Source organism: Schistosoma haematobium, chromosome 3, assembly GCF_000699445.3.
Source record: "Schistosoma haematobium chromosome 3, whole genome shotgun sequence".
NCBI classification, from domain to species: domain Eukaryota; kingdom Metazoa; phylum Platyhelminthes; class Trematoda; order Strigeidida; family Schistosomatidae; genus Schistosoma; species Schistosoma haematobium.
This window is the reverse complement of record NC_067198.1, coordinates 28258600-28384628: the sequence shown is the minus strand read 5'-3', so window position 1 is coordinate 28384628 and position 126029 is coordinate 28258600. Positions and strand designations below refer to the sequence as shown.

At 32.7% G+C, this 126029-nt stretch overlaps 3 protein-coding genes across 5 annotated transcripts; 2 read left to right on the top strand and 1 right to left on the bottom strand.

Annotated features, from left to right (window-relative positions):
* Nucleotides 1–24638: 24638 nt before the first annotated feature.
* MS3_00005435 (uncharacterized protein) lies at nt 24639–120334 on the top strand. Of its 3 annotated transcripts, XM_051213500.1 has the most exons (32): nt 32902–33076; nt 36579–36833; nt 38952–39131; nt 44053–44392; nt 48341–48623; nt 48998–49058; nt 53153–53586; nt 57248–57527; nt 59971–60057; nt 65167–65347; nt 66865–67033; nt 69579–69693; nt 72723–73238; nt 74690–74755; nt 78629–78775; nt 84183–84276; nt 87065–87186; nt 89004–89052; nt 94782–94870; nt 95602–95680; nt 96911–97014; nt 97157–97223; nt 98513–98589; nt 100686–100758; nt 101430–101509; nt 103224–103517; nt 107116–107614; nt 108948–109072; nt 110662–110775; nt 111925–112170; nt 112664–113160; nt 118790–120334. In XM_051213500.1, exons 1-32 carry the CDS (start codon nt 33065–33067, stop codon nt 119649–119651), a joined length of 6597 nt encoding a protein of 2198 aa, XP_051069489.1. In that variant the 5' UTR covers nt 32902–33064; the 3' UTR covers nt 119652–120334. The 3 variants fall into 3 exon arrangements, with proteins under 3 accessions (XP_035588485.2, XP_051069490.1, XP_051069489.1); XM_035733192.2 differs by lacking the exons at nt 32902–33076; nt 65167–65347; nt 66865–67033; ... (19 more) ...; nt 112664–113160; nt 118790–120334 and adding exons at nt 24639–24829; nt 24862–25151; nt 27520–27861 and having other exon boundaries at nt 59971–60917; XM_051213501.1 differs by lacking the exons at nt 32902–33076; nt 36579–36833; nt 38952–39131; ... (27 more) ...; nt 112664–113160; nt 118790–120334 and adding exons at nt 24639–24829; nt 24862–25151; nt 27520–27861; nt 27946–28454.
* On the top strand, nt 61307–63612 carry MS3_00005437 (uncharacterized protein). The gene has a single exon (XM_051213502.1). The coding sequence runs from the start codon at nt 61931–61933 to the stop codon at nt 63044–63046; it is 1116 nt and encodes a 371-aa protein (XP_051069491.1). The 5' UTR covers nt 61307–61930; the 3' UTR covers nt 63047–63612.
* Nucleotides 80676–82878, bottom strand: MS3_00005436 (uncharacterized protein). Its single transcript, XM_035733191.2, has one exon. The coding sequence runs from the start codon at nt 82817–82819 to the stop codon at nt 81779–81781; it is 1041 nt and encodes a 346-aa protein (XP_035588484.2). The 5' UTR covers nt 82820–82878; the 3' UTR covers nt 80676–81778.
* Nucleotides 120335–126029: the final 5695 nt, after the last annotated feature.

Genomic DNA, 126029 nt, shown 5'->3' with positions numbered 1-126029 from the left:
ATTGTTACTGGTGCTTTTATTAATCAGTCCGCGATAATTGTCATAATTTGCCTTAGTTAGGAATTATATATGGGGTTTCGATCACGAACTGGCATCAGCTATAATGCCAGGAATTTATTTAGCCAAATGCATGAAGGGCTTTCGCGTTAAAATCCGAGATCAATTATCTTATGCCTGATTGATTCGTCATCAAATTATAGTCTCACCGTTTTATTCGTTATAGCCGCTCGAATATCACGTTTTGTACAAAATTCCATGTGAACCAATCGTACGTTAGCAGTATGCACTGAAACTGGCGCCGTACCCTTGAAATCCGTAGGACGCTTCCGATTGGCTCGTCCATAAATTTCAGTCTCGCCTAAGTTTTAACAGTTGCCTACAGTGAATTTACTTTTCCCATAGACTTTCCTAAATTAATTTTGTTCACCAGACCATGGATATCGAGGTCTTAAGCAATAAAAATATCCAGTATGTGTCGGGACTTTCCTGTGTTCGAGAAGGGCTTTTGCATACACGTGAAGAAACAGCCAGTAAATATCTCGGTCTCACGGCCATCTTAATTCATTAACACCACTGTATCATTCCTTCTTGTTTCTTCCCCTTGAATTTTTTTCACTCTACAATTTTAAGTAAGATTTTCTGTATACTACCTTTCCGACATACATAGTGTTTAAATGTACAGTGGTGGTTTAAATAACTGGGATAATTAGGCACTACGGTACTGATGAGACCCAATCTCAATAACGGTGTTCTTTGGCAGGTTTTTCTGCCGAGGATTTGGTATTTTTCAAGACATTCCATTCACATATATTGTGTCCTGTCACTCAGAATTGTTGTTTTGTCTCATTTAGTGCAATAGTAACGTTTAATGATAAATATTTCGCCCGTGAACACGATTATTTTATCAGTGTACAATTGAATAACTATTTTTATTTCTGTATTTCAAGGTTTTTCTCACATGTCTCGTAACCACTTAGAGTTTGGTTAAACAATATTAAGCCAGAGCAGTAAGAAGTAGGGTGTGAAGTTCTAGAATTGACAATTGTGCTCAAAACAGGTTCAGATCCTATTCAGATTTAAGAATTGTGAACAGAAGACCCACTGCCTATGTTAGTTGCTTCTAGTGGGCTTCTGAGTGTTTAATCTTCTTTCTAATGAGTCATCTGAAGTGGCTGACACCATTTCTTCTGGTAACATGTTCCAATAATTGATCTCTCGATACAAAAGGTAAGTGAAATGTCACTGAGCCCTAGCCAAATCATCCGGCAGTTGAATCAGTGAATATAAAACAGTCCTTCGATTCCTGTCAAGGTCAAGGACAACCAACGCGCATCAGTTGATCGTATGCCATGGACTGGCGGTGGTGGTCTCGCTGTCTTCTCTGTACTCATTTTTACTAACACATTTTCACACTAACGTCCTTTGTGCTATACGGTCCTCAAAGCAGTCATTGTACTTTGAGACGTCGAACGGGGAATCCACGTTGGATGCTGATCATGAGGTGTGAATTTGAAGTTAGCTGGTTCGTCATACCATTCCTGTCTAACTCAAGTACACCTCCAATCATTCAACATACATCATCTATGTTGGTGACCTACAACTGTATGTTACGGATATTTTTTCACTATTGGCATTTGCACCAGCCTACTATGTTCTTTGAATTGTACCATTCTGGTAAAGAGAGAAAGAGGATGCAGCAGGCCCGAAATAATTTCTTACTTTTCTATACACCAAAATCAGATAACCTTTAATCCGCAGTATGAGGGAGTAAAGATGGCTTGCTTCTCAAGACACTTTTTATTGTAAGGTTTTGAACACTGGGGTGAACATATCAATATCCAACTTGGCAAATGTCCGTCCCAAAGCTTACAGGGTTTTGAAACTCTTGGCGAAGACCGTGCTGTAGTGAGCCATTGCATTAAGATGACAGCTCACTGTTATCTCAAGATCATTGTGAGACCAGAAAAACTGGCGTCGAATTTTCTGTTCTGTACCTATGCACCTTTGTATTCCAATTTTGGGTGTAGGTATACTTGAGCGCGTTGACAGGCATCAGTCATTATTGGGACTTTCTCACTACAACGTCTAATTCCTCATATGGTATGGATGTATTTGCGTCAGCGAATATGTTTCAAAAGACTTTCGATTATAGGCGTACAGATGCTGATAATAATAAATAAATTAAACACAAAAACAACACATCAATTGCTCATCACAATATCCACATCGACCAACACAAAAACACTAAAGTCAGACATCAAGTGACGGAGAACAACATCAATTCTCGAGTCAGTGGAAACCGCGAATGTATGGACAATTCATCATGAAACTAATATCAACTATTCAACATTCACACAACAACACACCTAGTTGATGCCTATCAACATACATCACACAAACACCCGTCAACTCACCTGAAACTCATCAACAAATCATTCTTCTCAACGCCACCCACACACGACCAATCCATTCTATTCCGCACACAAAAACTATACTCCCATCTATGCAATCCACTGTCTCTCGATCACCAAACGTACAGCACAGTCGCTGTCTCGTTTCTTTGATGAAGAACTTTTTATGTTATGATACCCTAATTTCCTGAGAGCACATTAGGAATATGATATTCAATCAGCGAAGTTTTCTTTCACGTATTAGCGTGATGTGCTAGATTAAGTTCAACCGTACGTCTTATCGTTACCTTCCATCTACGATTGATTACCAGAGAGGACATATGAAGTTCCGCGTGTGGAACTGAGTAGTGGAGTACTAATATTATCCACCAGACGTAATATCAGTACATTCTGAAAATACATCCAAAGCGAAATTAGAGCTTTACAGTACTATTGATTAGTGATTAACGTAGGTTTGTTTACATCCAATCCTTAATACTGAAGACTATATGCCCTGAAAATTCTGAAACTGAATGAAAAAATACATCTGAAGGATTCACGGCAGGGGTTGTAAGTTTCGACGAGACTCTAATTCATGAACGACATTTGAACGAATCTTAAGTGACCTTGAGAAATATTAGTCACTCAGCAAAGTCAGTATGGAGTAAAATATATTAAACAAAGCCAAGGAAACAAAGTGGATACACTTCTTATACGTGGTTCAAAAACTTGTCAAGGTTAGAATGAGGCTCAGAGGTTCTAAAATCGTAATGCATGCAGTAGAGGAAATCGCCCAAGCTGCCAATTTTGGGGAAATGAGACCCAAACCCCCAAATTCCCCAGACCTGGGGAAGTCCTCAAAATTTCCCTTTAACCTTGGTCAAAGTCATTTGACTTTGGGGAGTTCTCCAGAATTCCCCAAAATTGGAAGCTCGGGCGTCCATACAGCTACAGAATAGTCGGGCTCTGGAGCCATAATAAAGTCTCAAAAACTCTTCCAGCCTCGACCACACAGCTTCAATATTGTTTGTGTGCACTCCGGTTATTGAGTGCACAAAATGCTACCTCTGGATACGACACGATGCACATAACCAAGCCTATGTAGGAGTCTGTACGCTCGCCAAACATCCGCATATATTGTAGTACCTGGGTGCAGCCATTGTTACTGGTGCTTTTATTAATCAGTCCGCGATAATTGTCATAATTTGCCTTAGTTAGGAATTATATATGGGGTTTCGATCACGAACTGGCATCAGCTATAATGCCAGGAATTTATTTAGCCAAATGCATGAAGGGCTTTCGCGTTAAAATCCGAGATCAATTATCTTATGCCTGATTGATTCGTCATCAAATTATAGTCTCACCGTTTTATTCGTTATAGCCGCTCGAATATCACGTTTTGTACAAAATTCCATGTGAACCAATCGTACGTTAGCAGTATGCACTGAAACTGGCGCCGTACCCTTGAAATCCGTAGGACGCTTCCGATTGGCTCGTCCATAAATTTCAGTCTCGCCTAAGTTTTAACAGTTGCCTACAGTGAATTTACTTTTCCCATAGACTTTCCTAAATTAATTTTGTTCACCAGACCATGGATATCGAGGTCTTAAGCAATAAAAATATCCAGTATGTGTCGGGACTTTCCTGTGTTCGAGAAGGGCTTTTGCATACACGTGAAGAAACAGCCAGTAAATATCTCGGTCTCACGGCCATCTTAATTCATTAACACCACTGTATCATTCCTTCTTGTTTCTTCCCCTTGAATTTTTTTCACTCTACAATTTTAAGTAAGATTTTCTGTATACTACCTTTCCGACATACATAGTGTTTAAATGTACAGTGGTGGTTTAAATAACTGGGATAATTAGGCACTACGGTACTGATGAGACCCAATCTCAATAACGGTGTTCTTTGGCAGGTTTTTCTGCCGAGGATTTGGTATTTTTCAAGACATTCCATTCACATATATTGTGTCCTGTCACTCAGAATTGTTGTTTTGTCTCATTTAGTGCAATAGTAACGTTTAATGATAAATATTTCGCCCGTGAACACGATTATTTTATCAGTGTACAATTGAATAACTATTTTTATTTCTGTATTTCAAGGTTTTTCTCACATGTCTCGTAACCACTTAGAGTTTGGTTAAACAATATTAAGCCAGAGCAGTAAGAAGTAGGGTGTGAAATTCTAGAATTGACAATTGTGCTCAAAACAGGTTCAGATCCTATTCAGATTTAAGAATTGTGAACAGAAGACCCACTGCCTATGTTAGTTGCTTCTAGTGGGCTTCTGAGTGTTTAATCTTCTTTCTAATGAGTCATCTGAAGTGGCTGACACCATTTCTTCTGGTAACATGTTCCAATAATTGATCTCTCGATACAAAAGGTAAGTGAAATGTCACTGAGCCCTAGCCAAATCATCCGGCAGTTGAATCAGTGAATATAAAACAGTCCTTCGATTCCTGTCAAGGTCAAGGACAACCAACGCGCATCAGTTGATCGTATGCCATGGACTGGCGGTGGTAGTCTCGCTGTCTTCTCTGTACTCATTTTTACTAACACATTTTCACACTAACGTCCTTTGTGCTATACGGTCCTCAAAGCAGTCATTGTACTTTGAGACGTCGAACGGGAATCCACGTTGGATGCTGATCATGAGGTGTGAATTTGAAGTTAGCTGGTTCGTCATACCATTCCTGTCTAACTCAAGTACACCTCCAATCATTCAACATACATCATCTATGTTGGTGACCTACAACTGTATGTTACGGATATTTTTTCACTATTGGCATTTGCACCAGCCTACTATGTTCTTTGAATTGTACCATTCTGGTAAAGAGAGAAAGAGGATGCAGCAGGCCCGAAATAATTTCTTACTTTTCTATACACCAAAATCAGATAACCTTTAATCCGCAGTATGAGGGAGTAAAGATGGCTTGCTTCTCAAGACACTTTTTATTGTAAGGTTTTGAACACTGGGGTGAACATATCAATATCCAACTTGGCAAATGTCCGTCCCAAAGCTTACAGGGTTTTGAAACTCTTGGCGAAGACCGTGCTGTAGTGAGCCATTGCATTAAGATGACAGCTCACTGTTATCTCAAGATCATTGTGAGACCAGAAAAACTGGCGTCGAATTTTCTGTTCTGTACCTATGCACCTTTGTATTCCAATTTTGGGTGTAGGTATACTTGAGCGCGTTGACAGGCATCAGTCATTATTGGGACTTTCTCACTACAACGTCTAATTCCTCATATGGTATGGATGTATTTGCGTCAGCGAATATGTTTCAAAAGACTTTCGATTATAGGCGTACAGATGCTGATAATAATAAATAAATTAAACACAAAAACAACACATCAATTGCTCATCACAATATCCACATCGACCAACACAAAAACACTAAAGTCAGACATACAAGTGACGGAGAACAACATCAATTCTCGAGTCAGTGGAAACCGCGAATGTATGGACAATTCATCATGAAACTAATATCAACTATTCAACATTCACACAACAACACACCTAGTTGATGCCTATCAACATACATCACACAAACACCCGTCAACTCACCTGAAACTCATCAACAAATCATTCTTCTCAACGCCACCCACACACGACCAATCCATTCTATTCCGCACACAAAAACTATACTCCCATCTATGCAATCCACTGTCTCTCGATCACCAAACGTACAGCACAGTCGCTGTCTCGTTTCTTTGATGAAGAACTTTTTATGTTATGATACCCTAATTTCCTGAGAGCACATTAGGAATATGATATTCAATCAGCGAAGTTTTCTTTCACGTATTAGCGTGATGTGCTAGATTAAGTTCAACCGTACGTCTTATCGTTACCTTCCATCTACGATTGATTACCAGAGAGGACATATGAAGTTCCGCGTGTGGAACTGAGTAGTGGAGTACTAATATTATCCACCAGACGTAATATCAGTACATTCTGAAAATACATCCAAAGCGAAATTAGAGCTTTACAGTACTATTGATTAGTGATTAACGTAGGTTTGTTTACATCCAATCCTTAATACTGAAGACTATATGCCCTGAAAATTCTGAAACTGAATGAAAAAATACATCTGAAGGATTCACGGCAGGGGTTGTAAGTTTCGACGAGACTCTAATTCATGAACGACATTTGAACGAATCTTAAGTGACCTTGAGAAATATTAGTCACTCAGCAAAGTCAGTATGGAGTAAAATATATTAAACAAAGCCAAGGAAACAAAGTGGATACACTTCTTATACGTGGTTCAAAAACTTGTCAAGGTTAGAATGAGGCTCAGAGGTTCTAAAATCGTAATGCATGCAGTAGAGGAAATCGCCCAAGCTGCCAATTTTGGGGAAATGAGACCCAAACCCCCAAATTCCCCCAGACCTGGGGAAGTCCTCAAAATTTCCCTTTAACCTTGGTCAAAGTCATTTGACTTTGGGGAGTTCTCCAGAATTCCCCAAAATTGGAAGCTCGGGCGTCCATACAGCTACAGAATAGTCGGGCTCTGGAGCCATAATAAAGTCTCAAAAACTCTTCCAGCCTCGACCACACAGCTTCAATATTGTTTGTGTGCACTCCGGTTATTGAGTGCACAAAATGCTACCTCTGGATACGACACGATGCACATAACCAAGCCTATGTAGGAGTCTGTACGCTCGCCAAACATCCGCATATATTGTAGTACCTGGGTGTAGCCATTGTTACTGGTGCTTTTATTAATCAGTCCGCGATAATTGTCATAATTTGCCTTAGTTAGGAATTATATATGGGGTTTCGATCACGAACTGGCATCAGCTATAATGCCAGGAATTTATTTAGCCAAATGCATGAAGGGCTTTCGCGTTAAAATCCGAGATCAATTATCTTATGCCTGATTGATTCGTCATCAAATTATAGTCTCACCGTTTTATTCGTTATAGCCGCTCGAATATCACGTTTTGTACAAAATTCCATGTGAACCAATCGTACGTTAGCAGTATGCACTGAAACTGGCGCCGTACCCTTGAAATCCGTAGGACGCTTCCGATTGGCTCGTCCATAAATTTCAGTCTCGCCTAAGTTTTAACAGTTGCCTACAGTGAATTTACTTTTCCCATAGACTTTCCTAAATTAATTTTGTTCACCAGACCATGGATATCGAGGTCTTAAGCAATAAAAATATCCAGTATGTGTCGGGACTTTCCTGTGTTCGAGAAGGGCTTTTGCATACACGTGAAGAGACAGCCAGTAAATATCTCGGTCTCACGGCCATCTTAATTCATTAACACCACTGTATCATTCCTTCTTGTTTCTTCCCCTTGAATTTTTTCACTCTACAATTTTAAGTAAGATTTTCTGTATACTACCTTTCCGACATACATAGTGTTTAAATGTACAGTGGTGGTTTAAATAACTGGGATAATTAGGCACTACGGTACTGATGAGACCCAATCTCAATAACGGTGTTCTTTGGCAGGTTTTTCTGCCGAGGATTTGGTATTTTTCAAGACATTCCATTCACATATATTGTGTCCTGTCACTCAGAATTGTTGTTTTGTCTCATTTAGTGCAATAGTAACGTTTAATGATAAATATTTCGCCCGTGAACACGATTATTTTATCAGTGTACAATTGAATAACTATTTTTATTTCTGTATTTCAAGGTTTTTCTCACATGTCTCGTAACCACTTAGAGTTTGGTTAAACAATATTAAGCCAGAGCAGTAAGAAGTAGGGTGTGAAGTTCTAGAATTGACAATTGTGCTCAAAACAGGTTCAGATCCTATTCAGATTTAAGAATTGTGAACAGAAGACCCACTGCCTATGTTAGTTGCTTCTAGTGGGCTTCTGAGTGTTTAATCTTCTTTCTAATGAGTCATCTGAAGTGGCTGACACCATTTCTTCTGGTAACATGTTCCAATAATTGATCTCTCGATACAAAAGGTAAGTGAAATGTCACTGAGCCCTAGCCAAATCATCCGGCAGTTGAATCAGTGAATATAAAACAGTCCTTCGATTCCTGTCAAGGTCAAGGACAACCAACGCGCATCAGTTGATCGTATGCCATGGACTGGCGGTGGTGGTCTCGCTGTCTTCTCTGTACTCATTTTTACTAACACATTTTCACACTAACGTCCTTTGTGCTATACGGTCCTCAAAGCAGTCATTGTACTTTGAGACGTCGAACGGGAATCCACGTTGGATGCTGATCATGAGGTGTGAATTTGAAGTTAGCTGGTTCGTCATACCATTCCTGTCTAACTCAAGTACACCTCCAATCATTCAACATACATCATCTATGTTGGTGACCTACAACTGTATGTTACGGATATTTTTTCACTATTGGCATTTGCACCAGCCTACTATGTTCTTTGAATTGTACCATTCTGGTAAAGAGAGAAAGAGGATGCAGCAGGCCCGAAATAATTTCTTACTTTTCTATACACCAAAATCAGATAACCTTTAATCCGCAGTATGAGGGAGTAAAGATGGCTTGCTTCTCAAGACACTTTTTATTGTAAGGTTTTGAACACTGGGGTGAACATATCAATATCCAACTTGGCAAATGTCCGTCCCAAAGCTTACAGGGTTTTGAAACTCTTGGCGAAGACCGTGCTGTAGTGAGCCATTGCATTAAGATGACAGCTCACTGTTATCTCAAGATCATTGTGAGACCAGAAAAACTGGCGTCGAATTTTCTGTTCTGTACCTATGCACCTTTGTATTCCAATTTTGGGTGTAGGTATACTTGAGCGCGTTGACAGGCATCAGTCATTATTGGGACTTTCTCACTACAACGTCTAATTCCTCATATGGTATGGATGTATTTGCGTCAGCGAATATGTTTCAAAAGACTTTCGATTATAGGCGTACAGATGCTGATAATAATAAATAAATTAAACACAAAAACAACACATCAATTGCTCATCACAATATCCACATCGACCAACACAAAAACACTAAAGTCAGACATACAAGTGACGGAGAACAACATCAATTCTCGAGTCAGTGGAAACCGCGAATGTATGGACAATTCATCATGAAACTAATATCAACTATTCAACATTCACACAACAACACACCTAGTTGATGCCTATCAACATACATCACACAAACACCCGTCAACTCACCTGAAACTCATCAACAAATCATTCTTCTCAACGCCACCCACACACGACCAATCCATTCTATTCCGCACACAAAAACTATACTCCCATCTATGCAATCCACTGTCTCTCGATCACCAAACGTACAGCACAGTCGCTGTCTCGTTTCTTTGATGAAGAACTTTTTATGTTATGATACCCTAATTTCCTGAGAGCACATTAGGAATATGATATTCAATCAGCGAAGTTTTCTTTCACGTATTAGCGTGATGTGCTAGATTAAGTTCAACCGTACGTCTTATCGTTACCTTCCATCTACGATTGATTACCAGAGAGGACATATGAAGTTCCGCGTGTGGAACTGAGTAGTGGAGTACTAATATTATCCACCAGACGTAATATCAGTACATTCTGAAAATACATCCAAAGCGAAATTAGAGCTTTACAGTACTATTGATTAGTGATTAACGTAGGTTTGTTTACATCCAATCCTTAATACTGAAGACTATATGCCCTGAAAATTCTGAAACTGAATGAAAAAATACATCTGAAGGATTCACGGCAGGGGTTGTAAGTTTCGACGAGACTCTAATTCATGAACGACATTTGAACGAATCTTAAGTGACCTTGAGAAATATTAGTCACTCAGCAAAGTCAGTATGGAGTAAAATATATTAAACAAAGCCAAGGAAACAAAGTGGATACACTTCTTATACGTGGTTCAAAAACTTGTCAAGGTTAGAATGAGGCTCAGAGGTTCTAAAATCGTAATGCATGCAGTAGAGGAAATCGCCCAAGCTGCCAATTTTGGGGAAATGAGACCCAAACCCCCAAATTCCCCCAGACCTGGGAAGTCCTCAAAATTTCCCTTTAACCTTGGTCAAAGTCATTTGACTTTGGGGAGTTCTCCAGAATTCCCCAAAATTGGAAGCTCGGGCGTCCATACAGCTACAGAATAGTCGGGCTCTGGAGCCATAATAAAGTCTCAAAAACTCTTCCAGCCTCGACCACACAGCTTCAATATTGTTTGTGTGCACTCCGGTTATTGAGTGCACAAAATGCTACCTCTGGATACGACACGATGCACATAACCAAGCCTATGTAGGAGTCTGTACGCTCGCCAAACATCCGCATATATTGTAGTACCTGGGTGTAGCCATTGTTACTGGTGCTTTTATTAATCAGTCCGCGATAATTGTCATAATTTGCCTTAGTTAGGAATTATATATGGGGTTTCGATCACGAACTGGCATCAGCTATAATGCCAGGAATTTATTTAGCCAAATGCATGAAGGGCTTTCGCGTTAAAATCCGAGATCAATTATCTTATGCCTGATTGATTCGTCATCAAATTATAGTCTCACCGTTTTATTCGTTATAGCCGCTCGAATATCACGTTTTGTACAAAATTCCATGTGAACCAATCGTACGTTAGCAGTATGCACTGAAACTGGCGCCGTACCCTTGAAATCCGTAGGACGCTTCCGATTGGCTCGTCCATAAATTTCAGTCTCGCCTAAGTTTTAACAGTTGCCTACAGTGAATTTACTTTTCCCATAGACTTTCCTAAATTAATTTTGTTCACCAGACCATGGATATCGAGGTCTTAAGCAATAAAAATATCCAGTATGTGTCGGGACTTTCCTGTGTTCGAGAAGGGCTTTTGCATACACGTGAAGAAACAGCCAGTAAATATCTCGGTCTCACGGCCATCTTAATTCATTAACACCACTGTATCATTCCTTCTTGTTTCTTCCCCTTGAATTTTTTCACTCTACAATTTTAAGTAAGATTTTCTGTATACTACCTTTCCGACATACATAGTGTTTAAATGTACAGTGGTGGTTTAAATAACTGGGATAATTAGGCACTACGGTACTGATGAGACCCAATCTCAATAACGGTGTTCTTTGGCAGGTTTTTCTGCCGAGGATTTGGTATTTTTCAAGACATTCCATTCACATATATTGTGTCCTGTCACTCAGAATTGTTGTTTTGTCTCATTTAGTGCAATAGTAACGTTTAATGATAAATATTTCGCCCGTGAACACGATTATTTTATCAGTGTACAATTGAATAACTATTTTTATTTCTGTATTTCAAGGTTTTTCTCACATGTCTCGTAACCACTTAGAGTTTGGTTAAACAATATTAAGCCAGAGCAGTAAGAAGTAGGGTGTGAAGTTCTAGAATTGACAATTGTGCTCAAAACAGGTTCAGATCCTATTCAGATTTAAGAATTGTGAACAGAAGACCCACTGCCTATGTTAGTTGCTTCTAGTGGGCTTCTGAGTGTTTAATCTTCTTTCTAATGAGTCATCTGAAGTGGCTGACACCATTTCTTCTGGTAACATGTTCCAATAATTGATCTCTCGATACAAAAGGTAAGTGAAATGTCACTGAGCCCTAGCCAAATCATCCGGCAGTTGAATCAGTGAATATAAAACAGTCCTTCGATTCCTGTCAAGGTCAAGGACAACCAACGCGCATCAGTTGATCGTATGCCATGGACTGGCGGTGGTGGTCTCGCTGTCTTCTCTGTACTCATTTTTACTAACACATTTTCACACTAACGTCCTTTGTGCTATACGGTCCTCAAAGCAGTCATTGTACTTTGAGACGTCGAACGGGGAATCCACGTTGGATGCTGATCATGAGGTGTGAATTTGAAGTTAGCTGGTTCGTCATACCATTCCTGTCTAACTCAAGTACACCTCCAATCATTCAACATACATCATCTATGTTGGTGACCTACAACTGTATGTTACGGATATTTTTTCACTATTGGCATTTGCACCAGCCTACTATGTTCTTTGAATTGTACCATTCTGGTAAAGAGAGAAAGAGGATGCAGCAGGCCCGAAATAATTTCTTACTTTTCTATACACCAAAATCAGATAACCTTTAATCCGCAGTATGAGGGAGTAAAGATGGCTTGCTTCTCAAGACACTTTTTATTGTAAGGTTTTGAACACTGGGGTGAACATATCAATATCCAACTTGGCAAATGTCCGTCCCAAAGCTTACAGGGTTTTGAAACTCTTGGCGAAGACCGTGCTGTAGTGAGCCATTGCATTAAGATGACAGCTCACTGTTATCTCAAGATCATTGTGAGACCAGAAAAACTGGCGTCGAATTTTCTGTTCTGTACCTATGCACCTTTGTATTCCAATTTTGGGTGTAGGTATACTTGAGCGCGTTGACAGGCATCAGTCATTATTGGGACTTTCTCACTACAACGTCTAATTCCTCATATGGTATGGATGTATTTGCGTCAGCGAATATGTTTCAAAAGACTTTCGATTATAGGCGTACAGATGCTGATAATAATAAATAAATTAAACACAAAAACAACACATCAATTGCTCATCACAATATCCACATCGACCAACACAAAAACACTAAAGTCAGACATACAAGTGACGGAGAACAACATCAATTCTCGAGTCAGTGGAAACCGCGAATGTATGGACAATTCATCATGAAACTAATATCAACTATTCAACATTCACACAACAACACACCTAGTTGATGCCTATCAACATACATCACACAAACACCCGTCAACTCACCTGAAACTCATCAACAAATCATTCTTCTCAACGCCACCCACACACGACCAATCCATTCTATTCCGCACACAAAAACTATACTCCCATCTATCAAACAGCATTTGTATGACAGATTAAACTGCAAGATCGTGCATGGAGGACAATTTACAGACTCGTTCACACTAAAGACCGGTGTCAGGCAAGGTTGCTTACTCTCACTTTTCCTCTTTCTCCTGGTTATCGACTGAATCATGACGACGTCAACATCTGATGGGAAGCATGGGATGCAGCTAGGATGCAGATGGATGGCCTAGACTTTGCAGATGATCTGGCTGTTCTATCGCACACGCAACAACAGATGCAGGAGAAGATGGCCATTGTAGCGGGAGCCTGAACAGCTGTAGGTCCCGACATACACGAAGGGAAAAGCAAGATTCTCCGATACAACACAGCATACAACAGATAAAGTTTAAAGCTAAGTTTTCATTGTTCTGATCACTGGTTTTACATAGACTCTGGGCCATCAGTATCGTGTTTACAATTCCAGTAGGACATCTATAAGACGAACTAAATCCTACATTATTTTTAAGTAGACCATCTATGAATAACGGAGAAAGGTATGATATTAGGTTTGCTTCTCGCATTTTTGCTGTAAACCATGTCTTGATGCATAAATAACTGTAATTACCAGTCTTGAAAAATTATCATCTGTCATTTTAGGTAAGTCTCATTAGCTTATAGTTGGTTTGGACTTTATAGGATAGATTATCTATGGTGAGTTGTTTTAAGCAACATGTCTGTTCAAAAAATTAGGACACATCTTTAGTTTAGTATACGTGTTTAATCTAACCGTTGTAATAAATCCATGAAATAAGGGCTTATTGACATCTATTTTACACATAATAAGTGCCATTTAAGTGCAATACAGTATCTATCGATATATATATATTCATTTTGTAAAGAACCTACAGACCCGGTCGGTGTACACACTATCAAAGGAAATCGATCGGTGCGTGTTACTTTCTAGTTTCTGCTCTCTTTCGTTATTGAAGCACGACAGATAGATCTACTTATATCTTCCAATCCCAAATAGAAGTGAAACCAGACTACGATCCAGTCACCAGTGTTTCTTTGCAAATTACAATCGATGAACCCAAATGTATCGCTCTAAAAATAACTATGACATTTATAAAACAATCTTTCAGTTTTTAGGTTCCCAGAATAAAACCTTCCAAATATCAAACCGAAAACAAAGTGAAACCGAAATTTCCGAGGTCAAAGACATAGACAAACAGGTTCAGAAGATGAATGAAACAAATACAAACAAAACACAGCGAAATTATTGGTATTCCATTTACCATTTTCTAAACAGTCAAATATTTACTGTTCTGCTGTGACAGTGCATTCCTAGCCTACTTACAAAATATATTAGCCATCATAACGCGTCACGGTATTCGGCGAATGGACATACGTGATACATGGCCTAACCATCTCTGTTTCTAATCTACAGCTGTTGACTCAAATGTCCTATTATGTGCAATCAATGCCTCGAATACATCTGATGGAACACTAGTAACACAAAAGCACCCTATTTGGTACAATTCATCGGTCTACGGGTTCTCTCAGCTTCCTAGTGAACATATGACGACACTTCACTTAAACATATCACAACTTCTGTCACTGTCTTCACAGCAAATAAGTATGTATTTACCAAATATAATATAATGCTTTTATTTTTCAAAAGTAAAACACATAATAGACAAAAATTTGGAGTGAGGTGGTAGTATACAGCAGATAAACATTTCACGACTTGTATTTACTGGTTACCTGAAATTTAAAATAGAGATATTAGTTTGACAAGTGCACTCAGACTCAAATGTTAGTTTGAAAAGAAGAACTGGATTTATTATGTAAGAAATAGTTGTAGTGTTACGATGAATATTATCGAAATTGACAGTGTTTCAGGACACATTAACCGCTGAAGATGCAAGAACTTTATCCAACAGGAGAACAGCTCAAGTCTCTAGGGTGTTACACATTAGTTTCACTGAAGTGCTTATTTACTTCACTACAGACAGACCTCAAGAATAAGGACTACGTTGAAAGTCGTTAAGTTTCGACAACTGTGACAATCTGCTCATTATCACTCGTCTTTGTTATCACCGATAGAACAACTTGCAACTGATCATTGCTTCAACTCATGAATCGCGCATCACTTGTCAAGTACCTTTTATCGCAAATATGATTGTGAATTATATCTTGTGAAGCTATTAAAAAGCCCTTTGATATCATACCGCAAACAAAACGTGACTTGTCAACGGGTTGACTTTCGTCTATGAAGAAACGGTCGTAATAACAGTTGTTTACCCATTCACTCTTTGACCAGGACTGTTGGCTTCCTTTTATGGCGAAAACAATAGACATACACAGCATACTGAGAGCGGATTGTTGGCTTTTAGTAGTTCAACTAACTTTCGTGTACGACATAATAAGTTCAAGTGATCTAATGGTGATATTCTTTTAATAACAAACATTCCGCAAAAGATTGACAGAATCTCTGACTTGGCTCCAGGTTGTCAGATGCCTGGGTCTCATAATCGTTCTATATATACCACTGGAATCGGCAAATGGACATTTACTATTTGTTTGACTCGTTGACGGAATACTAGTAGAGAATAAAACAGGAGACTTTTCATTTATAGCTCTCAGTAACTTCATTAATAACACTTAGGTACGAATACACGAAAATTTGGAAAATCCCATTTGGCAGCATTATGGATTTTGGCTAAAATATCTCATGCTATCATCTGATATCTATAAGAAGCACTAAAAACAAAACAGATTGGTGTTCTATCACTTAAATCAAGTAAGCATGCCGGAAAAAACACTGACCCCGGTTAGTAGTAGTCGCAGCAAAAAATGGGAAAACAAAACTGATTCAAAAACAGTGCTAACCTTTAGAGGATCACATAATTTACGAAATTTCATGATATTCACGAATCAACTTCCGCAGCTACATAAGAGAGCCTGAGAAGAAACACAGAACAAGCTAAGTCGACGTTCTTTGTCTATTAATATGGCGGAAATGATAAGTCCTGCTTCGTTCTGATTAGTCAATTGGTAAACTACCAAAATTACGAACCGGAGTTGAGTTTACTTCTGGTCAGAAAAGTAACCTTTTGTAAACGTCGCAAAATAAAGATATAATAGGTCGCTCAAAGTACCTGTAAATTGAAAGTTTTGTGAACCCGCCAGAGTAACCAACCTATTTCTTGTTCTCTACCTCAAATATTACTCTCCACTCACTATGTACTTGCTAGGACTAGTTTGATTGTCGGACTTACATGCCTTACGTAGAAGTCACAGAACTCAATGACTTCAAAGTTCAGGTCACTCTACATTGCAAACAAGTCACTGGTTTATAAACTGTCAATTAGACTTAAAAAGTGATATAAATACGGTTTTCATCAATCTGAATATGGACTAATGATTATGAAATTGCTTGCTTTAACTGATTTCGAGAAGCAGTTAATGATTTTACAGAATCGCAGCACTAACCATGCGTTGATATCCTGGCAAATACACATCTGCATGTCCACATCGTCACATTGTTCGCCCAGCTGATACGATGAATATGTGGTCACTTTTAGATTTGCACATAGAACACTGTAAATACCAAAACGCTTCGTCAAAATGCAGAATAACTGCAGATAACAACACATACTTGTTTTGTGGGCGCGAATTTTATTTTTTCCGTATCGTAATGTCAAAAACTGATGAGCAAACCAACTATAAAGCGATCGCGTCTTATATTTAGGAAAAACAGCAGTTTATTTTAAGAGCTTAGTGAAAATATGGTTGAGTGTAAGAAATGAGAGTGACTATTCTTGTGTCGTGATATAATCATTTGGCTGACTACATAGACTTGTTCTTATTACTGTTATCACCTTTATTGTTAAAACTTTTAACTGATTTCCTAAAAATTTCAGTTTAGAAGTCTAAAGGTGGCCTTTGCGTTTATATATTCCTTCCATTTAATGGGTTAATGCTGCATATAGAAGAATATTTCTCGATGGGGATTGCATTTCAAACCTGAATATTCACTTTATTTACTTTCTCGATCTAAGAATTCGGGATACGCTTGTATCCTGTTTATAGAAGGCTTTTGAGAATTGTTCAAGGTGATTGAAATAAGATCTTCGATAAATATTACAATACTATATTTGGCACCTGCCTTCTAAATGCGTGCGAAAATCCTCGAAAATGCCAAATTTTGTGCTTTGATTGAACACCGAAGTGGGTTGTTATCTTTACACCATAAACAAAACCTGATTTCTACGCAAGCTTAGCAAATGCACGTCACACATATTATATTATACAGAGTAATACAGAGCTAAACAAATGATTGGTCTTCTGTGGCCCTAAGAAACCTATTCATATGCAGAATACCTTCCAGTATTTCCAATGTAAAAGTACACGAAATACCAGAAGACCTGCTTCATAAGATTTCTATTTTCCGCCTAATGCTAGGACTTCAATATCGGATGAACGTATCCTTGAACCTAAAAACTAATGAGAATTAATCGGCCTCTATACAAATACTTGAGTTTAGTAAAAATAGAAGAGTCGGTCTACACCGAGAAGATCACGTCAAGTGGGTCACTGTCCGTCTTTTAGCACAGTGAGGTCCTGTGCCTGTAGTTTAGCCGTCTTTATGACGTCGCAGAAGTAAATGCTTATTTTGTTTCCTGTCAGAGGAGATTATTTACAATTGGGGTCACGAATCAGGTTTAAATGGCTGTCGCAACACTAATCCAGGGCCAATTATTTAACACAGTTAACCAATTATTCTAACTTCTACAAGATTTGTGATGAAACAGTTTAAAGTGACCTGATGCTTCTATGCATGTTTGTTCCCAAGGTGTTAACATCCTGTCTGTTTCTCTCTAAATTGTCAACACACCCTCAAAGACCGAAGATATGGGTTGAAGAGAAATACTTAGAATATATGACTCCATATTTTTGTATCTTATTATTTTTTCTTCGAGATGAAGACTTCTCTGTCTCTTAACCTTTTGATGTCTCAGGAAGGTGATGAATAGACGCTCGTTGATCAAACAAGATGTGAAGAAATCACACTTCACCATCATGCCGTTGAGTAGCTCACTCTAGACACTTCCTCAAATATCCTTGTTTGTTTTTCCCCCCATTGCTTTAATAGTGATGATTCTCAGGTGGACAACAGATATGAAATGTCACATGCGCTAGATTACTCCCTATTAAACACAGATGATATGTAATATTTATTATGAATCCTTATACTTACTTACTTACTTACACCTGTTACTCCTCGTGAAGGAGCATAGGTCGCTCACCAGCATTCTCCATCCAACCCTGTCCTGGGCAATCCTTTCCAGCTCCTTCCAGTTGTAATTCATCCTTTTCATATCTGCTTCTATTATCCGACGTAATGTGTTCTTTGGCCTTCCTCTTTTCCGCTTCCCTTCAGGATTCCAAGTTAGAGCTTGCCTCGTGATGCAGTTTGACGATTTGCGTAATGTATGTCCTATCCATTTCCATCGTCTTTTCCTAATTTCCTCTTCAGCTGGAAGTTGGTTTGTTCTCTCCCACACAAGGCTATTGCTGATGGTATCCGGCCAATGGATGTTGAGTATCTTGCGTAGACAGCTATTTATAAATACTTGTACTTTCTTGATTGTGGTTGTTGTAGTTCTCCAAGTTTCAGCTCCATACAGTAGAATTGCCTTGACGTTCGTATTGAAGATTCTCACTTTGATATTGGTTGAAAGTTGTTTTGAGTTCCATATGTTCTTCAATTGTAGGAATGCGGCCCTTGCTTTGCCAATCCTCGCCTTTACGTCTGCATCTGAACCTCCATGTCTATCGACGATGCTTCCCAGATATGTGAAGGATTCTACATCTTCCAGAGTTTCGCCATCAAGAGTGATTGGATTGCTGTTCTCCGCTTTGAATTTGAGGACCTTGGTTTTCCCTTTGTGTATGCTGAGGCCTACTGATGCAGAGACTGCTGCTACATTGGCTGTCTTTATCTGAATCTGTTCACGTGTACGTGATAGGAGGGCTAGGTCATCTGCGAAGTCCAGATCGTCCAATTGGTTCTGAGCTGTCCATTGTATTCCGTGTTTTCCTTCAGATGTCGAGGTCTTCATAATCCAGTCGACCACCAGAAGAAAGAGGAAGGGAGAGAGTAAACAGCCTTGTCTGACTCCGGTCCTTACTTGGAATGCATCTGTCAGCTGTCCTCCATGCACTACTTTTCACTGTAGTCCGTCGTATGAGTTCCGGATAATATTGACAATCTTCTCAGGAACTCCGTAGTGTCGAAGAAGTTTCCATAATGTCCTCCTATCTACACTGTCGAATGCCTTTTCATAATCAATGAAGTTGAGAGTTAGAAGGTCTTCATTTAGAAGAATTATGACGCTTCATGGTGAAAGCCGAATTCCTTCGGAAGCCACGAGGCCGATGCCCCTTCTAACAACCAGAGCAAAAATTTTTATAGGTACATGGAACGTTAGAACAATGTGGGAAACCGGGAAGACCAGCCAAATAGCAACGGAAATGAGGAGATACAACTTGGCAGTACTGGGAATCAGCGAAACCCACTGGACCCAAGCTGGACAGAAAAGGCTAGCTACGGGAGAGATGCTGCTATACTCCGGTCACGAAGAGGAAAATGCTCCACACACACAGGGAGTTGCTCTAATGCTGTCCAAAGTAGCACGAAATGCACTTGTAGGATGGGAATCCCACGGATCCAGAATCATCAAAGCATCATGAATCCTTATAGGTCCATTAGTAACTGTACTACCTCAGATCTCCATTGAAATGAATCATTTCAAACAATCCCTGAACTATTGATTATGTTCTATGGTTGACCAAGTCTATATTAGCGAAAGCAGCTTCTAATCAATGTAGTAGTCAAAAGATCTTTTCTTTTGTCCTGAAAGATCTACCGCTAACTACCTGTAGAAAGAAAAATGAACCCACCGGGGCGGATGGTTTCCTGAAATATGTTTTGTCTGATTTCGCGATTACTTCCAGGCATTTTGAAATTTTTGGACATTTAGAAGTATGCATTGTGGTACCAAGACAATTAAGGGTTATTTCCACTTCGATAGTCTTTTCAGTTTTACTCAAAAGAACACGGGATTATGAAGTAGGTGCATTGGCTGTAAGCATTAATTCATGCTTAAGCCTGGTAGTCCTTATAGGTAATGACAGCCGGCCACGAATCTTTAGTCAACTCCTTCCCAGTCCCTCCACTCTAGCTGCTACCATGTCGTTACGAGAAATGAAGAGTCTAACCAACTGTTCACTATCAGAACAAATATCACTATGTTCACTGGGATTTGAATGTATCAATTTTACTCGAACATTTCAACTGTTCATTCACAATTTTTCTTGAAAATTTTGTATCCCAAGCTATTACTGTTTTACATTTCGACCGTGCTTAGAGAGCAGAACAAAACCAAACCCGGACGTGACATAAATGAGGTTGATTCTGACTTTCTCTTCAACGTGCTCCTTGTTCCTCCTTGCAAGTTGTCAGCATAGATGATTTCTGTGGATGGTTGCGAGCCTATTCCAGTTGAACAGGAATGATGTGACCTCCTGGCCGGCGTAGAAATCCCATCTCGTGAATACTACGCAGTGTGAAGCACTCATTCGTCACATCCAGTACCATGGCCACATCGATGATCGTAAACAATGGACGTAACGGTATTACAGAAACGTATAAGCAAGAATATCTCCAGCAAACAGAGTGCGCTCGCTGCCGCCTGGGTTAGTCCACGACAGGAAGCTGACTGACGCGCGCTTTTTGTATTCGACTTTGGTGAGGACGGGTAATTTGTTCGAGACTCAGTGACTCGAATACTGAATGGTTTGGCTAGAACCCAGAGAAATTTCACTGGTTCCGCAATACTCTCTCGTCAGACTCAGTGGGCTTTTGAACCGGTACCAAACGAATCGGGAGTAATTGCGCGTCGGACCTTGCCAAATAATCCATAAGTATCCTTTGGGTATTGACGAGCTCCAAGACAAATGGAAAGGAGGAGGCAGAAACTGATAGGCAGACTGTGAGCAATAATAATTATAGGGATGTATGGATCTGTCGATGTGCCTGTAAGTATGACTTACAGGCTGGTCAAACGGAGAGTAATTCGCGAACGAAATTATAAAAAACAGCATGATTTTTCAAAGTTCTACCATACCGGGCTCACCACTAACGATGCTTAAGATATTCAGGGTTTCACAACACTCTTATCTATAACACCTTTATAATAAAAGGGTACAAACCCAGTTAAATCAGAAGTTAGGAATAAATGAATGTGAACATTTGTTTTTGGGTTGTTAATTCATTATTATTCACAAGCATCCTATGGGTACGTAAGTGTTATGAAAAAAACATTTCAGATTTCTTCAAAAACGAGATTATACACAAGTTTCAAGAATTTTAGCATTATATTTGCCATATTTGAAAAAAAGAAAAGAAATAACAATGATAATGGAATAATAATAAATCAGGTTCTGTGTAATTGAGAAGAATACTGAATTGAGTTTAAAGAAGGAAAGGAAGAAAATAAGGGAATAGAAATAAAGGGGAAATGCGCAAATAGTTTATTAGGCGTGTTTATGAACACAGAACAAGAATAAACGACTATGCATATATCACCAAATTAGTAACAAAAATAAAATAGAAAATAACTGAGAAAAAGTATGATGCTAGAATAAATGTTTATGCAGTCATAGTTTGGAGTGATGCTATGAAAGTCTCAATTAAGTGAAAAGGATAATGAAATGTCAATATGTATGAGTCATATATGCCTAGTGAAGATAAAACGAGTCTGCGAGGTTAATTTAGTGTAACACAAGTCTTAATTACAAACTTGGGAATCTTAAGAATAATATTTACTTAGAAGGAAGAAAGAGAGTGAAAGGGTTAAATCATGATAATAATAATGACAATAATTGTGTAATGAATATTGACCTCTGAAGTAAACCAACACTTTAAAAAATATGTCCTTTAGTGCACTCGGATAAATACACGTAGATTTATGTACTAGTATACAGGGTGAAACCGGATATTAGCATAAACATTTGTGCAGTAATAAGAGGCGCTTGATCTAACCTGGCTAGTGGTTGTGGGGCATGCGTAGCACGTAGCACTCACTTGTGATCCGGTGAGGATGCGTGACCGAGTGCCTACAGATAGGTTGTATCCAATGAAACCAACGAGATCAGCAACAATATTTAGGTCTCGCGTGACTATTCATTTAGTAGATTTATTTACTGCTATAGAATCTTTTTCTTTGTCTCTGGTGATTCTGTTGGGGCATGCCCCGTAATACAGCTTGCTGATTTCCGCAGTGTGTCCTGTTTATGTTTAGCGTCATTTCTGGATTTTTCTCTTCGCTGGAAGCTGGCATATTTTCCACCACAGTAGGTTAGTGTTAATAGTCTCTGGATCTGTAGTATCGTTTATAGATTACTGCTTAGAATACCTGTACTTTTTTGGTTATAGTTGTGGTAGTTCTCGAAGTTTTACCCATGTAAGACGGAACTGTCAGGGCACTTCTATTAAGGATTCTGACTGTCCAGGTACGTGGAAGTTTCCATCTCTTCCAGGGCTTCCCCATGAACTGTGATTGCGTTGGTGTTCCCCGTGTTGTATTTGAGGATCTCTCATTTTCCCTTGTGAATGTTGATGTTTGCTGCTGATGGTGCTGCTACACTGTTTGTCTTAACCTGTATTTGTTGATGTGTATGTGATGGGAGCGTTAGGTCATCTGCAAAGTCTAAGGAAGAGGGGTCACTGCTCATTCTTCTGTGTTTTAAAGTCTGAATTATGTACAGCAAATGGCGTGTCGTCTGGTACAGTCGCTTTTCCATTCTTGACCTGTCTGATGCGTTCACTCATTTCCTCTGTTATTGGTTGGGTATCATCTATAGAGAGATCTGTGTATATTTATTTCATTTCCAGTGGGTTAAGTAGCGCTAGTCTAATTAAGAGTTTCTACACAGGGACGTTTTCGCTAATGAACATCCGCGTCTGGTTTTCTTTCCTTGTAACTGACGGTTCACTCTGGTCTGCCACAATCCCCTACAAGCTTTCATTTGTACTATACAGTCTTTTCATAATTCCTCCTCTTCCAGATTTGTATGTTGTAGCTGCCGGGTCTTCTATTTGAAATCATTGAAAAGTGAGTTGTCGTGCTTGCCCTCGAAAATCTTCATCAACCTCAGAGAGTTATGGTCCAAAGTTATTCGTTCGGAATGGGACGAATTGTGAGGTAACATACATAAGAGCAAAATCGAATCGCCTTGACGTATCGTTCTCATTATAAATCCAAAAAACCGAATACGTATGAAAACTGAAAAGTGTAAAATCCAGAGTAAAGGTGGAAAGTATTTAACAGAGTTATCTTTAGAATACTAATAGTCCGCAAATCAATGAGACTATTTTTGCAACAGGAGTGAGCTTTGTTGATAACAATATCTCTTAAACCATATACTCATATTACCAAAAAGGAGGAAGATGGTAACGATCTGAATGAATAGCATAAATGGAGGCAGAAGAATCTGGGAATACTGAATCGCCTTTCTAAAAGTTGAGAAGCTTCTCACGTAATCTGTGGCCAAAACGTTAGCTGAGCCCCGACCTAGTAAACAACATTTTTCAGAATTAGCAAGGTCTAGATCCATGTGTACTACCCGAGAAGCTGTTTATTACGGATATTTACTTAAAGTCCTGTCTTCTTTACGGAGATGTATACCTCTGTATTAAAACGTCCTTAGTAAATACGATCCAAAGATCCTTAAGTCATTAAGAAGCATCGAACTCGAAGCCTGCGCTATAGAAAAGCACAGGGTGTAATATCATCAAAGTGAATCGCCTCCCCTTAAGTATTCATCACTTTTACAGTGTGCTAATACGTTTAGGTCCCGGATTGCAACTAGGAAGACACTACTTGAAGGTTGGACACGGAAGAGTTGACTCGTAGGTGCAGGCGAGTATTGTGATGATTAAGGCCAGGAAACAATAGACTTCTTTTTAGGGATAGGTAGTGCCATGGCCATCTACAGATCCCTCCGAATGAAAACCTGATATTTCTTAATTTTGGGAGGGACTACTCTTCCAGATGGTATCTTGCCTAGAGTTTTGAAGCAATGTGCGAACTTAGTTTCTTCCTTTTTACAGCTATCTGCCAGTGTTCGCTATTTAACTTTAAGCTATTTTGTGACTGAAAGGCGCTGTTGTGCCCATACATACTTTCTCGAAATCAGAAGTACTCTCACACTGCTCGAATGGAGATCCTGGGGAAAAATGTTCTCCATATATGTCTAGCGAAGTTAGAAGTTTAAAGTGTCGTTACTCGACCAATGCTATTATCAACTAATATTTTATTCTTCAAAGTCAGAGTGATTAAACAAAATTACATTTTTCTGTATACAAGAACACTTTTACAATCAAGACAAGCTTTAAAGAACTACAACATTTCTTTTGTCACTCACGATATTTCAAGTTTGAATTGTGTGTACTTTATATGCATGAACGTGAGATTAATAGTTAGGTTAGTTTAGAGCACTTTCTTGAAATCTTTGTTTGTGGATATGTAGGATCGGTACTGAATTATCTTGAGTAAATGGTGTGGATTTATTACATGAACAATTGGTTTATAAAAATATGAATGAGTTAAGGTGTGACCCTGCAGTTAAAGTTGCAAGACTTCATCAAGCGATATTTGGTAATCCTTTTACTGTTAGATTTACGGTTTAGGTAAAAATCCTGCATCCGGTTTGCATGTGAGTGGAAAACCTGTTAAGTATTATGAAGAAGTTCGGGTTTGCCTGCCAGACTACAGAAATTCTATTTTGTCCAGTAACTCTCCAGATACCGTAGTTGCGAATCACGTCAAATGGAACTTTAGTCATGCTGAGCTACCCCACTTCAAGGTACAGTTGAAAAAGCATGCTGATTCAAGCTACGGTATTTTTATACGCCGTGGTCTATTGGTCAACCGTTTCCATTTAACGGATGGTGGATTTATTCTAGAGAACCGTTCTGAAGTAAGTATCAAATCAATAAGTTCTTATTCTCAGACTTCTATTCAAACAATGCTCTGTAGCATAATGTTTTTGATGTTGGTTATTATACCATACACAGCATTATTGATGTTAGACTGACTTATATACCGTGTTCCATCTGACCACAGTCAGATAAACCATGGTTTGTCTGCTGTACAACATAAAGCTTTCGTATAAACTGTAGATCATCTGAAGGCTTTTAATATTTACTAGTGGGTTACGGTGGAGTGGTTTAAGTGTATTAATTAGTCAGGAATTTGTTTCCGGTACAAAATTTTGAATATGGTACTTGATTTAGTCCATAACATTATCTCAAGTTTCTTTAGTTTGCAGTTTCAGTTTTTTTTTAATGTGTCATGGGGAACTAAATGATATAAAGTTTGAGTGATTGTGTTCATACTAAGCAAATGACTACTGGCTTTTTTAGAGTTTAACTTTAGGGTTCATGACATAAGTCCTTTCGATAAAGAAAGAGTCTATTCAAATAACTTCTGATTGGCTCGTCCATAAATTAGAGTCTCGCCGATTTTTTTGAAATCACGATTATTAAAATAATGAAATTTGTACCGTGCGATTCAAAAGTTAAAATACTGTAATATTCGACCCCAAACACTGTTCTTTGTTCGCTAACTTGACGTTCACCGTATCATGGTTTAACTGTTTCCTCTAACCCATGGTGTTCTATTTGCTCTTTACTTTTCCTTTGATCTGAACAACCAAAGTATATTATTTGTTTTTTTTAATAGTCATAATAATAACTGCAGTTGTGAACAGTTTTAGCTTATGCAAAACCATAAAATAAAACAACCTTGTTCTGAAATCTATTGTTTTAGCTGTGTTTGAGATGTTTTTATTCTAAAAATCAATGAGATATAGATAAGAAATGTTTGGATATTCAAAGTGTTCCTCCAACGAACTGGAGATCAAAAGCAATCAACCACATGCATTTTAAGACCCGGGATAACTAGTTATTAGTGAATTCTACCATTTTGCTTCTTTCGGTATTTTTGTTTGGGTTATGTACCACTATCCGACTTGTTAATTATAAAGTTTTGCCAAATATTATTTGTCAAGTGCAACGTGAAAAACAGTGTTAGAGATAGTTTTTGATAGTACTGCGAAATTTTTCTGTTTTAGTCTTCGCAATACAGCTTAGGCAATAAATACCGCTGATATTGTATTTGACCAAAAGCTAAAGGTCAACAGTACTTTATCTAATTATTTTGTGAAGTGTTTTGTTTAATTTGCAGGTAATTGCTTTTGTTAAAGTCACTTACTTCATTCGCTAAGAAAGTTTGTTTGAATGTTGTTTGTGGTTGCCAGATTTTTTCAGTATGATATACTAAATTATTATTTACCGAGAAAAATTGGTGGGGAAATAGGAATTTAGTTAATTACTCATATCTGGTATTAAGACGTATCATATGACGTGAAAACAAATAAATTTACTCCATAAAACTCTTGATAGAAGGTATTTGTTCATATGCTTATTTGTGCATGGAAAGAAAGGTGTCCTTGATACTCTTACCGAAACTTGTTTCATATTAGTTCTTAGGAAGTATTTAGTCCTTCAGGTTATTCAAAAGTTATCTCTGCTCAGTGATTTTTAGTGCTTTTATATATTAGTCAGTCATAACTTATTAATTAGGTATATAAGCACATTTATAAAATCTGATAAAGATCAGTAGCAAAGAAGAGTTGAGGTGCAGTAAACCAGAACATAGGTAGTAGACAACCAACTATATTTTAATACAAAATTACAGAATCTCTTAGTAAATTATAAGAACCATATATTAAATACTCCATTTGCAAATGTCATCATTCGTCCTTCACATTCTGTATGATTCTCCTGATTCACAATACCTTTCTAATTCCGTTTCTGATTTCTTCAAGTCAACCTTCATACTCTTCTGCTGGTAGGGTTTCCACTACACAGTGGTGTTACATACTACTTATATCGGCAGACCTAAGTAGCATACAACACAGTGGTATAGTTTGTGATACTTGGAGAGGAAGAATGAAATGAAGATATATACATTTTAGGATGATATTAAGGTTAGGGATTAAGGAGGAGATACAGAGTTGACAAATCTTTTTGGTCAGAATGATTTTTATTCGTGTCAGTTAAGTTTTAAAACCACTAATCATACTTGTCTCTCGGACTCAACTAGGACGTTTTCACTTGCCTATACTGTTTAAACTGGTATTTAGTGTCTTCATAAGTACTTAGTAAAGTAAATAATAAGATTTTGTGAATATTCTGATTGATAAAAGCCCTAGATGGATTACTATTTTATTATTGGTCCTCACTTAGTGTTTTCTAAAAGTTGCATTCGACGTTTGTTTGTAGGTCCTTCTGACAGATTATGGCGTGCAGAATCTTTCCTGTGGCTTACTTCCAGGTGATTATCTTGTAGCTGTTGGGGACAAGCCTGTTGGATCAATTTCTCGCAATGAAGTTTTGCAATTGATCCGCTCCACTGACCTTTATCTGTCTTTGACTGTACAGTCTCTTCCTGAATTTACGGATTTCTTCTATCGCCTAGTGCTTACTCCCCAGCCTGGACTTGAGCATTTAAAAACCGAACAAGAATATGGACAAGACAACTTTTATCACATAACTCCGGTTTCTGTTCGGGGCTACGCTGTTAAGTACGGAAGCTTCAAAAACTTATATCTATATTTACAAAAAGTAGGTGCTTAATCCTATTAAAATTATTTTTTCTGTATCTGTGATATGAACACATGAACATGAACTTTTTATACTCATTTTCAGAAATAAGAAAAAGATGACCTCAGGTCTTATGGATTTTCAGTAAGCATTTGAACAGATTTCAATGAAACATCCTATATTTTCAACTTCTCTGATCAAACACGTCTTTAGACATTTAATCTCACTCGAATGTGTTACTAGAGTACGTTCAGTTTATGAACGAGATAACTGTATGGTTGTAATTTTCCCTGAACTGATAATATACAGAACGACAACAAAAGTTCAGTGATCGAACCATCCAATCCACAAAGTGCAACAACGTTGTAGTGGATGGTACTATATCAAACCTCCATAGGTTATTCTAGCTTTTGGATAGACTTATTTATTCACTCTTCACAAGCCACATTATTTGCTCATTAACTACAGTTATATATATATATATATATATATATGTTCATAACGTGTCTGTAACTTATTTTTGCCTGACTATAAATATTGAGTTACGCTTGATTAAACCCAGTTGACTCACTCGACTTCTCCGCATTGCTTCGTTTTCCATTTTTCCAGCCTCATTATCTTATTCGCTTTACTCTCTTCTCTTTGCACCGTTTCTTTAATCGTTTATCGGAATCAACGAGTGTATGAAATATACGTATTCAAAATTCATTCTCGTATCTGGCTTATTTTATCCCGTTATTCTGTAACGTGAATCTAGTCCACAATTATATACGAGGATTGGGTCATGTATATTTAGATAACAATCATCATATGGTTTAACTGGATTCAGATATAAGGCTAAAAAAATGTGTAGCATCTATCATTCACATTGTTGCAAAATCAATTTATATATATGATTTATTTGGTAATTTTTGTAGTGTTCCGATTTATAATATATTTAGGGGATTCTTCTTGAAACGGATATCTTTATAGATAGCAGTCAGGATTAATAAATTTAACTTCGTGTTTTGTTGGCTCAATTTTTCATTTCATTTTCCGCCTGTGCACTGGAAACTAGATTTTCTTAGTGCTTTGACGCTTTGACGCACTGCCTTTTAAAATAAAGTGTTACAATGTATACTACTTAGACATTTTTAAAGTAGTGTTATACGAACTGGAGCAAAATCGTGCCAATCACTGTTTTGAAGTTAGGTTGTTCGCACTTATTTTCATTAGTTACAAGCCAGCTCATACTTCAACTGATATTTTCACAATGATAATTGCATAACTAGAAAAAATATTGGCCGTCCTTTCAAAACAATAAATCCGTCTTAAAATGGTAGGGAACATTTTCAGCTCAAATTATTGCTTTTCGTGATATCTTCTCTGAGCTAGATAGTTGTTTATGGAATTTTCGTTGTGGTTTTGAGCAACATCATCAACGCTTAATTCATATAGAATTTCACTTCCTGATTATTTCATAATAGTTATATCAATCCGTTCTGATTGCCTTGTTAGTAGTTGGTAGTCTTTGTAACTTTTGTTGCCTTCATGAATTCTTACATTCATCCTGTCTTTTTCGGTTGCATTTAGTTTATTTATCCTATTTCAGTTAAGCACATAAAATCTGTTACAACAAGACACCGAGAAAATAGGATGTGCTAGATAGAATATATATAACATTGTAAGGAAGAGGCAGTACATTTAAGGAGGAAAAAATAAGTTTATAAAACAATAAGAACAGTATATGATAAGAAAGGCACTTCAGTTAACAGTAGAGACGGGACTAACATGGTTTTGGTACATCATATCAACTATCCTCTGGAAACAATAGTGATCAAACCCGGTAAGTCAACTCAGAGAGACCAGGTTTCACAAGCATAGAGTAAAACTAGTTTACCTGATACATTGTAGACCTAACTTTTTACATCTAGACTGACATAATCATGATACAAAAGATAGCCGAAATGAGCATAATCCACTGTGGCTTTCACTATACGTTTACACTATTTGATCACTGAGTAGTAGACATCTATGTGATTATCCCAATGGATTATAGGGATCGAATTTTGTGTGGAGAGCTTTTTACCTCAGAATTCCATGTGGATCTTACTGATGGTTAGTAACTAGCATCAAACCTAAGTTCATAGGAGCTAAGCATAGTGTACCCTCATGTTGAGTCCTCTATGTCAGTAATCAAATTACAACTTGATCGATAGAATTTGATAAGCTCCATGGACTGGACAGTATGACGTCATCTAGCATTCCGTTATCAATTAGTGTTCATTATGGGATTCTAGTCACTGTTGGATTTGAAAAATTAAGGTTTTCAGGAATTTGTTTTAATAAATTGATTAAACTTCGGATCTTTATTCAAATATAGAGAGATGTTTTATTGGTTAAAACATTCGGTTTTCAACCAATAGGTCTCATTTTGAAACCTCATTTCACCCACTTCAATTTAGGCAGCTGGGTAATATTTATAAATAGTTTTGAAGCACACTTGTTTGGTACCATGCTTAATAATATTATTCAGTTGTCCATATCAAACTGGGAGTTCAAGGGCACAACTTACGTGTTAAAAATTCATTGCTTCAACCATTAAACTATTGTTATACAAAATTCAATGTCGGATTTTGGTATTTTAAATTACAAGGGACAACGAAGTACCCTCTTCTCATCATTTAATAGCCTAGTGTTTGAATAACTAGATGTAAACTTACTTACACCTGTTACCTCTCGTGGAGCAGCATAGGCCGTCCACCAGGAGTCTCCATCTTAAGCGATCCTTCTCAGTTGCTATTTATCCTTTTGATGTGTGCTTCCGATTCCCGACGCAATGTGTCACTTGGTCTTCCTGTGTCTCTTTTCCATTCAGGACATTGTCATTTAGGTCTCCCATCAGGATGTTCAGATCTGATCTTTATCGTCGTCGTTGCTGTCATTGGTGGGTGCATAACGCTGGATAATGTTCACTGTAATTCTCTTCTCCTCTGTTTTGAAGGATGCTTTGATGATCCTGAGTTCATGAGATTCCCATCCTATAAGTGCTTTACGTACTTCTTTGGACAGCATCAGAGCATCTCCCTGAGTGTGCTTAGCATTTTCTTCGTGATCAGCATACAGCAGCATCTCTGCAGAATCTATCTTTTTCTGTCCAGCTTGGGTTCAATATGTTTCACTTATTCCTCAGCTATTCGGCTGGTCTTTCAGGTCTCCCATATTTTCTAAACATTCCATGTACTTGTATTAATTGTTTCTGTGGTTGTTGGAAGGGGCATCGGTCTCGTAACTTCCAACGAATCTCGGCTTTCATCATGAGACGTCGTAATTCTTCTGAATGAATATCTTCCAACTTCCAGGTCAGAGTTCAGATGGTTTAATTTTTTTCCGGTAAGCTTCTATTTAGCAAGGTTGTTTTCAATGGGACGTGGTTGCTTACCCCAAGCTCAACCCCCCTTCTTTACCCGGAATCGGGATTGGCAGTAACCCTAGATGAGCTACAGGTGGAGTTAGATGTAAATCACAAATGAGTTAATAACTCATACTTCACAATTTTGAATAGCAATATATCGAAACTATCATAAATAAAGTGAATGTTTGTGTTTACGTTGTGTACATAATGGTATTTTTGCTAGAGGGAATCCCCTTCGATTTATGTTATGTGGGATAATTTATTAGTAGAATACGCATGTCGTGAAAGTGTTAAGGTTGAAAAAATTATGTTGACCAGTAAGTAATACATAATGATACAATGTGGCTGGTTAGCTGGCTAACAATAAATCACGCTTCTGAGTTGTTGACGCAAATCGTCGAAGGAGTTAATATCAGAATAGGTTTATTGTCGATTCAAACAAACATGTTCGAGTACAAAATATTATAATAAAAAATAAGCATTATTAGATATCATTTATCAGATAAACAATTGTAAAATAAAACTTTTATGTATCACTCACTCATCAGTGAAATATAGACTTCGTTTTACAGAAGTTGCAACAATTGAACAAACAATGTATAGAGCAAAGTCGCCATTTTCTCTGTCTGTGTCTGCGTGGTCACCAGCTACTTCTTAAACGTTATCACATGAATTTACTTGTATCAATAAATGTGTGCAACTATTGACGTGAGTTCCGCTGCAAAATTGTCGAACTATTGGACAGAGGAAACACAAAGAAAGTTAGAGAATCTTGGGAAGCCTAACATTCCGGTGACGCGTTAATCAATGAATGTATCGAAATCAACTCAGTCTACTAGTCAATAACTGCAAGGTCAGAGGTCAGATTATCGGTGAACACAATTAGAGTAAACACGAATCCAACGATCACACAATTATAGACAAAAATCAACCGAACTACAGGTCAAAAGAACAAGCTGTTTTCCAATGTTGTGGGAATTCCAATAGCTCAATTTTTTGTGAAGTATATACTATTGATGTCGGGAAAGACAATGAAAGCTTTGTAACCAAACCATTCAGCTCACAGAATATAATGTCTTTAAAATGCTCTCTCTCTCTCTCTCTCTCTCTCTATATATATATATATATATATATATATATATATATATATATATATATATATATATATCAAAGCATTGTGTGAATCTGAGAGAGAATGTTTTCTTTTACCCACATTCATCCGTACATACGGTAATGTGCTATAAATATATTTTCTAATACAAATGAAAATTATGTGTAATGATGTCATTTTCTGCTATGTATTGTTGTTTGCCTTATAAAATTATGTATATTCGTAAATACATTTGTACATACTTGTATATACATTAAAATGTCTACACTTTTGTTGTTTCTCTTTTAAAATAATATGAAACAAAAAATTTCTTGTCATATTTCTTCCAATAATTACAATATTCTACTGTAGTGAACAATTGAAATGTGATTGAAAGTTTGTTCACCTGAGTATGGTGATAACACAAGTAGATGAGTGAGTTGATTTTTGTAGAGTGAATTCCATCCATAAATGTCACATTACACATACGCATGCAAACATCAATAAACTGTTCTATTAAAGAATTTGCTGATATATATATATATATATATATATATATATATATATATATATATATATATATATGGTCGCTTAACTATTGATATGATGATGTGAAATTTACAATGAGAACAACTGAGCCTTGATTACGGAAATTTTATTCATTGTAAACTATTAGAGTGAAGTGTTCTTTTTATTCATTATTTGTCAATGCTTGGATAACTCTACAGCGTATCACTATCATGAACTCTGCGGTAATTTTTACTATTACTATTGTTATTAATTAAGTTTGTTTCGGGATAAATTTACATTCATAATGAGTATTCTTTTTCTGACCATAAAATTTCAAGTTTAAAAGTTTTCTTATACATTTTTTCTTAGCTAAACAATCGATTAAGTGAATGATTAGTCTCACTATTGAAAATTGCCACGTAACAGTTTATTTGCATTGTGGCTACCGAACTAATGTTTATTACACTTCCTGTAATAACCATAAAGGACAAACATAACATTGGTCAATACTCATTGATCAAATTGTAAATATCTCAGTCACACAGGAGGTCAGTGATGGTCTGAATAGCTCAATGTAGTGACGTCTCAAATTTTGAAGCTGGATGATACAGTAGCAAATTCTCCAGGAAACACGAGTTCCCTTAAGATGAAATGAATGCTTTGTTAACTAGTTCCTACTAGCGTGAAACTTGGTTTCTTATCGATCACTTTCCACCATTTTACATTTCAAAATAGTGCACACTATGTCCACTTTCGTAGATTAGTGGCTATATTAAAACTTGATCGACTGAACTTAATCATCACCAGTAGATGACTAGACAAACGTAGTACTGATTATTATTCAATGCTCAATCATTTGTAGATCATAAAATAGTTTATCTATAGAGAATCCACATTGTAAATGGAATCAATACTATACAGTTGAAGAAGATAAAGTTTGATTAGGTTAAGTACATAAACGTTTTGGTTAGACAAAAAAGGCAGTTTTTTTTTACAACAAATTGACTTTTTAATGGAACATATTGTCAAGATCACCCATGTGTAGGGTTTCTAAATTTTAAAGTATATAATAAAAAGTTACTCTCAAACGCATATAATAAATGAATATTATTAATACGTGTTTGCATTTCATGGTTTTTTTTCTGTAACAAACTTATAACACAGTGATATATTAAGTGTTCCAGCATGATTATTTTATTTACATGTGCTTATACATTGAATACTCTATAACACGGATAGTTTTCAGTTATTTATCATTCAGGAGATTAGATTGTTTTTCATTTCAATGCAAATACTGTCATGTAGCTCCGGATATGCATGACTATTGATGCTGATGTTTTCATTTTTATTACAAAATTAAGTCAATTAATTATAGTTATGATATGTTTCACAATGTTATCGTTTATTATTTTTGAAAACTTAGTTATGAATTATTTTTAAAAATATATCATGTCGTAGATAGATCCGAACTTCGCCTGGAGTCCTACCGGGGGCTACTGCCGGTCCCAAGTCCGGATAAAGGAGGAGGGTTGAGCATGGGGTTAGCGACCTTATCCCGTAGAAAACTCTCTAAAAAACGGTAGACAGACCCAAATCATTTCAAGTGATCTACCGTATACCATTTACAGTTTTCCAACAAATTTCAATCTCGCCTTTTACATATAAATAAATCATAGGAATTTGAGCGTATAATTCTAGTTTATTTATACAACAGAAATCTGTAAAATCCTTATCTCTTTGTTGGCTTGAGAAAACTTAATAGATGATTACTCACATCTTTTATTTTGTTGTTGTTATTGTTGTTGTTTTTCACTCTCTTTCACTATCTCTATACATGTACTGATGATATGAAGTATTCTGTAAATTTTCATTTACAAAAATATGAAATTCACAATTATTTTAAAGGAATAATTGATTTGATAAAATATTGTATTAAAGCAAGCCAATAAATAATTTATTTACCATTTTAAGTGTTGATTCATAATTATAATTAGAAATCACGAGATATAATCATTAATTCTCAATACATTATAATAATAGTTTATTTTTATCCATCATTTATAAACAAAATATTAAAGCAAATCATGGAATGACTATAATTCATTTATCAGATAACTAAATAAATACCCATTTATTTTATCATTTTTTTTACAATATTAAGTTAACATATTACAGTATGATATAACTATACGTTTTTTGTTTTGTTTTGATAATGATCCTAAGTAAGGTTTTCATAAATGAGATATAACCTTATGGTTATTCGAGTAATATGGATTCATACTAAAAATAGTGGTATCGAATTAATCTTATAGCAGGAAAGAGTTACGAGACTGGATTCTCACTGTTATTTAACTAGATACGGCATAGTGGTTTTGAATAGTAATGAATGATGTAACAAAATTGATTTACTTCTTATGTGAAAGTATGTGTATGGTCCAATGGATGTAGTATTATGGTATTTGACTGATGGTTAATGGCGTCATTGTTTTTATTGAATAATATTGTTTTTTTTAAGTTATACAATCTTATGAACAGTATAAATTAACTTTGAAATCACCATTGAACAAAGCTCTTCTGAAATTATAATAATTGAGAGTACATGGCTTTGATTTGGTTTTCATCGACTAAATAATTGTTTATTTATTTTTAAAACTGGTACTGATTTGTGCTAATCTTGTGTTGTGACTAGCGGCGAAATCTAAGTCTCGCGTCTTATCCTATTTGAGACTCGTCAGCTGGGTGTACTTGCATCCCGGTGTTGATTTTTAAGTGCAAATCCTTACAAAAATGAGACCATTTCGATTTCTAAAAAGTGTTGATTTATGTTTTTACTTTCAGTTCATTGCGTTAAATAATATTTCCGTTAAACAGTTTTACCGACTCTTCTGTATGTATTTACAGTTTATTTTAATAAATGTCTTCAATTTTTTACATGAAATAACCACTATCACAGATTTCATAATAATTATCTTAATTAACCATGTAAAATGCTTATTCTACATGGTCTCAGTAAAGCTGTTCAGAATAATCAGTAATGTTGTAACTTCCGAAATTTCCGTTTGTTATATATCATAGACCTGACTTGTTTTTAGCCATTAAATAAATTTGAATAGGTACTCGTGTATTGCTTAGATAAAACAAGCACCAAATTTTTGTTTATGATATTGTAGTAAACAATAATGAAACAGCAAATATTCATTAGAATTAATTATTCCACAATAGATACACATTTTTTCAAAGAATTAAAGCATTAACTACCTGAAGATAAAAATATTCTGGTCATCAATTCTACTGTCTGAAATTACCTAAATTCTACTTTCTGAATGAATAGTATCCTTATGAGTATGTAAATATATTCAGGCTGTTCATAAATTGAAATATTATTCTTATATTCATGCGAACATTTGTTATAATTCAAATGAACAATTTGATAAAATCCAACAGAATATATTGAAGACATTATTTGTAAAAATTATGTTTGAAATAATCTCAGCAATGTAAATCTAAATAACCCCAACTTTTTGTCTGGCAAACTAATTAGAGCTTCTTCTAGTGTTGTAACAATTTATGATTTAGCTGTTTTGTAATTTTCACATTCTGTGGAGTTGAAATCAGAGTAAATTGTTACTGCTTGGATATTTTCTTGATAGTCTTGAAATAAACTAATCTTTTTTTATCATCATGTAAAAGTTAACATTCAATGAACTGACCAGTAATTTAGTTAATTCTAATGTCTGATTACAGATAAAACCAGATACACTTGAGAACTCATCTTTTGATGCTGTACATACCATAAAACGTAAACCTAATAATAATAATGAATATGTGCAATCTGTATATGACGAAGATAACAATCAAACAGATTTCCCAGTTTGGATTACATTTAAACAAGGATATGTTTCTGGAAAATTTCTTAGTTCACTACCAAATGGACGATGTCGTGTGATCATTCTACCAGGACAAGAAATAATTGAAGTGAATCCTGAAGATGTTGAACGTGTAAGATCTCATAACAATGTATATTATGTATCATATAAATTGAATTTTATCATTTAACTTCCTCAACGTTTACTTGTTTCTTTATTATTCCCAAGTTTTTTTAATTAAAAATAATTATTTATACTATTAATGCGAGTTGTTTAAGCAAGTTAACTAGATTAATAGTAGGTATTTATTCATTCCTGCTTTACATCTATTCTTATCCAGTCGATTGTTAATCAGTTTAGACAACTTTTACTGCTCAATTAAGAAGTGAAATTCAGTTTTATTTAAAATTATGGAATGATTTTTATAAAAATATCAAACTTGTCTGTTTTTGACTGTCAGACAGACCGACAGAAATCAACATTTTCCGTCACAGGAATACTACGAAAAATATTTTTAATGCACGTATAGTCATGAACAATGTAGGATCTGGGATAAATATAATTAGGCCTAAGTTTCCACACATCAAAATAGAAAAAGAATATGTGAACAAATTAACATAACGAAAAGTAAAGTGCCAATGATTCTAAAACGTATTTACGTAGAAATTGTATTTAGAACTGTAAAAGATAGTATCAAACTCAAAGTTTAAAGAAATATAAAAATATTGAGTATATTTTCACCATCGTGGCTGATTTCTATTTATTTTACATATGGTAAGTAACCATTATATAGCCGACTTCAATTTATTACTGGCTGTATAAGCAAATGAAATATCCCGGTTTGTTCACTAGTAGCTTTCCTTTAATATATTTACCTTCAGAGTTGACTCCGTTGAAAAAACCACCTAATGAACACATGCAATCTCTAATCCATCTGATATGAAAACAATATGAAAGACTCATATAATTAAACAAACAACATTTACACTGACCACTATTCAGGTACTACAGTTAAATAATCAATAGGTATTTCTTTGTTAAATATTTATTCACAGAAGTTAATTTATGAACCACCTATTCTCTAACTTTTACAAATTTCCTCATTTCAAAAATTCCATGCAATTAGTTCCCTTTATGAATTTAAACAAAGCAAGAACAAATATTGATGCGGAATATATATATATATATATATTATTGTAAACCTTTGTCATTCCAATCATTTACATTCATTTATGTCAATTGTTTCACACTATTTCTTATCTCAATGTAAAATTCTATTACATATTTGATTGTAGGTAGCTGACGAGAAACCTCGAAATATTATGAATTCATACTATTCTGCATCAATATTTATTCTTGCTTTATTTACCCCATTTCAATTTATCGGAATTATTGTCTAATGAATTCTGTCTTAAATGAATCTAGTTGTCCTTGTTACATTTGTATAGATTATTGTGTTGCGGTTAATAAAGACATTTATTTCTTTTACTTTATGTCATTCTGGAACCATCAAGTGAGCAATTCTAAAGTTAGACATCAAGTACTAGCGAAGATATCAAACCGATTGATGCGGTAATGAATGTTCACTGATTGAGGTTATTGAGAAACGTATTTTGTATCCATAACCACCGCGTCCTATGCTATACTTGTAGGAGTATGTCTGTTGAAAATTAAGAACGACCAAATCCCAAGACATGGCATCAATCCATAGTCATTGAGTGGTAAGCTCTAGTAATAGGTCCAGACTATTCGGTTGCGTTCTTCATGGTTATCATGACCAGTGGTTGGAGACTTTGGATGAGATGAATTGAAATCGGTCACAGTGACACAGATACATTCATTATTTGCCTTCCTTTAAATCTTGAGTTTCGATATTATCTTGTACTTTTAATTTCACGAATTGATTGTCTTTTCGTTGAATCCTGCTGTTTATACCTAATTTTTCGTACTACTACTAATATTGGTAATATTCCCATTACTCTGGAATTTGTCCTGATAATTTCATATTGTTAAACTTATTTTGTGTGGTGTCGATAATTTTAATTTATTGTTATACATATCAGGTTCTACATTGTTTATGAATGATTGAGTCACTTGATCTATATTAATTAACACTTATCTATCTAAAAAGATTAGTGTAAGGATTAGTTGAAAACAAACAAAACAATTTTTAACTTTTTCCTCCTTTAAAAAAATCCATTTCGATGTTTTTTCTCCCTTTTGATTCAATAACAAAAAAACATTAATGTAGGCGAATCCGCCTCGTTTCGATCGTGTTGATGATTTAATTAAATTGCGTTATATTAATGAATCCAGTGTAACACATTCATTTATTCAACGATATGGATCTGGTCTAATATTCACTTATGCTTCAGGCATCAATCTAATCAGTATTAATCCAATGATGCCTTTGAATATTTATTCAGATAAAGTGAGTTCCATAATTCTTTAAAAAGTATAATTCTTTCAGGTCTCTTACTCTTTCCCTATATATATATATGAATGATTTTTAATCTATCAAAACAGCGGGCATAGGTAGCACTGCGATAAAAGATTTTTTAATAATGGTAATAATAATGATTGAATTTCATGTTTGCTATGTTTTCAGTAGTTTTTGCTGGAAAACATCCCCAGCAATACTTGTAAAGTTTTGTGTAACGTGAACGCTAACACTAGGATGCAGGTACATCCAATTAACGAGTTCCAAATGGGATGAAACACGCGTCCTGCATTCCGCTGCAGGCGACTACCCAACTTCAATAAGAACTGTCATAGTAATAGTAATATGAGTTCATAAATATTTTGTGGTAAAATTAAGGTAGGTAAAGAACTATTGAATTACATTTAGTTCACAGGATATTTTTAGCTTGAATGATTATAAACTGTGTTTCATTGAAAACAACTATTGTGTCCTCTCTTCTCGTTTCATGATCTATTGTAATTTATTTAGCAAGTTGTGAGATACTTCTTCCTCGAATGAATAAACTTAATACATGCTTGTTATTCATTTCACTTAAGACGAACAGTAGGATAACTTATATTAGTTCCATTCTGTTTGAAAGTACCTAGATAATTAGTCATATAATTTTATTCTGTTTACAATAATATAATTGTTTTTTGTTATCATCAAGAGAACGAAATTGTAAGTCGGTTACAATGAGTTTATAACATGTATTAATTTAAAACAATTAGTCCCTTTGATAAATTTCGATAATGCAATGAGAAGACGTAGTTTATCGAAATTTATCGAAGGGACTAATTGTTTTAAATTTCTGAAAAGAAGACTCCCTACGCAAATTATTAAAAGGTTAGATGAACTTGTTAACCTCAAGTGCAAAATTATGTCAGAACGAGTGAAACTGGATTTTTATAAATCTTGCTTATCTAATCACATTTTCCCGATTCAGTTATATAAGAATCTTCGTTCAAGTAAATTACAACCAAATATCCCAAATCTTATTAGACTGACGATATCGTATATAGACAAATACCATGATAAGTTGATCAATTTAATTGAACTTCATACTCAAGCATTACCTGTATTAACAGAATTGTCTATAGTTTGCCATATCAAATTCATCAATTTTTGTAGTACTGTCATTTTGAAAACAAAAGAAGGGATAAGGAAAAAGCTAGAAAAATCTTGCTGCAATAATAATAATCTCACTTCCTTCCCAATCAATCCTGATAAATATGTCACTAATTTGTCCTCCATTGTATTGTCTGTTCATGAAAAGGAGGCATTGTCCTTGGGTTTAAAATTTTCTGTTCCTATAACACAAATCTCTGAATTGACAGTCAATGCCCAATTTGAAAACCTCTATGATCAATTGAGTACTTTAACCCCTTCGTCCTTAGAGAATCAAAGTTGGTTTAAAGCCAAACTAGTGGATATAGCGCATCATTTTCATTCTTCTGGACCAAAGCAGAGAAGCATATTAACTTCTCAGCATTTCAAATCATTAAAAGAATTGCGAAATAATGCCGATATTATTATACTTAAACCCGATAAAGGATCTGGTGTTGTTATTATGAATAAGTCAGATTACAAAAATAAAATGGAATCCATTCTCAGTGATAAAAGCAAATTTTTGGCTGATGTTGACTTTGATGGATTACGTAAATTAGAAAAGAAAGTGAACTCGAATCTTGTAAAATTGTTAAACATGAATGCTATTAACAAAGATGAGTTTAATTTATTAAAACCTATGGGTTCGGCATATCCTAATTTATATGGATTACCGAAAATTCATAAGCCTAATACCCCCCTACGTCCAATTCTATCTATGTGTCGGTCACCTACACACAACCTGGCAAAATGGCTTACAAAATTATTAAACCCTATCAGAAATCAATATTGTAAGTATTCTTTGACTGACTCATTCGAATTAATTAATTACTTAAAGGATATAAATATAAAGACAAAAACAATGTGCTCCTTTGATGTAAACACTTTATTTACAAATGTACCTCTTAGGAAAACCATTGATATTTTGTGTGACTTTATTTCTTCGGAAAACCTTCCACTACCTTTTCCTGTTAAAACTCTTAAAGATTTATTATTATTATGTACAGATAATGTAAAATTCACATTTGAAGGTGAACACTTTAGACAAATAGATGGTGTAGCTATGGGAAGCCCTCTAGGACCATTGCTAGCTGATGTGTTCATGGGATATGTGGAAAATTTAGTTGGAGACTCAATTCGAAAGATGGGTCTGTATAAACGATATGTAGACGACATAATAATCATAGGTGATAAAATTGAAGACATAAGCCACTTGTTAGAAAAATTCAATAGTAGTCAAAACCACATTTCTCTTACATGTGAAGAAGAGAAGAACAACCAACTTCCTTTTCTTGACATCCTGATTACTAGGAGAGATGATGGTTCCATCAAACGTTCTATATATAGAAAACCAACATGGACAGGACAATACCCTAATTTTCATAGTCACTGCCCTATTCATTATAAACGTGGTTTAATAATGAGCTTATTCAATAGAATCAATCGTATTTGTACTAGTGATACTATTGAAGTAGAGATGAAGCTCTTGACTGATGCGTTAATCAATAATGGTTACCCTTTGAAGTTCATAAACCGCTGGAAGGGTTGCAATATGACTAGACCTATGACGTTTCTGGCACCCAAAAAGCCAGTTTATATTACGCTACCATTCAGAGGTGACGCAAATAGTCTCATGTTGAAACAGAGACTTAAATTAGCTATCAACCGGACATTTTATGCAGCCCAACTTGTCATTATCGAAAAGACAAGGTCTATGTTTCACCAAAAGCCCAAACAGCATGAAAACGATTGTGTCACATCCCATTGTGTCTACAAATTCACATGTATGTGTGGAAACACGTACGTAGGGAGGAGCAATCGTGATGTGCAATTAAGGGTGGGTGAGCATATACCAAAATGGTTGCAAAATCAGATGAATTCCAATGGTGAAATAAGACCACAGGATAGACAGACATCATCATCCATTGCGAAACATTTGATTGAGACGGGTCATAAGGTTGATATCAAATCAGCATTTGTTGTGTTGTACAAAAGCCTTCAAGGACGTATACTAAGGTTTATTGAAGCCTTGGCTATACGAAAATTGAAACCCCCTTTATGTGTTCAAAAACAATTTGTACTTACACTTAACCTACCCTGGTAGTACTGATTTACTGTCCAGAGTTGTAATCACATTTGTTTTTGTGTACTTTAATATTTTTCCTTTGTTATGACTTACTCTTAACCTGTCTAGTTGACCTTTTAATTTTTCATATATAAATGTTCTTAACAAGTATATGTGTGATCAGATTGTTCGAAATGTATTGCGCAAATATATCACATAATTCTGATAAACTACGTCTTCTCATTGCATTATCGAGACATGTATTAATGTTGTAAACTGTAGTTTGCGGGATAATGACTGCAACGACTACATTCAAAATTGGTTCATACTGTAACTTGATGTGTTCATCATCCTGAATATTTAATCTTTTCTGGTTACTACAAAAACGTTCAATTTAGACATTTAGAACAAGTTTCCTAATGACCTTCATACACTGAAAATGTTGACAGTATATTGATATACTCTTTTGACCAATTGAATTTACTAATGTGAACCGTTGGAAATCAACTTGGTAGTCTGAAATTAGCTCACTTGCCGGGAAATCGGAAGATGACGGGTTTGATTCCCCTCAAGGTTGTGGGTATAGATTGTTAAAAAATTCTTTACTAATACAAAACAGTACTGATCGCCCAGCCAAGGAGAATTTCTTCATTGTTACAGAAATCTAATCTTATTCCACATGGATCCTTATTTCACAGTTGTATTTGAAATGTTATTGAATAACAATTGACTAGCTGTTTAATAATATCCATTTAAGATATGAAGCAAGTGTTATGTAATCTAAAACAGGAGAATATTGAAATTATTTTGTTATTAATTTGCTCCGCAAATATGTGTGAAAAATTAATTTTAAAGAACGAGTAGATTTTCGCTAGCAGTGCAATTCAAGACGTGCGTTTCATCTCGTATGGGATTTGATGTCTGAGTGTGTTTTCATCAGTCGATTCAGCATAATCAAAATTCAGTCCTGCTTATCAACAACAAAATTTAGAACTTTACTAACAATAATGTAAATTTGGTGCCTGTTGAGCAAGTTAATATCAATCTGAACTGATTGACTCAATGGATTACGCATTGGCGTTTGAAGAGAGAGATTTTAGGTTCGAGTGTCAGTGTGAACATCAACACTGGTGTAAGAACATCTAGTTGGTGATTCCCAAATAGAATGAAATACACATCTTAGATTCCATTGCTAGTGATAATCCATCTATATTATAAACAGTGTGATGAAATGTCTACACTTTAACAATCGGCACAGGACAGAAATACGCTAACAAAGATCTATCATAATCCAGTTTTGAATATCAATAATGGGTATAATTTATCTCTTCATTATTAATGATACTTTAAAAGTTACAATTTTATTTTTAGTTGAGTTACTGTAGAAATTATTAGAAAACCACTTAACAAATTAATCATTACTATTCTTTCGTTGGTAATATTGTACTGGACAAACATTTTACTGTAGTTACTTTCAGAATGAACCTTAGCTAGTCGAATGTGTCATACTAGAAACTATCTATGAGTAGTAATGCTTACCGGTTCTAATTCATATAATAATAATAATATATTTTCATGAACAAGTTTTGTCACAAATAAAGCAAAACCTGGTGTCAAACTATAAAACTTAGGTTTTTCTAATTTTTTGTTAGAAAAAAAAACAAATGAGAATGATATACACTATCACTTGTAATTTTCTCTTGTTGACTTATCATAAAGGTGATGGATTTATTTACTAACTGTCAAGTACGCTACGATATGCCACCGCATGTATACTCTGTGGCACAATTAATTTTGGCTCGTTTAAAACGACGTTTATTCTACACCATAGTTTCTATGGAACAACAACAAAATCATGTCAATGGAAACCCAGTGTATCATTTACCATGTTCTTTAAGTCAACAAGTTTTATGCTTGTTGGGTCGTTCTGGTTCTGGTAAAACACACATCTCTAATGATGTATTCACTTACATGATTTATCAATCTGAGAAATCGATTAATCTTTTTAATCACTCAAATAATAATGGTAATAACAGCATCATATCAAGTAAAATCAATGGTAAATAATTTGTCTTTTCCTTATTATTATACATGTTTTTACTGTGATGATACCTCGTGAAATTAGAGATAATTTGTTTGTTTGCTTTGATTTCTTCATGCTGTTCAAATTTAATGTCTTTTTTTCTCAAAAAGCAAACAAACATGTAAGCAGGAGGTGTTCAAACTTACACCATTACAAATACAATATGTAAACCAAGTATGGAGGAGGAATTTTTGCAAGTGTTGATGATCGATTTTTGTCAGGTAGTTACTATGGTTACGTTACAAACTTTCTAACAAGATATGATAAATGACTTCACTATTTATCCATCGCCATTGTCTTTCACAGTTCATTATTTGATAACATGTATTATCAAGAAAATTCGTCGATGAGTTTCACATGAAAATATTCGCATTCCATTTATCTTAATAAGAATATTTTGTTTTAAAAAATAATGAGAGATTTTCATTATTACTATAAAATAAAAGTTGGAATATGGTTGAAGCTTCGCTTGGATGAGATTGTATAGCACTTGGTTATCTTATTAAAACAATGCTAATGACAGTCGTCATCGTTCGCAAACCAACTAATGGTTAAGTTTCATTTTCGTGCACCTAATCGTGGTTGTTACATTGTATGTTGTATTCTGATTGTGATAGACTGTTCACTACTGTCTTCCAGTAGTAAGCCAATGTATTGCGCAAGAATTATACATGTTTCAACCACTTAATTTAATAAAAACTGCTTACAAACCTGAGCCTAACCTTGACATTACCCACGCAATTTTCCTGTCACATTCGATCTATGATCACATCACGATCATCTACCGCTGGCGTGGTTGTGTACAAGACTGTCGCTCCTTTTGGAGTACCTATCTGGACTCTCATCATGCCCTGGTCTGCGCCAATCTTACCTTACTTTTCAATGGCCAACGAAGTGACCGTCACCAAAGGATTGATGTCAGCAAGTTGGTTGCAACTTCTATTGCGACTAATTATCGAACCGAGCTAGCTTCTAGGCTAGCAACCATTACACCGAAAAGTATAGATGAGAATTGGTTGCAATTGCATGACGCCATGAAAATGGCGAGTAAAGCCGCTTGCGGCTTCGCGAAACGTCCCCCTTATAAGCACTGGGTTTCTTCAGGCTCCTTACAACTCATCGAAGCCCGATGGTCTACTCCGGGTGACCGTGAGTTTGACCACAAACCAAGGATGTTACGTAATGAAATCGGGCAAAGCTTGCGTAAGGACCGAGAAGCCTGGTGGTCGGAGCGTGTTAATGAGCTGGAAGCAGCAGCTGCATCTGTTAACTCTCGGAAGCTCTTTCAACTCATCCAAGCCACTGGCAGCGAGAAGTCTGGTGTGAGCGAAACAATCTGTGAGGATGACGGGATGCCAATCACTAACATCCATCGACGTCTTGGCGATGGGCAGAATTTTTCGAAAGGCCGTTCAACTGGCCTGCTGCTCCGGCAACATCGGTCAGACTGTCCTGCACTCCATGGCCGGTGACGACTGATCCACCAAATGAGGCGGAAGTTCGCAAGGAACTCCAACTCTTGAAACGCTACAAATCACCGGGCCCGGATGACTTACCTCCGGCTCTTTTTAAAGATGGTGGTGACTTTCTGACTAAGGAACTGACTGTGTTGTTTACAAAGGTTTGGGAACTAGAGAGTGTACCAACGTCATGGAATGAGTCGATAGTTGTCCTTATCTTTAAAAAGGGTTCACGTCGTTCCTGTAACAACTATCGGGGGATAAGTCTACTTCCGATTGCGTCCAAGCTATTGGCTTCCGTCATACTTCGTAGGTTGTTCAAAACCCGAGAAAGATTGACTCGCGAGTAGCAGGCTGATTTTCGTTCCGGTTGAGGATGTTTTGATCATGTCTTCACCGTCCTCCAAATGTTAGAACACCGTCATACCTATGAAACACCAACAATCGTAATGTTTCTTGACATTAGGGCTACCTTCGATTCGTTGGACAGGACTGTTCTCTGAGATTGTCTATTGAAGAAGTGTGTACCTGAGAAGTTTATTAACATCTTAAAGGCCCTATATATAAACACCTCGGGTAGAGTTAGGGCATACAACCACCTTTCTCCATTGTTCCATTCAAGAAGTGAAGTTGTACAGGGTTGTTCAATCTCATCATTCCTCTTCAACTTTGCCATCGACGACATTCTGGAAACAGCTCTGATGAATGTAAGTAATGGCGGCGTGGATCTGTTGCCTGGAGAAAGACTTCTCGACCTTGAGTATGCGGACGATATTGTCTTATTGTGCGATAATGCCCAAGGCATGCAATCCGCACTTAATCAGTTGGCAATCAGTGTCCGTAGGTATGGTATGTGCTTTGCACCTTCGAAGTGCAAAGTACTTCTACAAGACTGACAGGATTCTAATCCTGTACTCACTCTGGATGGTGAGCAGATAGAAGTAGTCGAGAAGTTCGTGTATCTGGGTAGCTGCATAAGTGCTGATGGTGGCGTGAGTGATAAGATCAATGCACGTATAGTGAAAGCCAGAGCGACTTATGCCAATCTGGGCCATCTTTGGCGCCTTCGTGATGTTAGTTTGGCCGTAAGAGATCGGATGTACAACGCGTCGGTGAGAGCAGTTTTGCTCTATGCTTGTGAAACCTGGCCTCTCCGAGTTGAGGATGTTAGACGACTCTCTGCGTTCGATCATCGCTGTCTCCGAAGGATTGCTGACATCCAGTGGCAACACCATGTTAGTAATGCAGAGGTTCGGCATCGTGTGTTCGGGCACAGAGATAATAATTCAATTGGTGTCACCATCTTGAAACACCGACTTCTGTGGCTTGGACATGTTCTCCGAATGTCGTCCCAGAGAATTCCACGTCGTGCATTATTTGCCGACGGTGGGACTGGTTGGAAAAGGCGAAGAGGTAGTCAGTGTATGACATGGTGTCGGGGTATGAAAGAAAGCTTTAAAGATCTGGCTTGTGTTGGTCCTTCTTGATTCCCTGACCGGGGTCCGAGAGATGGTGTGACACAGTGGCTAGAGACGTCAGATATGACTCAGAATAGAAGCCAGTGGCGATCATGCTGTAACCTTCTTTTACTTTCTTCATAAAAGTGGTTGTATCTTTCTTAACTGAAGGATTTCTTCTGATTGTACCTTTCCGTTTCCCTCATTATTATTATTATTATTATTATTATTATTAATATTATTATTATTATTACACTGCCTTACACTAATCTGGTCGTTATTGTTCTTCTTTTTTTTCTTTTACGCTCCTTACCTTCTTTCTTTTTTCTCCTCCCATTCTCATTGTTTTGTGTGGCGTATATATATTTGGTGCCCTACTGTACCAATATTTATTTGTTCAAATAAATATATAAATAATAATATGATTCTAACAGAATTTTAATCAAATAGTTACAAACCACACATACTTTCCAATTTCTATGACAGTGTTTGATATCAACCGAGCGATAAAATTTTAACTGTTGGAATGGTATAGTGACGGTTTGACAAGCTAGTGGATATCGCTCTCCACCAACTTCAAATATTAATAGTCCTTTTATACAACAACCCGAATTACGAATTATACCCTAAGTATGATTCAATGAGTACAAATTCAAGTTGATTACGCAAACTGTTTCAATAGAGTTAATTGTAATAACCCATTATTCATTCAAACCAAATGGGATAGAATAAGCTTGAAATATAAGATTTAATTAATCAAGCATGGATCTTGCAAGCCAGTGATTTATAAATTCCTATCTTTATCCGTTCAAATATCATTGAAGAACGTTGGTTAACCTCGTATTTCAGTTTATCATTGGAATATAATTATCTATATTGTTTCCGTTTTGTTTACATGTTTCATGGTGACATATACTATTTACGCGATAAGTAATAATGGTAATAATAAACAATCATGCACTTATTTGCATAGTTCATCTGTATGTCTTCCTTTTTTGAAACTGTAGAATGTCGTTTACGTGCACTCTTCAATATGCTTGATTCATTCACCTGTTCACGTATTATTCTCAACACTAATGGAAGTCGAGCATTACGTTTATTCTCATTAGAATTTGCTAATACCCATTCTTTGCCAATAGTTAATCAACCGGAAGATATTAGTTTAATTGTAACAGGTCTGACAACAAGATTATTATTATTTGAACGTAGTCGTGTCACTGATCGTCCTGAAGGGGAACCTAATTTCCATATATTTTACTATATGTTAGCCGGTTTGGATGAAGAGTCAAGGTTAGTTTTTGTAATCTGTTTCATAAATATTCAAAATTCCTTGTTGACTAGATTTTAATAGGTCTCTATGTTATAAGGCGGATAGTGGAGCGGTTGACTCTGCTCCAACTATAAAGTATAGTGGTTCAACATTCTGTATTTTTTAGTATTTTTCTGCTAGTTAACAGTGAATTAGTGATATCCGTTCGACGTTTTTCACATGTTTTCTGTTGAACAGATATCAGTTTTTGTCCAGAATTGTAATTTATTAACTCAGTAGTTACATCTTCAGCTTAAGAGTTGAACGGTAATTGTTGAGATCTTTAACGTATTACATATGTTTTTTTTTGTTCAAAATATTTCGAATTTGATTTGTGTCTTATTGTTCATTTCAGACGCGAATTATTTCTAACTGATCTGGATGTGCCAAACTTGTTTATGACTCGTTTACATCGTGTAAGTAACTGTATTTTTATTACTTAAATTGACATTATTTTTTCTAAGTGATTAAATATATTTATGTTCTGAAAACAGTTACAGAATAAATGTTAATTTAAAGGCGTATTCAAGGTGATAAAAAGTGAAGGTAGCATTTTAATTATATAGGGTTTCGTCATTTAAAAACATGAAGTTCATAAATTATTTTGGTTTAGCAAATATCACTGAGTTATTAGTAATTCGAACCGTGAAATGCGAACAAAATACATAATCAGAGAGGACCTAATTTTACAGCACAACATTATCTTCAGAATCAGTTTGTCAAATAAATCATTTCTAAGAAAATTGAATTGACCTTTTCAATATCTTTTATCCTAAGATTATTACATGCCAATTCTCTGACTGCAGTACTGAGTGTAGACGGGTTTGGTTTTTCTAGAACCCCAATTATCTCAAAATTGCAGTCATACCTTGCTATTCAGTATATGGTTTATGACTTCATATCAGTCAGTGATGATATCATGAGGAAATCTTGTCACGAATTCTGAAAGATTTATTGACTATTCTAACTTATGTCACCTATAGCATAAATGAAATGTCGACCTACCAAACAAACGATGAGTACATTGATCAGCAGTTTGTTCTGTCCTACTTTGAAATATGGCCTTTAAAATAAAGGACATTCGTAAGTTACTTATATTCGATCATGGATACCTTCGAAGCATTGCTCGCGTTTACTTGGACGACTGAGGGAACAATGTTAAAGATAAATGCAAACTGCTGCACACAAATGGCGAATCAGTTGATAATATGATAAATTTTCATCGATTGAGGTGATTAAAACACATTACTTTTGCCCAATAACTACCTAACGTGACATAAATGAACTCATACATTTCTTTCGCTTAGATTTTGAGTTTTGACATTATTTTATACTTTGCAATCTATGAATTGAGTGTTTATTTTTGAATCCTACTGTTTACGCCATGATCATTCGTGTTATTACTGATACTGTTACTACTTCAATCACTCTACAATTTTTATTGTTAATTTCATCTCTTTATGCTGATATGTTGCGGGGTGGTAACTTAAATTGATTCATATATATGTCAGATTCTAAATTGTTCATAAGTGATTAAATGATTGATCTACTAACGTACTTCATAATACTGTTTTGGTCTTATCACTTTATCAGTCCTACATGTTTTTCTCTTTTCATCCTTTATGAATTTCTCTCTTTCTCTGTTCTTTACATATTTCATTTTAATTTAATTACTAACCCTTTGTATACAGTAAAATATTAATGTTACTACGACATTGTTGTGTACTCATCGACATTTTTTTAAAGGATTACATTTTAGTTTTCAGTTTAGTGATGTCATGATTAAGACCACTTACCTGCATATCCATTTGATGACAAATATGAGGATGATAGTAACTAATAGTATTATGAATTGTATTTCACATTTAAATGACTAAAAACAGAATTTATATATTATACACAAATAAATGTTATTTGTACGGTGAGTATTTATATCCAACATATACATAGTTTTTCTGTTATAGAAATGTGTTTTATTTGAGTAATATGCAGATCTATTGTTATTTTGTCTTGTTTCTATATGATTGACATTTGTGTGTTTGTTTATGTGCGTTTGTTTTGGCAGCATTATTTTCACTTATTTATCGTCTTCTGCATAACAATTATTATGTTGATATTATTGTTGTCAGTATTGTTGTCCGATTTTTGCTTGCCTACTTTAAAAACTTTGATTATCCAAATACTCACTTGGATTAGTAAAAAGAAAAAAAAACTTCATTAAAATGGATTTATCTGATTTTAATTAGGAACTATCCAAGAATAATCTTTGTTGATCGATTGATTTATTAGTACAGATGTAGAAACTAAGAAAGAAGTAGGATGTTATCAGTACTCTACGATGTGGATTTGTAGGGAACTAATGTGGAAGGATTCAGTTAATCATGTATTGCATGTGTTCATATAACAGTTGAATATGACTTGAACTTGAAACGTAATTAATAGTTGGCTCTTATTTTTCAGTTTATGGATTATAATGAGTCAATTTATCTCTTGGTAATCGGCTCAAAGCTTGTACAATCAAGGATTTATTTGCTGTGAAAATTCAATTATCATTCCTGTCTATAATAATCATTTATCTGTTTCAAAGAAAAACTTTATTATTGTATGAAAGCAAAATAAACTTTCATTTTAGTCATCAATGTGTATCTTTTGATATGAACTTTGTAAACGATCATCATCTAAAGACACTTTCCAAGTAGTAGTAGTAGTCATCATATGATCTCAATAATTTATAAATGATTTACTTTTCAGTAAATTATATTTAGTTTTTAGAAATCAAAATTTTTTTTAGATTTTAAGAATCGTCTTTGATTTTTTTTAATTACTTCGGATAATGCAAGTATTTATTCAATATTCAGGTAGAGTCCTGGACACTAACTAACTCATTTACCAGATACAGATTGATGTAATTATATTCTAAGCAACATTGTATCTATGTAGGTTTTGCGAATGACTGGTTGCTCAAAACAAAGTAGATGAGGCTGGGTTCGAACCTATGGTTTTGTAGCTGAGAAATAAACGCCTTAACCATTGACCCACCATTTCTCCTATGTGAATTTATGTAAACTGATCAGGGGAGTTTTAAACTTAGTCGGAACAATTGTCCGATACTTTTCCATGGCTTTTAATATCACTTAACTAATATCATTGTGTAACAATAATCATTTCAAAACTATACAAATATTTTCATTGAAATAAACCTTTAAAAAATTAAAATTCCAATTACTGAAATTGGTTACTGAATTTAGTCAGTATGTCTTTGGTGATAATTATACTATTTATATAATCATTACATTGAGATAAGCATGAAATAAGCTGGTTCAATTTCATCTAAAATTCACTACATTGTTTACCTTCACTGATCACTGAATTGTCGCCGTTAACTTCCTCTGCATTGAAGGATTAAGCAACAATTGAATAAAAATCTTGTTTTGTAGGAAAATAAATTTAAACTAATTTATTTTAAAAGAAACTTTATGTATATTAATTTTTAGATTGATATCATGAATGAATCAGTGCCAGACCACCATTGAAAACCTGGAAGCACTGGACGGCCCTTTCGTCCCAGTATGAATGGTACTCCTCAGCGGTGCACATCCAGGATCCCGCACTGCGTATTGCTGAAGAGTTCCACACTGGGGTGGAACGGCCGTCCAGTGATTCTAGGTTTTCAATGGTGGTCTAGCACTGATCCATTCATTATATTAATCTAAGCTTAACAATTTCCATAACCCTATACTGATAACTATATTTATTTTGTTTATTTAGGGACTGAACTTCCAGTTCATACCATAAGTTGACTGGATTATTGATCGACGTTAGAATTTTCAGGTCATATTAAGTAATTAACTTTTCTGTATAGATTGACAATATCTTTATCTATAATTGATTTGTTGAAATTTAATAAATAACAGTTAATTATATATTAATTAATTAATGATTATAGTTGATTAATGAACGTACTTCTCAGCTGAACAATAGTTTAAAGTTAAGATTTTCAAGTGAAAATGAATTAGTCTACTTGGATGTGAAATTTTACTAACTAAACTGATCAAACATGTCATTGCCAAGTTTACTTAAATATGTAATATCGACTTTAGTAAGATTGGAACATTGGAAATATAGGTACATCGTTAATGTGCAACTAAGGTTCTAACTAATGTGTTATTCTTTCCTCATTTCTTCTTTATTACTGTAATTTTTAAGATTCCTGATCATATTTCAATGGTCGATATTTTATTTTTAATAGTGTTAATTTCAACTGATATAATTAACTAATATCAGAAATTTATTCATTCCAGTCTCCTATGCGGGATCGTGGATGCACACTGCTGAGGAGTCCCATAATAGGACGAAACGGTCGTCCAGTGCTTTCAGATTTTCAATGGTGGTCTAGTTTTGATCGACATATAAATTCAACTGTTAAAATACTACAATCTCCATAAATCCCCATACTAATAATACTGTTTTGCTTATTTTTTTTAAAAATAATAAATAAAATAAAATTTAGCCTGAAGATAAAATATTAGCTAAAAAATTTTGGCAACAATTATGTCATGATGCTGAATTATTACAATTTGATATAAAAAATGAATGGTTAACAGGAGGGATAACACGTTTATTAGCTGTAATTTATCATTTAGGCTGTGCTGGATATTGTAATGAATTAAATGAAAAAAATTTATTATATTTTACAAATTATCAATCAGCTCAATATGCTGCTTATTTACTACATTGTTCATTGGATACTTTAAATGAACTTATTTTTTATCCAGTACTTCGTAAACCAACAACAAATCATTATTATCATCATCATCACCATCATATTGAGAATAATAATGATAATCAATATTGTATAAAATGGACTGCTAAAAATTGTTTACATGCATTTGTACAAGATCTTTACAATATGATTATTGATATATTAATTAGTTTAATTAATCGGTATGTTTATTTGTTTATATGAAATTGATTTTTTATTTTTTTTAATTTTTTTTGGAAAAATATTTAATAATATTTTACGTAACCGGATATTTCCAATAATTATTATTTCATTAGTTTTAGGTAATATTAATAAAAAAATTGTATTGCCAACCTGACGGCTTTGATTTTATATGGAAAGTGAATGATTAAAATAAATAAATAGCTTAAGTAGAATTATCACTTTGTTGTAAATAATTTTGTTATTGTATAAATATAAATTTACAAATGAAAACTGTAATAATAGCAGAGATTTATGGATGATTATAAGTTTATTGTTTACTATGTGTTGCTGAGGAAAATTTAAACACATAGATCAACAATTGGTTTATTTATGTGACAATCTTTTATTTATTGGGTAGAATTATATTCTCTGGTTGCCTCATGATCAGTTTTGTGAATTAGAAGTTGATTAACACTTTAAGGGGTCTGTTCACAAACGTTTGAAATAGAGTAAGTATTCACAGACATATTTTTCTATTGTTACGGTTCAACAGTAGAGTTAAGCAAGGTTGTCTCATATATCATCATTTCTCTTTATTCTTGTCATCGATAACATTTGCAAAACAGCTTGATGGAAGTAGGTGATCTATCACCTGGATAAATACTTTTTGACCCTGATATTATCTCACCGTGCGATCATAAACGAGCTGTAAAAATCGCACTCCATCATTTGGCAGATAGTGTCCATGAACATGGGATGTATTTTTAACGTTTTAAATGCCAGGTACTTTTACATGACTCAGGAGTTTGTTCTGGCACTTCTTGTAGTGATCTTATAGAAGTAGTTCAAAAAATCTTTTATCTGGGTAGATATATGATTGCTAGTCGTGGTGTGGTAGATGTCATCAACTTATATATATTGAAAACCAGAGAAGCTTATGCCAATCTTTAACACCATCATGATGTTAGTTTGTATGTAATGGGTTGGGTTTGCAATGGTTCTGTGGGAGTGGTTCTGCTCCATAATTTCGAAACCTGATCCTTCAGAGCTGACAGTGTCAGATGACTTTCTGTGTTCCATCATTGGTTTCTCCGAAGGATGGACGACATTCAGTAGCAACATCGTGTTATTAATGCAGAGGTTCAGCAATGCGTATTCGGGTACTGTGACGATCATTCACTTGGTGTTACTATCCTGAATTACCGGCATATTTTATGGATGTAATCTCAAGAATTAAAAAGCTTTTGTTAATGGTGGCATTCTTTGTATGAGTACCTCAATTCATACTTTCATAACATTTGCTTAGTCTATATATTTGACACTCATTTTAACGACCTCGAGTTTGAGATCTATCCACATATATTAAACTAGGGAATTGGCTGGTGTTAAAAGTCTAAGTATTTTGTTCAGTATCTAAACCTGAGTAGCGTATTTGCATTAAATTCTATGATTCCTAGTTAGTTTATTGTTTAGTAAGATGTCAGTCAACAATTTTCAATTGATTTCGCTATATATTCCAACAAAGCACGAGAATTATTTTCTAGTAAAAATAAGGTACTTATAAATAAATAATATGATATACTTACATAGAAAAAGTTGTTGATATTTGTCATAAAGTAGTTGTTGTGACGGTTAACAATAGTGGAGATCAATCAAATTATGCATAATTACATTATTTAAAACATTATTGTTACGCTTTACAAAATCATTAAGAATTGTTTATTTTATACTAAGGATTCCTTTTTGTGTGTATTGCTAAGTTATTTGTCATCTCTTGCAAGCAAATTGGCCTAATTTCCCTCAATATTTCTATATTCACATACTGATTGGATTGTGACTGATGAAATCCGTTCTGTGAATAAATTATTAGTTTAGTCACTGGGATTATTCCAATAGTTTATATCAAGTCAATTGTTCTGTTGTCATAACTAGCTGTGGATTTATTCATATATAGTCTTTTGTGAATATAATAATTTAATATAGAAAATAATGGTTTCGGCGACCTCGTCAAATATGCAGGCCACCTTTTCAACCGTGTAAATTTTGCAATTAATATTCTTGTTTTACATTTGTTTGAATTGAATATCTACGTGTGTTAACTGTACATAATTACCCATTAATATAAAAGTCTTAGAACTTGTTGCGATGCTAAGTACTAGAAGTCTCATACATAATCACTACCATTACTGGTATACTTTCTTTCGCGTGTACACTTTTAAAAAACGAGGGACAAATACATTAAATTATATATATATATATATATATATATATATATATATATATATATATGAAGGGTATATGTAACAACTTAGTTGGTAGAGGACTTTTTTTATTTTTATCAAACCATTACAGTGGGTGCTAGGTAGGTGATTTTAAATATAACACTCACAATTGAGAAAATCGAGTTACTCATAGGAAAAATAGTGTAAGCTGATCCATAAAATCTCAAAAAAGTGAATATATCTTCGAAGTCACTGTCCAAGTTTTAACTCAGTCTAAAATTCTGAATAAGGCTCGATGCGTGTTATCGCAGAAAGGAATATTTTATAAAGAATAAATTGCATGAACATGACGCCTTTTCAAAAGTTTATTTTCACCTCAGGAAAACGAGATCAAGTAAAGACACAAATTGTGAATTTATCTTACAAAAATATTCACTGATTCCAATTTTTACTGATTTGACAGTGCCTTTAGGCGTTCAGTTGCTAAATTCCAATATCCACTAGAGTTGCTTAAAGTCATCTAGTGAATTTGGTAGTAAATATCTAATTCATTAGAATAAAGTGCATAACTCTTGCAAACTTTTAAACTTTGCTTCAATAAATTGCGTTCAGTTTAACTGCAATATATTTGTATGTACCACTAGTCTATTTTGTCTATATTATTTATTACGTTTGGAGCAACATTGCACACTCGCTACTGAGAGTTGGTTAATGTAGCGAATTTTATAATTATTGATATCACGAACTAACCTAATTTCAAAATCCATTAAAAACCAACATGCACTAACAGATACTTCATTTCACTATAGCACTTTTCGGTCGTGCACATTTACGATTCCACCGGTCATTGAACCCAATACCTTTGGTTTCGCAATCAAGCACTTAATCTCTAGGATACCTTCACTGGTGGCTAATTTTGAGAGATATTTTTCTGATTTCTCGTAAGAAGCATTGTCCAGTGGTATTCAAATATGTGAGGCGGTTACCTGGCAAGAATAATCGAAAATGATCACGAAGTATTGCGAAATTGTTGAAGTTAGACTTATAGACCACATAATGTCGGTCGACTGGTCTGGAGATTAGGCTCTTGTACGATGAACTAAATGTCCTGGGTTCAATTCCTTGTGGTTGGGTGGTAGATGTGTACTACTGAGAAGTCCACTGCTTTTCACTTTTCAGTGGATGTCCAAATAAGGTCGGTTCGTGATATTTATTTAAACACATAAACATTGCTACAAGGAGGCACAAAGTATATATGCGCCACATAAATCATTCGATTTGTGTGAGGGCTGTGATACTGATCGGGTGCCCAGAACGAAGCAGGTAGTTCGTGATATAAATGGTTAAAAACCTCCACAAACTTGTATACTGTTGAGTTTCATAGCATTGAATAAAGCTATCATTTATTACTATTAACGTCTCATTAATTTTACTTAATTATTTTGTTTTTCTTTTCCAGTTGTTTGTCTACACCGAAATCAGATTTATCTAGTCAATTTAATGTTGTAGCTCAATTAATTCTAGTTGATCCAGTTGGATTTCAAATACCATATTCTACAACATCGATTATATCACCATCTTCATCAATATCACCACCAACAGCAAAACTATCATCGGAAAGTAATGAGATGCATAAAACTGGAAATTTCACCGATTTAATTTTTAATTATACTTATGAATGCTTTAATCAACTTTATTTTGATAGTAATATTCTGCTGGATGAACAACGTTTGAAACATGTAGGTGATAAAATAAATTTTAATTATTTTAATTGGATAATAATTAATTGTGTTGACCATCAGAAACGATTGGTTTTAAGTTTGTGTTTACGCTACTTGCTCTGACCTGATGTCCAAATGCTTTGAGTGGGAACATTAATTCCGTTGCTTAGAATATTAGATTACAGCATATTCTACAGTTCCTATTTCTTGTGGTTTGCGTCTAAAACTAATTTTAGCCGAAGAGTCATTGATAGTCAGGAAGCACTAGACAGTTTTTCGTTCTATTGTAAGACTTCTCAACAGTAAACATCACGATCTGATCAGAGATCGAACCAAAGTTTTTCAGGCATAGAGGCAAACACTTTGGTTTTAGACAACTTCAATAGATTCATGATATTGCTGAACCATTTTCGTCCTAAGTAATTTAAACTTCATAAAGTAATGAGTGAGAAGAAATGACATTTTAAGTCTATATTTTGCTAGTTCACAACGTTTACTTTTTGAAAATTTGGGGCATTTACCAATTCATAATCTTCAGGACGTACAAAACGCTTTAGCCTATGGAATTTCATTTTCCATTTCATAAAGGAAATAATTTATCCAAGTTTTTACGATTGCTAGCTTCTCATAAGCCAAATATGTTGAATTGTTTACTCCTTCACTTGCCTTGAGTTGTATTAACCTTGGTAGACCAACAATTCATGAAATCCCTAACAATACATGAATCGCACTTTAAGAACAAACGCGTTGTTTTTAATGGTAAACTAAGCTAGTCTTTATTGTATTACGTTTTAATCGTTTTCCATTCTTGTAAGTCTGAGATCAATCTATCTGTATTACCTTGAAATACTACTTACAAAACATGGCGACCAAAAAATCAGTATTCTTGGGATTAATGATATCTGAAAATCTAAAACGGGTTGTAAATTATCAAAAGTCAAACTTCGATGTCTTATATTTCAGTACAAAGGTAAAAACGCATTTCATGAAACTTTTTATAACAGCGACACCTTTTAAGCAATAATTTTTTTCGTAATATTTTCAGGTTTGTGTGGAATAGTGAGGTCCTATAACACACCTTATTAATTTTCTTAGATATCCAGAACTCGTTTATATATATGGGTATATATAGTGGCTTGGGAATGTGTTTGTTAAAAATAAAGGATATTTGATCGATGTATTAGTTGTGTATTCTGGGATCACCGAATGAAAAATGCTGAGATTAAGCGTCGAGTACTATGAGAAAATGACAAATAGCGTAATGAGTTAGGGAATGTTCGTCGACTGATGTGACAGGGAAATGTGTAGTATATGCCCTACCACCACCTACCTTCGACGAACGATGCTGGGTAGTGCAGCAGTAGGTTAAAAGTAAGCTAGGAGTAGTTAAATGAAAACCTAGTATCAGTCCATGGAGTCCTTGACTGTTGAACTGATTCATATGTGTAAGTGTTGACCACCTGGTTGTGATACGCAGGGCTATCTTAACTAATGATCAGAAACCCTGGGTGACATAGATCATAATCGTTATCAGTGGTGCAGGTACATTTACTCTTTGTCTTTCCTTAGATTCTAGGTCTCTTATTTACTATAAAAATGTTTTTAATGCTACGAATTTATTTTTTCTTCTTGAATCATATTGTCTATACCTCATATTTTACATTATTACTAATATTGTTTACTCATACTACTCTGGAATCTAGTTGTACGGATGAGTTGCGGAAAATTGCACCAATGAACATATGTGCCAAGTTCTACGTTACATCCTTTTGAACGACTAAGATTTATGTGTATGAAGTTTAAGTAGTTTGCTGATATATGTCATAATTGAATTTTATAATTCTTCGAACTGATTTCCCTTTTTCAATTCTCCTAAATTGACACCCAGATTTATGAACTGAAATATTCTGAAGCACTTTGTTTAATTATTAGTTAGTGTTTATGTTTTCCTGTTATTGATACTCAAGACTACATTTCATCACCCTCTACTTGTACAGGCAAATATAAGTAGTGTGTCGGGAATCGAAAGTAGAATTTTACGTACATAAGATGAAAATGAAGAGAAAGGGAACCAGAAAGCAATCAAAATAAAAACAGGAAAGAAGAAGCTCTGGAGTTCGTAAGAGACAACTAAATGAAAATTTGCATGTAGAGTATTTAATGTATCGCTTCCATATTTTACAAATACAGTGGGATTTGCACTACACAATAAATTGTTTTGCTAATCAAGGCCTCATTTATTACGCTGGTCTTGCTTAATAGAGTAAATATTGGTGCAAGTTTAAATACATCCTATTTTCGCAATTAGGTGTAACACGAATCCTGAATACCAGTATTAGCCACAATAAAAAAATTTACCGAGACTTCATACGACTGTCTTCAATGTTTTTCCTTGCTTGCTATTTCCTTCGACAAAAATTCCTTACTAAATAATTTCTTTTCTCTTTCTTTTTTTTGTTAGGATGGTCTAACTTCACCTATTCCATATAAAAAATTTTGTCGTACAAAGAATATTTTAAGTTTTATTGACAATACAACATTGTCTGAGGTAGGTCATTTGCTTGAGATTTTTTCTGTATGTTTTACATCACGAATTGACTTTCGTTAAAAAAGCCATTAAAAACTTACAATGGACAACTAATATGGAACTCCATAGCAGTGTATACTCATGAACTATCTCACCAGGTACTGAAGCCCAAAACATATAAAGCCTATCGCTGAGTACTTACCCTTCAGACTACTGAACTGATACCTATTGGTTTACATTTCTAAATGTAATCAATATTCAATAGTGCACCATGTTATACCTTGTATATTTTCAATAGTTATCTTTCTAAGATCTGTTTTTCATTGGAAATAAAGAAATTCATCAATTTTCACAAACTTCCTAAAATAATAAGTACATAAAAATGAATGTATTATGTAATTGTTTTTCTTATTCATAGTACATTTGTTTAATAATCGTATAATGTTGTCAGTATTGTTCTGTTCAGCTGTATTATTACAAGACTGTGAAAAAATATTGGAATATGTACATTGTTTTTCAGTGAATTTTAGTAATCAATCTCTTATCGTCCGTACATTATAATCTATTTATTCAGTGATAGTTATTATTATTTTCTATAATTGACTTAAATTTTTTTCTATACTACATTCATTTGAAATATTAGTTATACTTTTTTTCTTCTACCCATGACGATTATTATTATTATTATTACTGTTATCATTAATGAATATAACCGACGATTGAAGTCTTTGTCCTTAGAAAACATATAAGAAAAACAATTGTTATTTGACCTAAAACCTATTACACTATTTTTGATTTTTGTTTTCGGCTCCATTCACAATTTAGTATAAATTTCTTTTTTAAAATAACTTTTATCATTCATATGGAATGGTTGAATCTTTTTTCATTCTACACATATATAACTTGTGAAATAATGGCAATTCAACTTTATTAGTTATCGCTTTTCTTCGTTTCTTATTGTTATTTAAAATGGTGTCATTTTATTTATCGCTGTTACTATCATCATTCATGTTTCATCATAATTCTGTTTCATTGAAACGTAATTAATTATTTAAAGCATACATATGGTAGTTCACTGTGTTCTCTCTCCTCTCTCGTACTAGTTTTATGATGTGTTGTAAATAGTGAATGATTCAATTTTAATGAAATTATTGGATAATCCCGTATTATTTACCCCACTCAACTGGCTACCACCAACCAATCCCCTTACAAGCAAATACATGCATGTATAGATATGCGCGCTTATTTATTGTTATCAATAAAATTACTGTTGGCGTTAACTTATGATTTATTTTCTAATTTAAACATTTGTTTACGATTTAACTGTTCCGAATTCAATACGTCCCCAGTTTGTACTTTAATTGTATTTTTAGTATTATTACTATCTTTTTGAATCTCCATGTGTGTATACGTGTGTACTTGTTTATGAATAAGAGGATTGTTTTATAAATATCAACTATACATATATAGATAAAAGTCCTCGTGTGCAATATTGTATATCAGTTTGTTACATAGGGCGTAGTTTTTTTTATTTTTGAGCTTCTCAATTGTATTCCTCACCTTTGTTGAAGATCAAATGACAAAAAAGATTTTGACAGGGGGGTTGAATGGATTATATATGTGTTTCACTATATGTAATGACCCTTATTTTCTGCATTACTTACCAAGTAAATATTCGGAGAATGGGTGGGTAATATATATATGACATATGCTTGGTTATTTTTGAAACTCGAGATTAGGTTCCAATTATTTCCTCAAATTAACGACGTTTTGATGCTACCTGCGGAATATCTTCAACTTATTTTTGGAAGAAAAAAATAGGATACAGTTTTATCATATAAGTCGGATAAAATTTGAAGTCTGCTCTTAATAATCATCATTATCAGTTTAACAAATGGTTAATCGATCAGATTGGTTATTTGTTGATTCACCATGGGATTTACTTGAAGATTGTGAAAATTTCTACAGTGGTCAATCCAATGATTATGTCATGTGCATTACATCAAGTATATTAGGATTTCTATCTGCATATATATTCCCAATTTATTCTACATTTGGTATTATCAGTAATATATTGATAGCAGTAATATTTATCTGTCTAATTCCAAATTCATCAAGACAAATGATTTATATGGGTGCTTTAGCGATAACCGATGCACTGACACAAATATTATTCGGTTGGTTATGGGTATTTCCATCAAAAGGTTTACCATATGCTACATTAGGAAATGTATATCTTTTTACATTTAATATTTCAGAAAATCTATGTCGTTTTCATAGATTTGCATATTCATTCTCATGTACACTTGGTGGTAATTTATTATTGTTAATGGCTATAGATCGTTGTTTATGTGTTTATATGCCTGTGAAATATAGTAAAATACCACAACGTTATGCATGGTATTTAATTGGTTTAGTTATTATTATTAGTTGTTTATTAATGTTACCATACGGTATAGTAGTTGGTTGGCATTTATCAAATAATTTATTAATTTGTTGGTTAAATTATAATGATTTATTCTTGAATATATATCATGCTTTTGTATCCGATTCTTGTTTAATCCAATTTTTATTTGTGATCGGTCTTAATATTGCATTTATGATCAAATTACGTAAATTATTAAATAATCGACGTAAATTTATTAATAATTTAGAAGAGAGAAAAGAATTATCTGCATCAATTGTTTTAGTTATATTATGTGTAACTACATTAATTGCATCATTACCACAAAGTATTGCTTATATTATTTCATTTATTTTACCATCAATATTAACTGATCCAAATGAATTACGTGGACCACTTCGACTTGTTTATAATATTGCTGATATTTTTTGGCATTTAATATTTATTCAAACATCATGTAATATTTTTATTTATGCTGTACGTATTAAAAAATTTCGTCATGTATTATTTCATTTATTAAAATGTCATTATTTAAAACACGTTTCAGTGACGACATATTCTGTGGAATGTTCTTCAAAAGTACCGGCAAAAAGTAATGGAAATTAAATAAAATTATATTCAATGTTAAATAATTTTTTTTTTCAAAAATGTTTCTATAATCTTTTTATTGTTATAACTAACATAAAAATGATTATGATAGATGTGAAAGTTTTTTATTTTGTTTTTCTTCATTCATTCATTCATTCATTTCATTTGTATCAATTCTTTTCTAACTAAAAACGAACTATTTATGATAAACATAATTTTGTTTCTAAGAAAAACAAAAAATAGAACCAAACAAAAATCATTTTCAGCGTTGTATTTCAATAAATTAATTTTCTTTTTCTTTTGAAGTAGATGTAATTGATGACAATGAAAAAGTTTATATTCATTTGATTATTGATTTGCTTTATTTTTTTTAGAGATAAACAATATAGTTTATGTTTAATTGGTTGGTCACTTGGGGGTATATTTTCTATTAATTATGTTTTTAAATAAGGGGAGATGTCAGGTAATCTGTATAAGATTTAGTTTTGTTTAATGTAAGCTCTTTTTTGGGTTTCAAATACTACATAATAAACTTTCAACAGTATGTACTTGTTCAGTAATAAAATACTAAGTAAAATAGTTTTACTGTTTGGTTTTCTATGTTTTTTTCTGTTCTAAATGATGTTTCAATCACAGTCGGTCTCTGTATTCATTGATTGAAGAATGTGTTAAATGATTAAACTAGTAATTTCCACCTTAAACAGGCAATCATCATTATGATTTTCACTATCATCTACTTTAGTGTATGGTGTTAGATGAGGTGTACGTAGGAACGAATAGAAATTCTGCTGATCGTCCTGATGGTTTTATGTATCAGTTTAAATTATGTAATTGAATTTGAATTTGCAAAGTCACTAAGATGTTAAAATCACCTAATGTTAAAAAAAGAGCAATTCACTATTATTTACAGAATAAAAACAGTCTTACTAAAACATGTTTAGACACTTCTGATTTGGTATTGGAAAATGAACATTTAATTGAGCTCGTTGTTATCTATTTTTTCTTCTATTAAAATAACACTTCTTTATTCCAAAATATTACGCCAATAAATTTTCATGAAATGTTATTACAGTTCACGAATTGTCGTCTAAATAGAAAACACTTTAATATCTCTACATGACATTGATAGTTTATATACTAAACGTTTTGTTTTTCTCTTTAAGATTAGTGTTCTTAATTGTAAGATTTCTTTAAATGGAAAATATTTTAGCTGTGTTATGTTGATACGTTAAAGGTAGTAGTGGTCTCCTTGTATTTTTAATATCTGTTACCTAAAACTGATGAATTGATTATTTCGATCAACAGGAAGTATGTATGTATAATTGTTCATGATGGGAGATGTGAAGTTTTTAATTGATTCACCTATGACACTTCAAATTTTCGGCATTCAATTTTAGTTAAATTATTCATATGGAAGTAGGAGTATAAATGAATATTGTCATAATAATTCGCAAATTGTCTGTAAATTTTCAAAGGTTATTGAGGTTGTGTTATAATGTTGGTGAAAAGTATTTAATCTTTATTTGTAAGGTCCCCCCATCTTTATGTTTAGAGACTGTTGAATGCATATGACTATCACAAAATATTTGATGATTCACTTCTTACGCTAACTTTCGTTGGATAACTATTGAAAATCATGAAAAAAATAGATAGCTGTTTCGTTGTAGTATGTGACTTCTCAGCCGTACGCATCCATGATTTCTCCAAGGAACAAACCCAGAACCTAAAGACATTAAGGTGAACACTTAACCTTTAAACCCTTGAGTTAGCTTGCAGCGGTTTACCTTTCTAACTTTAGTTAATTCATGATATTAGCGTGCCATCACCCATTAGCACGAGTTACCTCTCTATGTTTCTTAGTTTTAAGTGCATGATAATTGTAAGTATAAGCGGTAGTAGAGATGTTTAAACTTTCATTTTTACACCACACTATATAATTTACGTCATTCAAATTATAATGCATGTATATCTATTCCTTTTTAGTAATTTAATCAATTATTTATTTATTGGTACCTTGCTTTTCAGTATATTAACAAGTACTTAATTACATACAGAATATCGAGGGATTAATTGTAACATATGGAAGTTTTAATGGTTGATGATTTTGCTAAATTTCTTTTGTTTTTATTTTCATTTAGACTCCAACTTCTTTTCCAATTAAAAATCTAACTACAACTAATAATGATGTATGTAATAATACAATGTTCCCTGGTTTATTTTGCCTGTTGGATTCAGTTGCTCAAAACGGTGAATTTTCTCATTTATATGACACACTCAGTCAAATGTATCAAACACAGAGAAAATTGTATGAAAATCGAGGTAATTACTTATTAAAATCTTCATAGATATATATGTATTTTCCTTAATGGCAATTTATGGATATTTGATTTGCAGTTGATATTCGTCACAGATTGATCTCATTTAAGGTACCACCATATTTTAAGCAGACTTTTTCAAGTATGCCTACTTTCATAATGTATGAATGTCTGAGTATATCTGCATCTGTAGTATTCATGTTCAGCGTTTTTTTTATTGATTAAATTGCAAATTATTGTTAACCACCATAGAATCTCTTTATTTTAAAGATGTTTTACAAAAATATATTCAAGTTATTTATACATTTCTGAGTTGATACAATTAAGACTCTTTTTTGAATTTCATTTTTCATAGTGTCCAAATGAAATAAATATTTCTATTTGACTGATTCATACAGTTATAATACATCATATTACTATTAGTGGCTTGATTCAATATTATATTTTTGTTACAATATAGAATTCTCAGCTTAAAGTATTTCAGCAAGTTTCCTTTTCTTATTTCTTGACGGACCCTTGCGATAAATATGGAGTGGTCGTTATTTAGATGTTAGCAGCTCAGGAATCGACATCTGAATAATGTATATTCTTTTCGATGCATATTTCCAGCAACCACGATGTCTGTGATTGTGATTTTTTGTAGCTTGTACAGCAAAATGTCATAAACGTTTCAGAAACGCACTTGAGTAGGTTATGAGACTAATAGGCTTAATTAAGTGTTAAAACAAACAAGAAAGCAGATAACTTGCTGAAATATCCAGATGACAGGAATGGGTAGCCCAGATATTCAACCAGGCTGCCTTGTACATATAGTTATAATCATATTTGATAGGTTATCAGTATGATATCCTGTTTATAATAGCACTTAAAAGTTATTTCTCTGTTCAACTCAGCATTTGAATTCATGAATATCCTAATTAACAGATTAATTGTTACGCTTTAGTAGTTATCGTATATTCAAATGATGTCATTTCTTCGAATGATTTATCTTCAAATAATTTAACACGTTTGTTTTCTTCAACATGATTAAATTTTTCTTACTTTGCGTTGTTTATTTTGAATTTAAACATTTTACGCAGATTATAGATTACAAACTGATTTCAATAGGCCTGTCATTGGAAGTATTGAAACACTTGATGGTCGTTTCATGCTAGTATGGGTCTCCTCAGAAGTGGACATCCACGACCAGTGAAGTTTAATCGTTTTCACCTCAAGCAACAGAAGATGGTCGCATAATGTTGTCTATTGGTTGAAGTTAGTCGTTAATGCTGTTGGATTCCGAATCAATCCTATAGGAGTTAGGCGTTCGCTCGCGAAGCTGAAGGTCCTGGTTTCTATTCCAGAGTGTAGGGTCGTGGATGCGTACTGTCGAGGAGTCCCATAGTAGATCGAAACGGCTATTTGATACTTCCAGACTTCCACTAGCAGTCTAACCAAGATAATTTGGCAACTTAAAACCCACTAGAGTCTTATAATCTCTACAAAACCCTATACTGATGTTAAAAATTCTTTGTTAAACAGATTTACGAAGTATTCGTCGATTCAAACGTAATGGATCATCGTTTGTATTAAATCATAATTTATCTACTACTCCAATTGAATATGCACCGAATTGGAGTTGGTTCGCACCTTATCATCGATCATCAGCTAGTCTTAAAAAACTTATAAATTTCTTAGAACAATCTTCAGTGTAAGTAGTAATGATAATTTATTGGTTCTGCTTTTTAATATTATAATTATCTTAGTTATTATTGACTCATTGAATATACGTTGGTAAAAGTGTCAAAGATTTCAAGTATGAATTCCTGTGAACATTTATATACCATAAAAGTATATTTTTCTTTGAACTATTAGTGAATTTACAAAAAGTTCTCACCTCAACGTGAGTCGACCTTAAAACAATAATACTATTTAGAATAAGTTCGGAATTCACAGTACATTCGTGTACTTGCTAATTGCTATTAGGAACTAATTATTGAAACATTATTTAATACAATGCAGACACTAAAAAATAATTTTATGATTTTAACGTATTTTGTCACGAATCGCTTTCGTTTTCCAAGTGAGATTATTGAAAAGACTTTAGTTCTGATCGGACCGTATCATACAGGATAAATGTAACTTAATTACTTCGGCAAACTACCCTTGAAACATGCATCTTAATTTAATAAAAGTTAGTTTGCTGAAATCATGATTCATTAGGCTGTTCCAGTTTCGTTTTGAGAGTTTTCTCAATCTAGTCAGCATTCTGTCCTTACTACCGGTATCTTGTTTTCTGCAAAGTTTCACATCTTTATCTATTATGCTCACTGTATGACATGGTGACATGTTAATCAGGTTATGAAATTTATAGGTCAATAAAATCAATAGACTAAACATAAAATTTTATATTTGCTTTTTGTGTAAATGTAGAACAATGTAAACAGATTCTAGGTTGCAGGGATGTGTATTTGTTTGTCTGCACATCATCACATGTTTCATGTATCACTCAATATTTATATTGTGAAATATTATGATTTAGTCATACCACCCACCGTCTGCAAATGTTATTTGCTAGAAAACAAACTATGGTTACTGATTATTTACTAACTGATATTCTAGCGAAAGAGTTGCTTATATATGTGTGTGTGTGTGTTTGTGATTACGTAGTGTAGATTGTCATCTTTCTATATAGTTGGATTCACACTTTCAGATGAATTGTATTTCATTTTGTAATTATACTTTTTATTTACGATAATTTAATGTGTGATTAGTTTGGTGTAAAAAATTGACTTATTTTTGTTTGAGAGTAAAATGTTGTAAGAGTTGAAATTCAAAGCCAGGTTTGTTGTGAGATAGTAACTCGCTGAAGAGAATGGTGGGCGGTGGCTCAATTTCGTGGATTGGTTGAAGTTAGACATCAACACTGTCGGATGCCGGCCAGCTCGGCAGAGGATCGGCGTTCACGCGCGAGACCGATATGTCCTGAGTTCTAGTTCCGTTAGCGGGATTGCGGATGCGCACTCCTGAGGAGCCTCGTATCAGGATGAAACGGCCGTACAGTTTTTCCAGGTTTCTCATGATATTCTTACTAAAATTGACTCATGACTTCAACTATTAAATTACCAAAATCTCCACAAAACCTCTTTCTGAAAATTCGAAATTGTTAGAAGAAATTATTATCGATTGGAAGAGTAATGAATTTTTGGTGTTTTTAACCAACTCTTCGTACGTACATCAAAATATTCATATTCAGTTTGATATTTTACATTTATCGTGATGCGTTAATTGTTTAATCATATTAATAATATCTCTTAAGTCATTGTAATAAATATATTTCGAATAATAATAATCTTTTCGGAGTTTTTGTGTTTAGGGTTTTCCAAACATAAAAACGAGGCTGTGCCTGTGAGATTTTTTCTTGAAAATATTCATACTCCTTTTGCTTCTGTCAAATGTAGCAAACACTTAAGATCAGAATTCTTCAAACGATGCACACATAAATAAACCCAACTAGTCGTGAACAACTTCAAACTCTATTATTCATCCATGTCATTAAACGATCTAATTACCACTAATGCATTACATACATTCAACCACTGTTTACCTCGATTGGTGATGCTTGCTGATATTAAAATACGTTGGAAGAAAGACGATGAATTAAATAAAGTCATCGCCTTTTGTTTTGAGCCATACTAATTAAATAATATTGAAATTGATGTTGTTTTAGGAAATATGTGTTCAGTGTCACGCTTACTTAACCTGCAATTACAACATCAGCCCCTTTCTATTCAACATAATTTACATGTTTTTCTTCCGCCCCACCCTCTTATTTAATGAATGTTGTGTGAGAGTTAATTGAAATGAGTTTGACATATTGTTTTTACCGATGTTACAAATGATAACTTTTATTCTATATTCAGTTCTTAACTTGAATGTAAACTACACTGATTTACACTTTGCAATCAATGCTATGTACTCTGAGCACAAACTGTAGTAATTAGTATTTTCTTTCTTGGAACTCACTGCACCTCATTGAAAAAGAAATAAAAATATTGTAGCAAAGAAAATGGTCTTTTTGACGATATCATTTATTGAAGTTATATAAATAACTTTAATTACCATTCTATGCAGTTTCAATAAATGACGTTACTTGTGTTTTATAATGTAATTTATTAAATTGTCCTTCTCCATGTTGAAAAATGTTTTGTCCATTAAACGTTATTTTACCACACTTTTTTTCATATCCCTTCTAGTAAATCCTTAAGTAACCTTGTCAGTGTGTTAAATTATAAAGAAGATTATTTAAGTTCTTTTCTACCAAATAGTTCAAGTCATATTGGTGTTTATTCTGAAGTGAAATCTATAATGGTAAGTTCTTTTTTGCTATAATAGTTTTCTTGTCATACTCTATATGATAAGATTTTTTTCAATAAACAACTTCTTATTTATAGTTTTGAAACAGTCATTTATAATCAATCATAATTAGGATATTTTTGTAGAGTAACTGTTTTATAACATCGATGTTGAATTTTCAAGTAAAAGACCGAATACATGGAATAATTCGAACGTAAGTGAATGACATATGTATATGAACGTGAGATCGATAACTGTATTTTATATTGAAGTGTGAAGCAGTAAGCACTACTGAAAATAAATTGAACCTTCAATGAACGGTTTTTGTAATACAAATAACTGGAAAGCATATCTATTTCTTGTTTATAAAACGATACTTTTATATGTGAAGTATGAATTATAAAAACTAATTCGTTTAAAAGTTATTTTAAACATAAGATGATCTAAGGTATGAAATTTCGGAAGTAACCGGTTAATAAAATTGAAACGTAGCTAATCGGTTTAAATCTACTACGCCATTTTATAATTTTTCTATTGTCCATTGTTTTCTAATCGAATCGAATGGTGATTGATAAAAAATTGACTATCTTAACGATCTGTATGTTATTGGTTCTTTTCAAAAGTAGTTTTGATCACAAGTAGAACCATTTCCAGAATCAGAAAGCACTTGACATCCTTTATCTTACTGACCTGGGTCTTCTTAGCAATACACACTCATGAATCGGGTGCTTTGTAGCTTTTGCTGCTTTTTGTTGATGTTGGAATTTATTCTTTGTAGCGTGTTAATATATTTTTTATACAAAATACTTTATTGAGAAACTTTTCCTTAATAAATTCAGTGTTTCATAGATCCTCAATAAGCTTATCAGATAACATTGTATGATTTCTTTTTTCTCTATTTTATTAATACACATCAGAATAAAATATCAAACTGATGGATTCTTTTCTTAGAAAAGCAATTTATAGTATTCATTTTGAAGATTGGTATTGCTATTTTTCTAAGTCGTTGCAATCTGATTATTATAAAAGTTTCTTGTGAATTATTTGACTTTTTTTTTACTTTTATTTCAATATATGGAATGTAACATGGTGCTTAAATTAAAATGTACTGTTTTAGTGTCGATGTAAGAGTCAACATCTGGATATAGGTATATCCAACTGATGAGTCTCAAATAAAATGAAACTCATATTACATTGATATTAACAGTCCATTTAACCTATTAAATTGAGATTTATGCTTGATCTACTCATTATTATTAAGTAGCCAAAAAAAACGCATCAAAATTAATTTAACCCGCTTTAAAAATCTAGTCCAGGAATTATTTCTAGGTTTCAATATTCCCTGATAAAACGAATAGCTCGATTTTAACTACAGTGAATAAGGTATTTAAAAATATATTTCATAATTTTGTAGGCGGTACCTATCCGAACTTCAAATGCTTTTACTCATTTGATCTTTTTTCAATTAAACGAAGCGCTCCAAAGTAACTATTTTTGATCTGTATGGGGATTTACGGAGATTGTGGTGTTTTCATAGTTGAAATCAAGAGTCACTCTAAGCTATATCACCATTGAAAATCTGAAAGCACAAACTGACCGTTCCGTACAAGTATGGGACCCCTCAGCAGTGTGCATCCACGTTCCCACACTCAGGTCCCTTTGTCTTGTGGTCGAGCGCTTAAACTCTAGACCTCTGAGCTGACAGATATCCACCTCAGGCAATGAATGCTGGGTTGTTCAATATCATGGATTGATTAAAGTTAGATACTGAAACCTCTGGATGTTGGTTCAGTGATCTGGAGGTTAAACATTCGCATGCGAGACCGAAGTTCTTGAATTCGAGTCTCATGCATGGGATCGTGGATGCAAACTGCCGAGGAGTCCTATACTAGGAAGAAACAGCCGTTCGGTGCTTCATTGCTTAGATCAGTTAGTGATTTCAACTAATATTGATCCGCTTCCTGTTCGTGGATTTCTCATTTCGTTATTCGAACATGTTTTCTGTGGACATATTTTGTGGTTTTACATATAGCTCATATTGGGTGTTATATCTATAGTATGTCAGTCATATTAACTTTTATACGTGCTAAAACAAGATATTTTTTCAATCACCTTACTCATTTCTCCCATATGAATTATTCTTTAGAAAAATACGTATTCAGACCCCATATCATAAATCAGTATTGTTGTTAGTGATTTTCGGCAAGGAACTTGATCTCTGAAAACGATATCTCGTAAGAAATAAAATCTATGGATTATTATTTCAGTGATTGAAATTTAAGTAATTTCAACGCTTCGTTTGCCTGATACTGGTTCGATATCTGACAAGAAAATAAAACCAGAATTATCGAACATATTTCAAATAACATAATTCCAACGACAATTTCATTTATAACCAATAACTTATAATTTAACATTACAGCTCACGATCTGTCTATTGTTAATCAACATAAATAATCGATTTGTATAGACGGCGAGACTACAATTTATGGATGAGCCAATCAGATTTAAGATAACGGTTCTTGGGTTTTGGGGCGAAATTCACTCATCCATTTGGTTAAATGTTTTTTGTTGTTGACATTTTAGCTGATGTCATTTCGTGATAAAACCCTAAATCTAATTCCTAACTCTAACCGTTTACTGTAAATCATATCTCTAATTCCTCGCACTGGTTTATAACCCTCATTTAATACTAAGTAGTACGTGGGCATTCTCAAGATCACTTTAACTTTGCTCATAGATTGTCTATAAATTACGGTCTCACCAAGTCGACTAGTTGAAAATCGAAATTATTTCAATTATAATTTTTGTATTTCCCTATATAAGTAAATACTCTGTCTTGTGTTTTTGTCATAACTGTGCATTTATATTCTAATCAATATTTGAAATAAGATACTTTGTAAGGATTGTGAAAAAACACACTTATAATCTTAAAACCATTGTGATGGTTTTTTTGTTATTTAATTAGACTTTGAAGTTATTTTATCAAGATATTTCTTCAAATAATTTTATGTTGAAAAAGTTCTTCGTCAATGTTTTTTTAGGATACATTAACACGTTCTTTATATGACTGTGCCGCACACAATGCTTCATATAATCCAAATGATCCTGGATCCGGTTTTAATGACGGTGGTCCACCAAGTGGTATGCATTGGATTCACTGTTTTTTACCTGTATCTACAGCTGGTCTATGTGAATTAAATGAAGAAATACCTCTTAATCAATTGATGCAAACAAATTATCCCTCTAATGATCGTCTTACAAATGACGACAATCATACTAATAATGAGAACGTTAATCATAATACATCCAACTCATATTTATCTGAATTAATGAAACGTTATCCAAATAAAAATTTAGTATTTAGTCCAGCACGTATATGTGTCAATCTAATACGTGCACAAATTCGTGGTATTGAATTAATTAATACTCTACAAGCGGTTAAACAAAGTTATCCGGATAGATTATCTTTGAAAGAATTTTGTAATCGATTTGTTTCATTATTACCAAATAGTTCGAAAATAAGAGAATTAAAACAGAATGAATCATTGAATAAAGCCGTAAGTGTTAAATTGCACAAACAAATGTATTTCTCATTCATTTTCTCTTTTTTTTCCTGTGTTGGTAATTCTGTTATCTTGTCTAATTATTTATAAACTCATTGTTCCGTTATATTCTTGCTTGATATGTGATACTACAGTACAATCTTAATATCTATTTAATTACATTTCTCTCGATAATTCTCTTCTGATGCTCAATTTAAATTCAGGGTTTGATTCTACTGGCTAATTGTTTATTCAACCTCTTTGTCCAAGTGATCTTTTGATAATTACTTATCATAATGTTTTATTAAACACTGTCTTATTATGGATGTTCACTAGTTAGAGATTAGATTTTCACTAAGTATTTTCAACAATAAAAAATGATATTGATAAAATAGCTACTTGCATGCCCGCTTTCAAAATTATGAAGTATTTCTATACTGAAGATACTAGTGTTTGCAGTTGTTGTTAGTAAACGTAAATTCCTGTGCGTTCTAGGTGGAATTCTCGGAGTTCTAGTGAGAAGCCGTGACCAGTGGAGCTAATCCTTGTCGGGTAGAGACAGGTATCTACCTCAGTACAACGGAAGTTGGTCGCGCAATTTCGTGGATTGGTTGATGTTAGAAACTGTCACCATTGGATGCCGGCTCAGTGGTCCAGTTGGTTAAGCGTTCGCGCGCGAGACCGAAGGCCCTGGGTTCGAATCCCGCTAGCGGGATCGTGGATGCGCACTGCTGAGGAGTCCCACAATAGGACGAAACGGCCGTCCAGTGCTTCCAGGTTTTCAATTGTGATGGTCTAACATCAATCGGTTCATGATCTCAATCAAAAACTTAATAATCTCCACAACCCCCATACTAGTAATAAATATACTGCTCTACATTACAACGAATGCAACACGATTCAAAATTCAGACCGTTCTATACCACTGAATTTCTTTACCATCTTCTTTTTTGGTGTTTCAAGTTTCTTTGATGTGTTATCCATATTGGCTTTGTGAAATATAATAATCTTAACAAACGAAAGTTGATTACAGTATGTGGTACTGACGAATCAACCAGATATTGGTTATTGCATTTTTATGCTTAGTACAAGATGCATTGACAGTTAGCTTGTGTCATACTGGAAATGAAGGGGAAATAAATAAAGCCTACTCGTATTTTATTATTGAGCTACTTAAAATTGATAAATATGACGTGATTTAAAGAATAGAGACTAACTTGACCAACTCTTAAAAGGGACACTGAATAACTGATTCGTTTTTGTCTGAAGAAAATAGTTGAAAATAAATCAACTTTAAAAATATTTATAAGGTTAAAAATTTTAGTAGTTCTGTAATATTTTCTATAATTAATGAACAAGCTTTCTATAATCTTATAGCTTCATCACTTTCCATTTTCATGAATACAACACTACATTGAACATTGTTGATCATTAGTTTCTTTTTATTATTTTTCTCGACATTAAAGATTGTTCATGAAATTCTGAATTCACTTCATTATTCACCAGAAACATTTCAACTTGGTAGTAATAATGTAAGTTTTGATTGTTGATTGTTTTTGTTTTGTGTCTTCCTATTGTTATCAAGTTAAGGTCACCTATACTTTTGCTGTTTAATTTGCACCTCGTGATATTGTGGTGCGTGCTACTTATATTGACATAAGTAGTATATAACTCGAGTCAGGAATGTAATGTTTGGCAGCAGAAGATTGGGAAGATCAAGAAAGGAAGAACGGGAATAGAAAGCGATTAGTATAGAAATGCAAGAACAATGAAGTTCGAGACAATTATTGAGCATTTTGTAAATTAGGTATTATAGTATGTTCTTTCTATTTTACCAAGTAACTCTGTAATTTTGTGCTAAATATAATTCGGTTGTCCTCAACTGTGTTCTCCTTCACTACAATATTACTCGCTAAAATTTGTAAAAGGACATTTAAATTTTTCTGTATTTTTGAGAATAATCATTATTGTAAAATACTGGACAGTGATTATACTAAAATCAGTCATATGGTTTATGACCCATAAACTATCCAGGTCATTCATTTTAGTCATGTGGATAGAAGGTAACTCATAATAACTATCAGAATAACCATTTAGTTAGCACTTTTTTTTATCAGAATGGGGATTTGTAGAGATTGTAGTAATGTTAATAGCTGAATTCATTAGTCTATCTAAGCTACACTACCATTGAAAACCTAGAAGCACGTCTGCCCAGTGCTTCCAGTCTTTCAATGGTGGCGTAGCTTAGATAGACTCATGAACTCAACTAGTAACATTTTTTTACTAGGACTTTTTCATTTTAGAACAAGTGTTTCTTTATAAACTTGAGAACAAATGCAACACCTTACCAGAATAACATGAATTCACTTCATTTTGTTAGTTTCTCATCAGTTGGGTACAATTTATAATTTTTCAAAATTGAAATCATACACGGGAGTTAACAAACTCGTACAAACAAAGTTGTTTAGCAATAAAATATGATACGTCATTGATTGAAGATTCAATTTATGTTAATTAGATTTTAAAAAGACAAGATCGCAAACAAAAAATTTGACCGATTACACAAGAGAACAGCTTAATACAATCTAATGATAACAAGAGTTGAGATCAATCAGTTAAGAGTGAAATTATGACTTTGAAAGAATTAAAAATAATGTCATTGAAGTAAGAAAAAGAGCTGGGAAAAAATACCACAATAAGATAAGGATAATGTAATCGCTGTTCATTTTCGAACAGAAATCAACTTTGTGGTGTTTGATTAATATGTATGCAATAAATTTTAGTAGATTAGATTTTGAATCCCTGCTAATCACCTTGAACAAATCTCAAAGTATCAACTTGATTAGTACCATTAGTCTTCGGACAAAAATACTTGGTTCGAAATCGATTCTATAAACTTTTAGGCGAGTTCACTTTCCAGTGATTGATGTCTTATTTACTTACATTACTTTCATTGCAGCAGATGTTTACATTACAACTCTTTATGTTTCCTATTTCATGACATTCAATAGGGTATAGTTATTCAGGTTTACTAGTTTTTATTGTAGCAGCGGTAATCGATCAGTGTTATTTAGTTTCAGAAAAAATATTCAGCCAGATGTAGAGATTATAATTATAGTAGATCCATGACTTCGATAGGTTTTTAATAATTATTGTTTATAGATATCAATACAGAAGGTTTGGTTTGATAACTTTCAATAGATTGAATGTTAGATAGATGATTAATAATAAAAATAATATATTTTTAATATCCTAATAAGTAGAAAAATTAAGTTTTCTGACATTTCGTGACTCAGTGTAAGGCAGGAAATATTAATTGTTATTTATAATACTGATGACATAGTACTTTTTACTTTATTTCTGTCCTAAAAACTAAATATCTTTATACCGTTGTGAACACTGGAAGCCGTAATCCACAAATATGGATAATTTGAATTATTGTATTTGTTTTTAAGTTCAATTAAACAGTCATGTTTAAACTGAGCTTATCAACAGTTGTATTTTATTTATTCAATTCAAATCCGTTTGAAATATTATTGTAGTGGTCCCACTGAAATCGGGGATTCATTAGGTTTTTTTAGTTTTTAGTGTAAATCTTGTGCCTTAAATAAAGGTACTTCTAATAGTTAAAGTAACCCATTGTAAAGAGAGCAAGAACAAAGATTGCTGCAGAATAATATGAATTCATTTTATTTTGTTAGGTTCTCATCAGCTGCTTACAACCTAAATTATTTAAAATTCAACATTATTACAGATATTGACATACTTATACATAAGAGGGTGATGAAAGATCAATACATGTGTATGATGATGTAGCAAAGATTCAGACAGAGTTAATGAGCTCATAAAATGTTTGATTCGAATAAATAAATAAAGTTAGAGAGGAAAAGTTCTGGAACATTGAAATAGTGATTAGAACTCATGAAAATAGATTAATGGTTATAAAGAAAATATGAATTGAAATCAATCATTTATGTATGATGTAATTTAAACTTCAGAAAGAGTTGGAGTAATGACGCAATAAATAAAGAAAGAGAGAAATAAACAAATAGAAATAAATGAATGAAAAAAGGGGGTTATTGTTACCAGAGTAAAGAAAGATTTATTACTGTCTCTTTTTGTATACATAGGTCTGGTTTTAGACGTTTGATTGCTAGTGCTTTAGCAAATTTCAGAAGGTTGGAGCATGATTGTTTAATAATCACTTTGAAGGACTTCAGTGTATCGACTTCGTGTACTGTGTCAAGGAGATGTCTTGCGATGGCACTGTTGGATGCTTTCAATCCATTTGATGTTAAACGTTTCGAAATATGTTCTTTGAATCGGACGTCGACTCTCCTTTATGTTCTACCAATGTAACTGCTTTGGCAGATACATGTGAATTTGTATACACAGTTGGTGGTAAAATGAAAGGGATACATAATCAAAGGTCGACAAGCTGATGAGAACCTAACGAAATAAAATGAATTCATATTATTCTGTACCAATCTTTGTTCTTGCTCTCTTTAAAATAATAAAGGGAACTATGTGTATGAAGTAACCCATTGTATTGTTAAATAAAAATCACATGAATTTAGCGGGAAAAATTTCGCTCCTTTTTCGACGAAGTTAATCAATAATTTTTTTGTTGGTTTTGTATTATATATACAGTTGAGGCACAAATAGCTCAGTGGTAATGTCTCAGAAGTACTAAAGTACAGCAAAGCAATCACAGTTATTGCAGTAATAAGAGTAGTAATAGTAGCAGTAATACTTCAAGACGTTATTGAAACGACCTAATATTAATAAAAAAAGTATTCGGGACTACAATAAATGACATAATCCATGGTTCTCATATCTGTCGAGCGTCTTACCTCTAAAATAATTGAATGTGTAAGAATTTTAAAACAAGAAAAAACGGAATAAATACACTTCAACAGATAATATGTTTGTTATTCTTCCACTTACAAAAGTTTATCAGTTATATTAATCATTGGGAATAATGAATAAATAATAACGTAACCTATTTGCCGACCACTCAGCTTTAAGTCATACCTTATTTATTTAACCCTACTAATATTTATTGAGTTGTCTAAAATAAAGCAGAAGAAATGTTCAACATTCCTGACCTACTGGTTAGAAGCTGAATGATTCTATCACTAAGCCAAGCCCATTCCTAATGTTTAATCAAGAACTTATGCTAAGTTGTTTTCTAAGGCGATGTCGTTTTTGATAACTACTAATAACTGTTTCGTAATTATCTTGTCGTAAAACTATATGAGTTGTTATTATTTAGCTTTCCATGTTTTTTTTTATTGTTTCATGTATTTATCATATGTGTTTTGCCGCATCTAATCATTAAATACTTCCTTTTTTTCTGGTTTACAATTTCCATTATTATTATTATCATTATCATCATCATTAAGATATATCTTCGAACATTTATCATTCCACAACTTATTCATCGAATATCTTATTCTCCTGAACTATCTATTGACCAAGAATTGATCCATGTTCAACCCGACTGTAAATCATTTATCATTGACTGTTGCAATGAACAACAAGTTGTGATAGTAAGTTCATTCTAAATAAATTTGTTTTTTCCATTCATAACAATAAAAGAAGATATATAGATATGAAATATTCTTGTTTAAAACAATTAATTCCTTTGGTTATCCAATTAGATAGTATGTAATGAGATGGTGAAGTTTATCAGAATATTAATGTGATTTACATCAGTTGAATACATTTCTAACAATCCAGTTTAATGACATACTAATTTGTTCAGATATTTAGATAAAAAATAAAAGACCTCTAAATTATTGAGAACATTAGAATACTGAAACCTAATTATAGGAGACATTGTTATCTACAATACTGTTTATATTAATATGGTTAAGAAGTCAATAAACCCATCTACACTCGTCTCAGATCATTTCTAAGTAACAATATGAAATTCTGATTGTATTCAGTCTTCTGAATTGCCTTAACTGTATACTTTACAATAAATAGATGACGGGTGTTTATCTTCTGTTCATATTGAATTATTGGGATTTATTTTACTTCATAACCATGTTATCACCTATTTATTTGCAAGTTAAGAATAATATCTCATCTGTATGTATGTACATACTTACTGGTAAATTGGTACGCTGTATTGTATGATGGTGTTTGACGTTTAGATGAACCATAAACATACTCTTTTCATTAATAATAATAATCATGATAATTATAGTAGTGATAATAAGCTTAATAATATTTTATGTTTAACTGATCGCCGTATTAAAGTTTCCATTTCAACATATGGCTAATCGACTTATATCTCAATAATAGGAAACTAAAGGTGTACATCCTTTCCAATTTTTCTTTATATTCCTTAATTTCAATAAATATCTTTTGTACAAAAATATTTCGTTGAATAGCTTCATTTCATTTTCAGTAGTATTTTTAAGCAAATGTAATCAATCTAGTATTTGTCTCATAGTTCAGATTAACTTTGTTTTCATATTGCACTAATTCAGTTAAATACAAACCAAAACATTCAAAGTAACCAAATAAACTATCAAGATTTTAAAAAATGTAAGTGCTTCATTATGTTAAATGTATTGTCAACAATTAAAGCTGCAAATAGTTGTCTCTCTGTTTTCTTATGTGTGTCGTTATAAAACTGTTGAAATCATAGCACGGTCAATGATTTGTGAATATTTAACTACAGAAGAATTAGATTTACCTAAGTAATGAGTGTGGCATAAACACGATGAACCCTAACAGCATTCATTTTTTGAAAACTAGTAATTAGTGAAATCTTACCAAACTGTATTTTGCTGTGTCACACGTTCGACTCAGTGCTTAACGGATTCTACTTTCAATCAGTAAATTATGTGTTTGGTAGACAGATAACTCTAAATGTGATTTATTTACTTATATTTCAAAACCGAAACGAATTTCATTGAATGCATTTTAAGGACTTAATTCTTATTTCAGACTGAAACTTTGAAATTAATTTTAACCTACTCAAATTTATAAATTTTAGGAAATATTTTACTGTCCAGAAATAACGCATCGTAGAATGCAAAGCGATTACTCTCTCTCTCACTCTTTTATTTTTCATCATGATATAGTTGTGTTTCCAATTGTAATTTAATGATTTTAGGATGATTTTGACATATTGAAAAGTACTGTATCAATGCATAAATTTATAGGCAATCAAAATATATTAACAGAGTGCTCTTACAAACAGTCAGGAAGTCTTATTCTTATTTGCACTACTGAATTGCCAGTGATTTCAAAAATGTTCAAAAACGAGAGACTTTTGTTAAGCAAATGTAACAGTTTAAAAAAAAAACATTTTCATCAGAAACTGGCATCCATAAAATAGTTGAAACTTATGTTAATAACCATATACTCAATGATACCAAACTTCAGGTTAGATTTCACAGTCACTGTATGAAGATGAAGCCCATGAATTGTGAAGTTAACTGGATCGATGTAAGAAAAACGCACATCAATCAAATGTAGTCGTAATTATTGAATGTAGGTAAAAGTGAATCTCCTTCAGTGACAGTTTACTGACCCAACGCCTCTGTATGAATTTCATCACCAACTAATTCCGTTTAGACAGCTGGATTATATCACTAGCCATCACATAAAAAAAATGTGATCCAAAACTAAGCAAATAAATCTGTGAACATTTCACATAAAATCAAATAATCCCAGAAACTTTTGCTTCAATTTATCCCGGTCACAGTAATGCCCAAATTTTATAGTTTCGATTCCACGTAGTATTTTATGATTGGATCAGTCGTAAGTCTTAAATGGCATTTTTATTCATCGCTCGTTTATTTTCAATAGTTCGCCAGTCTCTATTAATTAATAACGACCATCGACCTGTAAATTACATGAATACTTATACGTTTAAATGTTTGATTTCTAAACTTAGAAGCTTAATTGTTCATAAGCAGATAAATAAAAAGCTACTGAATAAAAACAGTGTATTTATTTAAAGTTAACACATTTTTACGCGTAATTTCAAAATACGTACAAAAATTAAAAGGTATTGAAATAAACAACAAGCTAAGATGCATTAAAATTGGTTGAAAGTTCACTAAGAAATAAAACAAACATTTACAATAGTTTCTATTGTTAGTTTGGTTTCTGTAGTTGATTACTATTTTCTCCATCGTATTATGTTGTTTTATTAAATGTGTCTACACTCTTAAAAAATGAGCTTGATTGTATTTCGTTTGTTGAAAATATTAAACAAACTGTGAATTTAACTGAGCATATTTCGTGTTTGAAATATACCATCACTATTGTGTATTTTATTAATCCGACTCATTTACTAAGTATTCATTCGTGTAGTCGACCATAAACGATTATTATTGCATGTGGGCCAATGATACTACCCGATCTCTTAAACCAAATTAATTGAAGCGGTGCTCAAACTTGTGACCAAGTGATTGAAAGGTCAAACTTTTAACTTCCTCTTCCCTCAAACCAGTACTTCATGTAAAGTTTAACGTTTTACAAGTATAATTATACATACAATATGAGAATTTATTTAAGAGAATATTTAATTAATGTATAGTGGATTGTGCTTCATTTACATACTTTCTAAGTGGTTGTAATGGTCCTTTCAAGAATAATCGATAAAACACTTGTCGAAATTCCTGCATTCTTTGCCAACAAACAAATATTGCTGAAGCATTCTGTGCAAATATACATTGCCATGCTATATCGGCAATATTATAAGCTAAACGTACTGATTGTTCCGATTGTGATTTCTCCATCACAGATGGAAAAAAGAAAGCAGCTAAATATGCAGCACATTGTGGTAAACTAAACAATAATAATGTTGTTGCTAAAATGAATAAAATTACACTAGCTGACCATTCTTTACTTTCAATCGATTGTGGATCAGCTAAACGTTCTTTGGTAAATGTTTTACGCATTTTTATCATAAAAATGATATTCAATACAAGTATAACTATTGTTTGTATAAAACCAGCATTATTAAATAATATAATAAATATTTGCAAAAATGCTTGACTTTCATGTAACCAACATGTTGTAAATGTGCCAATATCATGAAAATCAACTAATATTATAACAGGTAAAACACATAAGAATGAAATGAAACTAACTCCACCAATCAAATACCATGCATAATATACAGGTATTGTACGATATTTTAATGGATAATATATACATAAACAGCGATCTATACTAGTTAATAATAATAAATTACTTGCTAATGTTGATGTCAATGAATAGATACCACGATAGAATCGACATAATTCAACAGATTCATAAATGATAAAATAATATATACGTCCTTCACTAGCAAACGGTAAACCTTTCGCTGGTATCATCCATAGGATACCAAGAAATAGTATAGTAATTGCATCAGACCAACATATAAGTGACATATAAATTGATTGTCGACTTAATTTCTTAAATTCATATAAAAATACATAACCAATATAAATATTTGTAATGATACCGAATATACAAATAAATGGTAGAATGTAAATAGAAATTGCACCAACCATACTTGAAGTTATGCATAATGCTAAACTAGCATTTGGGTCACCACTGTAATATGCATCGCAATCCATTAAAGTATCATATGGTGTATCAATAAATCGCCATACTTTTTTAAAGTTGTGTTATTCATGATTTATATATATAAACATATAAGCTTTCGTTTAGTGAGATTTTTCGTCAAGTATTTTGACAAATTGATGTTTTATAGTAAGTCATAAGGAACTATTCATTGTGGATTTCGAAGCAGTATATATATATATATATATATATATATATATATATATATATATATATATATATATATATATATAGTGATTACCCAATAGACTTGAGTCTAGCGTTTCGTGTAAACTTTAATTATCTGGACACAATATTGTCGCCCTATATTCTATATATATAAGTAATAGTTTTGGTAATATCTAAATAATGATGATATCAATTCATTAAGGTCATTTGTGTCTGCAGTAGTTATCGATAGGTAAGAAGAACCGTATATATTGTCTTTAAAATCTGGAGAAAAACTAAGCAATTAATTAATTAATTCCTTTCCTATCTCTGTGACAATAAAAATGAAAAGAGCAAAACAGTCTTTTATTGTTGAGGATTTTGTAATTTTTCTTTCCTATCTTAAAATCAAGATGAATTAAATAATAAAAATAATAATTATAATAACGAATCAGGTCAATAATTTTATGTTACTCGATAAACTAATTGCTATCACTACTAAGAATGAGATGGTCGATTATTTATGTTTGTTAAGATTTTGTTATTAAACTATTTAATCCTTATGGTTACGTTTTATATTTTACAACTTAGTATTGAAATCAGACGATATTGATTGTTGTCAGTTTCTATTCATAGTCATTAGTGTGAATGTATAATAATATATAGTGGCCAAGTTATTTGGCTAATGGAGACATTACAACATGATCGATACAATTCAATCAGCACGAAAAAATTAGACAAACATTGATATCAGTCGTTGATAAATTGTACATATCTGAGTTGTACATGTCTTCATTCACGGTGTACAAAGCTCAGTGATAATATTTTTGATTGTAATATTAAGTGTTACCGGTCCTAACCTCACAATGAGCATCATTTCCCCAAGATCACAGATGCACACAGTTGATGAATGGCAGGTATTATAGAAGCTAAGTTATAAACTTCCTGTTGATTTTCATTTAACCATCATGTTATGGAGTCATTTAAACTTATGATCACAACGTAACTACATCGATAGAATTCTGCCAACTCTAGTGATTAGACAAACATAAAATCGGTTACTTCACAGTAATCAATAAGTGTTATAGTCTATTCTTTGGATATATTCCATATATGGGCAATAGTGGTTACAGTAGTAAGTTTTAATTTCGCTTATAAGTTCAATTCGTTTTCTAACTGGTTATATTTTTATTACAATGCAATTTACAGAAAGAAGATAAAATCAATCCTCATATTGTACCAAAGTACACAAATGCTGAGGAATGTGCATGTAACGTTGAGATAAATGAAAAGCATATTAACGGTAAGATGTATATTCTCTAATGTTTTAATACGAATTTCATATTCACACATTAACAATAGTTTCGTTTATAATATGCCCTGGTAGATGTTTTTTCTATATATATATATATTTTTTTTATATCCAGCTGTGTAAAACTGTACGTCAATGATGTGCATATTTGAATCTCATTAAACTAGGTAACCGCAGGTTAAAACTTCAACCCTACCTTGTTTAAGTCTTACATTAGCCTAAATATAATGAATATGTTTCATTACCCAGTGCAATAAATTGTGTACTCTTGATTACTGTTATCTAGAAAACAACTTCGAATGTAAAAGCGAATTTTATCGAACTGTGTTTAATCTTTTTCAAATAGTATTTTACATCATAAATCCAAATTTCATGAAAATTTTCAGAGTGAACAAAATGTTGTCAGAAATAGTTTATCCATTGTGAGTTTTCTGTTTTTTGGGATGCACTCCATGGATGAGCACTATATTGGTAGAAATTTGTTGTCGATATTACTGCTCGGTATCGCTTCGATCAACACTATCCTCATGGAAATAGGTAGAACAGAATTCGGAACTGTGAGTTCACTTGTTGAAAGTTTGGTGTTCTAACGATAGAACTAGCAGTTCTGCATAAGTATCAACCAATGGTAATAAAAAATTTTATGTTGCAACCAATGTAGTGTCTGGAACATACGTTGTCCCACGTTGTCATAATATATTCACACGATGAGACAAAACTAATTAGATGATTAACATAAGCATCAAAATAATTTAGTGACAACGATAAAAGAAACTACTGAACATTGAGAATACGGTTCAAAAAGGCAGAGTAGGAAGATGTATGTGAAGTAATACGGATATTCACTTTCTTGAGTCAGATAGAGTGAATGTATCTGCGTCAGTGTGGTCGATTTTGAGCCACATTACCTAAAATCTCCAAATATAATGAATGTTTTGAGTAATATTTAACTACAAATACTGTGATTATTTCACAGGTTGAAATCATGAGTCAGTTGAAGCTAGACCACCGTTGAAAACCTGGAAGCACTGGACGGCCGTTTCGTCCTGGTATGGGACTCCTCAGCAGTGCGCATCCACGATCCCGCACTGCGCGGGGCTCGAACACAGGACCTACTAGCTTCGCGCGCGAGCACTTAACCAGTAGGTCCTGGGTTCGAGCCCCGCGTAGTGCGGGATCGTGGATGCGCACTGCTGAGGAGTCCCATACCAGGACGAAACGGCCGTCCAGTGCTTCCAGGTTTTCAATGGTGGTCTAGCTTCAACTGACTCATGATTTCAACCTGTGAAATTTCTAAAACTCTCCACAAAACCCATTCTGACTGTGATTATTCTTTAGTGTAAATATTTCAAGTATTTAGATAGCAAATTCTATCCACTTACTACTTAATCAACGTTGTTAATTTAATTATGTAGAAGTAAAACGTTTTTATCTCTTAAAAATTGTAATATTGTTAATACAATTTCTCAATGAATTATTTAATTTATTAAGTTGTTTGATAATGATCTACACTGAATCACATTATGTGCATTTTGTCCTATATAATATTATCCATCAGCTGAACACACTGGGATCCTACTGTATATGCATATTGAATTAAGTTTTCATTACTCCAGATGGAAGTACATTATTTATTAAGCTATTGATTTTTAATAGCTATCAAATTACTCAAAATGCAATGATCAAAATGTATCCCTTGTATATCAATAAAGTAAAAATACAAACTATGTACATATAATAAGTTTTACTCACATTTAACTCACTCATAGACGTCTTTGAACGATTGTTTTTGTTTCATGGGACAACCTTGTGAGCAATGTTAATGTTAGACCCATGGTACTAGGTAAAGGTAGGAATTTTAGTTGATAAAGTTACAAGTCTTCGTTGACTTGAGGTGGTTAGGAAATGCAATGAGCGATATCAGCCATGAAGTCATTAACTTTTGATCTGAGCCATACTGGATGATACGGAATCTCCGGCTGAGGTGCTCTTGATAACCATGATCAGTGGATGGAGACTTTGAATGATACGGGTTAGAATACACCACAGCATTGCATGAACATTCACTCTTTATCTTCCTCTAAACAGTGACTCTGTGTTTTTGAACCATATTCTCAATGTTCAGTAGTTCTTATTATCGTTGTTACCTCGTTGTTTCGATATTTTTGCTAATCATTCTATTAATTTTGTTTCATCTGGTTTATATGATATAACTTGGGCTGTTGTACATCTGTACCATGCTCTTCGTTAATAATGACTGACTAACTCATCTATAAACAACGTAGAATTCACATGAAATGTAACAATTTTCATCAAGAAATTGAGAAATGAATCCATGTAATAATAAATAGTAATTAATGGTGAAGAATAAACAAAACATAGAAGTCAAATTAACCTCTACTGTGCACTGTCTATGGCATGTAACATATGATTTTCAACCGAAGCTTACAATTAAACTATGACATTTCAATTAGGATGATTACAGTTCCTAGTATAGACCATTTAAACGATAAATGACTTCATAAAGTAATGCTATATCTTGGTCTGACGGCTGCCTAGATTTTTTTCAACTTACTCTCGTATCAATCAACATACAAGTGTAAAAAATGGTTAAATATTCATAAAAAATATGTTGTAGTGATTTCACTTTCGTTGACTGGTTTGTCAATTTCACCTAAAACTCTATACTTTTGAGGTGTTATTCATGTTTGTTTTCTAATGAATTTGGAAAATATTTCTATTCCTTATTTTATGCATTGAAACTCTTCATTATTTATAGCTTCCATAAGTGTATCATCGAATAAAAATAATACCACGTATAAAGTTGGGTCAGTTTCCACGTTGAAAGTGGATGATGATTCTACAATTCAATGTGAAAAATCTGAAAGTTTGAAATCAACTGTAAGTGATTTCAAGAGGTGTTGAATTTTGATTTCATACATTTGTTGAAAGTAAAATTCACCGGTTTCTTCGATTAAACAATTTTAAATTTACTTTTGGATAAGTTAAGTTCAGTATGCTGATCAAGCTGATGAATAACATTTCTATTTATATGCCAAAGTATTTTAATTCAGTGGAGTTGACTACCTGTCTTAATAATCGATAGTTGAAAATGAACAAATAACATTTATTTGATGTGGAATGTGTCACAAATATTTCAAATTTTTCACTCGGGGTTTACCAAAATATAACATTTTTCGTGTAATAAGATCCCATCATCTACTTACTGTTAATTTAGTAGTTTATCTGTGAATAATTATGTGATAAGAAGCTGAAAGCAGAAATTTCTTTTTCTTGTTGCTCATTTTGTAAAAGTTGAAAGGAATCAAATGTTATTTGTCCATCCTGGTATTAACATTATTGGATATAGCTGTATAAGTAGACAGTCAACTATAAACCTTCATACACCAACGAGTTTTGGATTGTGGGTTTATATTAACATATATTTTTGGGCAATAAAGCAGACATCATATATTACGTGGACATTATTTGCTCTCTATCTCGAATTCATAGGGGTTGAGTGTGTGGACCATTAGATGTTTAGCAAATGGCCCAATGAACCTGAAGATCTCTCATTAGTAAGGGTTTGTAATTTCCCATTATCATATTTTTAATTCCACAATTAATAGGTCTTTGTCGTCACAGATCAGACCTTATCCGATTCCTTGGATATAGCGTTATGTTCAATGGGTATCCAGACTCAGTAGCTATCATTTTGATGTTTGATTAGGAATTATTACGTTCAAAAATCAGTATGAACACGAACGCCTGCGATACAGATACATCTAATTACTGTTTCCCAAATAAAACAAAATACACATCATGAATTCTACTTCTTTTCACATACCAAATATACTAAAAATGAATGTCTTATGGTGGTTTTGGTTGCGTAATGCTACAGAGTACTTTAAAAAGATTAAACAACCCTTCAGTGTCCTCCATTCCTTAGTGAATACGTATTTGACGTTAACCTGTTACAGAAATGACTTTATATGAAACTAGTCTATATTTAATATCCAGATTATCTCCAGTATTCTTGTCGTAAATTTATTCACATCTTAAAGACTACTGAACTAGTGATTATGGTCTTGCATATGTAAAAATATTTTTGATCCCAGTGACAGAATATGCAATTCTGTTATTTAATTATGAGCTTAATCATTTGATAAAAATTATCAACGTTTTTGATACATGACTATATCCATTCATATACAGATCACATGCTTCACAAGCATTAACTATTTATTATTCAATGATAAAAAGTGTTTTCCCATAAATAATTTAAGTTACATTTTACATTTAAATATATTTTATAGATATAAAAAATCCGGTTACTAGGTATCAGGGAAATGGTTAAAAACCGGTATTTACATTAGTGGTTGTAATCATAAACAGATTAGAGTGAGTTACTATTAACATTTGTGTTTATGACTTACTAGAATTGTTTTAATGAGAAAACAACCACAACCAAACACATGAACTAGTAATAGTGTATTAGACAATACTGGCTAGCGCATAACTATATATCCTATTGATAACGACTTATATCACATTGAAACTGATTATGTCATTATAATTATAATTGTCAAGATTAATACTATAAATAATGTGTGTGTAATATTCATTATTTGTTCAAGTCGAATGGTGATAGTATTCATTTGAATTGTTTCGAATAAATACTATAACTGCATTCATAGAAATAGTTTCCTTTATTTTAGATGATGAAATGCGAAGAGTTGGAACCAACACATAAAGAACATGTTAATTGTAAGATTTATTTAATTCATATAGATCAGTGTTTATGATTGTATTTCCTTCTATTGGGCGATTCATTTAACTTGTTCTTTTGGTACAGGTGAACAAAGCGTTTAGGCTGAAAAACAGTTTAGTATAAGAGGTTTATGAAAATTGTTGAATTGGTTAGCTTTAGTTTGACAAGCACTGAATACCAGGTAGCAGTATATATCTGTTTTTCTCTACTACTACTACTACTACTACTACTACTACTACTACTACTACTACTACTACTACTACTACTACTACTACTACTACTACTACTCTACTCTACTCTCTCTACTACTACTACTTCTACTACTACTACTACTACTCTACTCTCTCTCTCTCTCTACTACTACTACTACTACTACTACTACTACTACTACTACTACTACTACTACTACTACTACTACTACTACTACTACTACTACTACTACTACTACTACTACTACTACTACTACTACTACTACTACTACTACTACTACTACTACTACTACTACTACTACTACTACTACTACTACTACTACTACTACTACTACTACTACTACTACTACTACTACTACTACTACTACTACTACTACTACTACTACTACTACTACTACTACTACTACTACTACTACTACTACTACTACTACTACTACTACTACTACTACTACTACTACTACTACTACTACTACTACTACTACTACTACTACTACTACTACTACTACTACTACTACTACTACTACTACTACTACTACTACTACTACTACTACTACTACTACTACTACTACTACTACTACTACTACTACTACTACTACTACTACTACTACTACTACTACTACTACTACTACTACTACTACTACTACTACTACTACTACTACTACTACTACTACTACTACTACTACTACTACTACTACTACTACTACTACTACTACTACTACTACTACTACTACTACTACTACTACTACTACTACTACTACTACTACTACTACTACTACTACTACTACTACTACTACTACTACTACTACTACTACTACTACTACTACTACTACTACTACTACTACTACTACTACTACTACTACTACTACTACTACTACTACTACTACTACTACTACTACTACTACTACTACTACTACTACTACTACTACTACTACTACTACTACTACTACTACTACTACTACTACTACTACTACTACTACTACTACTACTACTACTACTACTACTACTACTACTACTACTACTACTACTACTACTACTACTACTACTACTACTACTACTACTACTACTACTACTACTACTACTACTACTACTACTACTACTACTACTACTACTACTACTACTACTACTACTACTACTACTACTACTACTACTACTACTACTACTACTACTACTACTACTACTACTACTACTACTACTACTACTACTACTACTACTACTACTACTACTACTACTACTACTACTACTACTACTACTACTACTACTACTACTACTACTACTACTACTACTACTACTACTACTACTACTACTACTACTACTACTACTACTACTACTACTACTACTACTACTACTACTACTACTACTACTACTACTACTACTACTACTACTACTACTACTACTACTACTACTACTACTACTACTACTACTACTACTACTACTACTACTACTACTACTACTACTACTACTACTACTACTACTACTACTACTACTACTACTACTACTACTACTACTACTACTACTACTACTACTACTACTACTACTACTACTACTACTACTACTACTACTACTACTACTACTACTACTACTACTACTACTACTACTACTACTACTACTACTACTACTACTACTACTACTACTACTACTACTACTACTACTACTACTACTCTACTCTCTCTACTACTACTACTACTACTACTACTACTACTACTACTACTACTACTACTACTACTACTACTACTACTACTACTACTACTACTACTACTACTACTACTACTACTACTACTACTACTACTACTACTACTACTACTACTACTACTACTACTACTACTACTACTACTACTACTACTACTACTACTACTACTACTACTACTACTACTACTACTACTACTACTACTACTACTACTACTACTACTACTACTACTACTACTACTACTACTACTACTACTACTACTACTACTACTACTACTACTACTACTACTACTACTACTACTACTACTACTACTACTACTACTACTACTACTACTACTACTACTACTACTACTACTACTACTACTACTACTACTACTACTACTACTACTACTACTACTACTACTACTACTACTACTACTACTACTACTACTACTACTACTACTACTACTACTACTACTACTACTACTACTACTACTACTACTACTACTACTACTACTACTACTACTACTACTACTACTACTACTACTACTACTACTACTACTACTACTACTACTACTACTACTACTACTACTACTACTACTACTACTACTACTACTACTACTACTACTACTACTACTACTACTACTACTACTACTACTACTACTACTACTACTACTACTACTACTACTACTACTACTACTACTACTACTACTACTACTACTACTACTACTACTACTACTACTACTACTACTACTACTACTACTACTACTACTACTACTACTACTACTACTACTACTACTACTACTACTACTACTACTACTACTACTACTACTACTACTACTACTACTACTACTACTACTACTACTACTACTACTACTACTACTACTACTACTACTACTACTACTACTACTACTACTACTACTACTACTACTACTACTACTACTACTACTACTACTACTACTACTACTACTACTACTACTACTACTACTACTACTACTACTACTACTACTACTACTACTACTACTACTACTACTACTACTACTACTACTACTACTACTACTACTACTACTACTACTACTACTACTACTACTACTACTACTACTACTACTACTACTACTACTACTACTACTACTACTACTACTACTACTACTACTACTACTACTACTACTACTACTACTACTACTACTACTACTACTACTACTACTACTACTACTACTACTACTACTACTACTACTACTACTACTACTACTACTACTACTACTACTACTACTACTACTACTACTACTACTACTACTACTACTACTACTACTACTACTACTACTACTACTACTACTACTACTACTACTACTACTACTACTACTACTACTACTACTACTACTACTACTACTACTACTACTACTACTACTACTACTACTACTACTACTACTACTACACTACTACTACTACTACTACTACTACTACTACTACTACTACTACTACTACTACTACTACTACTACTACTACTACTACTACTACTACTACTACTACTACTACTACTACTACTACTACTACTACTACTACTACTACTACTACTACTACTACTACTACTACTACTACTACTACTACTACTACTACTACTACTACTACTACTACTACTACTACTACTACTACTACTACTACTACTACTACTACTACTACTACTACTACTACTACTACTACTACTACTACTACTACTACTACTACTACTACTACTACTACTACTACTACTACTACTACTACTACTACTACTACTACTACTACTACTACTACTACTACTACTACTACTACTACTACTACTACTACTACTACTACTACTACTACTACTACTACTACTACTACTACTACTGCTACTACTACTACTACTACTACTACTACTACTACTACTACTACTACTACTACTACTACTACTACTACTACTACTACTACTACTACTACTACTACTACTACTACTACTACTACTACTACTACTACTACTACTACTACTACTACTACTACTACTACTACTACTACTACTACTACTACTACTACTACTACTACTACTACCTGGAGATCCTGAGTCCATTCTTTAATGTGATTATGGATGTGCACTTTAGAGTAGTTCGATACCAGTAGGTCTTAGTTTCCGTTGGTTGTCTATATATGGTCAGTCTACGAAGTAATATAAAATACTAACAGTTTAGCATATCAAAAAAGAAAAACTGAACATTTTTAGAAAATTTATAGATTAAGTAATCGGAGAAATATGTTGATAGTCTAGATTTGAAGTTTGAGCTGATATAAGGCTGTTCATCGTATTGCCTTGTGAATCGCTTTTAGTTTAAGAATGCTCAGTATTGCGCACGATTAGCGTCACACGAACTTGAATCTTAGATTTTTGGGTTTTATAGTAAGCATAATATTTTCTTAGGTCATTTATTTGAAATCATATGATGGTTATTTGCAACTTTAGTCAATTCCTGATATTGTATTATCCAGTATATATATCAATCGATGAAGACTTATCTCTACTAACATGTTACTTCACAATATAACTCACTGTCGAATTGAATCCTCATAAACATACCTAATTCAGACTCATCGTTTTATGATGATTATTGATTTTTAAATGGTTTCAATGTGATTCATTAACTAAATATAGGTTTATGCACATCACAATGAGCTAAATATGTTGCCACTGACAGTTGATACTATTCAATTGCTCCAATAAAAAGAAATGTAACTTTATTCACTATGCTGCCACTCCGCAAAAAGTTAAATAATTCTTAAACAGTTTTCTTTCTTTTATTTTTTATTCAAATTAGTTTGCCACTTTACTTTAATGGCCTCGCTGGAGCAATGTACTTTTAATTCATTTGCAAATCTAAATCTGTAATTTACGATTCAAAAATACAACCACTTTAATATATTGAGTTCACTCACATTTGATCAGTTAGATAACATCGTGAATGGAACCAATATATAAACCCACTACAAAGCCCCATAATTCGTTTCATACGGAACGAATTTCACACTAAACTAATCGGAAGAATATTGTCTTGAATTGATGTAACATTGAAACAAAATCAAAATATCAGACTGAATTAAAAACGACTCAGTCATCTAGGACTTAAGGGTTCGCGCGCGAGACCAAAGCTCTTGAGTTTGATACTTAATAGTAAGCTCGTGGATTAGAACTGTTGAGGAGTCTCACACTCGAAAAATACAGGTGTCCTACTCTTCCAGGTTTTCGATTTGTGAAGCAGTGTTTTAGTAATTAAGGAGTCCCACTTTCGGTTTTTAAGCTGCAGGTTCGAGCTCTGACCTGTTTCATCTTTGTCAACCTGTTAGTATCGTTAGCCTTCATACTTAGTGTATGGTTCATAACCAAGTACGTTGTGAAGTAATTTAATTTTAAACTTGAATTAAAAATACCAGTAGTACTGAATAAAAATCATGCTGGGAGAATTGATTTATCCAGTAAAATTATAGAAAACCAGATACTATTAAACATTTATTTTTTTCTAGTTTATGACTGTTCATAAATGTGCCACCGTAATGCATGAGCCTACAGCCTCTGAATATCTCAATAAAGACAATGTCCTCGAATCACAAAGCAAAGTAATGATGGTGGTATAGGTTATCTGAAAGATTAACGTTCTTTAACTTCCTGGTTCGCAACAATATTTCAGCTGACATCATTTGGTTTTTAAACTTACATTCTAATTACTATGGTATCTTCACTAAACCGTCTGAATCAAAATATTTATCAGTAAATACTTTGAACCTATTTGTTGTTTTGTTGGTATCTCATTTATTTTAGTTTGTCACTTATTTCTTATGCTATTTTTTGTGTTTAGCACAAAGCACCACGATGATTGATAAGGAAGTTACATTAAGCAAACGTGGAAAACGTTCTATATCTATTTCACGAGATACTGATTCAAATGTAAGTGAATCAGTTGCATCATAATTAATATCGGCAACTGGTGTTCGTATGTTTTTGAAAGTATCACATATAAGTTAATATTTATCTGTGCATCTCACTAACTGTATACACATATTTTTGTTTATAGGCTTGTTTGATGATGTTTTGTCATTTGTCTCATCCCAACCCTGTTTTAGTGGATGTCTATATTTGAGGACGAGTAATTATTGTATTTTTGATGTTTTATTATCTAAAGAGCTTACTAGTTCGTACACAGCTTAGATCTACAATCCAATTGAGTTTATGGTCTTTTATTCTCTCAATCTTGTGATGATTTTCTTATCTGAGCGAAATGGTATACCTATCTACATAACCGTAAATGGTTCGCGTGCCAATACTTGTCTCAGTACTGCACATCATTTTATGATTTTACGAATAAAATCCAAAATGGAACTTCAGAATCGTTTTCTACTTGCTTACTTTGATCATACTATAAACTAAGAATTTTACAAAAATATGGTCTTAAAATTTCAAATCATCCAATGTTGACAAGTCCCATATTAGACCATGCAGCTGTCCACCATTTCTAGATCTTCAACGGTTGTCTAAGTAAAGTCGTTTTCTTATGCCAACTACAAATGTCTGGTTTAACATTAATGAGATAAACTCCCGAATGAGTTTTTCTCCTTTAAATTTTACGTTTGCCCTACTGTTGCACAACAGCCATAATTATAACTTTTCCCATTATACAGCAAACGTATAAATGCGGTTCTGTCCTATTGGTTGGTTCATCGGAAACTATAAAGCAGAATCCAGAAGATAATAATATAGGTATGTTTTACGATAACTATTGTAAATACATATGATTTATTATGATTGATTTCGAGGCTAGTTCCTTCTTTTTTAAAGATTTACACCTGCTGATTTAGGACATTTTAATTTCAGTCTGCAGACTATATTGTATTCTATAACCTATAAAAAACAATATATCAGTAACTTTTGGAGATTAGATAACATTCATTGATTCTAATTATTCTAAGGTTTTTCTCAACCTATTTTTATTAAGCATCTTACCGAAGAAGGTCTACAAATTGAATCTACTTTTATCTTAAATGTTTTATAATAATTTTAAAATTGATCACAATGGCACAGATGCATTCATACTTTAACGTCTTCCAAGTCTTAATATTAAGTGTTATTTCATAATTTTTATTCAGAGTTATTAAACTTTATTCTCTGTCGTTGAGTATTTGTAACAATCATTTATATTCTTTTTTATATTCCTCTTGTTAACTTCAGATTATCATTTTGATGTAATATAACAGTTTAAGCAATCGCACATTTTTACAAGGCTCTGTCTCAATTATAATTGACCGACTAGCAGTGGTCTAGATATCTTGATTATAAACCTTGAACTATGTTTGTAGATAAAATCAAAATTTCCTCTTTATGAACGATAGTCAATGATCTTCATCAATGTATATTCTTGATTCAGAACGGCACACTAATTTATTATGGATCAATGTACAAAAACACCAATATGGATTGTGTTAGAATTCGAATAATTAGTTATCACTTGTGATATAACATTTTCAGGATGCAGATATAGCCGTAGAGACCGATCACTTGTAGTTCTTATTATCAACGACGAGAAACCACTCACCATCACTAATATCCTGATATCCGTCTAACAAGTTAGTGGCTACATGAACTCAATAGCTCAGGGATTAATACGTTGTGTATTTGAAACGAAAGGTATTTGGTTCGAGTCTTAGTGTATGAATATCAACAGTCGTGTGCAGATACATTCACTTGACGAGTTCCGAATAAAACTAAATAGGGGTCTTGTGTTCCACTACTAAACACATACCGAACATATTAATTTGTTATTATAGTTTGTATAATTCATCAAAACTTTTATTTTAATCCTAATATGAAGCATCAACTCTCGTCAACCTAGTCTATCAACTAACTTTTAAAATATTTTGTTCATACCAACTGGTTTATTGTTTCTGTATTATTTTGTTCCATTCTCTTCTTGTAATAAAAAAATCCTATTAGAAACAAAGAATAATTCAGTAATAATGAATAAAGAAATTTCCTTGGACAATCCAACTTCTTACCATTCTTCATCACTAAATATTTCAACAGGAGTTGAATCAAAAGTAAGTTGTCTTTTATTTTTCTTTATTTCATTGTTTTGTATTTCAATATTTTAGTAGATATTTTTCAAATATTCAATTCTTTTGTTTAACTTACCTTTTTCTGAAAAGTGAATTTATCTTTTAATTGTTCTTATTTTTCCAGCATAATACTCAACCTATAACAATTTCATATGATTCTGTAACAAATGATCTTAATGTTGAATTAAAAGGTAAGTGATTATTTAAAATTGAAGTTCCAAATTAACTAATGAATTTGATTATGAATTGGTTTAAACCGTGTAAATATTTATCATTCACAATCGCACTGGCGATTCTATTAGTTTGGTAAAATATTGACCAAACGGTTAAAGTAGTTCAACTTGTAATGAACTCATGGGATCCAATTCTTTGGCTCAAAATCAAACATATTTCAGATAAGAAAACCACTTCTGGAGTAATCCATTCACTAAAGATATATTCCTGTTCCTTACTTTCAACCATATTTTGTGTGTGTAGATGTGCGAGAACTAGTGGATACTGTGTGGTTGTTTAGGCCGACGTATCTGCAACTCTAGTCACACTTGTTACACAGTGATTGAAAGTCAAACATCACCAACCACTAAGTCCACTGACCTACATATAAGGTGTATTTCTTATTGAATAACTTATTGGTTAAACATTAAGGAATTTCACCGTCATTTGCTATTAAATATTTAGCTAAGGTACAAGTAATGCATTAAATCTTAAAAAACCAATCAAAATTAAGAATAATTGGTCGTAGAGATACCAATGAATTCAGAGTTGTGTATCATCATGTTAAAAATACTACATTAATAATAATAGTGTATGGCAGATTTCTTTTATTGATTTTTTCTAATAAAGTTGTGATTAAAACTTAGATTTTCTTTAGTGATAAACCGTGATCGTGTAGCTAAACAGAGCATGTTCATATATTTTTGAAGATATCAGATGAGGACTATAGATGTAAATAGCATAAACGTCTCTTTCAGGTCAATTTAGTAATTTATTAAAAGCTATCGTCACCAGTTAATGCATTTACCAAGTAAAGTTATGCATTCGGCTTTTAACCATACTGGTTTTGTGAAACCTAATGATATACTGTTGGGATGATCTCTAGTGCTGTTGATGGTGTGTGGGTAAATGTTACACTTTATTTGTTCACATCGTGGAAGGATATTTCTTTTAGTGGAATCATAAGAACAAACTGAATTGGTAACGGTTTTGGCGGACTGAGAGTGTAATCACAAAGCCCATGTAACACTGGTTGATATTAGTTATACACGATTTTTTCCTAGTAGTTCTCAGTGTGTGCTTGAAATATTAATAGTATCAGTAGTAATAGGATAGATTAGGTATAAACAATACAATTGTATAAAAATGCCACTACAATATAGTCTGTTTTGTGAATCACCAGTTCAAGTGTACAGAATTGTAAATTTATTAAATATTATGTAACATACATAACTATCGATTTGCTGTTTTCCTATTCATTTAATAGATATGGGTAAACAAGTGAAGCCTAGGGAAAGCATACTACATTCATCATTCTTTACCGATAATAAATCTGAAAAACAAGTAATTAAAAATAAAAATAATTGGCTAATTACTTGCTTTTATTTATCATGATCCGATGTTGATTATTTGGTGTTTTTGTTGTTGTCAGTATATCAACACGGACACCGATAGATCACACTATTTTTACTATTCTCAGTTCGTTCACTTTTAGTCATAAATCCTGCTGTATAATTTTTTTACATTATAACATTACATGGTTATCGTATGGTAATTAGTCTTATTTTTTTTGCCTAGGCTATGGTTAATCATAAAATTCTATCGATCTAATTAAGATAATTATCTTAATTTATGAATATTAAAATTGTGGTTGCGATGTTTCAGTTTAAAGTCCTTATTCTAAAGCATAAGACTGCAATTTTATTTAGGCTGGATAGTAGCTATCAATGTAATCCAAGATACACGTTTTTTCCTGTTTAGAAATCATACGCTAGATGAACCTAATTATCCCAGTATTTATGTATAGCATCTCACCTACTCTTAAGTCTGCTTACGTTTAGTTTTGTCAAGCTCTTCAATTAAATTATCAAAGAGACAGTGTCTTTAGAATAGTAACAATTTGTATATCTTCACCAAATCCATGTGTATCTATCGATTCAACTGCTCCTGTGGAGCCAGTTATATAGGGCGTACAATTCGGCAAGTTCGTTATCGTATTACAGAGCATCATCCGTCGTTGTTAAGCAAAGGACAGGTAAAAGTGATGAAAAGTTCTATTCTCGTTCACTTGATTGACACAGGTCAAGTTGAATTGAATAAAGCTTTTAAGATTATCTACCATATCCCACATGGTTTACGAGTGCGCCTTTTGCACATTGCGGAAGCCATCGCAATCAATGTTCACAAACCTGACCTTTGCATTCAAAAGAGATTTGTGCAACCACTTTCGCTGCCTTGGCCATCGGTATAAGATTATCTTCGACAAAACTATTTTTCATACTTCTCCCATTTGGTTTTTTTTTTAATTTTTAATTTTGTTTCTGTTGCTTTTGAACTTTATAATTTCTCAACATTCATCTTTTGATTCTCACGTAACTAATATTCTATTGACCATCCGTTAAAAATCCTGTTCCTTCTTCTTTTCACATATTACGCAACGTAGCAACTCCTTGATTTAATAATTACTTTGAATATTAATAATCCTCTTTCTTCCAATTACTCAATGTTAATTTTAATGTCATTATCTAATTATTACGCAACGTATCCACTCGATGGTTATTATATCATTACTGTAAATCATATATATATATATATATATATATATATATATATATATATATATATATATATATATATATATCATGACAATTTGCTCAGGATCTCAAGATGTATATACGCCAGTTGGGTTCGATTAATTGTTGTCTTGAACGACGTAAAAATATAAGCACATACAGATAAAAGGGTTTGTTTTCTTATTTTCAACGAATACGTATCAATAGCGATATAAGATTTATTCTCTCACCTTATATTTCCGCTTTCTTGATTTTTCGTAATAATGTTAAAATACTCATTCTATGTTTTATGAAATCGCATGGCCGGCTGCATAGTTTAGTTTAATTTGCTTCAAGACTTTGAAATGTAGTCGTTTTAAGATTATTTCGAACAGTAGAAATATTCTGTTTACAGTGTCTTACACAATTCACATGTTTACTAACGAATATAATTGTTAATCACTGGTTCAGTATTCTGGAACTTTCCTTCTCACATGTTATTTATCTGAAACAATTTTTTTTACGATCTTATTACTTATATTGGGATCTTCTCTACATAATGATACATACATTCGTCTCTAATCACCTTCACATTTATATGTATGTCAATATTTATAATTACTTTGATCTCAAAATATTATAGATTGTAAACAGCTGATGAGAACCGAAAGAAATAAAATGAATTCACATTATTCTGGATGAATCTTTGTTTCTGCTCTGTTCATGATAATTGAAGAGTCTATGTGTATGAGTTGATGCACAGTTAGTACTCATTAATATCGCTATCACATTCAATGTTATTACAGTAGGAATTTTTCCCTGTTGAATCCTTTTTAATATAATGATTAACGGTCAAATACTCCCACTTATCGTTTTTTATATTTATAGATTTTAATTCAAACCAATCGCTTGACTCCTTCATTTGATGCTGCGGAATCTGATCAGAATAATCAAGAGAAAGGTTCGTTTATATATATATATATCTTTTAAGAAGAAAATACGTGATAACGTCTCATCAAACATTCTATTTAGCGAAATGTTTTTATTCTAGTTCGAAGTATTCAAAAACCCAAGTTATACATCAATTTACTCACAATTTGAACAAAATCCGACTTTCCCCCCGTGTGTTAGTATTCTAGGCATTTGGAGTCTGACAGAAGTTAATATTTCAGATGTGACTAGTCAATGATTTATGCTCAGATAACTGTCAGATAAGTTACATCAATTTGCCGTATCTTTTCAAACAGACTACTGAGCTGATTAGTTTGGAGTCCTCCCTCATTCATGAAGGTGATTCGGAGGTGTAGCAGGACTTGTCAGGCTTTAATACCTGGATTAACTTCCATATTTTTGCTTATATAAGTATATCAGTTGTCATTAATTAATGGCCATGTGACAATCCGGGTAAAGTTGCTGGGACAATCGATCATTTGAGCCGGTCTCCAAGTCTTACATCCAGCGTTTGTGTCATCGTTAATGAATAATAACTAATATGTCATCAACTTGACAGACTTCTAGCATAGAGTTGAGAGGAATAGTTTATCATTTCCAAATCATAAATTTTACAGATGAAATAAATAATTTATTGTAATGTCATCATTCTGTGTATTTATTACTGTCTAATTTCAACAGATTTGTTGTCACAAGGGGTCTGTCCAGGTCAACTTCAGTCAAATTCATTATTGAATGGTAAAACTGGATGCATTACTCAGGTAAGTTATTGTATAACCATATAATGGTAAACATTTCATCATATTATTCGTTCTCCCGTTGATTAAATTTCCTTATTACAATAGTGAGTGTATGCAGATTATTGAATTTGAAGATAGGTTTCTTTAACACATATTATTACGACTTTCATGTACGTTTCGATGAGTACGATCTCATTCAAGTCAGTGATTTGAAATTTAGGGGTCGGGAATTTTCTTGCAAATCTAGTCAATTTAGAATATACCAAATTACGCATTAAGGATGATAAAGGCTAATGTCCAATAAAGACAGTATTCACCCTCCAAGAACTCGATAAAATTTTATTCACCAAATATGTTCGCTTATGTACAGATATTACTGGTGTTTAATGATTAATCAAAAGGTTTCACAAATGGCTTAAAAATTGAGGATATAAAAATTGATTTTACACTGGAATTATGCAAACAGCTATTATACTAAACAAAATGTTACACTAAATTAACTTTATAAAATGTTATGAAGAAAAAACTATCACACGAATATTATACTGAATTAAAAATAAAACTACTCATATACTGAATTAAGACATTAATTGTCGTTTTACCTCGAGCACCGAAACACAATATGGTAAATTGTGTTTGTATTGCTTGCTCTCTTAAAAGTAGATACGTTTTAGTAACTTCGGCAGAAGCATAGTATAGAGACGAGTGTAAAACAAATGCCACCAGTTTGCATCAAAATCTTAGGTAATCAGAGAATGGTCTTTATACATGATTAATTTACGGAAAAGAAAACAGTATTGCAAAATGAAGACAGATTTTACACAATTAATTAATCTGCTGAATTTTTCTACACGTTATTCTGCCTGCAAATCAAAATAAACGACATATAAATCCGGCCTTATGGATGTATATCATCCGTCTTTTCGAACCCTTACAAAGACTGTAATGGATTTTTAAAGAACCCCGTAGTGTTCCTAGTTAAGGTTAGATATTTAAAGCAATGATTGGGGGGTTTAGGACTAGAGTTTTATTTCAAACTGTGATATCAGTTATAATACAAAAATGAAAAAGGCTTTCACTAAATAATCTATCCATAAAACATGCCATCAAGTTGAAGTTTGTTTTAAGGTTAAAGATGTAATATTAAAATTTAGAGATGGTATCGGTCTACTTGTTGTATAGAATCTATAGAAACGAAATTAAACATTCAATGTGTTCAACACTATCATTTGTACTTTCGATTGATATCGTGAATGGATCAGTGTCAGACCACCATTCAAAACCTGAAAGCACTGAACGGCCGTTTCGTCCTGGTATGGGACTCCTGGGTTTGAGTACCGCGTGCGGGATAATGGATACATACTGCTTAGGAGTCCTATACCAGACTGAGACGGCCTTTCAGTGCTTTCAGGTTTTCGACGGTGGTCTAACATTGCCCCATTCATTATGTCAGTCTAAACTTAACAATCTCCACAACCCTTTATTGACATTTTTACTTTATTTTTAAAAATAAAAATTTTCACAATCACTTTAAACGTTTTGATTAGTATACAAAAGTATTTCCACTGTTTGCTACATATCATAATTGAGTTCCATATAAAAAGTCTATAAGTCGAGTTGTCAACTCTAATCGGTGCATTTCTATTTTACACTTTTATTATACTATCCATCTACAATTTAAAAATGTTTTTAACGTCTGTTTTATTCTTTCATGGTTCTGTATTTTTTCTTAAAGAATGATATTAATAAGCCTGTAACACCAGATTTACCGCCTATTTCACAATTAACAATCAAATTAGATAGTGATAATCAATTAAATCATTCTGATAATGAATTAATTAAATTAAAACATGAACATGCTAAAGCATTAGAACGTATTAAAGAATTGGAGGCAATGTCGAATGATTTAAAGTGCAAATTATCAGCATTGACAATTGAAAATGCACATTATAAACAAAATTGTGATCGTGCTAGAAGTGATTTAGAATTAGCTGAAGAAAATCGTATACAAGCTGAACAACAAAGTAATGTAAGTTTCAAGATTCCTTTTTTTTCTTTTTTTTTAATAAACAAATTAATCAATGTTAGATCACCACTAAATACCTGTAAGCGCTGAACGGCCATTTTGTCCTTTGAGTGGTAATTATCAGCGTTCTATTGAGAAGCCGTGACCAGTGGAGTCCAACAGTGTTGAGTGTGAGATAGTCACACCAAAGACAGCGGAAGATGGTTGCGCAATATCTTGGACTATTTGTTAGGTATAAATACCGTTAGATGGTGGCTCTGTGGCCTCAAGATTGAGTGTTTGCGCGTGAGACAGAAGGTCCTGGTGTAGACACCCGCGTGCGCGATATTGGATGCTCACTTCTGAGGATTTCTATACTAGGACGAAAGGGCTGTTCAGTGTTTTCAGGTTTTCAATGGTGGTCTAACATTGGTCGGTCCGCGATCTCAATGAAACTCGACATTCTCTACAACCCTATACTGAGAACAATAAAGTGTTTTAAATATTACGGTCTCCATAATGAGGAGACTTATAAATTATGCAAAACATCTGAATTAAAACAAAATGACTCATGTCACTAAACGATGTACATTAAAAGATACTAATTAATCAAGCAAATGACCATTCAAACCAATCAATGGGATAATCTTTTCAGAGAACTGCTGTTTCTGATCTATACGATTGAAAATATCCGTGGTCTGATTTTATTGATTCACTGGATTTATAATGAATATTTATTTTTTGAATTAATCCCGATGTGTGTATATGTCAACGTCTGTCCTAACCGAGTTATCTTTCATCAAATTAATCATAATATATATTAAAGGTGTTATTACAAACTATATATTTAAAACTACATGAATAATACTTGTTGAAGTAGGAGTAGGCTAGAAAGAAAGGTAGAAGCGAACAAACTATAAAACAGCTTCAATTCATGAAATTGTCGATTGGTGGAATTTACACAACAAACATGATCAGTAATTGGAGATGGATGCTACGACTCACAATCGGTCTCATTGGAACATATGCGTTCATATTTCTCCCCATTCTATCAATTAATCTTCATCTTTATAAAATGTTGCTCATTTTTACTGTTTATCTAGAAAATTAATTTTACCTATACTTGACATCTGATCATATCTATTATTTGATACACATAGTTCCCTTTATCATTTTGAAAAGAGCAAGAATAGTGCAATCACCAAAGCAGCTACATCTGCCGAACTGAAAGGAGAGCATATCTTGGATTTTTTGAACATGTTCCGAAACGTCTTAGAACAAGGGAAAGAAAGACTCTGAATAGTGCAATCATCAAACATCTCTTTGATACAGGACATCAGGTAGATATTTTACAATCCTTTAGGGTGATTAGTAAGCAGCCAAACTCCAGTCTTCTGAAGTTTGCTGAAGGCGTTGCCATCAGGCGTCAAAAACTTGACCTATGTCTTCAAAAGGAGACGGTTGTTAATCTTTCCTTGCCTTGGTGACAAATATTCTTTCGCTGCACCTTAAATTTTTTTCTTTTGTGTTTATTACATCATTGATTTTATTTTTTCAATTATCTTTCAAATTAATAATCTTTCAACTGAACTCTAATCACTATATTCCTATCAATGTTTATTCATTATGTAATCAATTGTTTCTAACCCTCTTTTGAACTGTTGTCACAATTAATGTTTTAGAATATTCTTCCACATTAGGTATATATTTACAATATTCAGTCTATTAATTTCATTTACACCCATGATATACTTTACGAATATATCCTCAATATAACTTCCAAACAAACCGTCTCATACAAGCAATTTAAACCCATTATGTAATTATGATTTTTAAATATCACAGGTTATAAGCAGCTGACGAGAACCTACGAAATAAAATGAATTCATACTATTCTGCTAGAATCTTTGTTCTTGCTCGTTTCGTATCTATTATTCTTTGACTGATTGCTTAAAAGCTTGATAAATAAATCGCTAATACAATTCCCCTCTTCATGGTTATCTGTCACTTGCATAAAGCATTTACCATTAATTTTCTAATCATATCCTTTATTTATGGGCGTAGTTTTAAGTTTGAGTTGAATTCTATTCTTTTCATTCACCTTTTATTTCTTTCAGGAATAGTACTACTATTACTACTAATAATAGTAATATTAACAATTGAATGAATTTAATGTTTTGTTTTATAATTTCTTTCATAATTATTTTATTGTACTTTCTTGTAATTATTTTAAGGAAAGTAATTATAACTAATTCATTCATTGAAGAGATTTTGTTTCCTGATTTAAATTCAGCCATATCAGGATTTATAATAATAAACTGAATTGTGGAAAGAATTTATGCCTTTCTTTTTTTTAAAGAAAATTATTTTCGTTCATTCATGTGGTTAACTTGGTAACATGTGTGTGTGTTATAAAATGAGATCAGATAATTCACAATGACTTTTATCAATTAATTGTTAATAACCTTGGTGTTAATTTATTTATGTTTGTTAAACGTTTTGTAGAAAAAAAATACTATAAAATTGAGAAATCTTTTAAAAAATTAAATAACCATTGACTGGGCATAGCTATATATTGGGTACTGATTGAATTTTGAATATTTTTTTAACGATTGTACCCAAACTTAGTTGTCATATTGTCATGTTTACCGTAAAACTAAAAAAAATCCATTTGTTCAGTACCGTATGAAATTGTTGTTTATACATATGACTAAATAGTTTTAACCTTGAACAAGATAACTGCTCGATTCCTATATATGTTATTTGAAAAAAAATAAAGTTGGGTTTTACCTAACAGTAGAATCCAAGACATACGTTTCTTTCTATCTGGGACTCACTGGTCGGAAGTAGTAAAAACTTGTGGCTGAATGGCAATTTTAAAACAATTCTCCTAGGATCCATGTATATCAATAGAGATTAACCAATTTCAGTTCGTAATATTGACAACGGAAAAATTTAAACGCTTACAAGTGTTATCAATTTATTCTGGAACAACCTTGTATCACTATTTTTATCAGCTATTTTAATAGATTTTCGGTCAATAATTTACCAAAGTAAATAGGAAGGCCGATAATTATTACGGCGTATTCTATAACTTTCATTGATTTTGTTTAACTGTTTACTATGACAAATTACTTTGTACAACCTGAAAATAATTTTTACGATCAAATACGCCTCTGAGATTTATGCCATTCTTTAAAACCTTTAAATCTGCTCCCATAAAATTTCGTATTGTTTTAAAAAATAAAGCAAGCTTAACGAAATATTTTAAATTTTAGAGCAAACGATTTTATTATATGTAAGGGCTTGTATATTTTTAGGTCATTGATTATCATAATTGCAATTAGTTATTTTCCGTTGGCATATATTTTTATCGTCAGCGGATTGCCTCGTAATTATCGTTTGTTCACAAGTTTTTTTAAATCGAAGTTCAGGAGTGACTAGCAGTGGAAAATCAAAACTTGGATGAAGGTACATCCAAATGATTGATCTTTAGTAGGACAAAACTCCTCCTTTGAATCCAACTACTGGCCACTGTCCAACTTTAATAAGGAGATATATTTTTTCTAAAACGTTTTATGGTTTTATACTTTAATAATCATGACTTTTTTAATATTTAAAGGTGATAAGTTTAAAATTGGAACAAGCTGAGAAAAGACATCTTCTCCTACTGGAATCATTGAAAAATTCATCTGGACAAGATACACAGAACAATACTACTGCAGAATATACAGTTTTATATCCAGATGCTCCAGAACCCCTAATAACTGAATTAAATCAATTACGTTCGGCTAATCAGCTATTAAAATTACAATTAACGGATTTACAAAACACCATAGCAGATTTAAAAAAAGATTTAGAAACTGCTTACGCAAATCATCAAAAAGCTGAAAAAACTATTGAAAAATTACGCATTGATATAACACGTATGCAAGATGAATATGAAGCGGATTATGAAGCAAATCGTACGGCAAATCAAGTCAAATTACGTCAATTAGAAGAAACAATGAGTATAATGCAAGAAGAAAATACACGTTTAAAAAGAGATAAGCATCAGTTAGAATTGGAAGTGTCTACATTGAATATAGAATTATCAAATGCTTCTAATGATGGTGATATCGGTAGGCCATTGTTATTGTTGTTGTAATTAAAACTAATTGGAATTTAATTTTCCTCTTGTCATTAGATGGCATAAGTGACATGGTTATTTATTTGTAAATGTTCTTCAGTTTTTTATAAAAAAATTATTTTCTAGTAAACTTTTACACTTTAGTGTTTGATCCAAATAAAAGTGATGTAGGTACTTATCAATTGAACTGGATGATAGATGAACTCTGTGATAAGTCAACTTGATAGGAACTTCGAACCTCATTTTTCAATCGAGTAGTCTAGAGCTTGTGTTTTCTTAGCAGAATCTGAAAAATCCATGCTCTATTTCATTTGTAGTGATCTGTATGTGTATATGGTGTCGAGCAAAGGGAAAGCTATTACCAAGTGTTCCCTAGTTTTTAGATAAGGACAATATTTAATATAAATTCTATTTACATACCTATTATACACTTTATGTTGAAGATCTTTTTTAATATATGGAAATAAACTTTTTTTAATTGATGAAGTAAATATTGAGTGTTGAATTCTAACCGTACCTTTGTGGCAAACATAAAAAAGCTGAAGAATGTAACGGAACTTTACAAGCCCTGAATAGTTTTATGTCACATAAAATTTATCAATTTTATCCAAGCATTGCAAAACAAAATAAGCAAGAACGCCCTGAATAGTTGTTATCATGGGAAGTTATGTAAAATATTTCGGGGATATATCGTTTTTCAAGTCGCGTTTTGATAAAATACTTCCTAGATTCCTTGTTAATACTCTGTAATTTAACAAATGTTTTTCTTGATTCTTTCCACTAGACTTATACACTCATGGGCTTTCTGAGGATTCAGCAATATAAACTAACCTATTTTTCAGTGTTAGGGAAGTAAAAGTATCGATAACACTCACATACACGGACTATTTATCCTTTACACACGTATTTATTTTTTGTTTTTAATTCATTTGCTACTTTTAGATTTCCAATCTTTTGATCTTTTTTGAAAAGGAAACTTTGTTTTAGTCTCTGTTAGTCTGTAGCGTTTCTAGACACATACTTAAATATTGAGTGAATTGAGAAGTTGATTACATTTTCAGCATTAATTAGATATGAAATCTAGGACATATGTTTCGTCCTATTTGAGGCTCGTAAGTGGAACGTGTCTAAATCTTAATGCTGTTATGCTTCCCGCTTTTAACATTGGAGGTTAAGTGTGTACTTATAGACTACTTAAAGAAGTTTCAGCAGAAATATCAACACTGATAAGCCTATAAACAATCAGGCATTCCTCATATACTCAACTGCTATGCACTATTTAACATATTATTTATCATTACTAATAATTTCTTTTATTATTTTAGAACATAAGTTAAGAAAAGAATTGAAAATAGTCAAAAGTTTACTAGCTGAAAAAGAAGCATTAATCATTGAATTATCTTCAAATCCTAGTGATTCACAAAGTCAAGTTACGAAACTACGTGATCGGGTAAGTTCATTTTACAATTAACTGCATTGATATTTCAATATTTTTCTACCTTTATTGAATATACATCTGTATGCATCATTTAAAAATTCATTACTGAGAAATTCAAATTAATGCATATTTAATAATAATAATAACCAGTGGTTAGAGACTCTAGGTGACACGGCTAAGAATTGGCCACAATGACGTAGGTGTATACACTATTTGTCTTCCCTTAAACCATGAGATTAAACTTACTTTATATTCTTTTTCTACGAACCAATTCTTTCTCCCTGTATCCATTTATATACAATCTTTATTTATATAGTTTACTACCATTTAAGTAACTGCTTCATCTTGTTGTGCTAATAAGATATGTTAACTTGGTCTGATGTATATATGTTCCCGGTCTTATGTTATAGATGAATGACTGACTAATTATTTAAATTAGAATAATAAAACAATTTATGAAAAAGAAAACATTCCAGCTGTTTAGTCTATATGACAGTTTCAAATAAAATGAGCATTGTGTAGGATGTTAGTAATGATAATATGACAATAATAGTAATATAATAATAATAACGTAATATTAATGGTAATAATATTAATGATAAAACATATTTTTTGATATCCCAGTGAGTAAAAATTTATATTACAAACTTCTTTTCGACTTAATGTAAGTCGTGAACGTCGTTAATGCAAATTTCTACTCATTAAGATATAACATAAATATGATTATTTTATTATTGTTTATTCTACTAATTAAAGTTAAATTATTTAATTTAATAGTAATTTATCATGACTTTTAAATGATTTGAAGCACTACAAATGGTATTTTAGCTCATTTAGATTTAATTACCATAAAATAAAATAAGTTATTTTATCATAAGCAATGCAGAATCTGGTAAATCAATTCAATTTCCTACACTATTTTGGCACAGTGTGAGGATATTATCAATACAAATGCTAGATTCATAAAAGTACTAAGAAGATTAGTAATAGTGAAGATGACGAAGCAAAGAATATACTATTAAGGAAAAAGAATAAATCCACAGGATAAAAAAAGTTATAGAATCAGTTTAAAATTCAAGATCTAAGGAAAGAAAAAAGATGAGTGAATATATGTCATTGAAACTGATTTTCAGCTATATCAACTAACATTTACAACCATTGTTTACGATAACCATGAGGGCATTAACCATATAATTTCAACTTACCAACGGAAGTAAACTCCAGGAGTCAGTGATTTCATGAGGGGACGTCAAGTTTCGATTTGACTGCTCGTAGTTTTCTTCCAACCTCCTCTTGCACTAACTAATACCACGTTTTGAAGCAGTCGGTGTTCGGGTATTCGTAACATATATCTCAATAAACATAGTTTTACGACTAAAAATCTAATCTATTTTGCTAATGTGAATAGCAAGCTGAAGCAGACAGTATATCGACATCCAGTTTACCGCATTTTTCGCCAGTAATATTCTGGAAATTAGATAATACTTTCATTATTATTATTATTATTATTATTATTATTATTATTATAACGAGTGAACTTCAGTTATTGTTTTAATTGTCGTTCATTTCTTAATCATTTATCATAACCATTAACTTGTTAGGTTGATGAATTGGACGAATTAAATGAAATACTGAATCGTCAAAAACGTGCTTTACAGAGTGATTTAGATGAGATCCAACAACAGCTTGCCAGTGCTCTACGTACACAAAAAGAGGTATTCAAGTAAACATATATATATATATATTTGTGTGTGTTTAAATTGATGATTTGCGTCAATTTTTAATAATGTATGTTTTCGCTATGAATTAGTAGAATTTAGATGTCGAGCAATAGATAATCATATGAAGTTTTAATTAAAATCTAATGGTTCTTGCGTCTTTTCAGTAACCAATCAATCTGCGGCATAGTAATGCTATCAGACCACTTAATTTTTTAAAATTTTATTGAGAAGCCGTGCTCAGTGAAGTTCAATCATGTCGGGTGTGAGGTGATTACTTACTGTAGACATTGGAAGGTGACTGAGCAATATCGAGAATTGATTGAATTTCGAAATGTAAACCATGAGATGTTGACTTAGTGGTTTAAAGTTTCGGTGCTCGTTGAGATCTGGATATCCTGGGCTCCATCTTCAGTAGGTTATTGAATGTACACTGTTGATGAATCCCATATAATAACTAAGAAGCTGTCCAGTGCTTCCCAACTTTTAATGGTTTCTTAACTCGGTTAGTTTACAATGTAAACCATAAAGCATAACGGTTCCAATGAGCATGTTATACTAATTTACGGAATTACAAAATATTTTATAAATCAAATCCAAATTAATCAACTTTCACAAAAATAAAGAAAACTACTATATTGTGATTTATACACCTTTTTGAAGCATAAAAACCCTATAAAATTACCAAATATATGTGGAAATGCAGTGAAATAAACCGATTGGGGAGTGTAAAAATATAGAAAAAAAGGATATATATATAATGAACATTTTATATTATTTCAAGCTTTTAAGAAATGTTATCAATTTTGAATCTTTCTCTGTATGATTCTTCTGAGTCACCGATTCCTTACATTGCAAGTAGATGGATTTCAGTCTCATAGACTACAGATTCTCTTTAATAGATTAATTGATTAGTTATTGGTTGATAGTTTCATACCAGTTTAGTTCCATGCTATTGGTTATTTAAAGTTATCTCGAAGAATTCATTTCTCTCTGTTGTAGAAATAATTAATTTGATCTACAAAGAATAATAATAAGAAGAAGAATGAAAACAATTTTGATGCCTATCACACTTGAATATTGAACACTGGTTAAATTCAGTTTTTTAATTCACTGTTCATTTGATTTATTTCTCTGTTTCACTAGTTTGAAGAAGATTTGTCTCGATCGAAACGTCAATTTTTAGATTTACATAGTCAATTTACTGATCAAGAAGAAGCTCATAAAGAAACACGTGATAAATTACAAAATGCAACAGCTAGTTTAACAATAAAAGAGGCTACAATTCAAGCGCAGATACAAGAAATTGATGAATTTTTAATCGAGCGGAAAAAAATGCAAACACAAATAGACGAGTTGAAATTGAAATTGAATACTAATAATATCGATCAAGTTGGTCATATTCTTAGTTGTTATGATTGTTTTTGATATTGTTAATGTGTTATAAGGGATGCTGTACACAAATTTTTTTATCTATTATATTCAGATATACTGTTGTAAGCTTTTATGTTGACGCATATATTTTTTTGATGTTGGTAAGCTCATAACTTGCTTACATAACCGATACTAAAATCCTCAATGAAGAGATTTTGCAACCTTTTATTGAACGATACATTTGTTGACTGTAATTATAATAAGTAATGTAAAATTATTATTATTATTATTATTTTACCGCAAATAGTTCTGCTCAACATGGGCGGTTTTAGAATCAGTAGTATTCGAAAGGATTTCGATTGGATCTGTGTACTGAGTAGTTATTCCAACCTTTCAGATGTAAATTTATCATAATACATTTAAAAATGAGAACGAATTAGTAGGCTTAATAATTTTATCTTTTTAGCTTGAACTAATGAGTGTTTCATTTTCATTTTTCCCCAATTATTAGGTCCCTCGTAGTGAGCTAGAACGTTTAGAAGCGAAAATTCGTGAATTAGAACAACGTGTAGATATTGAAACTAGTAATCGAGTACGTATTCAATATTCACTTGATCGTGCCAAAGAAACAATCGATCAGTTGACAAATGAACGTGATAAACTAATAATTATTGAAGCTAATGAACGTGAACAAAATCGTAAATTATCTAGACAACTACGTGAAGCACAACAAGATGAAAACGAAGCAACTAGACGTGCTACAACAGCTCAACGACGAGCTGAAGAAGCACAAATGGATGCTAACAAAGCAATGCATGAAGCATTATGTTCACGTGCTGAAATGAATGCTTTATTGAGACGTACACAAGATTTAGAAGCATTAATTAAATCGAAACAAAGTGAATCAGATTATGAAGATCTTTTAAATTGTAATTCATCAGGCGAGGATCTTATTTTAAATAAATTTACAAAAGGATCACAAGATTTTCTTCTACGTCCAAATCCTAAGTAAGTGTTGGTTTAATCTTATGAGAATAAAATGATGAACTTTTTAATTATCAGTTTAGGGGTTGTGGAGATTATTAGGTTTTGATTGAGATCATGAACCGATCGATGTTAGACCACCACTGAAAACCTGCAAGCACTGGACGGCCGTTTCGTCTTATTGTAGGACTCCCCAGTAGTGCGCATCCACGATCGTGATCTTAATCAAAAACTTAACAATCTCCACAACCCCTAAACTGATAATTAACGTATGCTCACTAGTGACTAGCTTCGTGAGGGAATTCTCGGAGTTCTAGTGAGAAGCCGTGACCAGTAGAGCTAATCCGTTTCGGGTAGAGACAGGTGTCTACCTCAGTACAATGGAAGAAGGTTGCGCAACTTCGTGGATTGATTGAGATTAGACATTAACACCATTGGATGCCGGCTCAATAGTCCAGTAGGTTAAGCATTCGCGTGCGAGACTGCAGGCCCAGGGTTGGAATCCCTGGAATCGTGGATGCGCACCGCTGAGTAGTCCCACAATAGGACGAAACGGCCGTCCAGTGCTTCCAGGTTTTCAATGGTGGTCTAACATCAATCGGTTCATGATCTCAGTCAAGAACTTTTTAATGTTTCCTATTTAATCACGTGTCTTTTTTCTCAAATTCGTAAATGAATTATCTGAATTACGTCACCTTAGAATTTACAAGAGGTGAATTTATTTAACTGTTTTCATTAATTGTATATTTGTTTTGCTAAACATCCGTTATCGTTTTCATATGAACTGAATATTCAAAGTCAGTTATATATATATATCAGTTTTCGAACAGAATGAAAAGTACCATACCGATTACTTATTTGCTCAAGATTATAAGAAAATGTAAACAGAGCAAAAGGGGACATACAAAGAAATTAATGCAGTTATTCTAGTTATGGAAGCAGGTAAACAATACTAGCATATAAAATGTAGAACATTGTGTACACCAATTTAGTTTTTATGCTCTTTCATAGTAAACATACTAAATAAATAAACATAACCTGGAATGGGGTTTAAAGCGTTTATGAATGATAACAATGTAGAATAAAGAGATTTCGACTTTTGTAAACATTTTCAGTTTTTCACATCTATTTTGTAACTATAATTTCATACATTCACACATGTCCTGTTTATTTCTGTCAAGAAATATATAATCTATCTACTGAATTTGTTCAACTTCAACTATACTTCATCAGTTCTATGTTAAATTGTTCTACTAATTTTTTTTTGACATTTTAATTTGTTTGTTTCTGTTATCTGTGAGAAATTTACATTTTCTAACTTATTACACTAAGTATTGTTGTTGTAGTGAGTTGTTTTGTTGGCTTTCAGTTTTGGTGACAAATGTTCTAACGTTAAACTCTTTTTATTTCACAATAATTTCTGTTCGTTATTTCTTGTTGTTTTTTTTGTTATTGGTACTAGTAATATCGATTGTATTGAACTGAAAGTTGCTTAAGTGCTAAGTAAATTAAAGTTTGCTTATTAATTTGATTTGTTTGATTGTAGAAAATTCAAATCATTGTTATTAAATTATGTAATTAACAAATAACTAGAGTGTAAATTATTATAACTCTGAATATGTGAAATGTTGAATGTCTGAAAGAAACAACATACAAGAAGCAGACTGTGATTATCAGCTATGACTGCTATACAGATGTTAAATTGTTGAAGGTAAACGTTACAAATCTGGGACCTAGGTTTATTGCTGGTTCACACTCGTTAGCAAAGTGTATGGAAAATCTTGAGAAAACTGATGTCCTATTTGTAACTTATAACTTAGGTTACCCAGATTTACATACTGAAACGTTACTATTGGATTGTTCATTATTTATCACATCAAGAGTACTAAAACAGCCAAGCTAACAAATAAAGTAGATGGTATCAGTCATAGATAAAGTAGAATCTGACACTTATGTGCACCAGTTCGAATTTCCACACTATATCAGCACAGTGGGACGAGATCATCGGTAGAAATTTCATGGTAGTCAAATTAGTAACAGAACCGGTGTCAACAGAAAAGATTAGGTATCGAAGATATAATCCCAGAAGAAATAATGATTCCGCAGAACAAAAAGTGTGTGATCAGTTAAGAACTCGAGATCTAAGGAAAGACAAATAATGGTTGCGTTCGTGCTATTTAGTCTGACCACCCAACATCTTCGATCAATAATCATGGTGTATGAAAATATGTTCAACGTAAATATAGACTGATAACCATAACTTTAAAGATATTGAATACTGGGAAACACTGAACATTTATCTTTTCCTAAGATTGAACTCCTTTTTATTAAAGTACAAATACAAATTCAAACTCAAAACGTTTAAATTATACAATTTGATAAATATTTAATCACCGTCGTAATGAAAATTTACCATTTAATTATTATTTAATCTCATACTCTTAGATTATGAGGAGTGTGGAATTTATTTTATTAATGGATTTTTTTATTATATAACACTTAAGCTTCATTCGTTCGTTCATTTATTTATATTCACGTTTTGTTTTTATTTATTAACACTTCATATGAGTCATCCTAACTCATCACTGAAATATGCTTGTTATTTTGTTTTTCTTCGATTCCTGTTTTTTTCAGTTTATATTGCTCTAGATCATCAGCGGAATGCTCTGCCTGTTCAGAAAATGATGATGATGTTCAAGGTCATGATATTAAATGATGACAGTAGTCATAATAACAATAATAATTATGATTAAAACAAAGATAACGATTGGAACAAATTTGATTTTTAGGGATAGTAATAATAATAAAAATAGCAATATTAGTTCATCATTTTTAAATAAAAACTTTCGCGTTAACGAGCAATACTACTACTACTATTGCTACTACTGACAATAGTGTAATGTTAATCCCACAACGAATCTGTTTGTCTCTCACCTAATGATTTTTCAAACATATCTATAATTGCGAACTGTCAATTGCACGTTCAACATTCCTCTTTTTTTGTTTTCTAACTTTTATCAACCATATATGTATACATATCTCAAGAATTTACTCTAATCAATTTGAACAAGGTAAACCTGTTGCTTTTCCAATCTTATTTGTTTAGTTAAACCATTTTGCATATATTAACTCATCACACTGATAATGTGCATACATATGATTCACATTTTATTTCTTTAACATATTAATGGTATTATGTTTGTTATTGGTGTGTGATTGCTATTATTATTAATTGTAAGATTTCTACATTGATTTGCGTATAATCATTTTTCGAAAGTAAATATATATATATATATATATATATATATATATATATACAATGTTACTTTGATATCGATAAGGTATAATTTACTTTTATTCGATAACGATCATGTTCACTTTTATTTTCATATAAATGTGAACGTATCAGTTAAACGGTAGCTCACATATCGAAGTTTAGGTCCATCTTGGGTTCTGATTGGTTAATATCACGTTTATTAGGCATTTCAACATTAAATGGCATCATGCCAGTTTTCAACCAATAAGAAATCAGTTAATCATTCTCTCTCAAACCGCCAACCGGTTAAATTGAAGCTATTTACAGATCATTTAATTATTAGTTTCCATTTTCGAATAGGAACCAGAATTCAGAGATTCTCTGATTGATATCAAATTGGGAGTGAATAATTTCCTTCAACTGCCTACCCTAATCATTTACATAGATTTATACAGGTTTTTAAGGTTTACCATTCATGAGATCGCTACTGAAATTATTCAACTTTCCAAACCGAAGTAATCGAAGCGTGGTTTGAGCTTGTGACGGCGTACAAGTACGCCGATTCTTATGATACCAAGGCCAAGGACTCAGTAGTCTAGTAATTTAGTGCTTTCAACTTGACCAGGATTTCATGATTTAGATGTTTTAATATGCTTTTGGCCATATTCCCGACAAAACACAATGTGAAATGGAACAGTTACTCAATGTTTCCTTGCTTTCATCAGTGTTTTAAGTGAATGGATCAATTTCTGATAAAAATAATCATTATTAATGTCTAGTTCCAAGCTGTATTATGTTATTACTGATTATTCATCAGCTTAGGCAACACAACCACTGAATATAAATTTGACGGATCGTTTACAATTCAACGGTGCTAGTAATATTTATGATGATGATAATAATAACGATAATAATGAATGTCTTTAATTTTATGTGTGCAAACAACGTCGAGCTTCTTTAGTTCACCATTCTTAAGAAAACGTAATAACGATATTATTTTACATTGAATTTTAATTAGGATAGCTAAAAATAATAACTGATATATCCTATAGTACAAACAAAATAGAGATCGCATTATTTTGTTTGTTTGTTTAATTCAAAGGTCGAAAAGGCAATTTCTTTTTCCCTTCTAAATCATAATAAACAAAAAGACTAATATTTTTAAATTAATTAATCTAATATCATTGTATTTTCTCAAAAATAATCATCTTAATTTTATCATTTTCTAGTTTGATATATTCCTTTTCTTTATCTTTTAAAAAGTAGAATCTTTTCTTTATAACCAGTATACTTAAGAGTCACACCCAATTCGTTTGAATGATATAGGCCAAATTAATTGGGTTTTTTTAATAGTATATTATAACCGTAAGTTATTGTTGCATATATGCGACCCTAACAGCTAAATAGTAATGTCACAAATTGTGAAACCGGATAACTCAAGTTTGAATTCTATTGTGAGCATCAGTTTTGTCAAGATTGCATATACACCTTACTGTGGTGTGGCGATTAGCACAAAAATTAAATTTAAGATTTCTTATAGTCACCTCCAACCACGTGATATTTCAACATCGTATACAGGATATTGACTCAGATTGATGCCCATATCTCAACTTGGTCGATGGAACTCGACCCAAACTAACAAACTAGACAAATATTGCATTGGTCACTACTCAGCAGTCAAGCAGTTCTAAATGATACTTTAAGTCACAAACTATGATATCATTTCAGATACAACTGAATGAAGTAGTTAGTTATCTCTTGTTTTAGTATGGGGAATAATTATTAGTGTAAGCCCATGACTTCGTATTGTCATGAACAACCCTTAGATTACTAGTACAGTAAACATGATGTTTATAGAACTTATTGCTGAAACATTTTTATTATGAACTAGCATAAATAATAGTCATTTCACAAAAATAGTTTTAATGACAGCTGTACATTTATGGCTTATATTATTTACACTATTACGAAGTACGATAGATTTGAATTAGGGACATTTTTGTTGTTACAAGAATAAAACTTTCAGTAATGTTACATCATAAGTTGTTAACTTTTGTAACCAGTTAACAATCTGTTAATACAAATCTCCACATGTTTAAACTCTCATTCATTAGTTTTTATGGCTACATTTTTACTAATATTTACTATTCAGTAGAATATCCACATGTAGATTGTTTGTTCTATTTTCTCGATTAGATTATTCTCTAAATATTGTAGTAAAACTCTTCAGTTACATAGGTTTAGACTTATATATTCTGTAGGTAGTCAACTTAATCAATATGGATTAGAAGAAAGTGATGATTTATTTCTACTCAACAACTAAATTATTTAATGATTTATTTTCAACAAATTTCAGTGGTAAATGTTCCTTTCTTTTTCTTTTGAAAAAAATTACAGATACCGTAATCGTTTGCTTCGTGGTTCGCATCAACTTTTATTAAATCGTGCATTTTCCGACGACAATCTTCCCTATTTTCCAAATCGTTTATCAGATCATCTGGTCACAACTATTAAAAATTTCCAATCAGCTTTTAGTGAATCATCACATCTCAATTCTTCTATTGATAATAAGAACTTCAAAAATTCAAAAGAATATTCAATAAAAGATAAACCGAATAATTCTGTATTATTATCACAAACAAGATCTGCCTCTCCAATTGTCTCTTTGTCAAATAAGAATCGTAATTTCACTGGGAATACTTATTTATATACAAACAAGTTAATATCTTCAGAAGATAGATTTTTCAATTCATCTAATTATACTTCGATGAATAGTTTCGAAACAACAAATGGTTGTGATCATAACATAGACTCGACTAGTAATAACAGTAATAATAATAATAACAATAATGATAATAGCAATGGTCAAATTTGTAGCAAATCGAATGGATCATTAATATTTTCTTCAAATATACGCGTTTTAACGTCGCCAAAATTTAAACAATCAGTTACTATTAAACATGTTCAATCTGACAATATATGTAAACCAAGCATGGATGAAGTCAGTATTACAGATAGTAAAAATAGTATTAATAATAACGATAAACTTCTTGCTATTCCTTATAATAACCGTAGTTCTATCGATTCGCAAAATAACGACGTCAATGACAATATCCCTACTACTACTATTACAATTACTAGTAGTGAAATAACAACACGTAATGAATCACCGTCTGCGTCATTATCGTCTACTGAATCATTTCGTAATTTAGATCACTTACATAAAACTAACTTAGAAATTCATTATCATGATAAATGAAATACCAATCTTTCCAGTTGAAAGGAGGCGGCAAGTGTCTACCTCATAAATTAATTCAGAAAACTCATCAGTATGCATATTATCTAAATAGATAGTTGTAATAATAACCATAATTCAATCACTATGCATTGTGTATGTCTTATACTCCTTTATTTTCCAGCAGTTCAAAATGTATAAATCCCTCCCTTGGTGTCCATAATAATAGTAATAATACTAATAATAATTTCAACCCTTCTTTCAATTTGAAGCTTGAACTTTTTCTTTTCCAACTGTTATCAATGGATTTATACACATTTTTAATATTATTATTTATGTTACTTATTGTTTAGTATAGATATCATTTTCATAATAGAACGTATTTTATCCTTATTATAAGTAATACACTAAAACTATAAACTAGCGTTGATAAATAGGTAGACATCATTGCTGTTTCCGTCACTATATTTTGTCTTTTTGTTTAAAAAAAATTGATTATTGCATCAGTATTGTCTTCTTCTTGTTTCTTATAGAAAAAAAGAAAATATAATGCAGTATACCTATGTACCTTCATTTTTAACATAATTTGTTTGTGAATATGTGGAATGAGTAAAGTAATTTACTTTTAAAGAGCATTAATTACTATTAAGTAGTTAATAAGCCACATTTAAACTTTTCATTCCTTTCCCTACTATCAGATTATACGGAATATAAAAAATATCTAATTTATCAAATTGTTGTCTTTAGTCGTTATCGTCATTTACAGGCTTACTTCGCCGCATCCTGTCAGTTCTCAAAAGTGAGCTATATTGCGGATGAGAGAAGATAAATAAAATATCAAATTTGTGGATTTGTCAATTGTTATGGTATACATATCTTAAAAATCCTTGAATGTTATCATAAATGCATTAGGATGTTTTAGGGACTGATTACTAAAACATGAAAAACAAAATAATTCTACAGGAAATGTATATACTTAGAAGGTATGCATCATGGATTGATCTTAGTTTGGGTACCATTTAAACCAGCTCAATGCTGTTTCGTCCTAGTTTGGAAATCCTCAGAATTGTACACTCACGATCACACCAGGACCTTTCTCACTAAGTTCTTATTTACTAGAACCATCAAGTGTCAACTGAGCACTGCACGTTTATAACTTTAATTTGGAATATGGAGTACCGACCACCCAACGCGATTGATGGTGTTTTTTTCTGTTGCTTGAATTCCACCAATCATAACTTCGAACTAAAACTTCGGGAACTCATCCGGAAACAATTTACTGGAAAACTGACTGCTATATTTTAGGTGATCAGAATAAACTTAGAAAGATAGATTCATTTAAAATATCTTTGTCAGAAAGGAACAGATATTTCAGGGATTCGCATAGTTTTCTTGTGCATCTATTCACACTGAATTTTATGAAATAATGCTTTTGAATGTTCTAGATTTCGTTTTCAAAGAAAGCAGAAATTTATGTATTAAATAGAAAACAATTTACAAAATTAAGACAGTTCAATTATCAATTCAATTTCCAAGGCTATACAATCATATTTAAAGATGCATTAAGTTGTAAGTTTATAAACAAACTGTAAATTTGTAAAAATGATAAATGATGTGAAGACTTACTACTTGTTTTGGAATTAAGTAGTTATAGACATGTAATGTAAATTATAATAAAGAATGATAAGTAGGAACATGTTTGATTGTATGATGAACTAAGCGAAATATCATTCTCATAAACGTAAAAGCGAGATCTTTTTCAAGGAAGGTGGCGGTGATAAGGGGAAGAACTTAACAAACTTTTTCTACAAATAACTATGGCTTCTAATTATCCAATGAATATAGGTTCTGAAATGTATCAAGTTTTGACCTGAATTTACTTCAATGAAAAAATAGTGTGATTAATTTTCGTCTTCCTTCATGCTAACCATCTATAATCAATAATATTCTGAAAAAAAGTTTTAAGTTAAATTTGCACATTTCCATGTTCTAGAGCTTCATCATTTATTATTGTACTTTATGCAACAGTAAAATTGAATTCATTTCATGTGATACATTTCTGGTATGATATTGTAAGGAAAGTAATAAAAAGTAGAAATTTTTCATGTATATTGTTTCTCTTAAAATTGTTGGACTAAACATCATTGAATAATGGAAATAACCAGGGTCCCCCAATGTGTTTTAACCAACATGTATATGTGGAAGCACATACATAGAGAGGAGCAATCGTGATCTACAATTAAAGGTGGTAGAACATATACCCAAATAGCTACAGAAACAAATGAATTCCCATGGTCAAATAGGACTACAGGATAAACAGATATCTTCCTTCATTGCTAAATATTTGGTTGAGACTGGTCATAAGGTTGATATCAAGTCAGCCTTTGTAGTTTTGTACAAAAGCCTTCACGGATGTATACCAAGGTTTATTGAAGCCTTGGCAATACGGAAATTGAAACCCCGTTTATGTGTTCAAAAACAATTTGTTCTTGCCCTTAACCTACCCTGGTAATACTGATTTATTATCCGAAGCGGTTATCACATTGGTCTTCTGTACTTTATTTTTCTTTGTTACGGCTTACCTTTGACCTGTCCAGTTGACCTTCTATTTTTCATATAAAAATGTCTTGACAAGTATATGTGTGATCAGATCGTTTGAAAGGTATTTCGCAAATATATCACATAATTCTGATAACCTTCGTCCTCTCATTGCATTATCGAAACTTATCAAAGAGACTAGCTGTTTTTATCAACTAAGCAAGCTAAGTTATTTAGATGTTATTATTCTGGATGGTAAGTGAATAACAATACATTATATATATATATATATTCGAGATTCAAATGCTATTCACTATTTTATCGTAAGCAAGGTGACAGACCATTCTGAAGCATTCATGAAATCAGTTCACAGTTCATTGCCACTGCTTCTACAACTATAAGGAGTTTCAAACCATAAGAACATCTAGTAATTATTGAAACATAAATGATTATCACCTCATAGTAGCTTCCTTCATAATTCTGTTGTATTTTAGGTAATAAATGGCTGAGTGGTCTAGTAGGTCAAGCGTTCGCGCGAGACTGAAGGCTCTGAATTCGAGTTCCGTGAGCGAGATCGTTGATGCGCACTGCCGAGGAGTCCCACAATAGGACGAAACGGCTGTCCAGTACTTCCAGGTTTTCAATGGTAGTCTAACATCAATGGGTACATGATCTCAATCAAAAACTTAATAATCTACACAACCCCTATACTGATAATAAATGATATGTTTAAATCATAAACGCTGAATACTAGCTCAGACATAGGTAAACTTATAAAATAGTCTCAGGTGAGAAAAATAAGGTGTAATTGAATTCACCAACAACCATGATAATGATCATATTAAACACTATGTGTTTGATCACAGCAATGAGTTCTCAGTGCAAAATATGCGATGTTGCTACAAATTTTTGTCTTACACAGACTAAACCTGTAAATAGTTAATAATTTTCAACGATTGTCATCTATCATTCGTCTTTATCCACAAACAATTTTGACCTGTTATATATATTTCTGTGAATAATAAATTTGACGCTGGAATTCGATTTCATGTGTTTCTCGTTTTCCTTGTGAACAATCAAAGAGGAAATATACCTATCGTAGATATCTAGCTTGACTTTTGTGGTAAATAAATTAGCGATAGAATATGTGCTCTTTAGAAAAGCCCGTAAATGGATGAGGCTAACATTAGTTAGAGCTTGAGGATATGAAGCTGAAAGATTTGTGTTAGTCTAAAGAATTCAGGTCTTTTAGTTCAGCTTCCAATGCTCCTATAAAACGATCTGCGATTAAGTATCGAGGTAAGTAGTTATATTTGTTGATGATTGGGTTTGAAAGTTGGTAGTTAGTCAATAAGTAATTCGTTTTAGGCTAGTGACGTTTTTTAAAGTGTCCTTGTAAATTCACTTTTCTGAAAGAGAAGAGAAATGAGAGTTTGCGTGATGCAAAATGATTATCGTTAATTTAAAGGTGGGTTAAGTTAGCTTTAGTCCTAGTATATAAAAATGGTGATAGATTTATTTTATCCGATTGCTTATCTGAAGAAAGCTTTAAGATCCCAGTATTCAAATTAGCCGAAGTTCCCTGAAACTTTACAAACAGTTTTCTATCTTTTTTGAAATAGAGGCTGACTGGTTGTACACATTATTTAAATTTTAATTGAATGAACACTGTATACAAAGTCATGAATGTCTGTGTGCCTGAAAGGTCTACGTATTAAATGAATGGTTCTATGACTTTTATAATTGACTGTATGGCATAATGAATCGGCCTTCAAGTTTTGATTGACCGTGACTCTTAAATCACTATGCATTTATACAACAGGTAAATCAATCTTATTTATTGTGTGTTTATTTGTACATTAGTAAACAATATGCATTATAATGTACTTCAAGGTATTAATCAGAAATTCCTAAATCATTTTGTCAAATTTTTCAGATTTTTTTTTGAATGCTCTGAACTAAACTCTACACTTTGAATCTGATAATTTGTAACTTTGTTTCTATGATTCATAATTCACCCATGAGTAACAAAAGATTCATACTACTGAAATGATTTCATTTTGAATAAAAATTACAAGTGATTCTATTCATGTTACATTGTGTGATAACATGTGAGAAATTAACTTATTCATAAATAACGACGGTAGATTATTTCATGAAGCAACATAAAATACATGACAATGATAAATTGACACAATGTAATTTTCTAAAGTAAATTTTACTATAAATGGATATATATTTTGAATTTCATTAGGAATAGCACAAAATAACCCAAACGTAGATTAATTTTGCCAAAATACTTAAGGTTATATATATATATATATATATAACTAAGAATCAGCAATTTTTTAGTTCATAAATAACCCATAAATTATTGTTTGTACTGAAACGTGAACTTTGAATATCACTATCATCATGTAGAATTATACATATAATTCGGCTTGTTCAATTAAGATAATTAGAACAAAGGTACTTCTTAGCCACTCAGTCAAATAAATTAATCAGCCCCTTTATTAGATGTTCACAAAGAATATGATAAATTCCCTTCTTATCATAAGTAATAAGTAACAATAAACGGAATAAAAGAATTCATGTTGACTAACTGTATTTCATCACATATATTTAACTTTTAAACTCATATCCTACATGTAGTGAAATCTATAGAGATTCCATTGATCAACTTTAGTTTAAATAGTTTAGATAGGTATTTTTTTATACCTATAATCTTTCTGTAACCAACCAAGATCTAGTTAATGACGTTTCTGTCTTCCTATCACTTTGATCTTGTTTTTCAGAATGGGTTTTGTGGAGAGTTTTAGAAATTTCACAGGTTGAAATCATGAGTCGATTGAAGCTAGACCACCATGGAAAACCTGGAAGCACTGGACGGCCGTTTCGTCCTAGTACGGGACTCCTCAGCAATGCGCATCCACGATCCCGCACTACGCGGGGCTCGAACTCAGGACCTACTGGCTTCGCGCGCGAGCTCAGTCGTCCAGTAGTTAAGTGCTTATCCAGTTTATACTGAACTACAAATTTCAACACTGTCCTCCCTCTTGTCAAAACTCAAGTTGTTATTATGATTATCTGAAAATACAGTAGAGGAATTGCTCATTATAAATGCTCATTAAAATTACAAATACTAATCCTTTAAAGAATGGTCAGTCGTGTTTTGTTTATAACTTTCGCCTGAACCCAGTACAGTTTAAACTAAGCTATTGCAAATACATAAAACATTTGAAAGAGTATTAAATTTTTCTAATTGGGGAGATCAATTGTGACATTTACATTGATGTTCTGAGCAAATTGATAAGTTAGAACGATAATAAAACGATTGAGATTAAGCTAATTAATTCAAAGAAAGTTACACTAACAATTACATCAAACTTATCTACTAATGCCGTTTATCATGTTAAGTATTATTGAACGAATTCGTAAGACTAGAACATGTGTACAAGTTGGAAATAATCTAAATGAAGTGTAATGGCATGCACTGGCTGTAAATGCCACTGCTGATGAATTATCATGGTTTTTGATCCGAAACCTATTTCATTTCATTAGACAGATTAACCTAAACATAGTGTTTGTTTAAATTTCATACATTTCTGTAGTTTATTTATCTACTAAATAAATGACGTAATGAAGAAATTTTGTTTCGAATATTTATTTAGTCGAAAAAAACAAATTAAAGTTTTATGTGTAACTTAGCTACAAGAGATTTTTATCACTATAATGAAGAAGCATTATTATATCATGTCATCTATGCAGTAGAATCAGTGTCTTTGAATAAAAATCTATTGTATGTTTATCATGCTGTATTAATTCTAAGCAAAAGTAAAACTCATTGAATATCAACTCAATGGT

Bases quoted from the DNA above. Each gene is read 5' to 3' on its own strand.
- MS3_00005435 (XM_051213500.1), top strand. The intron at 73,239-74,689 runs GTAAGTGTTAAA...TCGACATTAAAG, and splicing joins ATGAATCATTGAATAAAGCC to ATTGTTCATGAAATTCTGAA. The intron at 97,015-97,156 runs GTAAGTTGTCTT...TTATTTTTCCAG, and splicing joins CAACAGGAGTTGAATCAAAA to CATAATACTCAACCTATAAC.
- MS3_00005437 (XM_051213502.1), top strand. From the start codon at position 61,931: ATGGTTAATCGATCAGATTGGTTATTTGTTGATTCACCATGGGATTTA.
- MS3_00005436 (XM_035733191.2), bottom strand. From the start codon at position 82,819: ATGGATTGCGATGCATATTACAGTGGTGACCCAAATGCTAGTTTAGCA.